Source organism: Silurus meridionalis, chromosome 15, assembly GCF_014805685.1.
Source record: "Silurus meridionalis isolate SWU-2019-XX chromosome 15, ASM1480568v1, whole genome shotgun sequence".
Lineage (NCBI taxonomy): Eukaryota > Metazoa > Chordata > Actinopteri > Siluriformes > Siluridae > Silurus > Silurus meridionalis.
This window is the reverse complement of record NC_060898.1, coordinates 14237447-14349322: the sequence shown is the minus strand read 5'-3', so window position 1 is coordinate 14349322 and position 111876 is coordinate 14237447. Positions and strand designations below refer to the sequence as shown.

Sequence of the window (111876 nt, the reverse complement as noted above, 5' to 3'; positions counted from 1 at the left end):
ATGTGTAGTAAGTACAAAACTCTAATTAATGCTTAACTCTTTATTCACTGTTTGAGTAAACCCTGTTATAGGATATAGTTATGCATACAGCCATGCTTTATGAATCCTTCTGAATTCCATGGTATTGCGCCATCGACCTGGTGCCAGGTGCCAAGCTGCCCAAAGGTCGGGTGTACTCATTGTCTGTCCCAGAGCATGCAGCGATGGAGGGCTACATCCAGGAAGCCTTAAGGTAGGGCTTCATCATGCCATCCTCTTCCCAGCTTTTCTCCAGCTTCTTTTTCTTGGAGAAGAAGGGCGGAGGCCTCCGGGCATGTATTGTTTATTGCAATCTTCACTCACAGATCACACCACTCCCGTACCCACTCCCTCTGGACCCTGCCGCTCTTGAGGATCTCCGTGGAGCACAGGTTTTCACCAAGTTGGACCTCCAAAGTGCCTACAACTTGGTGCGCATCCGCAAGGGCGACGAGTAAAAGATGCCCTTCATCACCCCCTCAGGGCACTATAAGTACCGAATCATGCCGTATGGACTGTCAATTTCACCCGCGGTGTTCCAGACTTTCATGAACGAGGTGTTTTGGCCGTTCCTCCACCAGTTCATCGTCTACATTGATGACATCCTCATCTTCTCCTGAGACCCTACGGAACATTGTGTCCACGTCACACAAGTCGTAGAACGATTACAGGAACACCAGCTCTACCTGAATCGGGAGAAATGTGAGTTCCACCGGTCCAGGGTACAGTTACAGACAATACACAGCAATGTGAGTAAATGTGTGCGTCCCTTTTTAAAAACCTCCTGCTTGGAACTAAGACGAGTTTGCAATTAGTTCTCAGGAAGAGGCTTCTGGAAACTGCAGTCCAATAGGACACAGTCTTGGTGGTCATGGCGCACTCTGGTGGAAAGTGGGAGGAATGACAGGGACTGGAGACATCCCAACTGTTAGCACTTACAATGTCCTACAATCAAGCAAGAACCATTTTGTATGAGGATGGAGATCAAAGTGTCCATAAAAAAAAATTTGCCATTTATTGTCGGTTATCTCGGTGCAGCCGCAGAAGAACTCGCGAAAGTGGCGGAAAAATCAAGTCTTACAGATGCTACAGGTGTTGTATACTGGTGAATCTCTGCTGTTAGTTAGTGCACATATGCCTTTTGTTGTTAAATGTTATGCGATGAACGGGAGGCGAAAGTAGAAGCGCGGCGCTGAACAGCACACGGGAGAACGTGGGATAAGCAGCAAAAGCATAGAATGAACACCGGCAGGATCGGGGGATCCGCGATGCGCTTTGGGAAGAAAAGAGCAGCCGTTGAGAGAGTGCCGGTGGGAAGGCACGTACCGGGATACGCATGCGCGATAATAACGACCGCCATTAACCAACATATACCAACAATAACGGACGGTGAGAGTGTGGAAGTTTAAATAGGAGCTGGTGATGATGCTAAACGAGCACCATATGTGCGCGATTGAAGCCGGGAGCTTCAGAGAAAGCGGACGAGAAAAGCACCTTCCACGCCGAAGGGGGCGCCGAAGGGGGCGTGGCTGGTGGATTCCTGACAGTTAACAAACATGTACTGTATGTATTTTTATAACATGCCTTCATCAAACAAATCGCGGCAACGCTGTTGTGTAAAAATCCCCTCCAAAACACGTGCATGCACATTCTCATTTATTAACGCACATCATGTACATAAAGAAATTTTTTAATAAAAAAATGTTTTTTTTAATGTTTTTTTTATGGATTGAATTTGAATAAATTTTTAATCATTTAAAAATATAATTGAGAAAATATACAAAACAATGGGCAAAATACAAGATTTAAAATTTTTCTTTTATTATATGGGTGTTTTAAAAAGTTATACCAAATAAAATATCATGATAAATTATTTAAAGCCACAGTAATTTTTGTTTTATTTAATACAAAAAAAAAGAAAGTAAACCACTTTAAAATGTACTATAATATGAAAATATTTGGGTTAAATTTGGGTGGTAGGTAACATTAAACGCTTTGTGATGGGCCAAATCACATGATGCAGTCTTTGTTAATTAGCTTTATCAGCATGCTTACAAATATTTTATCTATTACATGCTGTAGTTTATCTTTTTGTCAGCTCACAAAACTGAGGTTTATAACTGGATGTGTGGCTCAGAGGACTCATCATAGTTGTCCCTACAAATACAGGTAACTATCGCACAAACTTAAAACATTCTGACTGTTTTTTCAACCTGTACATTTTTACAGATGCTGTGCTGCTCGACCTTAACAAATACCCAAAAATATTGTCTGACAGAAAGTCAACGACTGAAACACCTGACGATTAGGGACAGGTTTTGTAAATAAAGTAATTGAAAATATAAAGAACATTACAATGAGATATGCATTGAATTGCTGTGTGTTTGTACCATTTGGTCTTTCAAGTACAAACATTTTACCCAGTGAATGCTTTTTTATTATTCTGTTAATATTGTCTTAATTGATATATAGTGTCCACTATACAAGGCCATGTATGTGTATGTTCTAACATAAGAATGAGTATATTAATGTAACTGCTGTCAGAGTTGTTATTATAGAAAATAAATGAACATCTATTTAATCAAGATCAGTGCTGCTGTAAAAGTGAAATTATAGCACAAGTGGGATTAAGGACGAATAAACACACACACACACACACACACACACACACACACACACGCACACACGTAGTGCAATGACACACAGTGTGTTCTTTTTTCATAACTGAAATTGCATGCAAATTCTTTCATCATATTACAGTTTTTCTCAAATGCTAAAACACATTTCACAAACGTTTCTTCCATGTTCCCCAATGTCTAAACCCAACACCCTTTTCTAAAGCTACATAAACACAACCACACCTTCTCACTTTAAAACTCAAACTTTCACACCAAAATAGCAGCTCGAAGCTTTTAAAATGTAAACACTATACACATCATTACACACTACAGCAAAACAATTGAAAACACAATGCTCAATTTGTGAGAAGGTTCTTTGTTTCATAACTGCCAATGCATATTGTTGAAACTTTACAGTAATGGATGTTCATAGATCTCTGCAGAGGATGAGGCATTTAGATTTGAGAGCTTCATATAAAGAGTATAAATTTATAGTAAATTCTGCATGTACACTACTGTAACACAACTCAATGCAAAAACAGAATCTATTGCACACAACAGTACTCTTGAAAACATGATCAGGGTGTGAAGTTTTTTTATTTACTTTATTCACACCACACACACACACCACAATCACTGTGCGGCATCATGTCGCTGAGCTGCATCGGGCCACATCACCTCATCCACATCGCAGGCTATATTGTCTCTTGCCAGGCACCGCGGAAAACGCCTGGAATGGCGAATCCATCCTTGGAAGGCCTCCACTGGGATGTCAACACAGGCCAGCTCCATTGCCCTTAGGAGGTTCTCTAGTGTATGGTTGTCTGTCATAAACCTTCCATCTCCATGATGAGAAGAACTCCTCTATAGGGTTCAGGAAAGGGGAGTAGGGTGGCAGACAGACGTTTAAAAAGTGGTTACTGTTGGTGGTGAACCACTCTCTGATTTGGTTTGTTTTGTGGAAGCGTACATTGTCCCAAATGATCACATAAATTTGATGTGCGGGCCCAGGATGGTGTTGTTGGCGGTCCAGGAGGATGTCTTTTAGCTCATATAGGAAGGTGAGGAGACGTTGGGTGTTGTAAGACCCAAGGACAGCATGCCGGTGGACAAGCCCCTCCAAACCCATGGCCGCACAAAGAGTAATATTACCCCCCCGTTGGCCAGGAACCTCAGTGATGGCTCTTTGGCCAATAATGTTACGGCCTCTTTGCCTTCGTTTCTGCAGGTTGAAGCCAGCCTCATCCAGAAAGAGGTACTCATGAGGTCTGGCCATCGTGTCCAACTGTAATATCCCCTGTGAAAATGTGAAAGTGCACAGGTGTTCAGAACAACAGTCAATCAGGTAGCACAGTATTGTCCAGAAGTAATGTAGGCCACTGAGCAACACGGTATGTCCACTAACTGTACTGTGAACATGGATGTATACTTACTTGCACATACTCGTAACGTAGGTCTTTGTGTCGCGCAGAGTTGCGCTCAAAGGGAACCCTATAGACCTGTTTCATCCGCATCTTTTGTCGCCGGAGAACTCGGTCTATTGTGGCCAAGCTGACATAATCAATGCTCTCAAAGTTGACATTATCGGCAATGACTTTGTCTCTGATCTCCCAGAGTCTGATAAGGTTGTTCTCACGAACCATATCCACAAAGAGGGTTTCTTGTGCCGCAGTAAATATGGCAACCCTTCCACCTCTATGTGGCATTCTTTCAACTCTAAAGAAAGAAACATGTGTTGTCAGTTTTACAATACAGTAACAACTGATTTGAAACCAATAGACTACTTTCACAGGCTTGTACAATTGTATTGTGACAAAGAAAGCAATAGAGTACAATACCTGTTATGTTGTCTGAATGCCCTGATAATGGTGGCCACGGTGAACCTACTCAGGTTTGGACGGACTCGTAGTCCTGCTTCAGCCATTGTCATGCCATGGACAATGACATGGTCAATGACTGTTGCTCGCATCTCGTCCGTAATGATGGTGCGAGGTTCTCTTGCTCTCCCTCTTGGACCTTCTCCTCTCCCTTGTTGGCCTGCTCCTCTTCCTCCTCTGATTTGAACTCCTCTCCCTTGTTGGCCTGCTCCTCTTCCTCCTCTGATTTGAACTCCTCTTCCTCGTTGGCCTGCTCCTCTTCCTCCACTGATTTGACCTACTCTTCCACGTTGGCCTGCTCCTCTTCTTCCATGGCCAGCTCTTCTTCCTCCTCTGACTCGAATTCCTCTTCCCCTGACTCTGCCTTCATCCATTGTGTTTGTTTGGAATCTTCAGCAAACTGTGCACTCTGAACTTGCTTTTGTACATGTGGTCACAGCATTAGCAACAAGTGTCTTCAATTTTGAGTCGTTGTGTGTAATGAATGACGCCAGGTGTGTTCATTGTGTTCAAATATTGCTGACTGTGGCAAGCATTTTGCATCACATGAGCTTTCATTTGAGAATATGAGCAGAGTTCTTTTGCAACTTGTGTTTTAGCAAAGAAAAATGTGTTAAGATTTATGAAAACGGAGGATTGTGTTTTGTGAACTGTGTCTTCATGTGAAATGTGTTTTATGATATTGGAAAATGATGGCTAGATTTAGTAAATGTGTTTAGACAACTGGTCATTTGGTTTAGAGGATTGGCTTTTGTGTTTTAGCATTTGAGAAAAACTGTAAAACAGGAATATGAAAATGCTAAATAAAGCATGCGTAAGCTTCTAATGTTGTAAAATAATGTTGTATTCACTACTTATATGCACATTAATGCATGTCTTACATAATTTGGAAAAATGTAACAATATATAAGACGTAAGTTTAAACACAAATGTATGTTTAGATGGCCATGGTGATTTGATTTGAGCGGCCAGTGGAGGCTGGGGGTCAGAATATTTTAGTTTATTATTAAGTTTTTTATTTTTTACATTTATGGAATTAGGTCAAGGAGAAGAAAGGAGCACACACTGTACAGTATCTACACAGTAAGAACAACAGTCATTTTGGCTTTTATATTTTAGAGTTACAGTCTAACTGTGCTGCAAATTCACTACTCTGACTCATGTTAATTACATATAAAATGCAATGATTTGCATGTTATATGTAAATAACATGCAAATCATTGCATCATTCAATAATCTTTCTGACCAAGTTTATCACATAAAGGCTTTTTTTGCATGATTTATTCTTAAAATATTTTTACAATACCAGTATGGAACTGAATTGCTGGATATTATAAAATGGTAAAATACTGTTTGTGATTTTGGATTACATTTTTCTATAGCTCAGATTTAATCATGAAGAGGATTGGGACAAACCTGAAGGTTTGCATTTTATATTTTACTCATTTGCAACAACAATTTGTACTTTATTTTTGGTTGCACACCTATTTTTGTTTCACCTTTTGATTAACCAAAATATAAAACCAAATATTAAAAGAAGATGAAGGGATTATTATTATTATTACATATTTGTTATTACTCTTTACATTTACATTATTTTGTACACACTGTCTCTGTTTCCTCTTGTATACTGTGTATCTATACATCTATACATCTATCTTTCATTTATTATATAAATGACTAACTTTTGTACTACTTTTAACTTCTACTACTAAATTCTAGCTAACTAGAATTTTTATTAAATGCATGGCTTTTTTTATCCACTAATAGTTGCATTTACTTGTCATCATATTTGTATTACGATATCAGATATATAGTTGCAACTTAATAAATGTTAAACGAATCTCCTTACAGAAAACAAATTTTTTTTTAAACGGCTTTTGAAATATATTAATCAAATTGTTGCTCTAAAACCAATAAAGCAGAGCATAATACAAACCTGTGATTTGTGTTGTGTGTGTCAGAGCTGCTAAATTTTAATCATCTCTTGTTGAAAGAATAATGTTTTTTGTCTTAAGAGTATTTGTTTCAGTAATATAGTAACAAAATTGTTGTATACTGTTGTATTATATTGTTTTTTTGTGGTGTGTGGTTTATGTGTGCAGGTGCCATTCTGACCCTCCAGTCCAGGGCTTAGCCGTACTCCAGTTAACTAAAGCTGTGCCCACTTCCTGTAGATGATGTCACTAGGAGGCGACCTATAAAGTCAGGGTGGTAGTGGTAATCGGGAGCTTGTTTAACCTCACCTATAACCTTTAATGCTCACTTTGTTCTTTTGTTATTCTGTTCCGTGCTTTGTGATTTACCGTTACTAACTTAGGCCCGTTCTGTCTCAGAGTTTGCCCTGTCCTGTTCTGACCTTGCTTAGCTTATTGTAAATACTGGCTATATTATACATTTATAATATATGTACATCCGTGTGTTGTCTTGTTTACCGGCAGTAGGTGTTTGGCTGCCATTTCTATTGGGTGTAAGTTAGGGAATTGTTTTCTTTTGGGTTTGTTTGTAGGTGACTTAGTGTTTGTAAAAAAGTGTTTTTTGTTTATTATGAAGTCTATCCCGAAGCTGTATTATACATTTTACTATTTTCCTGCTGTAATTAGATACCCGATGTTTGTGTTCCATTCTTCATCACTCAAAATACCAAATACACTCAGATCCACCTATTATCCACCACCCCATGCATTTAATCACACTGTGTGCCCCAACCTAAACTGGGACGTAACAATACGCATCAGTGCTGAATTCTCCTTAGGCTACTTATCTGCATTTCAGGCTATATTTTATTCATTTAATTAAAAAAATTATTATTCAAATGTATATATTTTGTAACACACTACCTCGATAAGTGCTTCAATGCTGAATCAATGCTGGCCCTGATTTTAGCCAAAGTATAGTGATATTAATAGTATTTAATAAGATTTATATGTAATTAAATTAGGAAAGACTGTGTGTTTTTGTTTTTCTTCATGTCTAAGTTACTTCCTTGGTGTTTGTCTGTATACATATGGCAAAAAGATAAGATGCAGTTAGTAACAATTCAAGTGGGATTAATGATGTAAAAAAAAATGACAACAACAAGCATATGCAGTAAGCATAACTACACACACACACACACACACACACACACACACACACACATTATATATATATATATATATATATATATATATATATATATATATATATATAAAATGTCTTCTGATCTGATGCACTGAAGAACATATGATCATCATATTTCTGTCATTAGAGTCTCACTGATCTGCATCTGTGCTCTTTGCATTCCAGTCATCGGGAGTTTTTTATCTGGAGTACACAGAGTTTTAAAGCGCTGTTCAGAAGAAAAAAAAACATGATACATTTTGTTTTCACTTGTTATGCAATCAATAAGTTATACACAGAAGCCGAAGAGAGAAAATATCAACTATGAAATATGTTATGCTATGTAATGCTATGAAGCATCTTTGTATATTCTTTGTCTACCTGCTTAAGTGATCCTGAGTGGGTGCATAGCTTCACCAAACCCCATGTAATGACCAGTACAGGTGAAAATGTGGTCATGAGCCATCCAAGACCATAAGCCCAGTTTGGATAAACGTAAACATTGTTATACATGAGGGGCTTGTATTTTGACAGGTAAAAAATGAAAGCTCCCTAAAAAAAAGGAAAGGTTGTGTGATGTTCATAATGATGAAGATGATATAAAAATAAATATTTTCTCAGAGCAGCACATCCAAAACTGTGTCCCCTTATACCACAGCAGTTTGTCAATGATAATATTGCTGTATTTAAAAATAAACATTGTAGACTTTTTGGAAAAAATGCCAGAGCTTTTCTTTTTACCAGCCTCTCTTTTTCAGTTATTAATTTGTGTCCAATGTTACAGCTTTTTATCTGATGTTTAGACATTTTTATAAACAAAATTTATATAAGTCTCCTTGCCAACATTTCTACAAATTTGTCATAAAAATAAAAAGATAACATATTACAATATAAACCTGTTATCTGCTTATAGTCTGAGTCAAATATAATAACTTACAAGGCACATCAGTGGTGTGAAATAACGCCAGCAGTATTTGAAAAATGCACACGGTGGTTGATCACACATGTCCTCAATGACAGCAAACATGCGTTCAGCTCCTGATTTTTCAAAATATGTAGTTTTTACTATATAACGTTTACTGTATTTAGAAAAGACTTATATGTAATAGACAATAGCACATACCAAAAATCCAGCCAATTACAAGAGTTTCAATTAGACACATAAAAAGTAAGCAAGCGCCACTACTTCCATAATAGTCAATAAGCTGAAAGATGTAGACTCCTCCCTAGCAAAAAAACAAATAGAAAATGAAAACATTATCTCTGTGTCTTAAATCATAAAAAACACTTACAATAAGTTTGCTATAATTAAAAAAATGAAAAACTTTGCCAGTTTATTATGTATCCCAACGTTTTATTAAGTACACCTATTACTTATTTTATATAGTGTGTATACTGTGTATAGTATTACCTGAGTTGTCATTAGAATTTGAAAGCAAAAGCAGCCAGTGCAGAAGAAAAAAAGGAAAATCTCTCTCCTGTAAGGCCTCCGCAGCACGTTGGGAAACATATCAATTGCTGAAGATGTTATCAGCTCAAGTCCAACAAACTAAACAAATGTAAAAGTGTTTCGGGTTTTTCCCCCAATGGCATCCAAGAAGCAGGCAAAATTGTAAAAAATTCAAAGCCAAGCATCTTCCTACCTGTGTATCCAGGCCCAATAAAATTAGCATGATGAAGAAACAGACTGACCACAGTTGTGGCAGAGGCATCATGGCTACTGCCTGAGGGTAGGTTATGAATGCCAGACCTGGACCTTTATTAAGAAACATGCTACATATATTTGTGTGCTTATTCAAATGCTTTTTATATATTAATTGTGATACTAGGGATTCTTTAGTATATATACACTGTACACACTTTGTATTTAATAAAATGCATACAATCCACCTGGCTTTGCTGCATCTTCAATGTCAACTCCCAACTTCTCTGCCATGAACCCAAGAACAGAAAAGACCACAAATCCAGCTATGAAACTAGTGCAGCTATTGAGCACACACAACCAAATGCTGTATCTACAAGACATGAGAAATATACAGTACAGTACAGTATTTTTGTTATTATTTAGCATAAGCAATATATGCAACGCACTTCCATCATTGTTTTATTTACTCGGTGCTTACCTATAGCAGTTAGTTTTGTAACTATTGTAACTTCCAAGAACAGTTAAGCTACCAGTCGCCAAACTGTAGGAGAAAAAAATCTGAGTCCCCGCATCAATCCAAACCTATATGATGTTTAAATAAAGCAGAAATACTTATTTTTGTATGCTGTATACAATCTTTGATTATACAGAATGTGTCTTGTCTTAACTAACCTGTGGGTCCATCAGGCGTGAAGGTTGTGGATACAAGTAATACTTTATACCAGTCAGTGCACCAGGTAAAGTTAGCCCTCTCAACAGCAGCAAGAACAACATAACATATGGAAAGGTGGCTGTAAAATACACTGCCTGTCAAAATATACAGGATATCATATAAGTTATAGTCACACTTCTACAATGATGTTTATAAGCCTTTTTTTTATCATTCACTTTGCAAAATAGTTATTATTTTGTTTTCCGGTGAGTTTGATGCAAATATTTTCAAACCAAAATCTGACCTTTCCAGTTGACTTGACCCCTTTCCAGATGCAGAAGTAACAGGCTGCCCAACTCACCAGTAAACAGAGAAAAATCTCCCAGTTCAAATTACCCAGTATCTCCATACCTGGGGATATGTTCAGCACTCTTCCCCTTGAAGTCAGCAAAAAAAATGTTAGTGAAATAGATATCTGTATGATATACTTTATATATATATATATATATATATATATATATATATATATATATATATATATATATATATATATATATATATATATATATTTATTTATTTATTTATTTTTAATAGTTTTTATAATTAACATACTCCCAGAATTCAATGACTGAAGAAATGCTAAAATTTCCATGAGTGCTGTTGGGAATCATATTAGTCTGGTTTGATGTGAGTTCTACACAGTTCACTAATAGAGAGAGAAGAATAAAACATGAGGTATACAAAAAAGTACATCATTACATATTAAAATGCTAAACAAATGTTAAATGGCAGTGTTTCAATTATATTTGGCTATCAGTTGGAAAGTTTATTAAAGACCTAATGATGTGGAAAAAACCACTCAATTATTATTACTTACACACATAACCCAATCAGATTAAAAATATAAATATAAAGCCATCTGTGAAGGGTGAAGGTAAAAGAAAATGTCTGGGTATCAGACACATACTGGACAGCCTTAGATAGACTAGACTCTGAGAGTTAAAATGATTTTGGGCAGTAGGTGATTTTTCGAACTGTCAAAAGATTTGTCTCAAGTCTAATAAAGAAAATTCATACAAATAAAAAAACCTGCTAGAAAGTTCACTTTATTACTATATTGAATTATTTTGCTCCACTCTCTATTTTCAGCTGTCTTTTGCTCTAATTCTCCTTATTCTTCACTCAGTCATAGATAGAAAATCTTCATACCTTTCCATGTTTAAAGAAAAAAAAAGGCTTACTATTTGCTTATTGTGTTGTGTTTTGTTTAAATTCAAATTTTAATCTGAAAATAAGTGTTTTGCTAACAGACAGAATGTGACGCTTCGAAAGTTTCATTTATTAACCATGCATACACATTTTGAACAGCTATGCAAAATCATAAGTGAAAACTATGAATAAAAAAAATAATAAAAAATAAAAATAAAAACATTTTAAAACCAATTACTATACCTGTGTTCCAAAGATTGCCACAAGTGGTCCATGGTAACTGGGAGCTTAAAGATTTAATGAAGTAGAAAAGAGCCCAAGCCAAGAGCATATTATAGCAAATGCAGCTGTAAAATGAAATTATATAGGCTCCATGTCCAAAACCTGCCAAGAATAATTCATTTTAAAGTTGTACTACATTGGCAAATATATGATAAATGTTAACCCTGTAACTAAGCTTAAATTTTATTTGTCAGACATATACTTTATTAGCAATTAATATTATTACAATATTTATATTTATTATTATTCTATCTCCATTCTTTGCTGAATAGATTCACTACATTAATTACCTTCTGCTAATGGACAGAGTCTCCCCCAAAGTAATGCTGGACTTTGTTTTGTATACTGACCAATACAAATGTCCAACAAAAAAAGAGGCACACCGCAAGTCACAGCAAACAGAAAGTAAGGTATCAGGAAGGCCCCTAAACGAACAAATTAGGTACATAAAACTTATGTTGCCTCATTCTCATTACTGAGATCATATTGTCTCTTATTCAGGTCGTTACCTCCTCCATTTTTGAAACACAGGTATGGAAATCTCCAGACGTTTCCCAGACCAACAATATTTCCTGCCACAGCCAGTAGAAACTCCAATTTATTGCTCCATTGTCCTCTTTCATTAAGCATTTTATTTCCAGCTGTTTCTCTCTCTATTTCTCCCATTTTTTACTCGACTTAGTCATAGACCATCAGAAAACTCAAATGTTTTAAATGTTTGAACATACAAAGCCAAAAAGTATACTATTTGCATATTATTTTTATTATCTGCCAGACAATGCAAAAATTATTTAAAACGTATTCTGGGAACAAAGATGTTTGCCAATAATCAGACTGTGGAGCTTTATGAGACCTGGAGACTACAACTACAAAAACGAGTGTGAAGTAACAAGTAACACAAGTACAATATGAATAAAGCGTTGACAGCAGAACAAGACTAAGTAAAAAAGTACACACAGATGACAATAAGAATGTCTCAAAGAATTATCCATAAAATTAACTAATCACAAAGCCTGTTAAAGCCTGTCCATATATTAGATTTAAGTTCTCCTTACTATAATTCTTATTGTATGTCAAAAGCTTGATCATTAGGGGAAAAAAAAGTTTAAAGGAAAAAAACCCACAGAAAAGTGCATTATTATAAGTAATAATAGCACAGTACAGTAGTTATTTTTTTTTTATTGTTGAAATTATTAAAGTGAAGCTGATCGTTACCATTTTGAAGCTCCGGCAATTCAATTTGCATGTACAGACAGCATCTCTAGTCAATTGATGTGCCATAGTAGATGGGGACTCTCCCACAGACCTTGCGCAGAGTGGCCACTCATGACTGCTCCCCACCCCGAGAGAAACGCATCTATTGTTAGCACAATGCGACGACCATGGACTCTCAGCACGGGGGGGCCTTGAGATAAGAACCCGAGATGACTCCAAACATCGCACGTAGGCATTGCCGGGTGACCTTGATCTTACGAAAGGGATTGCCCTTCTATATGAACCCATGGGCTCTGAGCCACCACTGAAGGGGTCTCATGTAGAAGAGGCCAAGTGGAATGACATTGGACGCTGTTGCAATGAACCCAAGCAGACTCTGAAACTGCCTGACAGTGAGTGACTGTCCTTCTATACCCTTAATGACAGCAGTAAGTATGGACGCAATGCAGGCAGGGGAAAGCTGCATACGCAAATTTGGCGATTCCCATATGACGCCGAGATAGGTGGTTCTCTGTGATGGAAAAAGCACCCTTCTTTCCTTCATGTGAGCGAGAACAACATCTTGATCGAGCTAATATCAACCAATCGTTGATATAGTTGACAATGTGGATGCCCTGAAGTCTCAGCGGAGCCAGAGCCGCATCGACACATTTCGTGACTATGCAGGTGATAAGGCAAGGCAGAGTGGAAGGATCCAATATTGGTACGCTCTGACCCCAAAAGCAAACTTCTGGAACTTCCTGTGAGAAGGGAGGATGGGTACATGAAAGTACATATTCTTTAGATCTACCATGACAAACCAGTCGTCTGATCTGATCTGAGACCCAACCTGCTTGAGGGTCAGCATTTTGAACCGGACCCTCATCAGAGAGCAGTTTAGCTGACGTAGATCTAGAATAGGACGGAACCCACCATCCATTTTGGGAACTATGAAGTACCAGCCGATTCCATGACAAGAGCCTGCTTGCTTCCCACCAGAGTGGGATAGAGCCCATTGAACCGGGGTGGCTGAGACATGACACCAGTGGGAGGTGCTGGGTTGTGATTGGGGCTGCGTGGGAGGTACTGCTGGAACGACGCTGATTGTTTCTTTGCTTCCTGAAACCTTTCAACTACCGAACTAACAGAGTCACCAAAAAGGCCTGAGGTCAAGAGTGAGGCTTCTAGCAGCACGGCTTTGTCAACAAAGAAATTTTTGACAGGGTGAGCCACAGATGTCTCTTTGTTGTTGTCAGGGCAGCCATAGACCAGCCAATGGGCTGAGCGGTCTTCTTAGTGGCTCATAGGGCCAAGCCTGCCGTACGGCGAAGCTCTTGTATCTGGCTGCCCATGATGTCTCCCACATCCAGCTCCCACAGCAGGTTGGCTTAGTATGCCTGTAACACTGCCATGGTGTCCAGACATCCAGTGGCCTGACCTGCTGAGGTGTAAGCATTCCGCACCAGCGCTGACGTAGTACGCATAGCCGCAATGTTGTTGGAATACACCGCAGTCCTGGGGCTAAAGGGGCGAGCAGAGAAGGGCCCAGGACCAGGAACTTAACACCCATGTGTGCAGGTCAGGAAAAAGTAGCAAACCCATATGTGGAGGCTGTGTCGGGAGCAAAAAACGCTTGTCGAGCTTACTGGATAGGGGCTTAATGCTCATCAACTGGCCAAGTTATATCCAGCTTCTGAACAGCACATGTCACAACCTCCAGGAGCTCCTCGCTATCGGGTTCGCAAGAAAATTGCGGGACCAGAACCCTCTTCAAAGAGTGCCCACTGGGAGCATTATGATTGCATGGGCATGCGAGCGCAGTGCTAACATTTGGCTCCCTTGAGAACTGACTAAGCATGCTCCGTTCCCAAACAAGCCACACAAAGGCTGTGTGTATCCCCCCTGTGATATATCGGGGGCAGGGAGGGACACATGGCTGAAAAGTATGCTTGGTTTTCATCTTTGACTTCATTTTAATTTTTTTTGACAGACAAACAAACAACATAAAATTTACACAGAATTGTATTATTTTTTTACATTTAAACAGAAGCTGGGCCGGCTTCACTCCATGTGCGTTTTATACCTCCTGTTCGTGACATCACCGCACTGATGACAGCCTGCCTCCAATTTTTTTTTTGCACACATTATTCAGAGCATGGACAACATGGCCGCGTTCCCAAAGCTTTCTAAGGCAGCTCGAGTTCCCAAAAGGGAACTTTGGGGTTCTGAAGCCAATGAAATTAGGTAGTGCTAATCCACCTTAAACCTTTTTGGAGAAATTCCTTCCGAATACTAGGTGTTTTTCCACCCAATTAAATGATGAGATCAGACTGTCTAGTTTCTGAAAAAAGGATTTATGAAACAAATACATTTTACATTGAAACAAATACAAGAGCCATGGTTAAATGTTAATTTTTACACAATTAATTCGTCCTGCAAGTTTTAACTTTATTTAAAGAAGCAAAGTCAAAGGTTAGAAGAGCCCTGTGTAATATTTATCCCTAAGTATGTAAAACCTGATACAGAAAACTGGAAGGGTATATCATTCTTCGAAATATGGAGGCCCTTATTGTTTATGGGGAAACAAAATTGAATTTATAACCTGACAATGATCCAAATTGATTCAATAACTTGTGGAATACCTATGATCAGATCCAAAAGGTACAACAGCATATCATCGGCATATAAAGATACATATGTTTTATGTCCCTACTGTTAATGGCAGTAAAATATAATTTTATACTCATATGCAAATATAATTAAAATGAGATCAAATGTCAACTGTGAAATATCTTAATTAACTTTGGTTCATCTGTTTTAATTGCCCTGAGCGGTTGTATTGTTTCACCAAACCGCATGTAATTACAAGCTCTGATATCATTAGCGATCCAAGAACATAGCCCAAGACTAAATATCTGTGTAAACCCTGTTACAACAAAAGAGCTGATACATAAACAAGCAAAAAAAAAAGAAAGGTAGCTGAAGTTAAAGAAAAGTCTAAATCTGAGTTTAAGAATCTGACTGAAGATACTGTTGCTAATGATAGTAACAGAAAGAAGGAGAATAAAAAATATTACAATAGGAATCTTTTTAAGTATTTGTCAGATTTACCCTGAGCCATTTATCATACATTTCCTCAATGACATCAGATATGTGATTAGACATAAAATCAGAAAATATGATCATCAGTCCTAATAATCAATTAAGTAAAGATTCTTAATTAATTTTCAACAGCAGTGATCTAATATTAGCACGATTGTAACGAGTTATAGAATAATTTTTATAAACTTTTTCTAATACATAATCCTGTCTATAGCAACAGCTCATTCACAGGGACTTGCTTCACCTAATTTAAGACTTTTAATTATTGCATTGAAAACATATTGTTGTTTAACAAAAAAGCATATATTGGTATTGTGAAGTTCTCTGTAAGCAGGTGGTTATTTAACACATGCCACCTGGGAGAACAGAGCAGTAGTCTTTGTCTTGTTATAATGTTGGTGAATTTTTTACCACAATTTCTTAAAATATACTTTTCATTACATTTTGCAAAGTACAAAATGTAAATGTCTATCTCTGCATTTGAAGAAGTAGGAGTAAAACAGAGTACATGTGCGTAAATGGGAGGGAGGGCAGTGGAGTGGTGCGGTTGCAGGGAGAAGAGGTGGAGAAGGTGGAGGAGTTCATTTACCTGGGTTCAACAGTGCAAAGTAATAGAGAGTGTGTTAGAGATGTGAAGAAAAGAGTGCAGGCAGGGTGGCGTGGGTGGAGAAGAGTGACAGGAATGATTTGTGATAGAAGAGTATCTGCAAGTGTGAAAGGGAAAGTTTTTAAGACTGTGGTGAGACCTGTAATGTTGTATGTTTTAGAGACAGTGGCATTGAATAAAAGGCAGGAGGTGAAGATGTTGAGGTTTTAATTTGGAGTGACAAGAATGGACAGGATTAGAAATCATTTTATTAGAGATCCAGTGCATGTAGGATGTTGAAAATGCTGAAAACTAGTTCAACCATCAAAAGTTAGCTAGCTAACGATAGTCTTATGTTATAACTTTAACTCACGCCTATGGCAACTACATAGTAACCTACATAGTTACATGGGTATTGATTTATGAGATGTGAGTGCAATTCTTTATACCGTATTTTTTGGACTATAAGCCGCTACTTTTTTCACACGTTTTGAACCCCGTGGCTTAAACAACGAAGCGGCTAATTTATGGATTTTTCCTGGGTTTTTCCCGGTTTCACAAACTTCAAGCCAAAAAACTGAGCGACATACCATTAGACCAATGAAATTTCCGAACGGAAACGGAAAAACACACCTCACCTGTGTTCTGAGCTGCACGGCTTCGGGAGAAAAACTTCCACCGGTGGCACACGACGATGACAAAAGATAATCTCCTCAGTAAAATACAGTGGTACTGTCAGCGAACACCCTGCTTCTTCTTCCGTGCGCGCCCCGCCCATCCGGAGCTCCTCGCCATCATACTGATTTCAAACACCTGTCCCTCGTTATGCACACAGTTATATAAGCACCTCACTCGCTCCACTTCAGCGTCTGTTATTGTCTTTGTTGGACTTTGTGTGTTTGCTCTGCTGAAGTTTTTTATTAAACTCTGTTTGCTGGTGATTCGGCTTCCGCCTCCATCACGTCCCATGGTGCTCCCGGCAGCGTTCTCTGGAGAAGCTTCTGAATGCCGCGTCTTCCTGCTTCAGGTGAACTTATATATCGAAGCGCAACCACAGCAATTTTCCACTAAACGATCAAAGGTGGCTTTTCTCATCTCTCTCCTCTCCAGGAGAGCGCTGGCTTGGGCGCAGTCACTGTGGGACGCTCCTACACTCAGTTTACCGCGAACTTCCTGAAAGTTTTTTGCGCCGCCTCCAGAGTCCTTACCACGGCCGACCAGCTGCTCAGCTTATGTCAGGGGAATGACAGCATCACGGACTACAGCCTCTGTTTTTGTACCCTGGCGGCATCCAGTGGCTGGAACGAATCCGGAGATTAAACAGGCAATGGCGGTGCATGAGGACACAGTGGGATTGGAGAGCTTTATACAAAGATCCATTGGGCTCTCCCAGTGCTTGGCAGCATGTCAACCAACTTCACCTCGACCAGAAGCTTTGGAAGGTGCAACGGCTCAAACCAATGCAAGTGGGGTTTACAAGGGCTGTCTAGGAGAAGGAGGAATTGTCGCCTGGCCACTGGGAGGTGCCTAAACTGCGGTCACAGGGGCACTCCGTCACTCAGTGCCCCACGCGCCCTGCTCGTGCTGTGGAGTTACCAACCGAAATTTCACCACTATCCAAGCTGACCGTGTCTCTTATAACCCCCGCTTTCTCTATTTCTCTGCGAGCACTAGTTGACTCCAGCTCGGTGGGGAACTTCATCTCCCAGGCCTGCCTCGACCGCTTACGCCTCCCCCAAAAGAGGGGCTCCCAGGACCTAGCAATTCAAACCATCCAGTGATGCCCGCTGGGTGAGGGTTGGGTGAAGTACTGCACGCCACAAGTGACGCTACAAGTGGGGCTATTTTATCGAGAGGAGATCCGGTTCCTGGTCCTTGAGTTCCACCGTCAGCGTGATCATGGGGAGACCATGGTTACAAAGACATGCACTGAGGTGTTCCTGGGATCCCTGTGACATCCTGGAGTGGAGTCCCCACTGTAAGGAGCACTGTCTCTCCCAACTTTTGACGCGGGTCCCGGGGGCTGTGATAGGCGCCACCCGGGTGGAGAAAGCCACGACACCCTATCCAGGATGTACAGACCGGACGAACCCAGTGACCCAGAACCTATACTTCCTCCTGCACTCATCATGGGGCCCATCATCTGGGAGATTGACCGGGAGATATGCACAGCAGCACGCCAAGAGGCCACTCCTGTGGGGTGCCCAGAGGGGCTTACCTTCGTCCCGACCTCCAGCTGGCACAGGCTCATAAGGTCTGTCCACGAGGGACTGGGCACGGGTCACCCAGGGGAGAAATGGATGGTCCAGCTAATCAAAGCACGATACTGGTGGCCAGGAATGATGAAGGAAGTCACGTACTACGTGCAGGAGTGTCCCATCTGTGCTGTGTCCAAGGTCCCGCGCCACCTGCCTGTGGGCAAGCTGATGCCACTCCCCGTCCCTCAGCGCCCCTGGTCCCACCGGGGAATCGACTTTGTGACGGATCTGCCCAGGTCGGAGGGCCACACCTGCATCCTGAGAACCTATTGTGGCCAGGATCAAGGGGAGTGGTGTTGGTTCCTGCCATGGGCGGAGTATGCTCAGAACTCGCTTCGCCAGGACTCTACAGGACTCACCCCGTTTCAGTGTGCTGGGGTTTCAGCCACCCCTGTTTCCCTGGTCAGATGAGCCAAGCTATGTGCCCTCAGTGGATTTGTGGTCCTGGGAGAGCAGTCGGGTTTAGGAATCGGCACACAACCAGCTGCGTCAGGCCCTCCGCAACACCCGCCGACACGCTGACGCACGGCGGCTGGACTCTCCACGCTTCCGTCCCGGGGACCTGGTGTGGCTGTCCACCAAGGACTTAACGCTAAAGCTGCCATGCCGCAAGCTGCGCCCCCAGTTCATTGGGCCCTTTAGAATTGCCGACCAGGTCAACGAAGTGTCCTAAGGCTAGAACTGCATGCACCCTACCTTCCATGTGTCCTTGCTCAAACCTTGTGCCTCTCCTGTCTCTCGCCCCCCAGGTGGCCCCGCTGCGCCCACCCAGCCAGAGGTCGTGGACCAGCCCGGGGTCTATGTTTTGGGGGAGGTTCTGGATTCCAGAAGGTGCAGGTGACGCCTCCAGTACTTGGTGGACTGGAGTTCCATGCCTCGCATCCACGCCGCCCGGCGCCCCGGACAAGGGGCCGGCCTCGTCGCTGGGTCAGGGCGTCTGGTGCCACACCTGGGGGAGGGGGTGGTGTCAGGGAGCACCCTTTCTTTTTGCCCGTGCACGCCCCGCCCATCCAGAGCTCCTCGCCTTTATACTGATTTCACACACCTGTCCCTCATTACGCACACACTTATATAAACACCTCACTCGCTCCACTCCAGCGTCCGTTATTGTCTTTGTTAGACTTTGTGTGTTTGCTCTGCTGAAGTTTTTCATTAAACTCGGTTTGCTGGTGATTCGGCTTCCGCCTCCATCACTCCCGCCAAACAGGTAACTTGACCACCGAGTTTAATTCGTTCCGTGGACTAGCTCGTATCTCAATTTGCTCGCACATCAAATCAGTTTTCCATATTAAAAATACTTTAAATGGCATTAATCCGTTCCAAACCTCATAATGACACCCCATTTTTGTGTTTCATGTTATTAAATTGGAAAATACATTTCTAAATAACAAATCTTGTATAGAAACATAATAGAAAGAGTATGTAAAGATATAATGTGTTATTCAGTGTATTTTTCTTGGAGATGAGACGACTTGAGCTAATGAAAACCCCGGTGGTGTGTGTGTGTGTGTGTGTGTGTGTGTGTGTGTGTGTGTGTGTGTGTGTGTGTGTGGAGGGGGGTAGAGGCGATAAGCGGAGGCGGAGGGAAAACTCATTTTTTTACTATCAGTCCTGTACACTACGTATCCCTAAATTTTTACTTTTTCTTCTTTGCTTATCTTAATTTTCGTCACAATCTTCGCTTTCTGGCTTCGCCATCTAGCAGCGGCGTCACAAGCTCGTACCTCAATTTTTTGCTCGCAAAAAAAAAGAAAAGTGACCGCTCTTACCTCGGAAAACTCATACATTAATGCACTCGTAGGTGAAGGTACCACTGTAGATGTGAAAGGAAGGAGGAAGACAGTGACTTACTTGGTCGGCTACTGTTTAGATACAAGCCGTTGTAGCGCGTTGAGTCTGGGTGAAGGGAGAGCTCACTAACACTCCAGTTGCAAATGAAATCATGTAAGCACAGACAGGTTTCCAAAACTTGTGCTTTTTTATTTTTCTTGGCAACAGCGTTATGGGTTAGTCAAAGAAACTTAGAAATGAGCATCAGAAAATAAAAAGGACATATTCTTCGGTCTCCACACACGCAGTAATACCGGAAGAATGCAGTGGCAGGCTATTCCCAAAATATCGCTATGCTCCTAGAAAGCGCAACATATTGCATTTAGTGTCTTTTGTTAAAGGCTCTGTAAAGTTCATTAGTTTCAGTGTAGACACCTGCGGCTTATAGACAGGTGCGGCTTGTTAAAAATAAAAGTCTTTGTCAAATTCAGTGGGTGCGGCTTATATAAGGGTGCGCTTTATAATCTGGAAATTACGGTACAAAACATTTAAATGAGAGATCTATTTCATCATCTGCTTTTTCATATAATTAGAATTGTGGCTACACATCTGCAATGCTCTGCATTCTGTATTAAGCATCTGGGTGGTCTGGGAGATAATCATGTGTGCAGTGGTGAATGTGTATGCTGAATTTTCAGCATTAATTTACAGTGTAAATGGTGGAAATATTAACAACATGCATGTATTGTAGATAGAATATTGGTAGAGCTATTAAGATTAATTTTCTTGAACCATGTGCATGTCTGGTTTTATTTTTTCAGACATACAAATATCTTATATAAAATGTATCTTATATTTATGGGTTTATTGAAGGCAGTAGCATTTGCATTTGGCCTAGAGAATATGCCCTTGAACTGATTTATGTGTTAAGTTGAAAATGCCACGTCATATTTATATTTACAATTGAACATAGAAAACTTGTAAATTGCTCTAAAATGCTTAATCTGAGAAAATATACTTTAAAAATTATGAATTTGAATAATAAATAAACATTTTTGGTCATTTTGGAATTGGGATTGCAATCAAGACCATGCATTGTTTGTGTTCATGTAAAATTGTAATTTGTGTATGTTTCATTCATGTTCACCCTGTGTTGTATTCTCAGATGGTCTCACTTTTCCTGTTGGTGTGTGTGTGTGTGTGGGTCTGTCCGTTTGTGAGTTTTGTGTTTCTGAAGTGACTTTTTTATTTATCTAACGATTACTGACTCCTTTTTTTATTGTTCACACTGATGGTTTCCTAATGTTTTGATGTTTCTGTTTTCTCATTTCTTGTTCTTGTCTTGCCTAATTGAATTTTGTGTTTTGATCGCCTGAGCTTAGCCTGTATGATGTTTTGATTTTTTGCCTGTTTCAATAAAATGCTCTAACCCTGCACATGTGACACAATACATGACAATTTGTCTCAATAAATAATGTGATGGTATAATATTTCAGCAGATTTTTGTTCCAATTTATTTTCCAGTAGCTTGTCAGAAAAAGTCAAGATTTTGCAACTTCTTGTCAAGTTAGTAAATAAAGGTAAGCTGAGTCACTTGTTTAAAGAAGTCAACCATGGAGTTAATGGAAGGATTAAGCAGAACTGAAACGTATTCTTATTATCTGTACAAACACTAACCTTCTAACATTTTACAAAAAAAGAAATGAAGATCATTTAAAAATGGCATATGTGGTGGACCAAGCCACAGTAATCAAGGAAGGGTTGAACTCAATAAACCTGCTCTCATGTCTAAAAACCTTGGAAAAACTGTGGAAACTGTGGCAAAATTAGCTCAAAAAAGTGCTTCAATATGTGCACTGCATGGACAACATTACAGAAATCAAGCAAAATTAAATGTAGCAAAAAAAAAAACATCCTCTTTCTTTAAGCTTTACGAATATAGTGGAGTCCACTTTGTAAATGATCTGCTGTTTACTGCTGACAGTGTCACTGCTGACATAAGACTAGTGCCAGTGCCACAATCATGCCAACAGATGGATTAAAGTCCAAATTTTAAAAAATACAACTGATTTGTTATTTATAGTCACTGGTCCAGGAAATAAAATTGGCATCCATTCCCACTTCATGAGAAGTTTCTATTCCCAGTAATAGGTATATGCAAATTAAAATTTAGCTGATGGGGATGCCACAAGGATGTTTAATTATACATTAAAATCATATGTGAATATGCAAGTGATATCTAGTGAAATATATGACAGTTGTTTAGGCAGTCCCAGTAAAAGCAAATGAGAAAATGGAAAATGCACAGCAAAGGAGAGCTGCTGATAAAGATTTAGGTGAACGAGGCCAATGGAGCAATAAAGTGGAGTTTCTATTAGCTGTAGCCGGGAATATTATTGGTCTGGGCAACGTCTGGAGATTCCCATACCTGTGTTACAAAAATGGAGGAGGTAAAAAAGCCACAGCCTTCAGCAGCGATCTTATGTAAAGAATTGTAGAGAGCGCTTGTTCTTGAAGAATCATGCCTTGTCTCTGTGACTTGATAATGTAGGTGCTTTCCTGATACCTTACATTCTTTTTGCTGCAACATGCGGTGTGCCCCTCTTTGTCCTGAACATTTGTGTTGGCCAGTACACAAAGCAGAGTGCAGCAACATCCTGGGGAAAACTTTGTCCATTAGCAGGAGGTAATTAATGTATTAAATGTACTCAGTCGTGCTGAATTAACATTGTAATGAAAAGATATTGCAATAAAGAATGATTCACATAGGATACTTGAGCAAAATAGAATTCATTCCAATGTATTGAACTTTGAATTGTTTTGAATGGCAATTTAAAAATGCTTGTTTTTTTGGTTTGTTTTGCAGGCTTCGGGCATGCAGGATGTGTGTTTGCATTGTACTTCTGCCTTGGCTACAATCTCATCCTGGCTTGGGCTCTTTTTTACTTTTTTGCCTCTTTTAGCTCCCAGTTACCATGGATTAGTTGTGATAATCTCTGGAACACTGGTACAGTAAATGGCTGAGAGTTTAATGTTATATTGGTCCAGTGCTTCATAGATGCTATATACTTTAATGCAATTTTTATAGACACAAAAAAACATACATGAGCATCAAAATAAACAATGTAAATCCTAGTAAAAAGAGAATGAATCAGGTAAACATTCTGACTGACATTTTAAATATGTAAGTAATCTGTACTTTGTACAATGCCACCTTATGTTCCCCTTTATGTACCTCATAGTCAACTGTGTGGATCTATTGGCAAGCCAGATCAATCTGACTGAAAGCAGGACTCAGAGGAATTTCAGTATTTCTGCTGTCATTGAATTTTGGGAGTAGGTCCATAAAAGTATAATTTATTAATTGTACATATAGATACCCCACCCCAATCTTTCTCTTTTCTTTTTCTTTTTCTTTTTCTTTTTTATTTCACTAACCTTTCTACTGGTAACCACCAGGGGGCGAACGCTAAATGTCTCTTCTGGGATTGAGACCCTGGGAAAACTGAACTGGGAGATTTTACTATGTTTACTTGCTGCTTGGGTGGCCTGTTATTTCTGCACCTGGAAAGGGGTCAAGTCAGCTGGAAAGGTTATGTCAGACTGATTGCTTTAAGTTTGCCATAATGATTTTCATGTACACACAGAATTTTTGGAAATGTCTAGAAATCATTGCATGTCAACCTGAATATTGCAATTGGAGTGTAACGATTAGAAATTATATACAAACTGTAATATGTAACTGTATTTTTTAAATGTTTCTTAGGCCGTGTATTGTACAGCCATCTTTCCATATGTAATGATGTTAGTGCTGCTGCTAAGAGGTTTAACTTTACCTGGCGCACTGCAGGGTATCAAGTATTACCTTTATCCACAACCCTCACGCCTCACAGACCCACAGGTATTAAATTTATAACTTTCTAGTTATTTGCTTCATTGGGGACAAGATAACAAACAATGATATCCACACTGGCCACATGTGTATTAAATTATGAAAAACTCTTTCTTTTTTTAATGACAATTTTAGGTTTGGATTGATGCAGGAACACAAATATTTTTCTCCTACAGTCTGGGAGCTGGTACCCTAACTGTTCTGGCAAGTTATAGTCCTTACAATAACAACTGCTACAGGTGAGCTCGCTAAATATCTCATGTCAACTTTTGTGATGCAGCCATTTCTTGATTGTGTTAATTACATTCCTGTTGTATTGTTTTGTAGAGACGGTATTTGGCTATGTGTGCTCAACAGCTGCACTAGTTTTGTTGCTGGATTTGTTGTCTTTTCTGTCCTTGGTTTCATGGCAGAGACACTGGGTGTTGGTATTGAAGATGTAGCACGCCCAGGTGGTTTTTCACATGTAAACACTTAATAGAATCTCTAAAATCACAATTAATATGTACTTTAACAAGCAATAAAAAGATTTCAATCACAAAATAGCATGTAATTAGATTTTATTTTCCAGGTCCAGGTCTGGCATTTATAACATACCCTCAGGCAGTGGCAATGATGCCCCTGCCACAATTCTGGTCGACCTGTTTCTTTATCATGATGATTTTCTTAGTCCTGGATACACAGGTAATGGAGAAAGCTGTTTAAAAAGCATTTGAACATTTGCATTACACTGTAAAAGCAGCAATGAATATTTATATTTATATCTGCTTAGTTTGTTGGAATTGAGGTGGTCATTACCTCAATAATCGACATATTCCCGACTGTACTCCGGAAACCCCATAGGAGAGAACTTGTCCTGTTATTTTTCTGCAGTGGCTGTTTCTGCTTTCAGATTATTTTAACAACGCAGGTAATAACATACATTCTGACCCCAAATACACCACAGAGATATAAGAAATGTAGTCATTGCTGTGCTGGAAGTTGGTCAGCCATATAAATAGTCAATTTCCTTTCATGGATATGGTAGATTGTTAAATTAGTTTTTGACATTTTAAAAGCTATAGCTTATATGTCCATGACCTCTTTGTAGATAATGACTTTCAATAAAGAATGCAAAACCTAAAAAAGTTGTTTTGTTTTGGCTCACTCATGCAGTAAAAAAATACATTTACATGTGTTGTGTACATCTGCGAATTGGTCTTTAGTATAAATTAATCTTGAATGTTACAGAATTTATTTTTACCCATGTTTAAATAGTTTAAATAATGTTCAGGAAAAGTGCATGCATGCATGTTCATGTACATATTAGGCTAATCCTTATCCTTATATAAATTAGCTAGCCACATTAGTTGCTTAAATTAGCTAAGGTAAGTAGGGTTACAATAGAAAAAAAGAGGGTTTTGGGCTATTATGTACTAATGCTGTCAATCGAATTAAATTTTCTTTAAACTTAATCAAACATATATCTGTTCTAAATGAACCTTAAATTAATAATTTTCAAATTTTGAAATACTCTAATCAACATGGGCATGGAAACTATGGATGCAAGTTAATTTTTTTTACTTGTCAATATCCCTGTTCTTTTTCCACAGGCAGGGGTCTACATTTTTCATCTAATTGATTATTATGGATTTAATGGTGCTTGCTACTTCTTCATGTGTCTAATTGAAGCTCTAGTAATTGGATGGATTTTTGGTATGTGTTAGTGTCTGTTGTTATACAAGCCTATTTCTCTCATATATGATTGTAATATAGTAATTATATATATTTTTAAATATTTCTCTAATCAGGAGCTGATCGTATGATCGATATTATTGAGGACATGTGTGATAAGAAACCCAGTGCATTTTTTAAATACTGCTGGCGTTATTTTACACCACTGATGTGCCTGGTGAGTTATTAATTCTAACATACAGCTTTCCAAGACCTCTGTAGTGTATTACTTTTTTCTTTGTTCTCCTCATCCACAAAACAGTGATTTACTCTTGTCCTATTCATTTTTGTTCTCTTGCATTTAGGGAGCTTTTATTTTGTGCATTGTGAAATATCAACCTCTAATGTACAACAATGTTTATGTATATCCAACCTGGACATGTGTTCTTGGATGGTTAATGACTGTATTTGCACCAGTGCTGGTCATTACATGGGGATTAGTGAAGTTATGCAGCCACTCAGGGACTCTAAAACAGGTGAGGCAAGATACATTGAAAGTATAGGAATTTTTTTTTCTCAGACAAGTGTAAAATAAAAGTTACAAGTGTAAAGTAAAAATCTGTTTGTTTGTTTCTTCTTTTCTGAGCAGCGTTTTAAAAGTCTGTGTACTCCAGATGACAAACTTCCTCTTACCCGAAAGCAAAGAGCACAGCTACAGATCAGTGAGACTCTAATGGGAGGAATCTGATGACCATGCATTCATCTTACTGTGTGTGTGTGTGTGTGTGTGTGTGTGTGTATGTGTGTGTGTGTGTGTTTGTGTAGGTATATATATATGTATTGGGGAGAGTGGGGTAAGGTGAGCCATTTTTACTTATCTGATCTTCAACATAAGGCAGAAGTACGATGAAAGCATGTAACTTAATTTCAGAATGTTTGCTGTCAATTTAAATTAGTAGAATGCATATATGACAAAGTTTTCTAAAGATATGGCTTCTTTAAAAAAGTGTTCTGTGGCTCAGTTATTTTTTTCCATATTAGGGGAAGGTTATTCCAAGTCAGTGGGTGAGTTGCACAGTTTGGGGGTTTGGTTTACTGAACATTAATCAAGTCCATTTTAAAAAGTATAGATAATTTATGCTCTGGTTCGATCCCCGGTCAGGGAACCAACCCCAGCCATTGGGGTTGCACAAGCCTTAGTCCCAAGCCCGGATAAATGGGGAGGGTTGCGTTAGGAAGGGCATCCAGCGTAAAAAAAATGTGCCAAATCAAACATGTGGATGACCTGCAGTGGCGACCCCTAATGGGAGAAGCCGAAAGAAAGTATAAGATAATTTACCTAAAACTAGTTTAAAATCGAATTTTGTTATCAGTTTTCCTGTTATATTTAGTCTTTTTTTGTATTAGTTAGGATTCTTGTTATATACTTATTTTAAGAAGAAGGAGGATCGTAGGGTGACGTTTAAGAGTGGAGGAAGGTGCACACAGGTGGACTAGGTTCTATATAGGAGATGCAACCTGAAGGAGATTGAAGACTGTAAGGTGTTGGCAGGGGACAGTGTAGTTAGACAGCATCGGATGGTGGTCTGTAGGATGGTTTTGGAGGTAAAGAAGAAATGGAGGAGAGTGAGGACTGAAAGAAGAATAAGATGGTGGAAACTGAAGGAAGAAGACTGTAGTGTGAGATTCAGGGAAGAGGTCAGACAGGGGTTGGTGGTGATGATGAGGTGCTGGATGATTGGGCAACTACTGCAGAAGTATATAATATATAATATATATAATATATATAATAATTCTTACCTTACAATTTTATTTAAATAGAGAATCTTTAAAAATAAAATCTTTGTGGATCATTCACTATCACACAGTGGTTAATGGTTAATATGATGAAAAGAAACTGGGTATGGATATTACCTACAACATTTTGTGCAGAATGCCTGGGAAAGTAAAAGCAGACCAATCTTTTTAGAGAAGGACTCTGACTAAAAGCACATCATTTCAAGAAACTAAATTTGCATTTTAAGACAGTGTGAACCTGACCATGAACAATGTGTAAATTAAACCTATATTGCTGAGAAATTATAATAATGCATCCTATTGTTCCTAGGCATTGAGATTTCAGGCAAAAATCTAAATAAAAAAATCCAGAATGTACATGAGCTGCACTTCATGAATAATTATGGTAGAATGCATTTGCAAAACACTGTATAGTATTTTCTATACAGTAGTATAAATAAAACAAAGTGTGTGTAAGGTGCTTGAGCAACTTTCGTGGTAAAGTTACAATGCATGCTTCATTGCAGGAATTTGTAGTTTCTTCTGCAATGTGACACAAAATGAAAAACTTATCATTTAAACAGGCTTCACATTAATGTATAACAGCCAAAAGTTAGTGTTTGATATGCAAGGATGTGAAAAGGAACAGGTTAAAGATCTCAGAACCTGTTTTTAGCATGTCTAGGTATTTTTGGAGCTGGGGTGACCTGTGAAACAGTGTGGCAGGCTTGGCAGAGGTTTAGATATTTGGCTGCTAGGAGCTTTTCTTGTGGTTGATAAATATAGTAAATATCTGGACCATCAAGAGTCGCCACTCTTCCAGTACTAGCTTAACGTACAACAGCTCGTAGTTTACAAAGTTGTAATTTTACTTACCTATTAAGAGCTTCTGTGAGAAGAAAATTAATCAGAATCTCTTAACCATCTGCCTTCTCCAAGCAATATACAATGGCACAACCTTTTTTCCAGCATCGGTTCAAATCCTGGCAATTGTTGAATGCAGTATGACATTTAAGAAAATTGTCAGTAAAACTACCAAAGATTTTAAAAAAGCTAAGAAGAAAATAGCACAATAAACAACATTCCCATTGTAATCAAACAAGGCTTTGGTTCAAATTTAAGGAAAAGTTGAATAAAAAAAAAACTTGGAACTAAAATAAAATCTGTTTAATATAAAAAAGTTTTTTTAACTTACCCTTTATTCCATCTTTAAATAGAAAGGAAACATCATAGGACCACTGCTCTCCGTGGACACTGTCTTGGTAGTGGGGTGGTACTCTCTGTGGTGCTAATATCAGTGTGTTGTGCAACAGCATTATTCAGTGCCAATGCTAAACTAAGATTAGCCAACCAAAAATATCCTGCTGCCAATTGCCTTACTGTCAGAAATTAACTACTTATTAATATTTAAAAATGTATTTAATGATTAACACAAATTGCTAATGGAGAAATGTAGCTACAGTCCTTAAGTTTACAACTACAGTATGAGGTAAAAGTTTGGCGTCATTTATACCAAAACACTACCATGACACTACTATGGTGATAATGGTCGGCCATGAGAATATCTAGTCTATGATGATGATATGATGACCCCCTTTCAGTGACAGACAATGTATAAAGTTCTGAAAGACAGACCTTTATATATGTATTAGAATTGTTTTTGTTGTTTTATGCAGAATTAAAATTGTTTATATATATATATATATATATATATATATATATATATATATATATATATATATATATATATAATTGTATATAATTGTTTTACCTGTGGCTGTGGATTACTCTGAAAAGCTTCGGTTATTTGTTAGAAACAATGTAAATGTCATGAATATGTTCTTTTTAAAATTATATTATAATTTACAGTATTCTGCATGTCTTTATCCAGACTAAAAGTGCTTTGTGATCTCTATTTCAAAAATTCCTTATTCTAGTTCACTGGGACAGAGAACATTTTCCCAGAATTAGTAGAATGCAAATGACCTTCAATATGTGAGGCAATGCTAAGGGCAAGTTGTTGCATATAATTAAATACTATCTAGTAAAATGTCATTTTTAAATAATTTAGCAATTAATCTACATGAGATTAGTAAAACCAAATTAGAAAATGAGAAAAAACAAGCAAATGACAGCTTATGAAATGTTGAGGAAATGCAAAAAATGGAGCAATAAAGTGAAGTTTCTATTGGCTGTAGCGGGACATATTGTAAGTGAGGCTTAATGTCTTAAGCAAAGTGTAGGAATATGCTGGGGAAAACTCTATTCATTATTTGGAAGTAAAGTAGTGGATGTACTCACTTGTGCTGCCAAAAATGCAGTTAAACCCAATACATAAATGTAATAGTAGAACAAAATAAACAGTCTGTAAAATTGTCCAAAATGTCCAAACTCAAATATCAGTGTATTTTATTAAGCTGTTGCATTATCAATAAAAATTTACCCAAAAGCTTGTCTGTGCTACAAAATTCTTTTGGCTCTGGCTTTTTATACCTCAATGTATCTTTAGGCTCCCAGTTACCTTGGATCAACTGTGTTAATGTCTGGAACACAGGTAAAATACTAATTTACAGATATGTAAATGTACAAATACACAGAAATGTGCATATTTTTATTGACTTCCTATCAAGAAAACAAAACATATTTTTTAAGAATTAGCATAAAATAAAAACCCCTCCCATATGCTCCTTCTAAAGATAATCATATTTTTGCTCACAGACTCTCATTTTAATATATACTGATGATGTACTGTATCTTCTGTTGTGATCCTCTCTGTATCAACTAGTGAATTGTGTTGAAATAATATTCAACCTGAACAATATAACTGTCAAAAGGGCCCTAAAAAATATCACAGCTTCTCGTGTCATCAAATTTTTGGATTATGTTTGTGGAAATAGCTATTCAAATTTGTCATGTTAAATTAAATATTTTTTTCCACATATAATTTAGTTAACTTTCCTGTGCTGTCCATGAGGTCTACAGATATTAAGACCCTAGGTAAATTAAACTGGAAGATCTTACTCTGTTTATTTGCAAGTTGGATGGCCTGTTACTTCTGCATCTGGAAAAGGGGTAAAGGGCTGGAACTGCAACTGGAAAGGGCAGTTTCTACTTTGGTTTAATATACTGCATATTTGCTGTATTTTTTTTATACCATCACAAAAATATTTTATAGAAATTATACAACAATATATTAGTTAAAATAAAACATTGGGTAAACCTTTAATGTAACATTTTTTATTTTTATTTTTTGGGAATGTTACAGCAACCTTGCTACTGTATATGTAATGATGTTAGTGCTGCTGTTAAATTTACTTGATGTACTGCAGGGTATGAAGTATTATGTGTATCCACAACCTCACATCTCACAGACTCAGGTAGAGAAGCCTGTCAAGTCTTTTGCCACTATTTCGGACAAGACAGACAATGATGAAATCTAGAATGTTGTATGTGGCACATTTGCAAAAAAGTTAAATTCACACAATACAAATTTCCTACTGCCTGAGAACCGGTGACCTAATTGTTTCCATAGCTACAGTAGTCACAAAACATACTGTTATATATATATATATATATAATTGTATATAATTGTTTTACCTGTGGCTGTGGATTACTCTGAAAAGCTTCGGTTATTTGTTAGAAACAATGTAAATGTCATGAATATGTTCTTTTTAAAATTATATTATAATTTACAGTATTCTGCATGTCTTTATCCAGACTAAAAGTGCTTTGTGATCTCTATTTCAAAAAATTCCCTTATTCTAGTTCACTGGGACAGAGAACATTTTCCCAGAATTAGTAGAATGCAAATGACCTTCAATATGTGAGGCAATGCTAAGGGCAAGTTGTTGCATATAATTAAATACTATCTAGTAAAATGTCATTTTTAAATAATTTAGCAATTAATCTACATGAGATTAGTAAAACCAAATTAGAAAATGAGAAAAAACAAGCAAATGACAGCTTATGAAATGTTGAGGAAATGCAAAAAATGGAGCAATAAAGTGAAGTTTCTATTGGCTGTAGCGGGACATATTGTAAGTGAGGCTTAATGTCTTAAGCAAAGTGTAGGAATATGCTGGGGAAAACTCTATTCATTATTTGGAAGTAAAGTAGTGGATGTACTCACTTGTGCTGCCAAAAATGCAGTTAAACCCAATACATAAATGTAATAGTAGAACAAAATAAACAGTCTGTAAAATTGTCCAAAATGTCCAAACTCAAATATCAGTGTATTTTATTAAGCTGTTGCATTATCAATAAAAATTTACCCAAAAGCTTGTCTGTGCTACAAAATTCTTTTGGCTCTGGCTTTTTATACCTCAATGTATCTTTAGGCTCCCAGTTACCTTGGATCAACTGTGTTAATGTCTGGAACACAGGTAAAATACTAATTTACAGATATGTAAATGTACAAATACACAGAAATGTGCATATTTTTATTGACTTCCTATCAAGAAAACAAAACATATTTTTTAAGAATTAGCATAAAATAAAAACCCCTCCCATATGCTCCTTCTAAAGATAATCATATTTTTGCTCACAGACTCTCATTTTAATATATACTGATGATGTACTGTATCTTCTGTTGTGATCCTCTCTGTATCAACTAGTGAATTGTGTTGAAATAATATTCAACCTGAACAATATAACTGTCAAAAGGGCCCTAAAAAATATCACAGCTTCTCGTGTCATCAAATTTTTGGATTATGTTTGTGGAAATAGCTATTCAAATTTGTCATGTTAAATTAAATATTTTTTTCCACATATAATTTAGTTAACTTTCCTGTGCTGTCCATGAGGTCTACAGATATTAAGACCCTAGGTAAATTAAACTGGAAGATCTTACTCTGTTTATTTGCAAGTTGGATGGCCTGTTACTTCTGCATCTGGAAAAGGGGTAAAGGGCTGGAACTGCAACTGGAAAGGGCAGTTTCTACTTTGGTTTAATATACTGCATATTTGCTGTATTTTTTTTATACCATCACAAAAATATTTTATAGAAATTATACAACAATATATTAGTTAAAATAAAACATTGGGTAAACCTTTAATGTAACATTTTTTATTTTTATTTTTTGGGAATGTTACAGCAACCTTGCTACTGTATATGTAATGATGTTAGTGCTGCTGTTAAATTTACTTGATGTACTGCAGGGTATGAAGTATTATGTGTATCCACAACCTCACATCTCACAGACTCCAGGTAGAGAAGCCTGTCAAGTCTTTTTGCCACTATTTCGGACAAGACAGACAATGATGAAATCTAGAATGTTGTATGTGGCACATTTGCAAAAAAGTTAAATTCACACAATACAAATTTCCTACTGCCTGAGAACCGGTGACCTAATTGTTTCCGCAAGCTACAGTAGTCACAAAACATACTGTTATATATATATATATATATATATATATATATATATATATATATATATATATATATATATATATATATATTATACTATACTGTTTACATGCTGTCTTTTGCACCTCTTGACTGCTGCTGTTTTTTGCACTACATTGTTCTGGTTATATTCACTCCGGGTATAGTTTTTAGGTTTACTGGTCAGCGCTATATTTGTTTTTTTGTCTTGTCTTGTGTTGTCTGTCTGCACTGTCTGTCTGTACTGTTTTTTGTCTGCACTGTTTTTTGTCTGCACTGTTTGCACTAGGTTGCACTCGATGCACTTTATGTAGCTTTGTGTTGTGTTGTAGCTCTATGTTGTTATTTAGTGTAGCACCAGGGTTCCGGAGGAACGTTGTCTCGTTTTTACTGTGTACTGTGTACCACTGTGTATAGTAGAAATGACAATAAAAGCCTCTTGACTTGACTTGTACCAACAGGTGAGCTGCAAAAGGAAAGATCGTACATGCATAGCTTTGTATTTCCATGTTTTATTCTGTGTTTTATGGATTGCATTGCAGTATATTGGCTCCTGATATGTGTATTGCCTTGTAGAGATGGTATTCTGTGTGTGCTTAATGGCTCTACTAGTTTTGTAGCTGGAATTGTTGTCTTTTCTGTTCTTGGCTTCATAACAGAGATGTTGGCTTTTTTTTCTTGTTTATTTGTAGCATGGTACTACATTTAAATAAAAGAAAAGTGCTTTTGCCTGACATGCAGTCGACAATACAGATGCAGGTTAATCTTAGTGGTTAAGGTATTAGGCTTCTGATCAGAAGCTTGTGAGTTCAAATCCCAGCACCACCAAGCTGTCACTGCTGGGCCCTTAACCTTATGTGCACCGTTATATAAATGGATAATTTGTAAGTCACTCTGGATAAGAGTATCTGCCAAATGCCTTAAAGTATGACATCAGATGCAACTCCAATCTGCTTAATATGGCATACTGTTGTACTTAGATTATTTTTGTTTGTTTTGTATTTCGTGTAATTTTGAAAAAATCCTCTAGGAATTGCCCCTTTGTCATATTACCCTTTGGGTGGTGTATAACTTTATCAGCTTATAAGAGCAAGGTATATAATGAACTTTGACTAAAGTGCCGAGGGTCTGTTTGCAAGTAAAAAAATATACATATTTAAATGATAACATTTATAAAACTTAAAGCGAATCTTCTGAAAGCAAGTTATTCAATTATGTTTCATAACTATGATGTATTTCCAAATTCAAGGACTCTCTCTGGTTCATTTCACACCAAAGCTATTAATTAAAAGTTATATTAGATTTGCTCAAGATTTGGGTGCTTATTACATTGCAGATATAAAAGCTTACTGAGAACACACATCCAAATTTGATTCATTAATTAAAATGCAAGCTGGAATATACTGGGATGTAATGCTTTTGCTGTTCAAAACTGGGATACTTCAAGCACCAGTTCATGATCATGCTTGCAAAATTTGCCAAAAGGTTTTTCTTTCATTAATATACAAGAACAATTATTCAAGAATGACTCATTAAATATGCAGGTTATGAGGGATAAAAATATTTTAGGAACATATTTAAAAAGTGTAGTTGCTACAGTACCAATGGTATAATGGTCATCTAAATGCATATAATGATTATAACATTTACATTGACATATGGCATTTGGGACATGCCCTTGAATACAATTATCTCCTTTTTACAGAACTTAGCAGCAACTGAAGGGTCTTGCTCATACATTAGGCCAAGTGGTTATACTGCTGGTGGGATTTGAAATTACTTCCCGATATCAAATGACTTAACCTCTCATTGATATATATTCAGAAATATAATGGACCCTGTATTACACTCTAATGCCAATCACAGACAGCAATATTTATGCACAGTAAACCAGAAACCAGGGTAATATAAACATTTTTATTTTAAAAATTATTAAATGCATAATATATTTTTCAATAACAAAGCAAAAACATTTACTTTAAATTAACATTGATGCTTTATTATATAGATTTTTTGTTGTTTGTTGGCATGAATTACTGTCAGCTATTAACTAACTAAAGTTTTGCCATCTGAAATCTAGTAATACTCTGAATAACTAATAATGTGCAAAAAAATAACACGCAAGCAAGCATAACACTCCTGTAAGTCTAAATGCCTACACAAAAAATAATGTAATTAACCTTTAGAATAACCACATTCTCCAAATGCCTAAACATCAGTAGAGTGCAGTGGAGCAGCACATTAATATTAATCATACCTTTGAAGCATTAAAATATCATAAGCAATATAAAAATAGTACTGTATCAATGTCAACCACAGCCAGATGCATTCAGCATAAGAAAATGCCCACTTTAGGTTCCACTATTGGTTACTCTGTAGGAATTTACATTTATATTTAAATTTGAGGTGTGTTGTGGTTTGTTTTTTTAAGTGCTGTACAAACTGAATTCTAACCATGATGAGAATTTTATTCTGATTTAAGTGCTTTTCAATATTTTGATTAATCACATGCATGTAATTCTATCTACTGAATGTTCAAGAGATCACTGAGAGAAAATTCCACAAAGGCTATTTCTTCAAGCTCACTTTGCTCCCCACACTCCATGAGGCAGGCAAAACGATCAGGCTGCTCGCATATACTTAGATCTGAGTATCCACTGGGCCCGTGATGTATGATCCATGGTTTGCTCCAACCAGAGCCACTAAGAGGAGATTTATTTAAATACACCCCAAGATTCATTCTCATTTTTCTGTCAGTTGGATGAGAAAAAAGGAGCCAGTTCTCAGTGTTTGATGTTGACTTTTGTTCGGAAGACACTGCAATGCTCAAAACACTACCCTGGCAGCCAGTACCAGTTTCTACTAGGTTTCGTGGAAACTGAGGTGTCCCGAAAGCTTTTCCACTGGTCTCGCTCAGACTTTCAACCCTACAATCTTTTGTGCATCTTGCATTGCAATATAAGTGACTCCTGCTCTCTTTGTCAATAATCTCTGCCATCACACACTCACAAGATTCAGTGGTTACTCTTTCTCCAAACTTCCATGTGGCCCCTTTATCATCGCTATAGAATGCAAAAGACTGGGAAATTGTATGTGGTTGTTTATCATCCCTCCTGTTTATATAATAGGCATAAGCAGGAATGATGAGTTGGCCACTCTTCATTTGAATGCCATGGCCAGGTCCAACAGCAAACGTGGCCCAATTTCTAATTTCACCTCCAATCACACTTTCTGTCAGATCTTTTGCGCTGCTCCAATTTTGCCCATTGTCACTACTGGTGACGTAACACAGCAGAGCCTTGTTCTTACCGGACTGAATTTGGTTATGCTCTGAGGTATTACCCACCACACAGATAAAAAACAGAAAGAGAGTCTTAGTTTCTTTCTCATACACCGGACATGGGTTCATGGTGCGATGTCCTGGCAAACAAGCTGTGCTAAGCTCCTGAACAGGTGACCACTGAAAAGTAAAAAATTGCTTTTACATTTTCAAAGAAATACAATGTTAAAACATAATAAGCTGTGTTTATACCAGCATATTTACCTGAATGGTCCCATCCTGCCGTGTTCCTTTCCTCATAAACAGCAAAGTGGCATCATGATCACTAGACGATGTTCTCTTCTCAGCAAACGCAAGAAATGTTTGGCCATCATTAATATAGATTAGAGCTGGGATTCTGTAATTGACGCCACTTTGCTCTTTTCTGAACAAGGTTGTTCTCTGTGAGTCTGCTTGCCACATCTGGGAAACACTTACTGATTCACTGTTTGCCATTTCTTTAAATGTTTTTACCTGAAAACAGAAGATTCAGCATCAGATTTTTATATTACCGGTAATTACTGTTGTAGTAGATAAATGCTATAAAAAGAGAATGGAACAGAGGAAAGTAGCAAGCTAACAGGCTTAAAAAGAAAAGAAAAAAATATGCATTGGTCTACAAATACATGAAACATTCGCTGAAAACCACAACAGTGACTAAAACCTTCATGCTGCTGTTATTTGCTGCTTTAAGATTTAGTGCTTTAGTGAATTATTTAGTGTAATTCCAATAAAATGTGATCAAAGAAAAACATCCTGTCAAAAACATTAAGCAGTTTAATGTAAACTGTTTTCTCGGTAGAGAAACAAGGATTATATCGCCCCTGTCAAAACTATTGGAACAATAAAGCCACTTCTGTTATTTTTACTACACTGATGACATTTGGGTCTAAGATGAAAAGCATATAAGATGATTAAACAAAGGTTCAGCTTTCTATTCCTGTTCCTATTATTTTGGACAAATATCTTAAAACATGGCACTTGACACCACATTTTTAGGTGAGTATTAGCTTATATAACTATTATACTATTATACTATTATACTATATAACTATTATACTATTAACTATTATATATAATATAGCTTATGGCTTATCTCTGTACTGGATTCCAATTTGGGATTTCCATTTCTTGCTACTGAATGTTGTGGCTTCTATATTCATGATTTTAAAGTATTTTTTAACACTAGACTGTGAAACTTTCTCTTCTGCCTTGTGAAGAAGGTATGTGATCAGCTCTCACAGTGTTTGGGCTTAAACCAGGAGCAGATATAAAGAGTTATTAATTGTTTAAACAATGGCAATTTAACAGTTTAACATGGCACACTTTGGCAACAAGAAACACCCTGTATTTGCTTTTTATTTTACCAGTGGTCTCTTTCTTTTTTTAGGACTTGACTAGGACTATTGTTGAACTGACAACACCCATTTTTCTGCAATGCCTCTGATTAATCTACTAAGAGCAGATGTTTCAAGGTATTTTCTGTTTAACCAGAGATGCACAAACACTAGAAGTGAAAAAATAAAAAAACTTTTGAAAAATAAGGACAAGTTTCATGTCTCTAAATAGAAGCCACTGAATAACTGTATTAGACATTGAACTCCACTGTACAATACACTAAATTGTTTATTTTTGTACTACAAGGTACAAGGTGAAGAACACTAAAATATAATTGCACTAGTTGAGCAAATTACAGATAATATATACAGTATATATATATATATATATATATATATATATATATATATATATATATATATATATATATATAAGATATTTGTCCAAAATAATAGGAACAGGAATAGAAAGCTGAACCTTTGTTTAATCATCTTATATGCTTTTCATCTTAGACCCAAATGTCATCAGTGTAGTAAAATATATATATATATATATATATATATATATATATATATATATATATATATATATATATATATAAAATCAAACTATATATGAGAGGAACCAGGACTACTTTAAGTTATAATGATTGAAACAATGCTGAATTTTTTTGTCTGACCCATTCAGAGTCTGTTGTTCATTATACCAGTTGTTTCTTTCTTTTCAGTAAATAGCAAATTGCTGTATTGTTTACACCCAATGTTTTTCAATGCCTCTTATTCATCTTCTAAGAGCAGATGTTCAAAACTATTTATTGTTTAAACTAGTCTAACAGGACATACCTGGGTAAGAACACTATAAAAAAATCTAACTTGCAAAAAGTTGTACGACTATTATCTATTAGTTAATTGGACAATTAAATGTAAAAAGTTGACTTCATAAGTGGAAATAAGTTGGTTCAAAAATTGTCTGACCAACTTGATTTGAACTGTTGACTGGATATGCAGATGTAAGTTTACAAGCACACATGTTGGTTTGGTGGTTGGAGCACGCGAGCTGGAATTATAGCGCCATTTTGATCGTCAATCAAACGTGCAGCACGAGGTCTTGACACACTTCATTGTTTAAAGTAAGTATCCTTATTCTGTTTTGAAAATGCAGTCATACTTGAGTAATGTAATGTCACTGGGCAAGCTTATTTTGGCGCTATTATTTCATGTGAGCTGCAATGACGTTTTCTGTGATTTAAACAACACGGTTATATTTTTGAGTTGAGTCTATATGACAAATCGCACACATTATTTCCAACAACTTTGTTAAATATAGGCAGGATTTCAAAACAGGAAGCTTGATTTGCTAAGATATAAAACGGGGATTGCGACATATTTTCTCCTTGATAAGAACGTTCATGCAAACTTGCTTTAAAAGAAGCTTGCGGTGACATTACATTACTTAAGCATCACTTCAGTTTCAAAACCAGGTCAAATCACACAGAATAAAGATACAACAAGAAACACCCTGTATGTGCTTTTCATTTTACCAGTGGTCTCTTTCTTTTTAGGACATTACATATTGTTGAACTGCCAACACCCATTTTTCTGCAATGCCTCCGATTAATCTACTAAGAGCAGATGTTCCAAGGTATTTTCTTTTCTTTGTTCCAAGGTATTTTCTTATCTTTTATATATATATATATATATATATATATATATATATATATATATATATATATATATATATATATATATATACATACATACCTTGAAACATCTGCTCTTAGTAGGTTAATCAGAGGCATTGCAGAAAATGGGTGTTGTCAGTTCAACAATATGTCAAGTCCTAAAAAAAGAAAGAGACCAATATATATATATATATATATATATATATATATATAGAGAGAGAGAGAGAGAGAGAGAGAGAGAGAGAGAGAGAGAGAGAGAGAGAGAGAGAGAGAGAAAGGACTGCTTTAAGTCATAATAATTGGAACAATGCTGAATTTCTTATCTGACCCATTATACCAGTTGTTTCTTTCTTTTCAGGAAATAGCATATTGCTGTATTGTTTACACCCAATGTTCTTTAATGCATCTTATTCATCTTCTAAGAGCAGATGTTCAAAACTATTTATTGTTTAAACGATCAGTCTAACAGGACATACCTGGGTAACAAGAAACCCTTGTCGGTCACATGTTCCAATTTTACTCACCTAGAAATCGAGGAGTTTAATATAAAATGTTCTATGTTGTACAAAACATCTAAATACAAATACCAGAAAATAAAAGGTACTATTCTGAACTCACTTCTCATATTTACTAATTCTTCTCCAACCCAAATATCTTCAGTCTACAGCAAAAAATTAATAAACTCGCCTTGCCTGTCCAATCGTATCAGGAGACTGGACAAAATATTAATGATCATTAAGTGATCAGCTTTCACACTGTTTGATCTTACACCAGGAGCGTATATAAAGAGTTATTAATTGTTTAAACAATCAAACTGTAAGTGCAGTTCCTTATAGCAGTGGTCTCTTTCTTTTTCAGGGCATCACATATTGTTGTTCTGCCTACACCCATTTTTCTGCAAAGCCTGTGATTAATCTATTAGGAGCAGATGTTCCAAAGTATTTTCTGTTTAACCAGAGGTACCCAAACACTAGAAGTGAAAAAATAGAAAAACTTTATAAAAATAAGGACAAGTTTCATGTCTCTGAATAGAGGCCACTGAATAACTGTATTAGACATTGTACTCCACTGTACAATAAACTGGATTGTTTCTTGTTTTACTACAGAACACTGACATAAAAATTAAGAATTGATTAATTTATTAATTCATTTATTCGAATGGTCCCCAAGTTACAATGGTTCAACTTACATATTTACGATCTTATGATGATGATAGCGATACGACCAAATTGTAAAAGTATTTTAAAGTTTCTCGTGGCAGGAAAACATAGCAGCGAAATTAGACTGTATATAGTTTTTACAGAAAATTACTGTACATTGCTCTGTTTTGCTACTGTCATTTGTTAAATTGTTAACAATTTACAGTATACTACCCCATACTGTTCAACGTTATTAAAACTCCTGGGTAGGCAGGGTCATGTGGCGATATTTTAAAGTTATAATAGAGCCATCGTTGATTGGAGACTACCTGTATTATCAAATTATAAATGAGAGGAACCATGACTACTTCAAGTTTACTCAAAGTTTGGGGACATCTATATCTAAAGTTTGGGGACATCTATGTAACATTTATATGTATGCAGTCAGGGGAGTAATCATTTCAAAAGTGGGGGGACGAAATGTGTAGTGTTACCTGGTTTTTTTCCTCCACTAAAAAAGTAAGGTGGACGAATTAACTTTTTATAAAAAGTGCGGTCCACATGTCCCCCGCGTCCCCCGCGTAATCTACGCCCCTGTATGCAGTTATCCAAACAGGCTCTCATGTGGCAGCAGCAGATACAGGTCCAAGCCCTTCAGGTAAAGTTCAAATCAAACATCAGAATAAAGAAACGTTTAATTCAACAGACAGACAGACAGATAGCACTTTATTATTCCCAAAGGAATCTGTAAAAGTAACCTGCATGCCTGATATACATTTTTTAGATGCATTTCATTTTTGTACAAGCAAAAACTAAAGACAGATTAGTCTCACTAGATTTAGAGCAGATCCAAACCACCGGGTTACGACCCAGTACAGGTCACTGGAAGAGTTGCTACCGGGTCGCAACTTCTGGGGTAAATGTTTACAGATACGACACTATTATTTCTTGTGCGTTTTGCTTTTTTAAAAGCCGCGATCCAAATTTACAGGTCGGATTTGTATCTCACACACCCGGTGCGCGAAAATATTATCAAAAGTAAACTGGGCCTTAATAAAGAAAAGGTTGCAGACCTCTGATCTAGAGTTCTACAGAAGCTTATGAAACGTTCTACCTTCATGTACAACTGTATGACAGCCCCTTTCCTTATAAAACTATTTGTATAAGTGAATAAAGCAATGCTCTTTTACCTAGTTATGAACGTCGGTTCGGTTTTCACCACTGGTCCGCTTCCAGACTGCCTCTGATCATCTGGACTGTTTCCTGGTCGCTCTCACATCCGACAAGCTCAGTTCCCGTTACTTTTCAGTTTCTGGTGCGAGTGTACTTTATGCTTTACGGTAGCGAGAGGCGCGGAAATGCTGTAGGTTTTTGACTTCATGAGAATATCCTACCAACAAAGCAACTAGTCTCAACTATCAGTAAATGGAAAACCTATATATTTCCTCGTCATATTTCCAAACACAAAGTAATAAAGTGGCAAGTGGTTCCCCCAGACCAACTCTGGTAAATGGGGAGGTAGATATTTTTTTCCCCTCACATTTGTATGGCATGGATTCCACAAAATGTCTGAAGCATTCCTCTGAGATGCTGTTCCACGTTGCCTTGATTTCATCACACAGTTCATCACGATTATCAGTTGCTCTTTCATTCAATGCTTAATTGTGATTAACAGGTTCAAAGTGTCCCAAGAAAGTATTCTGCACACCATTACACCACCCCCACCAGCCACCACTGATAGCACAAGTGCAGGAATTTACAATGTTGGAAATCATGTAAAGTTTATTGCATTAGGTCATGTTTTTAGCTGTCTAGTATTTTCGAGCCCCTGCCCACTGCAGCCTTGGCATGTTTTTGCTAACAAAAAATGGAACCCAATGTGGACTTTTGCTGTTATAACCTATCCATCTTATGGATTAATGTGTTGGCCATTTTGATTTGTCTTATGCTCACCACAATTATATCTATCTATCTGAGTTACAATAGCCATTCTGGCCACTCTTCCTTCATCCTTTATATTGACATGGTGTTCCGGTCCCCAGAAATGCCATTTACTGGGTCCTTTATTGCAACTATCTGATAAAAAAACTCACAGAATATCACCAACAATCATGCCACATTATGCATTTTAAATATTGCACTGTTGCTGGAAAATAGGGTTATAATTGCACAAGTTGTTCTCACTTGAACTGAACTACATAAATCAGTCTCGTTATACATCAATTTACACAAACATAAGAGTTTCTTTGAGGAAACATGGAATAAATATTTTTCCAACAAGGAGATTGTGATGAATACCAAATGTCTTAAATAAATCTAAAAAAAGCTAAATATATAATTTAGCTAAAAAACTATATTCATATATCATATAGAAGTGCAACGCCACTAATTATTCATCTCACAATTTCAGGTTCACTGAACATCCTGGCAACTTTGTAAGAAATGTTTGGCTGTATGTGGTGTGTTTAAGATTAAAATGGATAATGTTTGTACAACATGTGATTTCTATTGCATTGTCTATTCACTGATTTAAATGTGAACTGCAAAAACATTTTCCTGCTCATATTCTGCACACTACAACTGAATAAAAGCTAGTGTAAGTAAGAATGAGGTCTTTTTTGTAACTGCATCACTCTTTCAAACAGATGCTGCTTTGACATGCAGTTTCTTTCTTTATAATAAACCACATCATCAGTTTCTTTCTCAGTTTCTCTGATCTGATACATCTTTGCTTGGATTTGTTACATTAAAAGACTTGGGGGAATTTCACAGTGTGGCTTATATGAATGCTTCTGACAACTATTTAACTCTGACTAATATTGTTTCACTTTTTATATCATGAGGAATGTTAAACATTAATCAAAAAACAGTAATTGTGCACTGTTATCACATATATGGGTTCACTGTAGCATGACAGTATAGGACACTATTTAACAACAGTAAACAGACTAAAGTGATATATGGCACTAATGTTAGAGGCCATATAATACTTTCTTAGAACATCATGCCCTGGAGTGTTTTATTGAACTTATACAACAGCATGTTGTTAACTTTTACAATGTTCTATTAAAAAATACAATATAACCTTTTTTCGTCAGATCAAGTTAGTTTCTGCCATCATAATAGTAAAGGAATTGGAATAAAAAGTTTTTTATGGGAGAGAAAACACAACGTATTAACTAGAAACAAATCGAAGCACAAAGACTTCTGTCCTGAGGCCATCACATGCTTTTAAGGAGAGTTTTCAATTGTTATATGTGCAGAGTGAAAACTTCCTCCGTAAAAACTCTCGCAAGAACTGCAGAGCTACGATTGTGATCTCATGACAGGTTCTCAATTCATGTAATTTATATATTTACCTCAAATTAGCAATTAACTGCATGATTTTTAAAATGTAGTGGAATCAGTGGTGGTCTGTCAGGGCCAGTAAGGCCTTTTCTGCTGAACAGAAACACTAACTTATGTTTTATATATTTTTTTGTCCAGGAATATGTATAAAATACATATGTATACAATCCTTTCAATAGTCCATTCTTTTCATTTCAGAGCATTTGTTTCGAGTATGGTGCTGCTGCTGCAACACCAAGTATGAGCTTTTTGTTTGTTTGTTTGTTTTTTTAATATAAACTCAATGTTGCCTTGAGCTGTTGCTTTAACCAATCAGAATGTGATTTGTCAATTCCAAAGCCCCCTAGCAGGTGTCCAAACACGGCTACCAGCATCTACTACAAACTTGATTTGGCCACAGATACACTAACGATAACATTTACAAGACAGACTTTTCAAGAAAAGTTGGACATTTTCAGGAAAGGTCAGCAAACACTATTTTACAATTTACCTTCACTTCAAATCCGTATGAAAACTGCAATGCAAAGCAAAAAAATGCACCGAAATGTACGGAAAATGTTATGAGGGTAATTGTGAGGCTTCTAATAGAGTTATGTATGTGGGCGTCAGTGAAAGGAGACTTGTTAAATTTTGTTCATTGGTTTTCTTGCCTTAGTAATGCCATTCATTCTCACTGCATGAGATACCTGTATACAGTATAACAGAGTGCTGTGAGGCAGATCTCTGCTGTTATACTGCATTTCTGTATAATATTGATATAAAATTGATATTTGTATAGCTGTAGCATCATGATGATAGGACGCCACTGCAGGCCTAAGTGTGAAATGCAAGGTCTGCCACTGAGTTTAGTAAAAAATGAAAATATTACTTATTAAAATGCAGTGAAGTATTTTTGTCAAGTGAAAATACGTTTTAAGTATAAGTAAAAGTATAAAAATGAAATGAATGAATGAATGAATAAATAAATAAATAAATAAATAAATAAATAAATAAATAAATAAATAAATAAATAAATATCAAAATTAAAGGCATTGATTTCATTATACACATCTTTTTCGAACCTAAGATAAAATAATAATAATAATAATAATAATAATAATAATAATAATAATAATAATAATAATAATAATAATAATTCTGAAGTGTGTGCAGCAGGTGGCAGCAAACATCCGCGTGATCGGAAACTCACGTCAAATTTGTAGCAACGAAGAAGAACTTCCGCAATTTAGGCTCCCTTTCATTTCATACTGCCTTGATCCACATATAAAGCTTGTACACACTACACACTAGAGCACTTTACATCCTATAGAGAACCATTTGGAATTAAATCAGTGAAGTGCGGTTTTGTTTCCTCTTCAGCGGCTGTTGTATTTAATGAGCGAGAGAATAGAGAGTATATATTTAAGGTAGAACAAAAAGGAGATAAGAATGTCATCTGATGAAGCGGACGACTGGTTTATGCAGTCCTTTACACTGTAAGTCATAAAAGGGGGTTGAACATGATGAGATTCCTGGAGATTTGTCTTTATGAGCCAGACAGATGTTGAAAGTAAGAGCACCTCTGATGCTGACATTATGTCTGTTGTCTTCCTTGCAGCTATAAAGACCTGCATGAATTTCAGCTCGAGCATCCGACAAAAACTATTGAGTGGACAGGAGAAAAAAGTAAAGTATTGCTGATTGTCATTATTTTTATATTCCAGCATATCCAGTGTGTACATGAATTGCATGTGGAAGATTATTTGTACATCAGAATCAGAAATAGCTTTATTACCAAGTATGTTTACAGGAGCTTCCAGTGCAGGAGAAAGTACAGTCACAATATAACAAAATATAAGTAAAACAGACAATTAATTATTGCACTATATACAGAAGTAGAAATGTTGTTTAAATGAATGTACAGATGTGTGCAGTTGTACAATTCGGATTCTATATATAAATGTGTCAGTTATGATGGACAATGTGTAGTTCTGAATATTGTAATTGTTCATGCAGAGTATAGCCTGCAGGAGGAAACCCACAAGCCTGGCTGTTATGGTAGATGATGTTCTGTAGCGCTGACCAGGAGGCAACAGTTCGAAGAGAGAGTGGGCTGGGTGTGTGAGGTCCAAATTGATTTTCTTATCCCTTTTCCCCACTGTGGAGGAGTGAAGATCTTGGAGGTTGGGGCACCAATAATCAGCAGTCCTGGCTGTCCGCTGTAGCCTCTTGATGTCTGGTTTGGTAGCTGAACCAAACCAGACAGTTATGGATGTACACAGGACAGACTCAATGGCGAATTAAGTACAACCTCTGCAGGGCCTTTTTAGCAATGAAGTCAATATTATTGTCCCACTTCAGGTCATGAGAGATGGTGCTACCCAGAAACTTGACTCCACTGTGCTGTTCATGATGGCGAGTGGGGGGAGTGCTGGGGGAATTCTCCTGAAGTCCCCGATCATCTCCACTGTTTTGAGTGTGTTGCGCTCCAGGTTGTTGTGATTGCACCAGACAGTCAGCTCTTTCACCTCCTGTCTGTAAGCAGACTCATCTCCGTCCTGGATGAGGCCGGTGACTGTAATGTCGTAGTGAGAGACCTGGATGTGAGGTTGCCCAGCCTCACTATCTGCTGCCTGTCTATCCACTGACAGATTGGGAAGGGCATGGAGAGCTGCGTCAGTTTGGCTGAGAGAAGGTCAGGAATGATGATATTAAATGCCGAACTGAAGTCTAAAAAGAAGATGCTTGCGTAGGTCCCAGGTCTATCAAGATGTTGCAGAATATAATGCAGTCCCAAGTTGACTCAATCATCCGCATACCTTTTTGCTCTGTAGGCAAAGTAAAGAGGATCTAGCAAGGGTCCTGTGATATCCTTCAGGTAGGCCAGGACCAGTCTTTCAAATGACTTAATGATCACAGACATGAGAGCAACAGCTCTGTAAGCATTAAGATCATTGGTTTGGGTTTTTTGGAGACTAAAATAATCTTGGAGCGTTTGAAGTATCAGGGAAGTACACACAGCTCCAGTGATCTGTTGATGATCTAAGTGAAAATGGGGCCAGTTGGTCAGCAGCATTAATGCTTTTAGACAGGCAGGTGAAACATCATCTGGGCCTGAAGCTTTCCTAGTCATCTGTCTTCTGAAGACTCGTTTTATATCCTCTACACATACCTTAAGCACAGGTTTGATGGACGGGGAGGCAGGAAGGGGGATGGCAGGAGGGGTAGGGGGTAAATAATAATAAGAGAATGATAACTCCCTCATTTTTTTTTATCTTTCCTGGTCATCTTCTGATCGTTAGTTAACTTAATAGTTGCATGTGTTACGTCTCCCCATCCAAAAAGAAAGTAAGCAATGGGATGTTCCTTGTCCTGACCATGGCCATAATGGCCTTAGCACATGCACAGACATCACCTTAAAACTGAATAAGTCTCATATTAATGCAATAGATGAAATGAACTTGTATGGATGCTTCTTCTGTTCCAGGTATATGTGTTGCAGGTTACATGTCAGAGAAGAATGAAATTTTAGAGCTGTTGTTGCCTTTGAAATTGTATGCAAAGGGGAATAAGGTAAGTCCAAATCTAGACAAATTTCTTTGTATATTTCTCATCAAAAATGCAACCCAAATACAATCTTCTTTTTCAATGTGCAAAGGGACTCTGTCCAGAGCGTGACTTTAAAGTGCAGCATGGTGGATTTAGTGAAGAGCCGGTTGAGTGCCTGAAACACATCTTTGGTAAACGGTACGTTTAATGCGTAGTAGCTTGATCACCCTCAAAAAGAATCTTGCTAATTTCAACTGAATGTTGAACCTGTAATGGATTATTGGTCAGGGTGCAGAGAACATCAATTTTAGCAAGAATGCATAACACACATCAGAAAAATAGAACTTTGTGTCCACCGCTAATATCCAAGGTGAAATGTCTGAAAATTTTGTTGTGCTTTTCTGTTTGTGGTATTTCTTAAATAAAAGTTGGTAACATGAAAGACTAGAATTGTGGCAAAGGTACAGAATCTCACAAAAGTGAGTACACCCTTTACTGGCCTTTTAAAAATAACAACATTCAGCCATTATTGTCAGAATAGCTGGCAACAAAAGTGAGTACACCCTAAGGGAACATGTCAAAACTGTGTCCAAAATGTTAATATTTTGTGTAAGCACCATTGTTATCTGCCTTAATCCTCCTGGGCATAGAATTCACCAGAGCTGCACAGGTTGTTCCTGGGATCCTCTTCCACGCCACCATAATGACATCACGGTGCTTCTGGATGTTTGGCACATGGTGCTTCTCCACCTTCCCCTTGATGATCCCCACAGGTGCTCAATAGGGTTCAGGTCTGGAGACATACTTGACCACTCCTTCAGCAAGGCAGTTGTTATCCTGGTGGTGTGTTTGGGGTTGTTATGTTGAAAATCCATCTATCGGCCAAGGGAGGGCATCATGTTCTGCTTCAGAGTGTCACAGTACATGTTGGAATCCATGTTTCCCTCAATGAACTGCAGCTCCCCAGTACTAGCAGCACTCATGCAGCCCCAGACCATGATACTACCACCACCATGCTTGACTGTAGGCAAGACACAATTTTCTTGTTACTTCTCACCAGGGAACCCGTCTTCTGTATGACCCTGGCTTCTATATGGTAACTCAGTTTCAGGGTGTTACCGATCTTCTTATAGCCTCACCATCTTTGTAGAGATCAACAATTCTAATTCTTAAATCCTGCCATGTTGAACATCCAGTGGTCAGTATAAGAGAATTGTACTCACCAAAGAATTATATTTTAACTGCTCTAATACAAGATACACAAAATTGTGGTCCTGTCAAGCAGACAAAAAAAAAAAAAAAGCGTGTAGATCTAGATGTGACAAAAAGGTTTTTTTTAACAAATTATGTTCTAAGCTCAAATGCCTGAAAGAATTGTGAGATAATTATAATTGTACATTTCTCTGTTATAATAATGAATAATAGTTCTAGAGTCATCACCTTTTAACTGTGATCTATTTGCAGATGTGTGGTGACTAGTGGGCATTCTAATTCCGAAATCCAGGTCTGGGACATTGGAGATGATGATAGTGGTATTTATTTAATATTATTGATTATTTCAGCACAATAATATGTAGTTTGTTTTAATTTTTATGTATGCAGCCATTTTTCAAAATCATAACTTTAGTATTGGCACACTTGATTAAACTGTCTATTTTTTTTTTGTATAATTATAGAGGTTATATTTATGTTATTTTCAGCCTTAAGCAAATAAACTAAAAAAAAAAAAAAACATTTTTCATAACCTTTTTTTTCTCTTTACGAATATTGCCAATTTATTTTGGAGCTGATTGTGTTTTTGTTAACTCATTTTAAAACTTTGTCACCTTTGGTTTTCAGATGTTATCAAGAGAACAGGAGTTATAAACTGCAGTCACACATCAGCCAAAGGAAGAAAACTTGCTTCGGGTTTCACTCAGAATCCTTCTGTTCTTCACGGCTCTACAATACATGATGTTCAACAGACTGATATAAGCTCAGGGGGAAAGCTTTATGCAGTAGGTAATAATGATGATATCTGTCTTGTTTTTGTTTTTTTTTGTTCACTTTCTGTTTTAACCAGCATTTAAAGTCAGGATGCAGATCCAGCAAAGCATTTTATATAGACAAAACCAGTAATACACTAATATATGCTACAGCTATATTGCTATTTTAGCAACTCCAGTTTTCTAAATATGATCCAGTTTGGGTTCTTTAGCAGATTCCCTGTTGCAGTTTATCCAGTCGCATGTATTTATGTATTTTATTTAGCTGAGAGATAGATACTAGCTACAGGGACATAGGACATAGGCTCACCTTTGTGTCTTATTTGTGATCTTGTGATTTGAGGATTTTAGGAAAATGTAATGGTTGAAGACAGACATGTGTTTAATCATTAATAAATCAAATGAGAGGTCACATCTATTTGGTAAAATTAATCACCACTACAAAAGAAACCATTCACTTTAAATTGCATTATTCATAGCCATTTCTTTTATTAGTTCATTAGTTGCTTATCCATGCCATTGTAAGCACTGAGTTTTTGCAGGTGAACTAAACAAATTTTGTTCTAACCCAGGATTCTTTTTTTGTTGTTCATAGAAACAGACTCATTGGATATAGTGAGTGGTCTGCAGTTTGTGACTGATAATACATTTGCTATTTGTGCAACTAATGGCACTCTGTATCTGGGAGATTCAAGAAACCCAAAAATCAATCATTATGCTCTCTCAAAAAGTTCAACTGGCTCACATTGGACTTTTGGATTGAGGACAGTTGAAGCACAGTGTGACACTGCCTCATGCACTGTAGCAAGACTTTCCTCTTCTGGTCAGATAATCGTGTCTGATCTACGAAACCCGAGCACTCCAATCAGCCAGGCTCAGCTTTCCCTGCAGCAAAATGATCTCAGTGACGAGTTTGTGACGATCACATGGGCTCCTGCTCTGGATGACCTTCTTGCGGTGTCAGGTATATCATATTATTGTATCTTCTTCTAACTTGATGGGTTTGTTCAGAGAAGTGGATTGACTTTGTTCATGTTTTCATTTTAAGGATTTGACGGATCAGTGCAAATCTTTGACACAAAAAGCTGGAGCACCGATTCACAGACGCCTAGGCCCGTTTTTGTTCATCGGGGTCACAACTTATCGTGGAAAGAAAAGGCTGATGCCACTCTTGTGGTCACAACTCATGTGTGGCATCCATGGCGGCCAAGAACCTTGCTCTCTGCAGCTTCAGATGGATCTATACATGTCTGGGACTGGGTAGAGCAAGATAATGAGAGCACAGAAAAATGAAAAAATATAGTTTGATCCTCTTTCAAGTTATAGATGCTTAAAATATTTCTGTATTTTTTATTGTAAAATATATATTTCTGTATTTTTTTTATTGTAAAAGAAAATAAATTGAAATGTGTATTTGATGCATCATTGACACTGCTGAGTAAAAGTTAACGCTAATTGTGCCACTGGGTTCAAACAGTGGCCCGACAACCATCATGAGAAAATACAGAGCCAATCAAACTGTAGCATTTACCAACTGCACAAATAACATTAGAAGTATCGCAGCCTCTTCGTAGAATTTTAGATACTGAGACAAGAAAAAAGACACCGGACCTTAATGCGTTTTAGGTCAGTTGTCCGAGGCCTCTGTCTAACTGACACATTCCAGCATACCTCCCATACCTTCAAAAAAGATAAATTAATTTCACATTTGTTTTTTTGGTTACAGTAAAAACACATCGTTCCAGTGTTTTTAAGATTATGTGGATATGGCCAGAGTGTAACTATAGCTAAAATTAGTTGTGGATGCTTGCTGTATTTTCCATCTCCTCAACAAGCTCTCTGAAATGCACATTAAGGATCTAGATCTACACATGGATTTCGCAAAGCTGTTTCATGACCATGTCTTTTGTTAAAAGCGCCACAATATTAGAATTGTAATTCTAAAAACTGTGATAAGAATTAAATCTCATGTAGGTGTATTTATGCTTTTCTTTAAACAAGATTATTATTAACCATGCAAAAACATCTACTGATTTTGCATGATATCACAGAGAGAAAACTCCACAAAGGCTATTTCTTCAAGCTCACTCTTCTTCCCACACTCCATGAGGCAAGAAAACTGACCAGGCTTCTGGCATGAGGTCAGATCTGAATATCCACTAGGGCCTTGATGGATGATCCATGGTTTGCTCCAACCAGATATACTAAGAGGAGATTTATTCAAATACACACCAAGAGCCTTTCTACTCCTTCTGTCAGTTGGATGGGAATAAAGGAGCCAAGTCTTTGTGTATTGTGCTAAACAATTCTCTTGGTCCTCAGGTGCAGAGAAGCTCACCACACTCCCCTGGCAGCCATGAGAGGGCTCTACTAGTTTCCGTGCAACATGAGGTCTATCAAACGCTGCTCCACTGCTCTTACTCAAAGCCTCGACTCTGTGACCTTTACTGCTCCGTGCGTTGCAGTATAACTCACTCCTGGACTCCTGGTCTACGATCTCTGCCATCTCACACTCACAAGACTCACTACTTACTCTTTCTCCAAACTGCCATGTGACCCCACAATCATCACTATAGAATGCGAAAGCATGGGATGTAACCCATAGTGGAAAATGAAAGGGAAAACATCGACAATGAATATAATAGACATAAGCAGGAATGATGAGTCGGCCACTCTTCATCTGAATGCCGTGGCCAGGCCCAACAGCAAATGTAGCCCAATTTCTAATCTCATGTCCAATCACACTTTCGGTCAAGTCTATTGTGCTGGTCCAGCTTTGTCCGTTGTCACTACTGGTGATGTAACACAGTCGAGCTTTGTTCTTACCGGTGTGAATCTGGTGATGCTCACTGGTCTTGCCCAGCACACAGATAAAAAACAGAAAGAGAGTCTTAGTTTCTTTCTCATACACCGGACATGGGTTCATGGTGCGATGTCCTGGCAAACAAGCTGTGCTAAGCTCCTGAACAGGTGACCACTGAAAAGAAACATGACCGTATCTAAGACCATTTGAGGAAAAAATTTAAAGTAATACAATGTTTGCACCATCATTACCCGAATGGACCCATCCTGCTGTGTTCCTCTTCTCATGACCAGGAGGATGGCATCATGATCGCATGGTGATGCTCTTTTCTCAGCAAAAGCAAGAAAGGTTTGGGTCTCGCTCATGTAGATTAGAGCTGGGATTCTATATGTTATGCCATTTATCTCTTTTCTAAACAATGTTGTTTTTCGTGGTTTTGCTTGGAGTATTTGGGAATAACCACGTGTCCGGTTTTCCATTTCTTCTGGAAACAAATAAGAATAAAATGTCATGACTTTTTCATTGTTAAACCATTTTGTGTTAAAAATAACAAATACACAATTCATAGATTTTTTATTATTGTATAATAATGGTTCATTGTTTTCTAGACAAATTGTTAAATCTCAGCACCTCCCAAGGCCTAAATATTTTAAACAAAACTATTGACTGTCAGTAACGGCTCTTCCTGGACAAACCCATAATGGATCTGGTATCAGCCTGGATGGGATATAAATCCATTGCAAGCTACCATGCTCAGATGCACTTGTCAGCATTTCAGCAGACGCTCGTTCTTTCACTTAGTGGGCTCATTTATTTTAGCCAATTCACTTACTGACAGGAAACCTTTAAAAGTAGGAAATGCACAGAAAGATGCTTTAGACAGTAACCCAGTATCAAACCTGGGACCCTGGTGCTGTGAGTCAGTAAGAATCTCAGAAAAAAATTATCCAATAAAATCCAGTTACATTGTATGGCCAAAATTTTGTGGACACCTGACCATCACTTTCAGATATGCTCTTTGAACATCCTATATCAGAATGAGTCCCCTCTATTGGTTTACCTCCATATATATATATATATATATATATATATATATATATATATATATATATATATATATATATATATATATATAAATAAATATTGGAGCACAGACACCCTAAAGGTGTTCAGTGTGATTGGGTTTAGGGCTCTCTGCAGGACACTCAAGTTCTCCACTCTAACCTTAGCAGGTCATGTCTTTATAGACCTTGCTTTGAATTACCATGCTGGAACATGATATATATATATATATATATATATATATATATATATATATATATATATATATATATATATATATATATATAAATATAAAGATACTTTAGCCAATTATGTGCCACCAAATTTGTGGCAAAAGTTTTGGAACACAACACAACAATGACATCTTGTTAAAAAGCAATTTCATCATCACATTGATTTTTATTGCAAAAAGCAACAACATTTGCAGATACTCGGTAGTCGTACATCTAATCTAATCTACTTCTAATTTCAGTCCTAATCCTAATTCTAAACACATTGGTCACATATTGATCAGAGGCTACTAAATGTTTACTAAATTGTACTGTAGCAGATTCAGTATCGTCAATAAATACAGTATCAATCATTGCTTTAGGACCGGAAATCGTATTGTATTATGTGGAATATGATATATACTACATGGACAAAAATGTGGACACTTGACCATAAGATTCGTACGTGCATCCCGTTCCACATTTATTCCTTATTTGCTGTCATAATAGCCTCCACTTTTCTGGAAAGTGTTCCACTAGATTTGTGTGCCTCTTGAGCCACAAGGATTTTAATAAAGTCACTTACTGATGAAGGGTGAGGCCTGACTGTGCAGATAGTGTTCCAATTTATTCCAAATGTGTTCAATAGGGTTGAGGTCACACCTCTATAGCAGGCCACTACATATCTTCCGGTCCAACCAACGTAAACTATATCTTATTTGAGCTGGCTTTGTACACAGGGACATTTTCATGCTGGAACAGGTTTGAGTCTCCTAGTTTAAGTGAAGGCAAAATTGAATGATATTACATCCTAAGGCGTACAATAATATTGTGTGTCAACTATGTGGTAGCAGTTTGAGAAAAAATAATTATGGCTATACCTTTTTATTTAACCACTTCCAGGTTGAGGCCACACATTAGTATCTGTTCCATAAGTTAATATAATGAATTTACATATTTGTTTTGTATTGTATTGTATTCAGAGATAGGAAGTAGCGAAGTGCAAATCCTTCATTACTTTACTTGAGTAGATTTTTCTGGAATCAAATACTTAACTATTTATTTTTCTGACAACTTTTCAATTTTACTTATTAATTTTTTTCACAATTATTTGTACTTTCCACTTCTTACATTTTCAAACCAGGCTTGTTACTTTAGTTTTAATCAATTTAGTGACACGATCAATATATATATATTTTTTAATTGCGCACAGTTTTCAGCCCATCAACCTATTTCTTGACATTGTGTGACTTTTTTAACTACTGGTATATCATTTCCTGGCTCTCACACACTACAGTCGTAGTCTATGGGGCTAACGTGGATGTGACAGAGGGAGTCAGCGATGTTAACATGACTGAGAAGAGAGACATTCCTAATCACCTCATCATCATCATCTTTTCTCTGCTTGTGTTCTATATGGTGGTTGTTCAGCCTGGATACATTCATTAGATAACAACATTTTTAATTCTTGTATATCAATATATTGATATGATGTGAGGTCCGGTTTAGTGTGTGACACAAAAACAGGTTAAATGGCTACTTTTTACGTAAGTCATGTCAGAGCCCAAACTTCTTTACTTTAACTTGATTGAATAAGTGTAATTAGTACTTTAACTTTTAAAACATGAGTATCTGTACTTCTACTTGAGTAAAGGATGTGTGTAATTTTGCCACCTCTGATTGTTATATTGTCTTTTGTCACAAGGGGGCTCTCCATAATGCTACTTTAAAATTAAGTAAACCCAGGTACTGTATATCCTCAATTAAGTCATCCTGAATTGAAATAATGAAGTAATGAAACAGTATTTCAGGAAAAATTGTAACTACATTCACAATCAAATCCCTTCTTTCTATTATAAAAACAACAGAAATCGTTATAGAATGTGTAATGTTTTTAATGGTTATCATTAAAATTGTATTGGTTCTAATGGACACAGTAATGGTCCTTCTGGGTCTGTTTGTAATGTATGGGCATGTTATAGTCTAGTGAATACCATAAGGACCAATAGTAATTCACATGTAAATCACATGCTGGTATCAAAATATGGATCTTTGGGTCCCCCACCCAGATTTCTAAGTTTCTACACTAATTTTTTTGGTTTTTATGTTAATGATTTAATAATGTTCACAAACACACTCCGTCACGTGGTGTTAATGATTAAAGACCAGCTGATGGTTTGTAATCGTATTTGTACTATTTGAAACCAGTTAGAATTTCCTGGTATTTTGTAGCTGTGAGAGAAGGAAATCATTCTCTTTTACCTGGTTGTGAATTTCGTTTCCGATTTCAGAGCGCCTGCATTTTCCTGGTGCTCCGGACTGAGCTGTAATAACAATCTGCAATGCAACGTTTGGATGCGTTCTTTCGGTCTAATGAGGAATAGCGGACAGGATCTTTGGACTGACTGCGGAAATCCTCGCACGACTGCATTATGGGAAATGCAGTCATTTTAAGAAAATAGTCGTCGTTTCTTCAAACTAGCATACGGATTTTCTGAAAAGTGTAACTGAGAATGTTTTGCATTGATGGCATGTTGTTGAAATGTTTTAATCTATCGGAAATCGTAACTATTTTTAACACACTTCTTACAGCACTTGTGTATTAAACTACAACTCCCAAACATTTTATTTTGTCGCTAAGAGACCAGTTCATAACAACCTGCTTTATTGCTGGTAAAGTTCCTTATATAGGTTTAGCAGTGTTTTTCTTCAGATCTGAGCTATTTAGTTCAAAATGGCTGGTTTAGGAATTTATAAACTGGACAACGGAGAAAGTTTTCCTACGAATTGTTTCCCGATAAGGTCATCTCATCAAAATAAAGAAGGTACAAACATTGACCTCTATTCTAATGTATTATGCAGTGCCGCAATGCCACAATAATACAATAAAGGACAGAAAAATAAAGAGTATAGGATATAAAAAAGCGATCACTTCATAGTTGTTCTTGAGTTCTTGTCCAGGCTAAAAAAAGGTTTTTCTTCTTGAAACAGGACTATGCATTGTTAATTTTAGACCTGATCTGGAATGATCAGTTAGGACTGAGCAAGGAGATGTGAGTTATATGTACTGAATAGTTTTATTAGAATAGAAAATAATATAATAAAATGTATTTCTAATAAATAAATAATCTTTGGCTGCACATCAAACTAAGTACTGACTTTAATATGATTTATAATTAATACTAATAGAATTGCTATCTGCTGTTTAACTGGTATTAAATAGCCAGGAAATGGACAAAGTTAATAGATACAATTATTTACTTTAATCATTACTGTAAATAATAGTGCATACTGGTTGGACTTTGAGAATAATGATGATCAGTGATTGGACATTGGGAACAATGTAATTAATGTTTGTACGTTGGCAACTATGGTGAACAGTTATTGAATATTGGTAACAATAGTGATCAGTGATTTGACTTTTTTGTAACAAGGATGATTCGATCTTTGTTAACCCAGATTAAGAGAAATGAAGCTCAGTCAGGTTTTATTCAATGCTGCCAGATGTGCCTCGATTGAACCTGCTGTCTCAGCGTGTATAACTGTAATGTGAGCTGGAGAAGCATGAACAGTTACTTGCATCAGCTAAATGTCCCCCTAGATTTTATTGCTAATCTCTTTTTTCATTAAGGCACCAAACGCTGAAGGGATTATTTTTATTTGGCAACACTATTGCCACCTATATGGCCAAACTCCTTGTTCAAAAGTTATTATTGTTTTCTTTCTAAAGGAGCAGGGCACTGGTTAACTGTCCACAGAGGCAGTGTGGAGGATCGATGCAAGAGCTTAAAGCATCCAACATCACTAAAATGTGTTTGCACCGGACCATCGGGTCAGTCTGAATGTAAGAGACCTAGGCAAAAGGCATCATCAAAAAGCTCTGGAAACATTTTAAATGGAATGGTTTTGGTGAGAATGACTGCAACATTTTGTTCAATATCCATCACAGTGTCTAAAATATACGTCATGTTATCAGGTCCACTTGTCAACTTAGTAGAAGTACAATGACTGAATGTATTAAAATCCTGCTTCTTCTTCAGCTGGCTCTGCACAGTGTGGACAAACCATCAGATCTCTGCTATGTGGACATAAGTGAAAGAAAGCTGAAGTCGGTAGGATTGATTGCTTCTCATTCAATGCACCTTTATGGCTTGTGACATACAGTTTCTTATTTATACCATCATCAGATACAAAAAGTTTTTTTGATTTGTCTGATCTTATTCATCTACGTTTGGACAGGTAACATTAGAAGGTTTGGAGGAATTTGACAGTGTTGCTTACATGAATGCTTCTGACAACTATTTAACTCTAGGTAATATGGATTCACTTTTCATTTAATGATGACTTTCACATTTTACATTTTAGGGCATTCCATTACAGAAAAAGATCAAGAATAGATTGGAGTTAGGAAGCCAAACATTACTTTCCAATAACAGCATGCTGATCTGTTTCAATCACCTTATACAACTTGCATTTTGCTAACAATTACAATATTTTTTTCAGTGAAGAACGATGCAAAATTATTTTTAGGTTATATAATTCTTGGATTAATATAATTATATGGATTATAGTTAACTAGTTCAGTTGCTCGGGAGCTTATGTCTTTTTTAACTGGCTTTATAACCGAATAGATTGATAGACCTTTACTTTACATCACATTACATAGCATTCAGATATTTGGCTCAGTGTAATTTTGCAAGGCCGCAAGACCTGCTCTCTTCCTGCTTCCTGTTACTCTTCTTGTTGGTGCAGAACTTCTTTTCTGTATTCTTAATTGAACATTGAGTCATTTCCTTAATTTAAGCAATCTTTTTACTCCTTCATGATAACAAAGTAAATGCTCATTAGGAGTAGCAAGCTGGCTTTCCTTGAGGTAAGAAACCTATAGGTGACACAGGATATTGTAAAACTTTTCTTTGGCCGTATTGGACAACACATGTAAATGTATTCATGTAGATTAAAAAGAACCTTCTCAAGTGACTTTAAATAACAAGATGATAACTTGACCAAAACACATCTGGTCTTTTTATGTGATACGTTTAGAGGCTTTTAGCAGGTTTCCTGCTCTGAGGGAACTGGAGTTGTCTTTGAACTGCATCAGCACTGTGAAAGTTAATGCTGTAGATTTCCCTAAATTAGAGGTATGTCTAATTTATGGAATATTACTGAAATGATTAGCATTCATTCCAAGGTCTTATACTGGTTTATACTGCATAGTGCTGGCTAACGAGTCAAAATTGCTGATAAATCTGTTTTTAATTTTTACAATTTAGTTTCTCATCACAGAAATTCTCTTTCTTTTACAGCCAGAAACTCATTGAACTCTAATATAAATCTCATTAACCCTTATAATCACAATGCAACTATTCAAATATTAGACTCATTTTAAAATGCACAATAACTTGTTGGTTCTTACTTAAAGTCATGTGGTAGAGCCATTTTAACAGGTGAAACACATTAAGTACATTATTTACAGACCTACTTTGGATTAAACCCCATTTAGTCAGTCTATAAGGCTAATATTTATAAGAAGCCTATCAATATGATATTAAAAAAAAACCTTACAGTAACAAAGTAAAATATTTTCAACAAATTGGTTGAAACATATTTCAAAACACTGGAGAAATCCTTGATACATATATACAACACATTTACATGATCAAATTCCCTATTAATGTGCCCACTTTTGAAATCAATTAAAAGGCTTTCTCACTTATTAAACATACTGTTATTAAGTGAGGAAGGGAAAGCTCCTTCAGGGATCAGTGTTCTGTCTCAAGAACAATATTCTTTTACCTTTTGAATGCAGTGTTTCATTAATTTCTCAACATACATGTGTGTGTGTGTGTGTGTGTGTGTGTGTGTGTGTGTGTGTGTGTGTGTGTGTGTGTGTGTGTTTAAGAGTATTTAAGAGAAAGTATACTTTAACTAAAGTATAATAAATTATCCTAAATTGTTTCCAGTAAGTTTTAATTGTATTGTTTTTTTTTTTTTTCTTGCCTAGGTGCTTGATCTGTCCTATAATAATTTATCAAGCGATAGTATATTAGCCATTGGTCTTTTACAACGATTAAAGGTGCTTTATTTGACTGGAAATGGCCTGCAGACGCTTCCACCTGATATGACTGTCCCTAATATCCTCCATGGTGATCAGTATGTTTCTTTTTGTTTGTTTGTTTTATACAGTCTACTCTTTTGTATTTAATCTCATTAAATATCTACTAAAAACGTTACTTTGACATATTTCATTTTAACAGGGGTCCTGTCTGCAGCTTATTGTTTCAGACTCTTGAAGTTTTGATGCTGGATGATAATAATCTGTCTTCTTGTGTCTTTAGGAGTCTTTCAAATCTAAAAAGGTCAGTTTATTTTTGCACTAATAAAAAGATGGAAATAAACTGCATTCTGCCTTGTTTCTGATGATATTTTGTACTTAGACTATGTATCTATATGCTGGAAAGCTTTAATATATGTTTGCACACTAAAAAGAAAACAATAAATGTATTGCTAAGCTTAGTACTCCAGCAACATGAAAAGTATTTCTTTCAGTAATTGGTTTTTGTTCTGAAGTTTGAAAGAATATATATTTATATCATGTATAATATAGTTTAGTGCCTCTGAAATATATGTCTACAGTAGTATTACTAGAATGAAAGGACAGTATCTAACAACTCTTTACCTTTTTATAGCTTTTAAACTACACTACTGAAAAAGGTATAAAGCACTCAGGATGTGTTGTTATAGAAAAATAATCAATGACAGAGTGGTGTCATGTGGGCCATCATTAACAGTTACTGTTACCACTGACTACTGTTACAAAGCTGATTATTTTATTACAATGGCACATTTTAAAAGGGCTTTATTCACCTCACATTTTTTAAACAATTATTAATCAACCCTTTTATCCATATGAACTTACATTTAATGTTATGGAATGTCTGTTAGCTTTAAACAGCTTTTTTTTTTTTTTTTGCAATTTCTTGAAGTTTCTTGAATAATAAAAAAAATTTATGTTTATAAAAAATTTGATATAGTGCAGTTATATTTAACATTATTCATCTTTGTCCAATCAAAACTGAGCATTCAGTGTAGCTGTAGCATTGTCAGTCTGGAAGAATGAGCAGAAGCCGAAGTTCGACAGAACGGAGGTGCTTTAATGAAATTAGGGAAAGTAAAGAAACCAAACCAGCTGTAAACACAGGAACACAGATATACACCAACAAAGAGTAGTTCATGAGATAAATCCACAGAGAAGTTCACAGAGTAGCAAATCCACAACAAGATAAGTCCATAGGAATGGTAGTCAGTAAGGTCCTGCGCTGTTCACCAGACTAACCAGTAGACCGGACAGGGAGTGCTTGGAAGTGTGTGCTTATAAAGTGGGTGAGCTGATGAGTGTCAGGTGTGTGTGATTAGTAGGATGGGGAGCTGCTAGGAGGAATGTGTGGTTCTGGTGAAGGTGTGGCTGGTGGATCCCTGACAAGCATTAATATATTAGTATTATAAAAATCAGTTTTAAATTTTTTTGTTTTTAAGTTGTTGTTTTTTTAATAAACATTTTTTTTATCATTTCAGACTTCGGCATTTAAATTTAGAGGGAAACTACATCTCTGAAGTCCCATACCTCCAGGCGGTGCCAGTGCGACAAGTGCCAGGTGCTTCAGATCTGGCAATAGTGATCACCACAAAAGATGACATCATGTTAAACAGCATAATACTCCACTAGAGACTGTTAGCTTTGTATTAATTAATCTTTTTTTTCCCCCACTCAGGCTGCTCTGATTCTCAAGTGAACCAACAGAAGCATTCCAGTATAGAAACTGATATAGAATCACCACAGTTGGTATTATTACATAGTATATAAGGGCATGCATATCATATATAAATAGATTTTAGTAGATTTTATGATTCTGAAAACTTTTGCTGAACTCTTTAGACGGATGAGGGAGATTTATGTCCACCATTGCCAGAGCTTCGATATCTGAATCTGGCAAACAATAAGGTCTGTTTACCTTCTGCTTCTAGATGTCATGGTTTTATAAAAAAAAAAAAAAAGAGAAGTGGGAATTTTTGGTTGTATTTCTTGTTCTCCTAGATCTTTGAAGAAGAGGCATTGTTGGCTGTGGCATTGCTTCCTTTCCTCAGCGAGCTTGTTATCCACTCAAACCCCCTGACTACACAGAGGAGTGGTAAGCTCTTTATTTGTGCAAATAAGGTATTTTCTTATTATTGTAATAACATTTCTGTTACTTTTATTTTATTTAGGTGACCCACCAATGTTGACCTGGATTCTTCAAGACAGACTTGGTATTAAAATAAGACGTAAAAAGTTATTAAAGACTGATATTGATAAACCACGTCTTGTGTTGCCTGTCAACCCTAAAAGAAAGGTTATTTATCTATTTCTAGATCTTATATTTTTTCTTTTCATGAATTATGAATTCTCAAGTCAGAATTATTGATTAATTGTTTACAGTAGTAGAGACTGGTTTGGTGGGCAGTTCTTGTAATCTAAGATTAAAACACAATGATCAATCTTGTGGCTTTATTAAACATTCATGGAAGTTGAAAAAAAGTGGTACCTTAGTGGTTATGACATTATTGCACAGTCATGAGTTCAAGGGCCCTCAACCCTCAACTGCTCAGTATAAAAAAGAGAGAAAATTTTACACCACTTGGAAGTGGGCTTCTGTCAAATAAAAGGGTGAAGGGGCTTTTCACATTACAGCACATTGACATTCTTTCTTTGGATATCCCAGAGATGCTAAGAAGCTGGTGTCAGCCATGATACAGCAATCCTGGATTAAGGGCCTTGCTCAGGGCCACAAGAGTGGCAGCTTGAGCCAGGTGATACAGGAGCTTGAACTCCCAACATTCCAATCAATAACATAGAGTTTTAACCACTGAGCTATCACTTCCCCAAATGCCATAAATGTAAATGTTAGTGTTTCATATCAGTCAAACATAAAGTTTTACATTTAATTCAAATTTCATTTCCAATGTAGCATTGAAAGCATTTTTAAATTTTGCTTTATTTACAAGTAGAAAGTAATTTAAGTGATATCAGATCCGCATATTTGATTTGGCATGTTTTATGCCGGATGCCCTTCCTCACAAAACTTCTCAATTCACCCCGGCTTTGAACCGGCACTAAGAGTGCACCGGCTTGTGCAACCCTAATGGCTGGGTTAATATAAATAATATCAAAAACTAGATAAAAAAACTAAATTAAAAACTAAATTATTAAGTAATAACAAACTAAATCATTCTTTTAATAAAATAATAAAAAAATAAAATAAATTTGCAGATGGCAGATTGTTGCAGTACGAAAACAAAAAACACATTAGGAAGTTTGTAAATGAATAAAATAATATATTTTTAAATACTCTGATTATTTGTAGAAGCTCAGAAGTAATACCATGGCACCTTTTGTCCATTGATCATTACTTATAACTCTTTTTGCACTTCAAAATGTGCTTCACTCACCATGTATAGACCCAAGATTGGTTTTTGTATCATATGATATCAAAGAGTGACCTTTCTGTCATAATCTTCCTAAATAAAATCAATTTTGAAGGAGCACAATTCTAAAATTACAGAGAAGACAACAATATTGCAAACATTATTTAAAAGTATTTTGTGTTTTACTTGGAAATCAAATAAAATACAAAATTATTATTTGAATCTGCCATGAATATTTCGAATATTGCTAATGAACTAACAGAAACTGATAATATTTATGTGTATATTATCGTTATTGTTAAACTGATCTTTTTATCTTTACAAATGCAGGTAGAAACTAAACTCCCAAAGCTACAGAAGGTTTCTTTGATCACAAAACCCTTGTGTGCTTCAGAGATCCCTTCTACAGACAGAAGTATTAAACAGAATAAGAGACCTCAGCCAGATTTCAAGTGCACTGACATGTTGTTCCCCAGCTCCTCACAAACTAACACTGAGGACGTAAAGAAGGAGAAAGTTGTCACTGCTTCCAGTGTATCAGACCCTTTAGAAATGGAAAAAATCGAAATTCACAGCAAAAGTCACCAAAATGAAGAAATGTTCTTTGTAACAGAGGTGATTTGCCTTTGATTATATTATTGTAGGAAAGTAAATAGCTGGAACAGATGATGTATGAGTATTTTTTTTTACTTTACATTGTAACATATTTTTTTTTCTATTTACATTCCAAGCTTAATGATTTGCATAAACATGAGTATCAGGATAAAACGGAGAAGACAGTGGACATTACTGATTTTGCGAGAAATGACACAAAACAATATCTCTTTGGCTATGAAGTTCTTGAAGATAATAATCTGGATGTAAACATGACCAAATCTATTGGTAAATCTATTTCCTTATTATGCTGTAATGCGAAAGTAATAACATGTAATAATGAGGTAAGATTTATGCCTTTTTTTAATGCTTTGCCAGGAATCCAGCAGACAGTGAGAGCTCTAGAGTTCACACTAAAGAACCTGCTTGTGTACAGAGACTACAAAGTAAATTCTGATTGTCTGCAGAGACCATATAAAGAACAACCAAAAGGAGTAAGAAAATTATTATTCTATAACTTAATACACACCAAATGCTATTTTTGCTCAATTTGTTCATAGAGAAATGGACTTAAATGGTTTGTTCAGGTTTATTTCTTTAGCGCTTTTCACAATGGACACTGTCTCAAAGCAGCTTTATAGAATGTAAGAATGATAGAAAAGAAATGTAAAATATAAGTGAATTATGTGTATTTATATCTGTTAAACAAGCCTGGGGCGACAGTAGCAAGAAACAACTCCAGACACAAAATGGGAACCCATCCTCATTTGGGTGATATCAAGAGTGTGATTATAACTAATTCCTTATAGTTATGACCTAATAAATAATATATTAATAACACAGTATTTATCTAACAGAACAGAAGTGAATCAGAGTTTATTTCCACACTGATGTTTGTATGAGTCAAGAGGTGATGAGAGATTTATGTGTATGATGTGAATACTCAGAGTGAGAACTCTTACAATGTTTCCAGTGTAATCTTATAATTTCTTTGACCATAATATTTTTTTCAATAAGTGGATTGTAAATGTGGTGGTGGGTGGGGTCTTTCAGTGGAACTGAAATCGTTTAATAATTTCTCTCATTTTTACTTTTGGGGCTAACCAGACTTTACCAGAACTTTCTTCAATTTTCTTCACTAAATAAGAAGCAAATGTCATTGAACCATGAGTTCAGATTTTCTGCACCTCCCATATTTCAGAGAATTAGCAAGTATATTTTTAGAAGTACCAAAATATACACCGATCAGGCCACTATGACCATTGATAGGTGACGTGAATAACACTGATTATCTCTTTATCATGGCACCTGTTAGTGGGTGGGATATATTAGTTGATAGAAGTGTTAGTGTTAAAAGAAGTAAAAATGGGCAAGCGTAAGGATTTAAGTGATCAGTTTGACTAGGGCCAAATTGTGGTGAATCGGTGACAGGGACATGGGCGGCCAAGGCTCATTGATGCATGTGGGGAGCCATGCACCCATCTCTAGTTCAAATTCCTTTTTGTTAATGCTCGACAGGTCAGGATTGTTTTGGCAGCAAAAGGGGACAACGCAAAATTAGACAAGTGGTCATAAAGTTATGCCAGTTGGTGTATTATATGAGTTTATATTTTCTATAAGGCTGAAGTGCTGGCCAGGTAAATCATATGCCACTGATCATAGATATCACTCAATTCATATAGATTTTCCTTGACTGAAGCTGGCGATGGTTGCACTAGTGAACAACTAAAGAAGCAAACTACAGACAATAAACATGCCTTTGCTGACTACAATTAGAAGAGTTTTGTATTTTTAAAACAGTTTTAGGTTGTTGGCTGACATGCTATCCCAAAAAGCCCCATGACACCTTATAATCAGCTGTTAAATGACCTTCAGATATGAATAATCAGTGTGACCAGCATTGCTGTTAAAGCTTTTTTTATTTTTATTTTTTGTCTTTGTTCTTATTCTTTTTCTAGACAAGGAAATTGCTTTTTGCAAAACCACAAAAAACAAAAGGAGAAAAAGTAAAAGAAATTCTGACAGAAATGAAGGAAAGGAAAACAATAAGTGAAGTTCCTTTGGGTAAGATTCAGTATTTCACTTAGACTAAACAGTGCATATTTCTAAGTGTTGTCAGTTCTGTAATTCTCCCGAAGAATTTAGTCATTCTGTTGCCAGATCATTGTTGATAGTTGTCTTGTTTACATGCTGGGGTTTGAGCACTTTGCATACATTAGATTAAATAGGACTGTTAATATCATTTCATTAAAAAAATCATTTTAACTAGTCAGATATTCTTTAACATCAGCAACTGCACAAGCACTGGGCATAGCCAATACAACAATCTGAAATGTCCGGATGAAGAAAGACATAAAATGACATTGAGAAAATCTCAGCAACAAAAAAAAACATATAGTCTATATACAGTATATAATATTTTTTATATCTGGTGTTAAAGCTGTGGCTTTGAAGGGAATTTAACACTTACATGTACACTTACACATGTACACACTTACACTTATATGTACAGTTATACAGTTAAAGGGCAAATATCAACTTTAGGGATTCCCAGTTTTTCTATAACAGCATTATTTATTGCTGGTTCTTGCAGTCATATTTCCATTCCTGACATGCCTGCTCAGAATCCCCCACATATTTAGAAAATTATGTTTTCTTTTATGCATAATAGAAGTTCTCCAAAGCTCTGCTCTGTTCTTTAACTATATGTATTACTTCATTCTTGTTTTGGCTGAAAAAATAAGCATGACATCCTATTTTGTATTTTGATTGTTCAGTGTAAAATCTTTGTTAACTAATGCTTGTTACATCAAGGAGAAGTGTTACAACTCCATCTTTCTCCAGCTTAATCAATTAACAACAGAAAGAAACTGTAGAAGCTCAGAAAATCATTATTTGAAGTAATTAAACAGTTCGAAATTTTCAGTGTTTTTTTTTTTCAAACTTAATGCATTTATTGCAAGCAAGTGATATGTAGGCCAATAATAAGTTTCAGTCTTAAAGTAAATTACATTAAATACTTACAATATTTTCGTTCACCTAATAGTTTTGTGTTCTGACACCATAAATGTCTTGGTCCAAGTTGTTTATTGCATGTGGATGCACTTTATGTGGCGAGGATACTTACTAGTCCTTAGCTCTGTGTTTTCTGTTATGTCTTTTCATGTTGTATAATGTAGCACCAGGGTTCTGGAGGAACGTTGTCTCATTTCACTGTGTACTGCGTCAGCTATATATGGTTGAAATAACAATAAAAGCTTTATGACTTGAAAAATATAGGAAAAAATGGAAAGCTGAAATTCTGATCTGTTGTCATATAATTAGCTTTTGATCTCAACCCCAAATGTCTTCAGTCCATAGCAAAAAAAAAAGGGAGAAGAACAGAGCCTATGTGTTCCAGTATTTTTGGATGGGACTGTAATTTGTTGAGTCAGAACATGTTGTAAAATATTTATCTTGTTGCACCATCGGGCCTGGTCAGTTAAGGTTACACAAATGTAAGAGTGGCAGATCTGCAGGCTGAACACGATTCAATAATAAATATGCTTGAATCGGAGATGATCTTTTAAAACTCTTGAGAAATAGGTTTACTGGAAAGGGAACTGTTTAGCATTGCAGCTGTTCTTTTCTTTTCCCATCACTAATAAGAGCAGTCAGAGTATGATATACTGAGTTGGATTCGTGGTGCACAGTTGTTATTGCGAATTTTGCTACGCTGAGCACATTAGACATGCTGGACATCAGTATTTACAAGAGAATAAGAGAATGGTTATGACAAAGATGTTGAATTTGTTGATTGTATTTTTTTTTAACGTTGTGTGGTCATATACAGAATTTAATATTGGTTATTTATTATTCTTGTCCATTTTTGTACACAGAGAAAATTCTCCCAGCCAAAGAAATCTCCAAGAATGAATATGAAAAAGCACTGATATTACTGAAAGATATAAAGAGCAAGTACAAGATGGTCCATTTGAAATCAATGAAGCAAGCAGCACAACTTAAATGCAACTGTGGGTAAAGGAGCAATCGGTGGACAAATCCACAAAAATTTATTAAAACCCTAATCAGGGATCAGAAAATCCACATCTTTTTACCCTGTATATTTTGTGTATATGCAAGGCAAATGATTTTCTTGTTCTAATGCATTATCCTGTCTATAGTAATAATAGCACATGGACCTGGTATGGCAGATGCCCCACATTAATAAATGTAAAAACATTTCTGTAATTGTTGGTACTGTGATGTTTTCTGTGGGGAGACATTTATATAACATTTTTGGGAGAGGTCCAAGTGACAACATTTAACAAACTGTGCTTTTTTTGTAATTCCTTGACATGATATATTGTTTATTTAATACAACAAATGTAGCTCTCAATGGTTAAAAAAGGGTTTTTTTATAATTAGTGGCCAATTGTAGTGGTATAAGTGGAATACAACACTTTTTAGATGCACTACTTAAGATAGTAACTCAAAAAACACATTGTAGTTTAGTGTTCCAATGCTGACCTCCAAGGCTGCCACTTCTGTTTTAAAATTCACTGTATTGAAAAATTATTCTATTAATGAATTGTTATGCCCTTTATTTAAAGAAATTAAAGAATTACTGTTCTAATCACTTGTTACATTTATATGCAAAGCACTGACTAAAAAATAACCCTACTTATTCTTACTTTGTATTTTAAGTGGTAATTATATAACTTCAAGAAAAGTTATATGACTATCTGTGCACATTAATCAAAGACTCACTGAGTACAAAGACATTTATAAAAATATTTCGAGTTTTGGATTTAGATTTCACATCATCATGGATTTCTTTTGTACAGTTTTTAACTTTAGGTAATCCAAAGCCAATGCAACTTCAGTTTCCCATTGGTAGATTCCAGTAGTACAGTCCAATGTAGTTGTAGCCCTTCTTTTTTAAGGTGTAGAAAATAATCATGAGATCTTTTGAGGTGCATGAGCTACAACAACTTTGAAAAAGGCATCATATGATGCTTTTCTGCTCATCATTGCTGTAAAGAGTTGTTATTTGCATTACCATAGCCTTGTCTTCTCTGGTCTCTTTCATCAGGTTTTTCCACCCACAGAAGTGTTTTTTTCACCCACAAAAATATATAAATTGTAGAGATTATAGTGTAAATAAAAATTAATAATTAAAATACCAGAAGATGTGCAGTTTCTTAAATACTCAAGTCACTGAGATCACCTTTTTAGGTGTTTTTATAATGTTTTGTGGCTTTAGTAGATTTCAGGGTTGTTGTTTTTTGTTTTTCGAATAGGCCTCAAATTAAATGGTAAAAAAAAAAATAAACAATTGTATACAGTATAGCTTGTTCTTTATGTTGTGTAAAACAACATGTTCTCCTGTAGGAGGCGCTTTTCTATAAAGTCGGTGAGCATTAGTAGACCGCAGTAGTCTGTCCGGTAGTCGATGCTGTCGCAGTTACCAAGTACAGAAGAGGAAAAAGTGAAGTATATCTGTTCACTGGACGTATCTGACATTAGGAAGAGAAGAATGCCTTCCCTGAAGCATGTGTTTATTTTAGCTGCTATGCGCTGGATGGTGTGGTGTGAGACAGAAGCAGCACATAGCCGAAAAAGTAAGTATTCACTTAGATTGACGATTGGGATTATTTTGGGATATATTTATAAAGCTCTTTGTAATCACTTGTTCATCAAACAATGCACACTTTTTAATTTATAATGGTCATTATTATAGATGTTGACAGGTAGGTTGTAATCCTCATGAATGAATCCTCAGTGCTAATGATAATGTAATTGTAATGTTGTTTTCTGTGTCATGTGTAGTGTTTTGCACGTTTAAGGAGAAAACCTACAGCCCCGGAGAGAGCTGGCATCCTTATCTAGAGCCGTTTGGGTTCATGTTCTGCATGCGCTGTGCCTGCACTGAAGTATGTTCTATACTCACTGATACTTGAGAGAAAGAGAGAGAGAGAGATAGAGAGAGAGAGAAAGTATGAGAAAGTATGTGTGTGTGTGTGTGTGTGTGTGTGTGTGTGTGTGTGTGTGTGTGTGTGTTTTGGATTTGTGTACATTTCTTTTTTGTATGACTTACATGCAAATCTGACTCTTCCAAGTCTGGCCATGTGAAATGTAACCCGGTCAAATGCCCAACACTGCGTTGTGACAATCCTGTAACTGACTCGCAGCAGTGCTGCCCACGATGTGCAGGTACACACACACACACACACACACACACACACACACACACACACACACACAGACACACAAAGACAGACAAAGATAGATAGATAGATAGATAGATAGATAGATAGATAGATAGATAGACAGACAGACAGACAGACAGACAGACAGACAGATAGATAGATAGATAGATAGATAAACTATATCAGTGTGTGAAACAAACATTCGAAAAAATTGTAATTGAAGAGACCATGTTTAATCAGATTTCTATAAAAGTATTTGTCCCTTTGCCTGTCTGTCTGTTCCATCCATCTACTGGTTATCTATCTATAGACACACACACACACACACACACACACACACACACACACACACACACACACACACACAGAGAGAGAGAGAGAGCGCGAGAGAGAGAGAGAGAGGAGAGAGAGAGAGGATATGTTTATCTGTAAAGATGTGTAGAGAAATAGTGACTCCATGACTAACTATGAGCTGTACTGCTTATTTATAAATATCTGTCTATGAATGTATTAATCTATCCATTCTTCCATCAGTCTATCTATCCATCCAGGCATCTGTTCATCTACCAATATATCCATCCATTGATCTGTCTTCAAATTAACTGTTTTAACAATTTTAGACAGAAATATACAGACAGACAGACAGACAGACAGACAGACAGACAAATATAAAATGAGAAATAACTTATACAATTGGATTTCTAATAATAGTTTAATAATAGTTTAGATAATGATCGCTGATTATCATAAATATAAGGTAAATGTATGTATTTATGTATTTATGTATGTATATACATATGTATCTATCTATCTGCCTATCTATTTATCTATAGCTAGCTAGCTAGCTACGGATGACTGCTTTTAGCTATGCTGCTTATATGAGTATTGAGGCTCTCCTCGTGTTGTGTGCTGCATAGACGGATTTTATAGGAGTTGTTTGAATGCCTTTAATATTATTTATGTGACATAGTGACATTATGTGACACCTTGTCTCAGCTGGCTCTCAAAATAATTTTATGGTTTGTTTCTTAGTACTGTAGTCACAAGTTACACTCATGTTATAATGTATGAAATGCTTTAAATTTGGTGTGTAAACAAACTGGGTTCAAATGCTTTATACTCTGAAGTGATTTTCAGGCAAAGGAAAACTTATCTGTATTAATCAGTAATCTGAATTTCTGCTTGCCTGAAGGATAACCTGTAGATAAAGGAATGGATGAATGGATGGATGGATGGATGGATGGATGGATGGTTTCCTATTAATATTCTATGTACTGTTGTATTATACCACAGATGAGCAGAGGCCCCCTGCGGGTTTGAGGGCTCCTGTGAAAACCTGTCACTACAATGGCACTACATACCAAATGGGCGAGACATTCACTAATCACGATCTGTTCCCATCCCGACAGTCCAACCAGTGTGTTATGTGCACATGCTCAGTAAGTGGTTGCATGTTTTATGATGTTTTTTTCCACATTCCTTTTATTTTATGGTTTTATATTCAAAAGCAGACAGATTTTTTATGGTGAACATAAAAGTTGTGACCTATCTATAATACTGCCAGATACAATTAAGGTAAAAATTAGTCTAGTGGATACCTGTTGTTTGTGTGGAACAAAACATTTCATACTGTTATATGATAATGTTCAGTGATAGGGTGGTCCGATGCAAAGGTGAATTACTGTGACCACCCAGAGGAAAATTTTTTTTTCTATAACCCCACCTCCCAATGTGCACTTCTTACACTACAGCATTGCTATTTCTTACTTTTAATGTCCTACAAAACTTGTTCCTTGTTATCATTTTTGTTATAATAGCTATACAGTATACAGCTATTCCCTGAGCTGCCTATTATTTTTTTCTCTCACTGTCATGTTAAGTAAATAAGACAAAATAATTAAACCACAAAAGTGCAAAATTGGCGGTCCGGAAGTCTTTCTTGTGGGTGAAAACATACGATTGTTTCCCATTCCTTTTTTTTATTCCATTTATGTTCAATGTTCACTACTATGTACAACTAATGTTGTACTAGTACAAGTACACAAGTTGTTACTATAGAAATCTTGAATTGTATGAATTAGGATGCGTGTTCCGAGCGCTTATTGACCTGTATATCTGAATTGTAGATTGTGAATGTAGATTTCAGCACTTCAGAGTTTTACTAGATGGAATGGAAAAATATTAAGGATTTATAACAGTAAAGTCAGGAGGTACTGTGGTAAAAACGAGGACTAAATCAGTTTGCTTTGGCATGTTTACATTGTCTTTTGTCTCTCTTTTCTTTCTTGGCCTCCAAGGGTGGAAATATTTTTTGTGCACTGAAAACCTGTCAGCCCATAACATGCTCTTCACCCATCTCCGTTCCCGATACATGCTGCTTCGTTTGCAAAGGTGATTCTTCTTAGGTTGTTTTTGTGTAGGAATTTAATGTATATGTAGTCTAAAAAAGCTAAATGCAATTGTAATAATTTATGTAAAGAAAATTAAACACTTGGGGCATGTTGTTATCCAAAACAATGTGGTGTGAGGCAAAGCAGAATGACTAGCATTGATGATTTATCCCTGAGAGCATGTCCCAAATTTTTTTATTTCTCTTATTCCATTATTAATGTGCTACCAGTAATTCATTGTAAGCCACACATCACATTTAATCTATTTATAGATACTTTGTGGAACAGAAGTTGTACAACATTCACAGTTAGCTTCTATCACTGCTTACATCATAGTATCCATAAACAGTTGTTCTCTTATCAGCCTCTTTTTTTCGAACACACACACACACACACACACACACACTGATTTTTACATTATCAGAAAATTTTGAAACTTTTGAAAACTTTGCTCTAGTGGAACTGTAACACAAAATGCTGACATTTATTTAAATGTAAAAGTCTCTTTATAGAAAAGTTCACCACATGATAAAGTTTCTCTTTGCTAAATACAATCGAAATGTTTTTAGCCCTAAATTCCGAAAGAAATTGAAAAATATTAGAACAATTACATTGAATTACTGCAACTATTTTCAGAGTTGTTGCTGTAGAAAACCAATTAATACCTCCTGACAGGTTAGCTTCAGGTATTCACTATAAATGTGGTACAAATGTATTCGACGATTTCTTTATATAGCTTATCAGTGGTAAAATATTTTTTATGTTTTGAAATGAATATGGATGTGTGATGTGTTTTATTTTTTGATTTTCTGTAAATTTGGCACATTAGCACGTGCAGTTTTCAAGCAGATTTAAGGAGGCAATGTGACTCTTGTTTCTCTGACATGATCAGAGGGTCCACCTGACAATTCATATGACAATGGAGGACAGCAACTGAACCGAGGAGTAGTATGTACTGTATTTTTTTTTCTTTACTCATAGTGCATCATTACTTATACATAATAAATTAAATACAAGGACCTTCTAATGCACTAATGTTTAAATTAGTTCATTTTGGCCTCCAGTTTTATATGAGATGGATGGATGTATGGATGGATGGATGGATGGATGGATGGATGGATGGAAATGAAGCAGGAACAATCATTACCAAAATGCATAATAGAAAGCTATGCAGTTATTTAAAGGTTTATGTCCAACCCTACTTAAAGGTTTATGTCCAACTTGGCATTAAGTCATTTACAAAGTCCCATCTTTTCTTTCATCTCCTCAAACCAAAGAGGCATTCTATGGATCAGTGCCCTGGAGAGCAGGTGAAGAACCGGGCCACACGTGTCACACCAGCCGCACTTAGAGGCTCAACAAGAGGGCTTAATCTACAAACACTGCACCTTAAAGGAGCGGCTGATACCACAGTGAAGATCCTCTTACAGCGCAAACACCAGAGAGGTGAGCTCCACTAGATCTTTAGCTGAATTAGTCAGTAGGGTCTGGAAAATCTAGGATTGCAGAACACAGATGGTGTGTCTTTAAGGTGGAATTGTGGATAAGATTTGTGGATATTAGTGGAAATGTGAATATGGGTCATCAGCCAGATAGCTAGCATTAGCAAAGCAGAAAAATCCTTGAGAGAAATTGGGCTCAAAAGGAAATTGATTTTTTTCAGGGTTACTTATCTGCAATTGTACACTATAGAATTATATATAATATTATATTATTTGGAAAAACAATATTCAGTATGAGTAGTGGCGGGCTATGCATTTGGTACCTGGGCCTTCAGTGGGGACTTACCCGACTTAATCAACCTCTTAATGCCACCATCACGTCGCAATTCTAGAAACCATCAATATTACACAAAAATGCAATGTAAAAACGTGTGGCATTACAGACAGAGAGACATTTCGCATATGGAGGGTGAATACCATTTTACTAAAGCTTCAAACCTCCACACTACATCCGCAACTGTGCCACCTACATCATCTGGAGCAGTTCAGAACCAATATTTGTCTAAAAACATGACAAAAACATAAAAATGTAAATAAAATACAACCTACTCACCAGAGATGCATACACATAATTTGCAGCGCTCCTCAGAGGCTGTAAGCCAGTGGTACTGCTTGTATTTACTGTTTTGGAAGTTCCAAACAAACCCTTTCCTGAGACAGCTCACTTCAAGTCAGCTAAGATTTCGTAGAGGTTTTTTAATGGCACTTATAAGTGAATATGCAATTTCTTTTTAAATCAGTGCATACTGCAGTCAAAATATTGTTGGAGCCAATACTTTCTCACAGTTGTTTGTCTAAGCTTGCATGTACAGTGGGAAGACTTACTCCCATGGTGACGTGTGGCACCCCGTGTTGGGGAAGGTTCTGGAGTGCATCCTGTGCACCTGCCGAGATGGCCTTCAGGAGTGCAGACGCCTCACCTGCCCCAGCCAGTACCCATGCAAACACCCCACAAAGATAGAAGGAAAATGCTGTAAGATTTGCCCAGGTAGCACAAGAATTTATATTGTATTATTGGTAAATTCTACAGTTTATTTACCTGGACTTTTTATATATAATGTCATATATGTTCCTTTGTGCTTTTTTCCTTATTTGACAGAGAGTACTACTGAAAACAATAGAATAGATTGTTATTTGGGACAGGACAATAACAGTCTCCTGGTGTATAAAGTCGAATCTTCATCTGCTGCTCATGAGGAAGACACAGTGCGGAAAATTGCCATTGAGAGACAGGGAGCCACAGAGATTGAGGTGCAAGTATGGAAAACAGTAGACGGTAAAGAATGTGAACATCTTGTATTCCTACCAGCACACTGTTGCTTAATGTTGAAATGTTATAGGGTTGGCTATATTGCACAATTTGATGTCGTTTTAACAGAGATTAACAGCATCATTCTAAGTAATGTACAGTAGATAGTTATAAACTTGCAATGTAATTTACATTTATCTGCTATTTTACAATCTTGTTTATTTAAAAATGGGAGTATGAGCCTAAGTGATGTAATTTGAAGCAGTTATGTATGTGGTTAGGATGCGGCGCTCTCACCGCTGCGGCCCGGGTTCAAACCCCGGTCAGGGAACCAACCCCAGCCACTCTTAGTGCCGGTCCCAAGCCCGGATAAATGGGGAGGGTTGCGTTAGGAAAGGCATCCAGCGTAAAAACGTGCCAAATCAAACATGCGAATGGTCCAATATGACGACCCCTGATGGAAGAAACCGAAAGAGAGTTTATGTAAAGAACATTTTGGCTTTTTATTTTTTTGGATATTTATTTGGCTAGACATACACAGTTTCTGTTTGGATCATTCTTGCTTCATGTATCTGTACTGTATTCTGATACAATTCTAAAATTATCTCCGTTTACTGAAATCTGATGGCTGTATGAAATGTTCATACTCAAAGGTGCTTAGTATAGTCCTTGTTTTATTAACAAGATGATTAAATCAGCCACATTTTTCCTCCAGTTTAAATATTGCTAACATTTGGAAAGGCACCAACTTTAATAGAGCACATGCAACACGTACAACACTGACACAGGAGCTTTATTGTCGAATGTGTCCTGGATAGAATGGTGTATTTACTTTTATAACATGACCTTGCATTGCACTTTTATTTTTGTGTGGATAGTCTTTATATGGATATAATCATGATAATAAATTAAGCCAGTGAAAGTTTAAACATGGCCACATAAACATTGCAGTAATAATGCAATGCAATAAAACAGAAATAAATAAATACACCAAATGAATATTACATGGCTTATTATCTAAAGGGGCAAATTGTGTACAATTGCTTCTTTCTCAGAGTCTACAGTAAAAACTTATTTAAAAAAGCTAATTTGGAATATGTATTTATTTTGGATAAATATATATATATATATATATATATATATATATATATATATATATATATATATATATATATATATATATATATATAATTTTTATTTTTTCCTAGGGGTATTACATTTAATGGAAACTGGTGATGTTCAAAAAAAGGACCTTATAGAGTATCCAGAGAATTATATTCTGCTGACTACATTGGATGAGGGTGAGTTTTTGTACCGTTCTCCTTTATAAACTTATGTTAATGCAGTATTAGGTGGATTCATGTGTGAACAAAATGTCATACTTTGAAATATAATACAGAAAGCATTAAGAGATAAGAGTCAATGTATATGTACTGGATATATTAGTGTACATAAAGTGTAAAGTAGAACATTTGGGGTTTATTTGGAGCACCTGCAGGTCAGGGCAGTAATAGACACAGCAGTAAACACATGAAAATACTTTTTTGCTTAAAATGTGAAGACATAATGTGAATTCCTATTGACAAAGCATGTCCCTTAGCAAACTTGTCACAAAGCTCAGTCCATTTCTTTGTAGATTAGTTAATGTTAGACCAAATTAATTCTTGGTTCTGGTTGGTGAGCATGTGTTGATTAATGATAGGTAGTGATTTTTCAGGCAAAAAAGAGATTTCTATTATGCCCTTGCACTAATCAGTTGTGCAACTTGCACATTGATGGCAATAGATGCACTATTGTCAGAGCCTAGTAACATTGAGTGAAAAAGATGTTTATTTTTGATAGCAGGAACCAATTTCCACACAATAAATATAACTGTAAATGGATCAAATAAAAATATGTAATCAATTGTAATTACAGGTAATTTAGGTAATTGGAATTAAACAGTTCAGATCATGCTGTTGTTGAAAAATAATCAAGTTGGTATTTTTGTTTTATAGTGTGTGTATATTTTTTGTTCTCTCAGACACGTGGAGAAAGTTTAAAGAGGAAGAAGACAAGGAGAAGGACTTCAGTAGAAACAGGACTTGTGAAGATGGCATTAAGGAGGTAGTGAAGTACTTAAACCCCGATCAGCTGGACATTCTTTGCACGTCCTAGTCCTCTGAGCGTCCTCTCTGCTCTGGAACAGTGTATCAGCTCAGCGTCCAACACCTCTTTTCTTTCCAGACACAAAGCAGAACACACACAATGTGTTTTAGTGGAAAAACCAGATACCGGCAGAAGAACTTTGCTGTCCCATGTGAGATGTAGCTTTTGTAGAGGCCTTTAACTGAAGTCAAAAGTGTGGTCTTGTCAAAATACAGAAGGGAAAGTAAACGCATACAGATGTGTCAGTTCTGAATCAAAGGGAAAGTATGGAGATATTACTTTGTATTAAGGAAAAATTTATGGATGTGATTCAAACAAAGCAATCGCTGTCTTTGTACAGTAATTAAAGAGAAGTAAAAGTAGGAATGTAAGCAGAATAATGGCCCAGGATGCTTTTATAAAGTTGATGTAGGCCACATTTTAATCACTGTCATTAGTTATGCACCCATTAAATAATTTTAATACTATAAAGAAATTGTAATATTTATTGTATAGTGTTAAAAAAAAAAAGAGTTTTCATTTTGACTGAAACAGAAGCATGGACAATGGTGAATGGTCAATATGAACATTATGTCTGTATGCACAGAACATTTTATACCATGGTAGAGAAATTAAAAAGTGAGAGCTGCTGACCAGAGGCAAGTGTTCTTACATAAACGGTTCTGGCTGGACAATGAACCATTTAGATTTTTTTCAGATTTGTGTCTCTCCTCTGAAAATTTGGCCTGTGCTACATGTTATAGTTTGTTTTCTCAAGGGTTGTGGTAGTTTAACAGCATGAGTGCAACAAGAGAGCTCTGTTAATTTGATATAAATGCAGGTCAGAATTTTCCAAGAATACAGAACAGGCCTTGTTGAGACACATGGCTGTCTTATTTGAAGCAATGTGATCACCAAAAAATCTAGTATTTGTTAACATTTACTCGATGTGCAGACTTTACGCCACCTGTTGGGGCACATCACAGTACAGTGCAATTTTTATGGCAGAGGCAACTAACATGATTTCAATAACAAATTCTCAGATGATTGTTAGTTTAATAGAGATGTCATTCTGCAGCCAAGCTGTGGTTTGGTGCAGACATGGCCTGTCAGCTGCTTGTCGACAGCCTTGTTCGGGTCACCAGGTGGAAGATAATCCGTGCTTGTTCACAGTGAACTGGGCCTGGCCACGGACCCAGACTGGAGAAGTTCAAAGAGTAATATCCACTTTCCCTTTTCTCCGAACCTCAAAAGCCCACTTTCCCTCCCTTCCCAAACACAATGAGTCATTGTCCTGGACTCACACATAGTGCCAGACAGTGCTGCTCATCTCTCACTGAAGGCCTGACAAAATATTTTGCAACAGAAGCCCCTTAGTTGAAGACCTTAATGGTCACACAATGAAGCTGTGAATTATTTTTGCTGGCTGTTGGATCTGGCACTCTGGCAATTTGTTTCTCTCCAGAGTGACTCAAAGACCGACTCTCTACTCCAGGGGTGGCTGGTATAAATAGGCTAGCAGAGCTAAGCACCTTCAAGCCCACTCAAATTGTAAAAACAAGCAATAGTATTAAAAAAGATACATTTAAGGTTGTATCTTTTGCATCAATAGCAGAAACATAACAAATATCTTAACCTGAATTCAGTTTGGACTTTTGTGGAATCGAGCACGACAGAACCATCAGCAGAGGTAAGATGTTGTGCAGTCATGAGGCTGCAGCTGATCTATTACTAGTCCAGATTGTAGATTCATGCATCTTATACAGTCGGACATGTCAAGTGATTATACAGAGTGAAAAGTTCCCTACATTTCGATCTACATTTGTCAAGCTTCTCTGACACATCTGTAAAACATTAGCAGCAGCGATTGAGAATGAGCATGTGAAATACAGTCATGTTGTAATGAACGTGAACATGATTATTGTGTTTCTATTACTCTTTTTCACCCAAAATGCCTTGGAGGGAGATAGTAAAGAAAACTAAGAGCACACTACACAAGCAGTGCAGATTACACATAGTGTATTATACAACAAATTGTTTTTTTGTTACAACAAATCATTCTGTTTACCTTGTTTGGTATTCAGGGGAAACATGGCACAAAGCCACTAGCGTCAAGGACGTTTAAAAACATTTTAAATTACAAATGCAGCTGTCTAACTTGCCATCGATGAGAACTTGTAAAGGAATGCAGTGCTCAACCTTAATACTTTAGATTTTTACCCTAACAATAGATAATAGATTTCAGTCTATTTCACTCTTCTCAGTATGTATATTTGTGGCATTGTATTAAATGTATACATTGGTAAATCAAATAAACAAACAAACAAACATAAATAAATAAATAAGAATAAAACATGTATATCATAATGCCTGAGAAATAATCCAATTAATTTGATAAGTTTGGAACGTTCTGCTGCATTTCTCACCGAATTCAACACTTGCTGCTGGAGCACAAGCTTGATTTTAAGCATTGCCATCTTTGGCATCCGTATGGTCCTTTCATCATTGGATGGAGGTTGGTTTTAAATTCCCTCTAAATAGCATTTGGCCAATTCTGCTATGCATGCTTAGTCTTGGCTCTGGCAATTTGAACAGCTGGGGGCAGTCAGTGGGTATAAATCAAGCAGAAGGGTCAGTTCTCTGTGTGACTGTTCCTGTTCAAGCTTACAACCAGTGTTACAGCCATGTTAAAGCCTTACATTGACACGGTTTTTAGTTGCATCTTAACATCTGAGCGTGGGAAAGGTTTTCTGTGTTTTTACTCAAATAGTCAAGTTTTTAAACACTTACAGAAATGGAATTGTTCAGTTAATTCGATTAAACATAGAGGCGAGTAAAAAAACTCACTCATCGGGGAGGAAATAAATTATCCGTTCAACAATATTTACAGTCCTGCAGCATGTAGGCTCAACATAGTCACTAAATCACCACACAAGCTGTTTATTGTGTCTTCATGCCATATAAATGAAAGATTTCTTCTTTCCAGTGGTGACATTCAACAGCCACGGACCTAAAAATACTGACACCTCTTTAGCTATAGCAATGTTAAAAAGACAAAACCTAAGGTTGAAGCAATATATATAGAACATTCAACTGTTTTTTTTTTGGTTAGCGTCACGCTGAAGCCTTTCCGGAGGTGGAAGTACACACCATCAGAGAACACTATAAATAAACACATTTATTCACAATTGGGGCAATTAAGTATAACTAATTCAACTGTTTTTGTGAGTAAGAAACTTATACAGACTGGACGTTAAGCTCAGGACAGCATCAGTACCCTAGTGCTGTGAGGGGGCGCAATGCTACCCAATGCCACATTAAGCCTTTAATATTTACACATATAGTTTTTACATTTTCTCATGTGAGTTTTTTTTCACGATTTATTTATTTTTATGTTTATTTGTACTTGTGGGCAATGCAAATCATTCCTCTTCACACATGATCCAAAGTGTTTACTGGGGTTCACATTAAATTTTAGGGCATAACACAAAATAAATGCACACTCACATGATCATATGCATGTACAATCAGACATTTCATGCATTATCAAGTGATTTCTTAATTTTGCATAAGGGTAATAACACAAAGAACCACTGGCCGTCCATGCTGTACGATGCTGTGTAAGAAAACTGTGAAAATGTTAATAAGAATTCTCTGAGCTGCTGAACTCTGTGGTGCCTTACAGACATAGGGGAAGTGAAGCATTGCAAATCAATTACATGGCCTTCTGACTCAAAGGGCACCAAACCGGGGCTATAAGGCAATTAACTCTGATGTGCTTGCTTTTATAGCTGATTAAGGTGTTCAGGGGACCCTTAAATAAATGGCATCAAAATACTTCCGAAATCTTTTTAAGAGTGCTGTTTGGGTTACTTTCTCTCAATCTGCTTCATTAAGTCAGGCCCCGATCGTTTCAACTGGTGATCAGGAAGTACAAACATTAGTGAGCTACATGTCAGGAACACTTCCAAGTGATTTCCACTGTTAGAGGGTCACAGAAGAATGTTCAGATTTAATAAAAGGTAATATTTTGATTGAAACATAAATAAGTGCTATTAGTTGTATAGCAAATTAGTGGCATAATTGCATTTAAGAGTGAAAGTCATTTGTTTAGCCTCTGCCAGGAAAAAGCATGGATAACCAACTCCTACATTTCCACATAACTGTCATATCAAAAGGATTATGATGAATAGGCATCTCACACACACTGACACATTGATGAACGAGAACTGAAGTGTTTGAGGTGCAATCAAAACTTGCGTGCAAACTGGCGATATTCATAAACCATCAAAAAACTTCACTTCTTTATCCAAAACGGTAAAGTACCACTGGCCTTCTTACTGTATTTCGCAAAAAGGTTATTCCAGATGTGGAGATTTAGCACCCGCCCACACACACCCCAAAAATAGCCCGTGACACTGCACTCCCTGAGTCCCAGAAGAAGTACCACATTTTAAAGCCATGTCATAAATATTCTCCAATTTGGACAAAGAAAATCTTCCTAAAGCCATAAAGTCATAATCATTCCATAAAATCCATTGTCAGTCTTACATCAGTATAAATGTACTTTATATATTGAATAAGAGACAGATCTTTCAAATGAATCATGACTAAATGAATAGTGTTACAGCATAAAAATGTTGATCATTTTTTGTTTGTCAGTACTGCTCTTTAATGAGTCTAGAGCAAGCCAGCTCAGTTTAATGAATATGAAGCATGGATTAACTGTTTTTGTGAATTTATTTAATAGCGATTTTTTTTAAGTGTAGGTAGTAAAATTATACTGTAATTAATTTCAAAAGAAAAAAAGTAGAGGTTGGTTTATAGCTACTATAACAAACCTGATAACAAAGACCAAGTGCTGATGTTTTGTAGCATTCAATGTAGCTCTAAATGGAGAAAAAACGATAACATGCTTTTTAAATCAGATTGTAGCATCAACAGATTGCTGCAGGATAAGAGAAATACACCACTTAAAAATCTTTACTTTTCTTTTCCTTTTTAGTTTTTCTTTAACTATAAAAGGTTTGAGGAGCAAAACCTGTGAGGGAAGAAGCCATGGGGAATTAACTGTAAATACCCTATATGAAAGGATTATTACAAAATGTGAAAAGTAGATTTAATAGACAAAATCTAATCAAAATGACATTGTTGCAGAACAATACACTGCTGCACTAATACTCTTTCATATTTAATGGCTTTGCAGATAGCCTGAGGTTGGTTTGAATTTAATAATGTGGATTCACTTGATATACTTTTTTTTTTAAATGGCTATTGATTTATTCCACCTGGGCTGAAAATGCATTCCACATCTGTGTAGCTGGGAAAGAGGAAAAAAGCTGAGCTGCACTGAATGGAACAAAACAAAGTGAAGAGTTTATGTATATAATGTAGATGTACTTTATAAACAATGCAGTTATGCATTTTGGACAAATTTGATTAAACACGTGCATCAATTGTAAAGTGTATTGTTTACTTACTACTAACCTACTAACCATTTCAAATGTGTATGTGTATACAGTATGTATATATATATATATATATGTATAATTTTTCTTTTCCCCAGAATCAATATAATAAAAGGGATGCAATAAGGGACCCTTGTTTGCCACACAGTAAAGGTTATTTTTTAACAGGACTGTTTTCGATTGCTGTTTTAATCTCTAATTTCTAATCTCAGATCAGGGGACCTGAACCAGCTCGACTTCACCCTTTCTGAACACAAACCTGGAAACAGTTGTGGGCCCAACATGGCGATGCCAAATCACAAGAGCTTTGATGTAGCCCAGCTTTTTTTTTTCGACGATAGCCATGCTATCGAGCAACAGATTTACTCTGAGACACAGAGGCACCTCATGTTTTAAACAACAGTACAACGAGTGATCTAGAGCAGGCACCTCACGCATGTTACCTCCGCATGCAGCAGGGTTTGTGCAAGGATAACGTTGTGTAAATTGTAGATGAAAAGGAAAAGTCACATGGATTTTTATAGACACATTTCTATATGCAGTGGACTTTATACATATTATTTTCATGTGATTATTTAAATTAAATTTTATTGTTGATTATTCACATATCTGGAATATAATAAAATTTTTCAGACCCGGTTTTCCATTTCAATGACAAACTTTAGCAATTTTAGTGCATCACATATATAAACTGACGCAACAAGTGCACGAGTTCACTTATTGCATCAGATTTGCGTTTTTTTTTTATAAAAGATTGAGTCAGTTGGTGGTCCTTCATCCACAGTGACTCAAGAGTGTAAAATGTGTCAGATGCTTCCTTTTTTCTTCTTAAAAATGTTTTAAGGTCTTAAGACCTAACTATGTAATTTTAGCTCATCTAAAAGACTTGAACTCATAATCTTTTGTTCCACAACTGGTATTATTTTAGTTTCTATAGTTCAGTATTTTAGATTTCTTTTTGTGGTTTCTGAAACTGTATTACACTGACATCCACAAAATGGGGTTTATAAAAGATGTCACTTGTAACACCATTGTAGAATACACCAAACATACTCTGTGCAGATTAAGGATATTGGAGCCTACTCCTGAAGCCATATCTGGGGCAAGTGGATATCTACAAATGAGCATGTGGTGATAAAGCATGCACCATAAAATTGAGCGAATCTAGTTGAGCATCAACTGGTGCAGACACCCATGACACAAATCTGGAGATAGTCAGCAATAAACTGTAATCTAAGGCTGTGGATGAAGAAGTCTGATCTGACCTTTTCAGTCTATAGCCACTGCAACCCTCATTAAAAAAAGGGAAAGTAAAATGGACGAATGAAAAAGGGAAATTTTAAAGGAGAATAGCTTTTCTACCACAGTTCATAATTCAAAGGATGATAAAATTCACATTTGATTGTTTTTTTATTTAAATTGTATTGCTGTAAGGCAGTGCCATTTTTACAGTGCTAAACAGGAGGCTACAAGCTTCCTATACTTAGCATCAACATTGTAACTCCAGTACAAAACCGAAGAGCCTGGATGATTAACGACATTTGGTGTACATTTCATTTTTGGCTGAAGGGCCCTTTTAAAACTGCATTAACCTTTAATAACCGCTGACTAAACGCTATAAAAATAAAGTTTAGTGATTGCCAGGGAGAAAAGAAGGTAGGTGGAAAAGCTCTGGTTGGCATGAAAAGCTCAAAATCACGTACATGGCAGCAGATCAGAGAAGCTTCATTACACATTTCCAGACTCATGCCATCTCAAACTGTCAGTTTTGTTTTAATAAATCAGAACCCCCTGTAATGAGGCCAAGAGCTGTGCCAGAGACTGACGTTATTTAAAATTGTGGAAAAAAAAAGCTTTTGGCAAAGCTCAAGTTCTGTTAAAAATAATAAAAAAATCCAAATAAACCACAGAAAAAAACTTTCTGAACTAATTAGTTCATCATTAGGATTATACACAGCACAAACATTCATCAATAAGTCCAAAAAGTACAGAAAAGGACTGATAAAAGAGGTGAGAATGAAAGGGATAGAAAAAACAGAAGACACAATGTGAAAGTAAATTTTATTGTTTATAGTAACATTTAATATTACTTTTAATATAGGATATTCAGAATGACAAAAAGTTATTTAGATGCTCAGTGAACAGCAATCGGTGATATTAATATCAGACAAAAATCTTTCACATATAGGCACCTCAAACCCCAATCCCAGCATCTCCGAGGTTTTCTCTTTAAAAAGACTAATGACCAAAACACCTGATAAACTTTACAGGGACACCTACTGGTTTGTTATTGTACTGAATCCAGTACAATAAATATCCAGTTTTTAGAGCACTGGAAGGTCACAGAGGTACACAGACAGAAAGCCCACATAAGTAGTTCATTTCTTTTGGAAAAAGCCCATGATGGATGCTTGTTTTGTCACTTTATTTGTAGCAGCAGGAGCTTTCTTCTGGCTTTTCTCTTTAACCTTTTTCTCATCATCCTTCCTTTTGAGTGTTTCCGTGAGCGAGCTTGAGTCTTCAGCAGGCTGAGTGGCAGTCTTGGATTCGTCATCACTCTCCGAGTAAGATTCACTCTCGAAGCCTTTCTCGGTCACTAAGTTAAAAAAAAAAACACATGGAGACCAAATTATACCACAGAACAGGTGGGTTCTCAACTCTGATTGTTCAGATTTTTTTTTTTGGTCAGGTAATTTATTTTCATTTATAGCTTTTCTGGCAGAGGGCTTACTGTAACTAATGCAGAATTAAATTTATCCATTACATTAAATTTGTCGTTCGCCACAGAGACAACATTTGCCGCAGCAAAAAAATAAATAAAATAAAAATAAAATAAAATAAAAAACTCTGCAAGCTGTATATGTTTTTGAATGCAGATGAGTGAATTGGATTGGATTTCTAAACTTACAAGGTACTGAACAATGTCAGCAAATACACACTCAATACTGTGCCCATAAATGGAAAAGATCTCACGCAATCATCAGTATTTTAGGTTTTTCTCAGTTCCCACTCTTTCTTGTGAGAACAAAATTTTGTGCTATTCATTGGGGAATAGGTGAGCATTTTAAGATACAGAACATACGTCTAACATTTAAACAACAACAAAAAAAGCAATCACAAAAAAATAATTCACCTCTTGATTTAAAGGGACAAATTAAACATCTGGCTAAGTGTGTCTGACAACTCATACACACAGTGTGTGTAAGGCCTTCTCCCGCTACAGACCAAAACTATGCAACTTGTTCTCCTCCAGATGTTAAAAATGTTCAACACGATTAAATATTACAATATTCAACAGTAAAATTGTTGCATTTCTCTCATAAAAGGAATAAAAACTTCAGGACATATGGTTACAAGAAAACAATTAAGGTTTTGGTTGTAATAGAACGTCCACCTCATCACACCACAATGTAAACTATGAATGAACCATTACGCACCAATACAGTCTTCATCATCAACAAATGTACGGGACTTTAACACCCGTCTCCTCTTCCTCCTCCTCCCCTCAGAGTTCTGCAGTAAATAAGAGAAAACACACCAACAATTTAGACTACAAAGCAACAATAAATTAATGCATAGTACAATACATACAACAAACAAATACATAGTTTAATATTAATTCATTTTTTTGTTTTTAAACTGTACATTTTTTTCCCCCCCTGAAAACATGGTCTACTGATTGGGAAATGTGATTATTCAATATTCCAGATACTTACTTGCAAAACAGGCTCTTTCTTCACATGCTTTTCAGGACTTGTGTGCAGTTGAGGTGCAGGTGGAGAATCTGGAATTACTAAAGTGAGAAGATGAACAAAGTCAATCAGTGTGTTTACACCGAAATAACTATTGTAGAAATTTCCTGCAGGTGAAACTGTTTTAATTGCAGCTTGAAGCACTTTTTTAAAAATTTCACCCACCCTCATCATCACTGCTGTCCGGCTGAGGATTTTTTATCCTCCGTCTCTTCTTCTTACGACTGTCCACTTGCTCGCTTTCACTATCCGAATTCTCCAGACGTTTTGTTTTACTGTTTGTAGGATTTTGGTTTATTTTTAAAGAAATATCATGGCACTCGTTATACAAAATCTAAATGCTGCACCCATAAGAACAGTTTCTATAACAATACAATAACAATGATGTGTCTGCATTGATTCACAATATTTATAGCCTACAAGGAAAAATGGCTGTATTGAACCAGAATATCCCAAAGGCATCTAAAAGCCTACCTCCGGGTCTCTTTGGATTGATCTTCAATCACTTCAGCCTCCTTCGGTAATTCCTCCTTTATGTCCTGCTTAGGTTTGGATGAAGACTGTTTTGTGCTCTCTGCAGCCGATGATTCTGGAACACCATCTGGCTTCTCTTTTATGTTTTGGTCAGATTTTTCAAGCTTTTCTGTAATCAACAAATTGTAAGGTGGTCAGTGAGGAAAACAAGCAATGGTGACTCAGTATAACAGATATTACTACTCACTGTCTGCTGTTTTTCCCCAAAAATTGTTCATACTGTTGGCTTTGGACGACACCTTGGTTTTAGGTCCCTCAGCCTAAAAAAAACAAAAATGTTTATTAGGAGAAGAGAATTTTAAAGTGGTTTGGATGACAAAATTGGGCTCCCGGGCCAAATTATGTTTTAAGGCTGATGCTTTGATTGTGCACTTACAGGAGGCGGATCGTCTACCTGCTCCTTCTTCACCTTTTTGTTCTGCTCATCACTTTTAGGAGCTGTTTTATTTGAAAACATTCCCATGATGCCTTTCGGCTGTTTGGAGGTAGGTTTGGATGCAGGTGCTGTGTAGTTATTGACAACAGGTTTAATGACCTCTTTGTCAGTTGAAGTGGACATGGCCTTTTCTTGAGCTGTCTTTAACTCCTGCACTGCAGCAGAACATCGGATCGCACTGTACCTGTGAAAGGTAATATAATCTATTAATATAAACAGTGAAGAGGTTCTCTTTTTATAGAATTAATACAATAAGAGTTCTATCAATGCTGAAATACTATGAGAAAATGCAGGATGACTTTTCTATTTCTATCATTTTGTATTTTCAACTATATTCAAATATGACAATCCTATTTACAAATGGATGTTTTTACATATAGCTTTTATGTTCTTCCACAGGGTGATACATTGCAGGAGCATGTTATTAGGAACACCTGCACATCTACTCATTCACACAATTATTTAATCAGCCAGCAGTGCAATGCATCAACTCATGCAGACACACGCCAGCAGCTTCAAGCAATGTCCACATCCATCATCTGAAGAGGAGGAAAGAATTCAGTGATTTCAGCATGACAGTTGATGCCAGACAGGCTGGTTTGAATATTTCTGTAACTGCTGATCTCCTGGGATTTTCACACAACATTCTCTAGATTTTATTCAGAATGGTGCAATAAAAAAAAAAAAAGAAACATCCAGTGAGCAGCAGTTCTGCAAAAGGAAAAGCCTTGTTGAGGTCAAGTGAGAAGCCAGAGTGGTTTGAGTTAACATATAGGCTACAGTAACCTAGAATGATAAGAGGCCTACCCAGTATTAGTATAACGTTAAGGGACTTTTTATTGAGTGTATATGTACAATTGTAGAGTGTTGATGGTCACAAAGTGATCTGAGTTTAACTGCTCAAAACCTGACCAATTTACAGCAGAGAAGACATGGGAAAAATACTGACCTAGGTCAGGAGGGTATATTTGTATTGTATTCTGAGCAATATGACACATATTGTTAAAGAAGAGAACACTTGGGAGTGTGCTGTAATAAGAGAATGATCAGTGATGGAGTAATGTGATGAGAGCAAGAGAGACCCCAAAAGTTTATTTTATATAAAAGCATATCTTCATATAGTTTATTCCTCTTTCTATTTATCAATACTAATTTACTGATACTATTTACCAATGTTTATATATTATAAAAAAAAGACATTTTTATTCATCTAGTTTTTATATTCGTTTCATATAGTTTGTATAGATTTTATATTAGTTTTATGTTTTGCCATTTCCTTTGTTAAAGCGGTTATTTAAAGTATCAATCCCGGTGACTACTTCCATAAATGTTATATAAACATTCATGACAGAATTAACTGCTTTAATGCCACATGACAACATTAAAATAAACCTGAGAAATAAGAATCATAAAGTCAAGTAATAAATCACATACTTGTTGCAGTTTTTGAGGTTCTCTTTCATCGCATCGTAGTCAGTACTGTAAAGCGGTGCACTGTCCTTGAGCTCAGCTTTTTGCACGCTGTACACATGCACGCTAATCGTCACATCCAGTTTGGATTTTACATCTGGGAAAGATTGTGGATTGCAGATACAAAAGAATTAGCTCACACATACTGTAGAATGATATTAAATTAATTTCAGTGTAATCACACAGTGACTTCTGCACAGAACATAAGAAAATACCAAACCAATCACAATTAAATGATTATCTACAATACAGAATTTCTGAAATAAACAAAAAAAAGCAAAATGGCATATTTAAGCTTAGAATAAAAAAAAGTAAAAAAGAGTAAAAAAAACCTCAGCAACTCCAACTGCAAAAGCACATCACAGGCTTATGATCATTTCTATAAATAAAATCTACACAATGCCATGTGGGGTGAATAAAAACAAGTAATTTAACCATGTGATGGAAAACAGCTGGTCTACATGTTCATGCATTACACTTGTTTCTTCTCACTTATAGCCAGTGTTTATTCAAATATTAGAAAAACAATCATACCCTCGAGCTTGTCTTCACGCACTACTGACACCTTATGACACTAAAGTAAATGACAAAGAAAGATCATAAATGTCCTATGCAGCATTTGTGAAAGCAAAATTACCAATGACATCATATAGTTTTCATTTTGTACTATTAACAACATAATTCAACATAATATTTAGCAAAATAATTCAAATCACCATGCTGCCTTTCTCCATGCACTTCCCAGAAACCAAGTAAGTAGCATACAGTGTGTTTCCAGAGCGCTCCTTCCGTCGCTGCTCTAAGTAGTGATACAGCATTCTGCAACAAATTCGATTAAACATTAAGAGGTTAGATGAAACTAGATTTCAAAATTACCACCAAAAAAAGTGTAAACTTACTGTTTAGCCGTGTTAACATGGACACCAAGAGTAAGACTTAGCCATTTATAGGAGACCTGTTCAGACAAAGTCAATGTTAACGGGTTAATATCTGAAAGCAAACTGAAAATGTACTGTTGGCAGAAGATAACTTATGTATACCATAATGCATTGTGCATGTTATGTATATCAAAAAGCATTTTCAGCATTAGAACTGACAAATTACATTCACCCAATGTTAATTTCAATGGCACAGGAAATGCCTTGCACTTTATTTTGCAAGAAAATATCTTTACATATGGAACATAGTAAGTTTTCTTTGTAAAGATTATTGAACAATGAAGCACTTTATTACACTTTCTATTGAATTTTTGATTTTAATTGGTCAGCTGTTGATGAATTTTCTATAAATAAATTAACATTAATGCGTTCATTGCAGTATAGTATCAGGCCTTATTCACAAGGATTTGTATAGTGTGAATTTAATTATAAACGAAGTACAATGAACACTGGCATAGTAAAGCTTTCCATAAGGAGAAATTGACATAATACAGTGTTAGAACAGAATAAGTTTTCCACCCTGATAAAGTCTTCAAATCAGTTTTCCTTTGTGGTTTCTTGGTAACATGATAAGCTGAATATTTTTGTCCTATTAAGTTAAAATAGAATTAAAAAATTTAGATCATGTAAGTGAGAGCAGCAGCTGTTTAGTAATCATTTCATAACATTAAATGTAACAAAAAGTAAACCATATGTAGTCACTCTTTTAGTAATAAAAAAATCACTTTGGGAACGTTTATTAAAAAAAAAAAAAAAAAAAACACTTTCAAACACTTTCATACCACCCTGTTGATAATATTACAGTAACATCAAGCATTCCACCTACACATTATAAAATGTTATATGCAATAGTTGGCTTATGAAATGATTACATTTCCACAAAATCCAGAAATGGATATTCAAACTATACAAAGCGATCTTTTGAACAACAATCTTATATATTCCCAAACAGTATCCAGTGGGCCATAACTCCATGAGCAAACGTCTGACAGAAAAGCACGCATGCGCAAAGCTTCATCATCGTCTTGTCTCAATCCATATATATTTTTGCTATTGTAGGACTATGGGACTGAACGGATTCAATTTACAGTTTTACTTTAGTCACCCCAAAAGTGTTCAATAATGGTGGCAAATTTTTTAAAAAAGCACATAAAACAAACACACTAGCAACAAACAAAAATCATTACACTTCTTCAATCCGTATTCCTTGAATTATTAAATGCAAAACACATGTAGAAAATGGCGCTGCTAAATAATTTAGTCATTTGCAGAGAAGCCATTATTTAGTAAAACAAATAATTTTTCGCTCTGTGCAAACTTGCATTTAATAACTAAGATAAAGTGGGACTATCCCCTCAAAATCTCGTGGCTCTAACACACTACACTGCAGTGCTAGCTAGCTTTCTCAAATGTCGAACAAAAAAAACAAATGCTATCCCAAACGAAACACGATGATACGCCAGAAAAATGACAATGTAGAACTTACAATTTTATTCTGATCGTTAACATATTCGTCAATGTTTTCTAAATAAAGATCATCCATTGCAATGCCCAGTTGATCACCCTGGAAACACACTCTTTCCTGCACGAAACAACGCGGGAACTTTATTTACTTCCGATCACGTGGCTAGTCAAGAGGACGCCGGTGTTGCCAGTTGCGTGGTAACCACACTTTACAGAATGTAGACACTTTAATCGTTTCTTCACGTTTTTTGATCGCAAGCTATGAGATATGCATATATCAATTATATCATGTGAGAATGATCTATAATTAAAATTAAAATAGTACACTTGCATAATGGTTTCTTTACGGAAGAACGGTTGTATTTTTTTCCCAGGGTTGCCAGGAATGCATTGTCTAATCCATCCATTCATTCATTCATTCATTCATTCATTCATTCATTCCTTCATTCGTTTGTTCATTCCTTTATTTTCAGTGAGTGTTCAATTATGATCAGGGTCGAGGTGCATCTAGATACCATTCCATCACAGGGCACCATGCACATTCATTTACACAGGGTTATATAGAGTAACCCAAGTTCACAGTGTTGTGTCCTCTAGACAACTATGGATTTATCCTTGTACAGATAAAAAGGATCATTCCTAAACTTTAACTGTACACCTGACTGACACTATGCAAAATAGAAAAGTGAATTTTTGAGGATTACCGAGGTTACCACAGGTTCCAAGTTCCCAGTCCCTTAGTCCATATTTCAGTGTCCTGTCCTGCATATTTCAGTGTCCTTCCTGTTCTAAGCCCATGTGTACTATATATATATATATATATATATATATATATATATATATATATATATATATATATATATATATATATATATCGCTAGTAACGTGATATGTATCACTAGTAAATATGATGTTAAAGTTAGTTATTAGTAAATTTATTATTTTAAAAATCCAGACCTATTTAAAAAATAATTTCCTTTCCAAGGTGCTGTCTAATTGGAAAAGCATGAAATTTATATTCATTTAGGGGACACATGATCCTCATATTAGAAGAATATTGAATCATATATACTCACACTAGATATTAAAGCTGTATGGCTTTCCTTGTATTTTTTTAAACCAAAGTACATCTGGATGTAAACTGTAAAAGGCAACTCATTTGAACATTTTGTGCTTCATGTTGTTCAGCGTTTTGGATTATATGTCATAATCATTATTTTATGATTTACACCAGGCCTGGCAAAATCGCTTTATGCAAAATAAAATCATTTATTTATTTAATTTTTCTTGTTAAAGCTTGGTCATAGGAGATTATTTATTATGATATTAAGGCTTTAAATTGTAGTTCTATGAAGTTGGCTGTATTTTGTCCTTGTTTAACATATGATGTATAATATCCAGAACACATAAATGGTGTAAAAAAAATCTGGGTGATTGAAAACTTATTAATATAATTGCCCCACAGCTGGCATTCATTTATTTTAGTCATTGAAGTTTCATTGTTCAGCCACTTAAAATTCACATCAGAGGTGTTCAGAGTAGTTTTGATTAGTAGTATTTAAATAACAGTAGTGTTTATAATGAAACACTAAAAAAAAGTGTTTAACATCTATAAAGCTTATTAGAAAATAGTTATGAAACAAATGTGACTCCAAAGCAATGTGAAAGGATTTTGAATACTTTAATTCTGTATGTATGAAGCATAACCTATTAATGAGTATTGAGCAACATATTGCGATAATAGTAGCATTTGCATTCACATTAAGTTGTTTATTCCAGGATTATTCCGGTTGTTATTAAATTCACAGGATGGGCACCACTTTCATTCAGAGAAGATGCGACACACAGCATCTGCCAAAGAAAAAAAATCATAGTCACAGTACAAAATAACTGCAAAAATAGCAGAATTACTCATAACTTTAATATGCTTTTTTAATAATACTTATAATAAATACAACGTCATAAACAAGTTACTCACAAAAATTTCTTCCCACAGTCTAATGATCCGAAGTAGAGTTCTGCAGGCAGACACACTCCTTGTCTGCAAACTCCATTGAGGGAAGCACAGCTCCAAGGGAATGATGCAGCTTCATTTCCTTTATCTTAAATCGAATGGGATTTATTGTGTAGTCAAAATTAGCATATTACAAATAGCTAGAAAAACAGGGGCATGCTGTTATATGAAATGGATGTGGCCCAGCAGAGTGTGATATCAACAGTATGTTGATATCACACTCTGCTGGGCCACATCCATTTCATTCCACATAATTTCCTATAACTGCCTGTTCTGAAGTCCACATTTATTTTACCAGCAAATCTGTGACACGTTATTCCTATTATTGTCTTGCCTTCCCTTAACTGCCCTGTGTTAGAAAGTTATTACAAAGCACTGACACTGATGGCTCCTTCCAGAAATGTTAAATAAACATCACATTACAATAAAGAAAGAGCATATTGACTTACAGTTCAGTGCTAAGATGACCAGCAGGACCAGAAGCAGGGCACATTGACGTTTCATGCTTGCTCTTCATATAGTAATACTCCAACTGTCCTAAAATTCTGGTTAGACTGTTTTATTTTCTCTTTACCAGGAGGGAGGAGAAAAGTGAACGAGGTGACTTTGAATTGGATGACCAGGTCAGAATTGCATTATGCAGCTGCATGAATAGCAATACTGTTCTTAATCACATTCATTAAGTCCACTGTGAGAGAGATTCATAGCAGCATGTCACAAGACAGGGGCTGTAACAAATTATTATAAATATAGCGGTAAAAACACATGCAGTGATCTTAAACGCATGCAGTGGAGTCATGATGGTTCTAATTTTCATCTAAGCATTTACAAAATGTCAGAGATTCAGACAGTCTATTAGAACAGATAAACAATTACTATAGCCTGCAAAACAAGGTTTTATTTAGTATGCTTCATCTGTATGCATTTCAACATGTATAATAAACATGACAAATGATTGAAATATTTTGCTGGATATTTTTTTTTTGCATTGCTGCTGTGAGACTCACTTACAAATAGGTGACTAGTTGGACAAATAAGAACAATATATTTATATTACATCAGTCTAATCTAGCATATAGTCTAGTCTTTTCTCAGAGTGAAAAACTCCAGGCCTTTCTAAAACATTTGTTTCTTTATATTGAGGTTATATGCATTAGGGGGACACCAGATCCTGTAAAATGGTCTCATATTCCAAGAATAATAGATAAGTTTTAAGAGTCTGCCTCAAAACAAAAATACATCTGGATTTAAAATGTAAAAAGGTAAAACATTTAAACATTTTCAAATGATTTTTAACATTACGTTATTTACACCAGGCATGCCAAATTCTCTTTATGCAAAATTATATGTTGAGCCTTGGTCACAGTGGAACTGTACATTAACAGACATTAAATATCCCTCTGTTTCTGTTAGTAATCGTTAGATTTAAAATATAATATTTGTTGGCAGTACTTTGTCCTTGTTTTTAACAGATGATTAGCTAAAAAAATATTATCAGCCAATAGTTATTTATTGATGTAATTCATTTAAAGTCTTAGGTTTGTTTCCATTGTGCCTTTAATGAAAGCTGACATTTAACAACAAATACAGTTTACATAGATAAACAGTTATGAAGAAAATGTTACTCCAAAGCAATGTTAATAAACCTTCCATGAAATAACAAATCATGCATTTTTTCATATAAACAGTTTGCATTATACCCAATGCCAAATGATTGTAAATACTGAAATTCTGTATGTATTAAGCATGACCTATTAATAAGTAATCTATACCATATAACAATAGCTGTAGCTGCTGCAAATGATTATTTGCACTCACACATATTTGTTTTATTTAAAAGGCGTGTATATTCCAGGATTGCTTGTTAGCACAGTAAATTCACATGATGTGCTGCAATTCAGGTAACACCCATTTCTGATTTAATTTTCAGAATTCAAAAGAAATACGACACACAGCATCTGGCAGGGGAAAAAACATAGTACATTACATCAATACATCAGTACATAGTAATAGTGCAGTATTAATTATAACTTAAACATGATATTTGGATAATGTTTATAACAAACAGGATGATCATAAACATGATACTCACAAAGATTCCTTCCCACAGCCTAAAGGTCCAAAGTAGAGTTCTGAAGGCAGACATGCTCCTTGTCTGCAGACTCCATTAAGGGCAGCGCAGCTCCAGGGGAATGATACAGCTTCACTTCCTTTAGCTTAAATCAAATGACATTTATTGAGCATGTCACAAACAAGGAATAAAACACATGGGGACATGCTGTTATTGGAATATTTTCCACAAAGGAGAACACAAAGTGAACTTACTGTTACAACCCCAGAGTAGATAAAATTTCCTATAACTGTATGTCCTGAAGTATTTAATTATACCACAATGACATTGCCAGCGATTACAAATGTTGCCACATACATATACACAACTTTTCTGAGTCCCCTCACCAGCCTTTTTTACTCTTCTTACTAGAAAATGCAACTTGTCTATGTATCTAATAAAGTTTAAAGTGGCTATTATTCTGGACTGTGTTTAAATGGTATAACAAAGTGGTAACATTTATGACTTCTTCCAGATGTGCTGAATATAGCTAAAAAAAACGTGGTTAAATAATCTGTTTATTGTTAGACAGTAGAAATTAGATTGTAGATGTTGTTGTTTATGACCCCAAGATTATGGCAAAGGTGTTGTTTATGTTGCATGTTTATGAGCTTTTACAGTAGAAACAATAAACTATGTTTAAAATATGTTTGGAAAAAATCCACACCATAAGATTTATGAAAAGTATAGTTTATATTCTTATATTATATTCTTTCTATTATATTCTTTCTATTAGAGTAGTAGTAGACAGAGGAAGAGGATAATAAATAACCATGGAAATATACCCTGCTTCTTGCTATTTTTCCACAGAATTTTTTACCCACAGTAACACAAACCTTTTTGAAATGAAAAATTAAGCAAAGCATACTGACAAAACCTACTGTGAAGTGCTAAGATGACCATCAAGACCAGAAGCAGGACACACCGAAGTTCCATGCTTATTCTTCATATAGTAATATTCCAACTGGCCTAATATTCTGGTTTGACTGTTTTATTTTCCCATTTTCAGGGGAGGAGAGTATCAGATGAGGTGATTTTGATGACTAGGTCAGAATTGCATTATGCATGAATAGCAATGCTGTTCTTAATCACATTCTTTAAGTCAATTGTGAGAAGGATTTATAGCAGCATGTCACACAACAGGGATGGCACACACATGCAATGGAGTCATGATGGTTCCAATTTTCAAGTAAGCATTTGTAAAATGTCAAAAACTTTAAATTCAGAAATTCTATTATAATAGATGACACATAGTGGAGCAGGAGCAAAATATTTAAGTAAGACTATTGGTGAGGCCTGAGTCAATGATATGTTGGTTTTTGCCAAGTCTCTGACATCTAAAATCCTTTTATTAATATTGTCTAAGAGCAGATTGGGTAATAGTATTAGCATATTTAGCAGAATATTAGATAATTATGAAGCAAATGTATTTACACACAGCAGTGTGTTTTCAAAAGGACCATGTAATCTTGTTCCTGGTTCCTGGGTGGCTTTAAACAATAAACAAAATGTATTGAAAATATTGTGATCCACTTGATTTATCCTGATGCTCGACTTCTACTTGATATTTTCGCATTTGTGACTAAGTTTCTTCTGTTGGGAATGATCTCACATGAGTACCCTAACAATCAATTTCCTCAAAAATCATAAAAATCTGTGCTCATTCCAGGACTTCTTATTCTACACCTGTATATGGTAATTATCAGAGGTGAAAAGTAACGAATTACATTTACTCACGTTTCCATAATAAAGTAGATTTTTTTATGTACTGCCACTTTTATGTAGTTTAAGTAGTTTTTAAAATCTGTCATTTTACTTTTACTTAATTATGGTTTTTCTTTACAGAATTGCACTTAACTACAAATAATGGTTATTACTGTGTAAAAAAATAAAAAAAATAAATAATGCAAGGGTAAAAAATCTTGAACTAATTGATCACTCACAAGAAAGAAAGATGAAGATGGACAAGAGATTAATGCAAACCTGTGAAAAAGGCCTGGTTGCCTATTAAGAAAAGTATCTCTTAGGTTTCTCTAGGTTACCTCTCATTAGGGAGAATTAATGCAAAACTAAGTGGTGACAATATCTATTTCATTCCATTTCATATCTATTTGTTCTATTTAAAGTGTCTAATAAACAATTTAAATGCTGCAGAAAAATTTAAATAACATCAGTGAGCTTAGCAATACAGCGAAGAAAACAACCTGCAGTTCATGAGAGATTCTGGTGTAAGGCATCACAGTGAAAAGATGGCTAATGAGACAAAGCAAGGATTCTATTGTTATTAAACCCTTATCAATCGCAGATTCTAGGAATATCTCAGACATTTATTGGTCCCATGTTGGAAAAATTACTATTGGCTGGCTCAGCTTCTTTTAATGTGGGCACTCAATTTGGCCACTTAAAACGCTATTCATTACTGAGCAAATAGTCTGTCTTATTAAACTCGATAATAGCCCTGTGCATGTGGTATTTATCTGTATACATAAATTTGCAAGAACACAGCTGTTCACTACTTTATGGTCTGGCATCTTTTTTAGATTTGAAGCACACATATTTGCCATTTACAAGAGTTGTTTGTGAAAGGTCCTTATAGCCACAGCAGCCCGGCAATGTTGCTGTGTTGTTAAATCTTTTGCAACAGTTTGGATACAGATAGAATAAATGTTTTATTAATTATTCCTTACTGGATCATAATTCAGCTTAAATAATGTTTCAAATGCTTCTTGAAAGAACCACAATAAATCATCAGTTTTTAAACTATATGAATATAACTTTAATGCATTTTTCATGTATTCTAGAAATTATATAAATATTTTTACACCATTAATAAGTCTTACTCTTTGGGGCAGTCTCATCTGTGTCTATAACCAGTTAAAACAAATTTTTACCTCTGAATGTTACTCTAACTGTAGAACATTTACTGTTCTTTTAATGTAAGTGCAAACAAGTTGGTTCAGCTTTCGGGCCACCACTTTGGATTTTGTGGGTGTAGCTTTGAACTGTTTTAAGTACAGAACAGATTCTGATCATATAAATGATCCACGCTGGTTTTAACCACGTCAGAATGCGAAAGCACCCAATGAGATATCTATAACCACTAATAGTTTTGCACTTCTCAGGGAAACTACAACTGTAGATGATAGTTAACTTTATTTTCTTAAACCACAATTCTGGAATCAGATGATGTGCACTCTTTTTCATCAACAGCTTGGTTTTGACAGTAGTTCTGGTTGTAATATTTAGCCAATGATAGCTTTATGTAAATGCTCTAGGTCTCATTCACTCATTCACAAGGACAAATATACCACAGCGCAGAGTAATACATAAAATCATCAAGAAACATTTGGGTAAAATGTATTTAATATGTTTAAGATACTTTATAATAGTCAGTAAGTTTTCCAAAGAGTCTGGGTTCTTAATCACATCACAAGTTGTTTTCTTTTATTAAGAGAAAAAAGCAAGATTGTTGAACTATTTTTACTCTTTATTGGAGCTGCTATAATAAATAAATGATATTAGGTGCTTATTTATCTTAACTTTATCTTAACTTTAAATTTGTAAACAGTCAAAAAACACAGTGTCATAGAATAACAAATCCAAAAAATTGTAAGTGCTGGCATATCATTGTGTATATGTGTACAGTATATAGAAATAGCATACTTTATAATGTGCTGTTATACAAAAATAATTAATTTCATAATGGGCCATATTACATTACCCTGCCATGAACTATTTTTAAAGAACAGTGCAGTTTATTGTGATTTCCTTTCATAATACACAAAACATTTCAATTTCAGTGCAAGAAAATCTAAATATTGTTAAAAACTACAATGTACATTAATCAGGCATAACATTATGACCACCTGCCTAATATTCCATTAGCCCCCCTTTTGCTGCCAAAACAGTTCTGTGCTATAGAGCATTAAGAGCATGAATTTTGAGCTTCTGTAGCTCATTTGTTGGATCGGCCACACAGACCAGCCTTCGCTCCCCACATGCATTAATGAGCCTTGTCCGCCCATGACCTTGTCGCCAGTTCACCACTTTTCCTTCCTTGGATTCCTTTTTAATAGACACTGAGCACTGCAGACCGGGAAAATCCCACAAGAGCTGCAGTTTTGGAAATGCTCTCACCCAGTCTTCTAGCAATTTTGGCCCTTGTCAAACTCACTCAAATCTCTAAGCTTGCTAATTTTTCCTGCTTCTAACACGTCAACATTGAAGAGAAAATATTCACTATATATTCACAGTATTCCCACTAACAGGTGCCATAATGAAGAGATAATCAGTGTTATTCACTTCATTTGTCAGTGGTCATAAAGTAATGCCTGATCGGTGTTTTCGGTCTTTTCTTTGGCATAATATAAATATTTTTTTATGCACAAGCTTTAATATAGTGATTGCTTTGGTGTTGACAGATGATGATATATTATTTAAGTAATGATTTGTTTATCAAATAAAATTGTAGAGGGCAATATATTCAACTTACTTAAAGAAACATTAGCTCTGCAGTTCGGGAAGCAAAGGGGAAGAGTGAGGGATAGACCTGTAGACAATGGCACCAATATTTCATTAGGCACAATCTGGTGTGTGAACAGCCTACGGTATGTGTGTACGTGTGTGCAGTATATCTGTCTGTCTGTCTGTCTGTCTGTCTGTCTGTCTCTCTCTCTCTCTCTCTCTCTCTCTCTGTGTGTGTTTGTGTGTGTGTGTGTGTGTGTGTGTGTGTGTGTGTGTGTGTGTGTGTGTGTGTGTGTGAATAATACAAAAAATGCTGGACTTATGGCACCATCTACAGACTGTCAGAAATAACAACTTCATGCAACCAAGCTAAATCCCGATTATAAATACTAAGGAAACCACATATAAATCCTCAAGAAACATGTTGATTTATAAAACAAATTAGCTACTCTAATGATGGAAAGAACACATTTAACATAATTAATCTTGAGAGTTTTATGCCATGGCAGAATATCTCTTTTATGTCATACTAAATAATTTACATAGAACATAAATAAGCATATAAAAACACCAGGTCAGTTATCGGAAATATTTACAGCATAACAGATGGCTGCTGCTATATAAGATAAAGGCCATGTTTTTGCTGAAAGTACTTTACATCTTACTGAGATTTAGTGTGTGATTTAGTTTTAGTTTAGGAGCGAAAACATCAACCATCCTAATGTTAACTGCCGGATTATGGCAAAGATGTGGATAGATATGGTCTAAGTGCACTGCTTCTTTGCATGGCTGGTTTAGGAGTGAGTGGGAACTCTGTCCAGGGAGGAGCATGCCTCACCAAGTAGTACAAGATGCAACCAGAATAGCTTAGCGGTGGCCTGACATGCTAACAAATTTTTTACCAAATCTATTTTATATCCTTCCTAACAGTTCTAATCTACCTTCCCACATATGTCAAGCATTGTATGGAGAAACTCTCAGCACCCATAACATAAGCACGTTCTCAAGTGTTTTCAAATGTATGTTTACATGGCCATGTGTGTTTAGTTATAATTCAATGTCAAGCATGATTGCTTGTCTCTCTAGTGTGTCTCAAATACTTTAATTAGTCAATGTACTTTTAATGCCTTGTGTTTCTTAGTTGCTTATTAAGTATATATTTTGTTCCTGTAATTATCAAGGTGTTGTATATTGCTACATTGACTCTTTTTGGTTTTGAGCCCTGTTCTACTTTTCTAGTTTTGCCCAAAGCCTTGACTAGTTTATTTTATTTGTTGATTGCCTGAATTTTGCTTTAAATTATTCTGTTCCAAATGCTAGACATAGTAAAGTCTTATATGCCTGCAGGTGTATTTGTACCTGCTTGTGTGACAATTAATAATTTGTAAAAATAAATATTTATCCTATTTTAGTTATAAGTACAATTTTTTAGATGTTTTGATCCAATTAAATTGGCCATGGCCATCTATGATGGCACACTTGATTGGAGGCTTCAGGTAGGCCTGTTCCATCGCAAAGAGATCCAGTTTCTCATTCTGGAGAACTCCACAGCAAGTGTCATACTGGGTCGACCCTGGCTGGCAAAACACTCCCTCAAGTGCTCATGGAACCCCTGTGACATTCTCAAGTGGAGCCCCTGGTGCAGAGAGCAGTGTGTGCATCACCTACCCCGTCCATGCCCTAACTCGATTCCCTTAGCGGCCACACTCATGGAGAGCCCTATGAACTCCCCGGAGGTGGAGAATCCCCCGTGAGTACCGATCATTTGCAAATGTATTCAGTGAGCAGGCAGCAACCTGCCTGCCCCCCACCGCCCTTGAGACTGCGCCAAAGACCTGGTGCCAGGTGCTTAACTATCTAAAGAACAGGTATACCCGCTGTCGGTTCCGGAGCACACAGCTATGGAGGATTACCTTCAGGGCTTCATTGCTCCATCCTCTTCCCCCACCACCTACAGCTTCTTCTTCGTGGAGAAGAAGGGAGGGGGACTCTGCCCCTGCATAGATTATCATAAACCTCAACACCCAGATCGCTCCACTCCTGAGGTAGATGCTTCCTCCACTGGCGCAGGGGCTACCTTATCCCAACAATCGGGGGCCCCACTACGGCTCCGGCCCTGTGCTTTCTTCTTGAGAAAGCTCTCCCCTGTGAAAAATAATTACAACTTTGGAAACCGGGAACTCCTAGCCATCAAACTGGCTCTTGAGGAGTAGCATCATTGACTGGAGGGGGCGGCACACCCGTTTACGGTCATAACGGACCAAAAGAACCTTCAATATGCTTAAACCCCCGGCAAGCCAGATGGGCGCTGTTCTTCACGCACTTGTGCTACACCATCGAGTACCGGCTGGGCTCCAAGAACGGCAAAATCCTGTCCCGGATTTATGGCCCCGACGAACCTATGGATCCCGAACCCATCATCCCTTCCAAGCTGATCCTCTGCCCCATCATCTGGGAGTTAGAGGAGGAGCAGCGGCGCAAGGGGAGCCCACCTCCGCAGGGTGCCTGGAAGGAAGGACAATCGTCCCCAGGCAATGCTATCAGTCCCACATTTACCCGCAGGGAAGCTGGTCCTGCCTATCCCGCAATGGCCATGGTCACACCTGGGGATTGACTTCATCACCGATCTGCCCTGCTCAGAAGGTAACACCTGTGTCCTCTTGGCCATGGACCGCTTCTCTAAGGCCTGCAATCTGGCCCCACTCCATGGCCTTCCCACAGCTCTAGAGATTGCCAAGGCTTTGTTTTATCACGTCTTTCGGAACGTGGAGGAAATCGTGTCCCACCCGGGACCCCAGTTCACATCTCATGTGTGGAAGGTGTTTTTCCAGCTCCTGGAAGTCACAGTCAATCTGTCCTTGGGATATCACCCTCAGACTAACTGACAGACCGAACACAAGATACAGAAGCTCGGACGCTACCCCTCGTCATACTGCAACCAGGACCAAACAAGCTCCCCTGGGCAGAGTACGCGCAGAACTCCTGCATCACCGGCCTAACCCCGTTCCAGTGCGTGCTGGGCTTCCAGCCACCTTTCCTGCGTGCATGTGTGGAAGTCAGCCCACACACGGAGGACCCCCTTTACCAAACAGGGGATCAGGTTTGGCTGTCCACTCAAGATTTGCGGCTCCAGCTACCCTGTAAAAAACTCAGTCCCTGTTTCATTGGGCCGTTTCGGATCATCAGGCGGGTCAATGACTTGGCCTATCGGCTTAACCTGCCTCCTCGGTAACGCATCCATCCAACCTTCCACATATCTCTCCTAAAGCCCTTCACACCCCCCTAGCACCGAGCACCCTGGAGTCATATTTCACCCCTGATTTCATATTATTATTTTTTTCTTTCTTATAAGCACTTTCCTGATTATTATACTGTACAATTACGCTTATTAATGTCGTAATTCATAAATAGTCATCTTCAGCAAGTCACATTCCTAGACCCTGCAGCAGATAGTGAGAGCAGTGGAAAAGATTAGTTCACTCTTCCCTCTGTCATGGACATTTACACTATACACATCTTCTGCAGTATTTGCATTGTGGCTGACCATACAGCTTTTAACAATGAACACACTCGTCACCCTCCAGCTGTCTTGAAAATGGTAACAAAGCATTCAGGCATTTACAACCAGATTACGGAACAGATTCTGTCCATGAAGACATCCGACATCCGGCTGACACATACATACACCGTCATTACAGTTTTCTAATTAATAACTGGTGCTAAATCCACAACTGTTTAAACACTCAGTATTTTTTAGTAGAACCTTACTGCACAATTAGCTCTGTGTACTGGTCAGTACTGCACTGTCTCTATGTAACTGTTTGTGTGTGAGCCAAGAGGTGGACTACATTTGTTCAAGCACTGGACCTCTACAGTTTCATTATACTATACTGTGTTGTTTGCACAAGTGTTGCTTGTACAATAACACTGTATATAATCCTGTATAAGGGTCTGTATGTTCTACTAAGTTCTGTGCCATCTAGCATTAATTTCTATTTTCTTATTTAGCTCCATGGTCCTGAATGAAGATTGTTTCATTTCTCTGTGTACTCTCTCAAATGTATACTGTATGGTTGAAATGACAAAAGCCATTTGACTTGATGTAACACTGTACTCTGCAGACAGTTTCCTGCTTTGGCATTTCCTGTTTTCCTGTGACTAACTTCCTGGCATATAAACAATGTTTAATTAGCAACAAAACATTGACTACATCATTGCAGCACTACCACCACAACCAACTGGACCTGTTGACAAAAGGAAACCAAGCCACATGAAAAACATGCACAGATGCTCCATACTTCATTCCTATGTTCACCCATTCATTCCTAAGTTTATTCAATATTGTATTTGTTTTTCTTAAAGACCAAGTAGAAGTATTTGATCATTTATATTGATTGTCCATAGTTTGAAAAATGGTTTAAAACCAGTAAGGCAGTAAGAGTGCATGAATTTTCATAAAATAATGCACTTTCATATTATTTGTTATAGAGCATTTATGATTTAGTTCACCCCTACATAAAATTAATTTAATAACTAACAAAGATGTAATAAGGGTGGTCATTATTCACATAATAATTCATAAGACCCATGTGGTAGTTAAGGTAAGCTCTTCATTAGTTCATGATTTGTTCTTTCCTCAACTCACAATTACTATATATTTACATAAGAATTAGTGCATGGTTATTTATCTACTGTTACTGTGTTACTGTTGAATCTCTCTAAATGAGTAATGAGCTAAAGCGGAGTGACCATTATAGATACAAAATGGCAGCTGCTTGGAATGAGAGTTGATTCTCTTGTAGCAGTCAACACTAACAAATACAATTTAAGTAGTCAAGGCCATTTCTTTGTCTTTTCGACGAGAAACATGCAGGAAATGTGGCACATCTGCAAGTTTTAACACTTCAGGATCATGCCAGGGACTACATTACATAACAGCCAGTACATTTCCTTGTTTGTCACATGCCACTGATCATACATACCTTTTTATTGTCACATTGAGTACTTATGTACATAGTTTGACTCTTCATAGCACTCGCTGTCTCACCTTTGTCTTTCCATGTCCTTGCTCATACTCAGGTTTTTTTTGGTCATTTTTTCATGTTTGTAATTATTTTGTGTTTTGTTTCTAGTTTACGTGCTTTAGCATTTAATAAATAAAAAGGATTCCGCACTTGTGTCCGCCTATACACATGTTATGTTATAAACATGTAAAATATACAACTTTTTGTTAATGGAACATGGAGAATGGGGACAGTCAAAAGTGGGGTAGCTGTATTCTGGTGAGTAAGACTACTAGCTTTAGGTCTTGTAAGTTTTTTCAGTGAACAAGAACAAAATCTTTGAAATTCACAGAGAGTTTTTTCGACTGACTCTGGAAAACATACATGTTAACCCTCTGTTGCAAACAAAACATATAACATAAGTATAACATATAACAAAAGCATCTTTTTTTCCTGTCATTTGAAATTTGGGTTTATTGAGAGTCTCAAGTCTTAATTCAAGTAGGATGACATAGATAGTTTTACATAGCAAACCACTCTTATGTCAGCATTGATCTATGGCCACTAATTATTTAATATAACATTTACATAGGTCTGTGTATATTGTTATTATTTATTATTGATCTTGGAAGCAAAATTATTTTAAACAATATCACTAGAAATGATAATACTGTAATAACAGCTTCATTGTCTGTGACCTTCGCTCTTGACTTAGTAGTTAAATTACATATTTAGTTTGTGTAACAATATAAGACAGGAAAATGTGTAATGAATAGTAAATTGCATTAATTATTTCAACATTATCAATAGAAATTCTATTCATTCCATTCAGATGAGTTTACACTTTACTGTTTGCCATATCTTGTCCTTTTGGGAACAGTTGGTAGAGTCTGATAAATAAGGGAGATTATAAACATGTTTATTAGTTTTCATTAGTTTGGCCATCTTATCTATTCCCAAGAAGGCAATTTAAAGTAACCACTGATGGTCTTTGTGTACCAAGCAAACACATTGAGCCCTCAGTGGACAGGAGCAAGAGGCTGGAGAATGGATTCATAATGACCTCCTTTGAGAATCACTGATACTGCAACTCAATGTGTGCAATCAACAATAGTAATGTTTAATCATACACTAAAGACCTGAAATCTGTATAGTTGTTTATGCTGTTGTTTTTTATCTTTTAAGTGCTATAACAATTTTTAATTGGTTAATGTTAATGTTATTTTATATCAACATAGACAAGAATATTGAAAGTAAATGAACAAAAGAGAAATCCAAATCAAACTACTATTTGGTTTTACCCCACTTTGGCTTCAATTCTTACACTTGCACACTTTGTACACTTGCAGGAAGTGATTGAGTTTGTAGGATTAGAGTCAGATGTATAATAAATCAATTATACTAACATCAATTTCATATGTAGGTTGAAACTGAGTCATTTAACAGAAACAGCTGTGTAGGAGTCTTAAAACTGGGAGGAAAAGATTGTGAAGGATAGTTTCATGTCACAGGCCATACACCATGGCAAGACTGAGCACAGCAACAAGACACAATGTAGCTCAGTAAGGTTTTTCATAGGCAAATATTTTAAAGCAGACTGGGGTTTCAAGATGTGCTGTTCAAGCTATTTTGTAGAAACACAAACAATTGGGCAGTTTCGAGGACTGCAGATGCAGTGGTCAGGTAAGGAAACTTAATGAAGCAGATGAAAGGCACATCATGCTTACTTCCCTTCAACATCAGAAAAATGTTTAGCAGTGCCACTATGGGCAGAAATCAGTGGGATCTACACCCATATTCTTGTCTGGAGAAGTCTGGCCAGAAGTGATCTTCATGGAAGAACAGTGGCCAAAAAGCCATATCTCTGATGTGAAAACAGTGGGGTGCAACTGGGGTGCAGAAAAATGGCACCAAGTGCTCAAGTCTAATGAGTTAAATTTTTTTATATTTGAGCAGTTCAGTAATCAGGGGCTAGAGCTATTGGTGAAGCATGGTAGAGGTTCCTTGCAAGTTTGGGGCTGCATTTCTGGTAATATTCACCAATCAGCATAACATTATAACCATCTGCCTAATATTGTGTTGGTCCTCATTTTACTTCCAAAACAGCCCTGACCCATTGAGGCATGGACTCAACTACACCACTGAAGTTGTGCAGTGGTATTTGGCACCAAAATGTTAGCAGCAGATCCTTTAAGTCCTGTAAGTAGCAAGATGAGTTCTCTGTGGATCACAATGGTTTGTTCAACACATCCCACAGATGCTAGATTGGATTGAGTTCTGGGGAATATGGAGGCCAAGTTAACACCTCAGACACATTGTTAGGTACATTATCCTGCTGAAAAAAGGCCACAGCCATTAGAGAATACTGTATAGATGAAAGGGTCTACATGGTCCACAGCAATGTTTAGGAAGGTGGTGCGTGTCAAAGTAACATCCACATAAATGGCCGGACGCATGGTTTCCCAGTAAAACATTGCCCAAAGCATCACACTGCCTCCACCAACTTGCCTTGTTCCCTATAGTGCATCCTGGTGACATTTGTTTTTTCAAGGTAAGGTCATGTTTTTTCATGTGACACACATGCGCACTCCATCCATGCGATATAAAAGAAAACATGATTCATCGGACCAGGCCACCTTCTCTCATTGCTCCATGGTCCAGATCTGATGCTCACATGCTCATTGTTGGACAAGGGTCAGCATGGACACCCTGATTGGTTTTCGCAGCCCTATACACAACAAATTGCGATGCCCATGTGGGCCAGTCTTCGTTCCCTACATGCATCATTAAGCCTTGGTCACCAATGACTCTGTCGCCGGTTCACCACTGTTCCTTTCTTGGACTACTCTTGATAGATACTGACCACTACAGTTGCAGTTTTAGAAATGCTCTGACCCAGTCGTCTAGTCATCACAATTTGACCCTTTGCAAACTCACTCAAATCCTCATGTTTGCCCATTTTCCTCTTCTAACACATCAACTTGGAGGAAAAAATGTTCACTTGATCCCTAATATATCCCACCATTATGAAGAGATAATCAGTGTTATTCATTTCACCGACCATAATATTATGCCTGATTGGTATAATATATATTTATAATTTACCCTATTGTTATATAAAGCAGCAAATGCAAGTGCAGAAAAAGTTTAGTAGCATTGCAAATATACAAAATAAAAGACAAAAAAGCTAAAGAAGGCAACATGGACAAAACAAGCATTGACAGACGAATGAAATAAAAAAAGTTCAGTGAAGTAAATATACAGTATATTCACATGACAATCAAGGTGACAACAGTTTGCAGAGCACTAACTTCTTCTCCAGTACTTTTCCAAACAACTACTGCTTTCAGTAATACTGTATTTTTGGTCCAATATTTTTTTATACATTTTTTTATGTAATAATGTGATACATGCAAACAGAGAAAACATATAGATGTGAATTTAATAGATATTTAATAATGAGATAAAAATTTCTTAAAGACAACTTTGGTACAAATTTCTGAATCAAACTAATTAATGGCATGAATACCTAAATGAGGTCCATTTTGAGGTTATTGGTAGTCTGAGGTTTTCAGACTGTATAATGATATATATATTATCTTATGACATTAAGACACTGATTAATATATGACATAAGATAAGATATTATAATGTACTGTGTATTATGTACAGTATACTTCTTTATGTACTAGGTATTACTTTCATAATCTATGCAGATTTGTATTTAATTCTGTAATCAGAAGTGGGTTTAGTAGGAAAATGTCAACATAAATGATGTAAATAAAAGTATATAAAGACATATACCTGCTTTGCATGTGGACATACAGTCTAAAATTATTAGTACAGCCAGATAGACAACTTGAAATGTGGCACTGCTGTTGGCAGACCAGATAAGTTTTAGGTGAGCAAAAGTAAAAAATCAGATAGTGGTAAATTAATGAAAGTAAAAAACACACTATTTTGCAATCACGGCATCAAGCCAGTGATTCATTGTATGTAAAAAGATCATGCGCTTGATGAGCTATTTTATGAGTTGCTCAGTAGCTCATAGTTTTATAACCATAATGACTGTATAAGACTGTAGAAAGAACATTACTTATAATCACACACTCCAGTGCTCATGTTAGTTCTTACTTTCCAGTGTTCTGTATTGTTGAAAGAATAATGATCACACTCTTAATGTCACTCAAATGAGGATGGGTTCCCCTTGTGAGTCTGGTTCCTCTCAAAGTTTCTTCCTCATAACATCTAAGGGAGTTTTTCCTTGCCACAGTTGGCACGGCTGCTCATCAGGGATAAATGCAGACCATTCACCTTGACTGTTGATTTCTGTAAAGCTGCTTTGAGACAATGTCGGTTGTAAAAAGCACTATGGAAATAAACTTGACTTGACTTGACTTAACTTGACTTGTGGCCGTACAAAAGTGTTGTAAATGCAGCAAAGAAAGATTTGCCAATGCATCTATATTATACATCAATCTTGGTGAAATTCTATATTTAGTTACTCAGAATATTAAAACCATCAAATCTCCGTTCATTATTGCTCGATCATTGTAAATGTTATAAATGATGAACTTTATCAACAGTGAACTGTGAACATATTAGAGTGGGGGATGTGACAGCATCCAAACATCTTTGTTCACCAAAACATTTATCACATAACCATGGAACCATTACATCTGCTCCTTTTTAGGCTTAACTAAACAAATGTATTTTTGACCTTGAGTCCTGAACACTTATTGGAAGGATGTTCCATAATATTAGGGCTTTGTAAGAGACAGCTCTGCTCTTTGCTTTAGTCTTCACTATTTGAGGTACCAACAAATAACCTGCACCTTTTGTTCAGAAATATCACAACATTAGATTTACTCAGATCAAGAATGAAGAAGTTAAAAGAGAAACCAGCAGTCATTAAAAAATAAAAAAATAAAAAAATAAATAGTTGCAGGATGACCTTAGAGCAGCAGGACCATAGGTAACATAAAGAACAAAAAGCAATAGCCTGCACCACAATCATTTATATTTCTCTCCACTACACAAATCTCATATGTAAAAAAAAAAGCCTCTGTCTTTTCACAATTATATTCTTTCATTTTTTTTATCCCAATTGCTAACTGTATTTAAGTTCTCCTGTCTTATTTATTTGATTTGCCTTTGAATTTGTTATTGTCCTTTACAAGTTTTTTTTCTAGCTCACCTCCTGTCACTCAAGCTCCTGTTCTCACACAAAGCTACAACTTACACCATGTGGTGCAAACCCAGTTCCTCTTTACCCCAGTGTTTCTCATGTGATCCTATTTAATTTCTGGCCCATTTCCAATGTTTATTATCACCTTCCTTTCATGCTGGTCTTCAATTATCAGTGGCCCGAGGTGTCAAAGCGACTGCTTACCATCCAGCAAGCAAACTGCAGTGTGGCAGACTATGCAATCCACTTTCACATTATTGTGGCAGGAAGTGGCTGGAACAAGGAGTCTCTCAAATATTGCTTCCAAGCAGACTTTTAGAAAGAGGATGAAGATTAGTCCATGCATACATTTACATGTCCTTAAGAGCATCATTGTCCAGAACTGCTACCTCCTGTCCTTTTTGGTTACCATGTAGGATTAGACTTGCATAATGAATATAAACTGTTGCAATAAGGTTAAGAGTATAAGTGGAAGACTGGAATTAATACCCCTACAAGGCATTATGAGTACCTATTGGGATGTACCCATTGGCATTCCAATTGGGGTAAATAAATTATCCATCCATCCAGCTAGAACACTGGTTCCCACCTTTAGTCCTGGTCCCCAGTTGTCTACTGATACAAGTGGTCAAAGGACAGCCAAACCCTTAGATGGCATCACATACTAAATACCATAAAACATAATACCTAATGACTGAGTGATTTACACCTGACAGATGATGCTAAGAACCAGAGCTAAGTAAAAAAAAAAACGAGATCTTGCTTTTTTGACCAAGTCTTGCTATTTCAGACAATTGAAGACTTTGTTCAGCTTTGTATTTGCACTAATAACATTGTTAGCTTCCCACACTATGTTGTCCATTAGTTTCCTACAAATCAGTATTGTTACTACTTCACCCTGTATTTGGCAACATGCGCCCCTCCATTGGGGTTGGTTTTCCTAAGTGTCCTCTGATCTTGTGAGCATTCATATCCCAAGACCAGTGGGACTGTGCAGTGACACAAGGAATGGCAATATCGCAGACCATCCTATATTTCTAAGCCATAAAACAGCTTGACAGCTAAGCAAATCATTTAATAAGAACAACCTTCCTCTTTGCTACTTCTCCAAAAAGATCAAGCAACTGCTGCTTTTAGTAAAGGCAATCTCTTTTCATTACCATTAACTGAACATTTTTTTAGCAACAGATGGAAAATAGAGTGAATATGAATTGTAATTAATATGAACAATGGTATAATATAATTGTTTTTCATTCTTATTTTCAGTTACAAACATTTAATTAGGGGAAGAAGGTCAGGTGGCAGGGAATGTGATTCAATCGTTTTAAAAATGTTGTTCCGATTATCTCAGCCACCCTACTTTTCTATAATATATGCTTAATAATGACCACAAAGATCATAGTAACAATGCAACAACAAAAAATGTATTGAGTAGAATAGGGATGATTTTTGGGTTAGATGAAAAAAATATTCAAACATAAATTATATATTATTTTTAAAATACCTGCATTTTCATTACTTTTTTTTACTCTCTTATTTCCCCAGAAAATCTTCATGGAAAATATATCAAGCATTACATCATTCATTCTGGATGGCTACTTTATCATGGACCAGCAAAAACATTTGTTCTTTTCCATTTTTCTCCTACTCTATGCAGCAATTTTTACACTGAACTCACTTCTGATTGCCATTATATATTTTGAAAACACACTGCATAATCCAATGTATATCTTCGTATTCAATCTGTCATGCAATGGCATCTTTGGCAGCACAAGTTTGATTCCTCACCTGTTATTTAATCTTGCTACTGAGGGGCATAGGATATCTTTAACAAACTGCCTCATGCAAATCTTCTGTTTACACACTTATAATATTATTGAGCTAAATATTTTGGCCTTCATGAGTTATGACCGTTATATTGCAATTTGTTACCCACTTCACTATCATGACATGATGTCTACAAAAAAGCTTCAGGCATTTATAATTTTTGCATGGGTTTATCCATTCGCCACTTTTCTGGTATACGAGTCATTTACAATACGCTTAACCTTTTGTGCAGAAATTATAGATAAGACACACTGTGTAAATTTT

General features: G+C 36.3%; 10 protein-coding genes across 13 annotated transcripts; 4 read left to right on the top strand and 6 right to left on the bottom strand.

The window, feature by feature from the left end:
- Positions 1–3408: 3408 nt before the first annotated feature.
- Positions 3409–4621, bottom strand: LOC124398233. The gene is made up of 3 exons (XM_046868320.1): positions 4475–4621; positions 4070–4352; positions 3409–3933 (listed from the first exon to the last, which is right to left on the bottom strand). The coding sequence occupies exons 1-3, from the start codon at positions 4603–4605 to the stop codon at positions 3409–3411; spliced, it is 939 nt and encodes a 312-aa protein (XP_046724276.1). The 5' UTR covers positions 4606–4621.
- Positions 4622–7745: 3124 nt separating this feature from the next.
- On the bottom strand, positions 7746–12033 carry LOC124398232 (sodium- and chloride-dependent betaine transporter-like). The gene is made up of 14 exons (XM_046868319.1): positions 11913–12033; positions 11694–11828; positions 11365–11505; positions 10525–10618; positions 10217–10349; positions 9933–10067; positions 9739–9842; positions 9506–9630; positions 9259–9371; positions 9027–9164; positions 8739–8841; positions 8553–8653; positions 7997–8167; positions 7746–7844 (listed from the first exon to the last, which is right to left on the bottom strand). The coding sequence occupies exons 1-14, from the start codon at positions 12031–12033 to the stop codon at positions 7746–7748; spliced, it is 1713 nt and encodes a 570-aa protein (XP_046724275.1).
- Positions 12034–22606: 10573 nt separating this feature from the next.
- LOC124398231 (sodium- and chloride-dependent betaine transporter-like) lies at positions 22607–26665 on the top strand. The gene is made up of 14 exons (XM_046868318.1): positions 22607–22763; positions 22865–22999; positions 23180–23320; positions 23556–23649; positions 23773–23905; positions 24080–24214; positions 24341–24444; positions 24533–24657; positions 24777–24889; positions 24978–25115; positions 25798–25900; positions 25996–26096; positions 26224–26394; positions 26508–26665. Exons 1-14 carry the CDS (start codon positions 22607–22609, stop codon positions 26604–26606), a joined length of 1749 nt encoding a protein of 582 aa, XP_046724274.1. The 3' UTR covers positions 26607–26665.
- An 8255-nt stretch (positions 26666–34920) lies between these two features.
- LOC124397745 (sialidase-3-like) lies at positions 34921–41898 on the bottom strand. Its single transcript, XM_046867483.1, is given in 4 exon segments — positions 34921–35581; positions 35584–36477; positions 36562–36810; positions 41685–41898. Coding segments are annotated over 3 exon segments (1146 nt in total). The 5' UTR covers positions 36793–36810; positions 41685–41898; the 3' UTR covers positions 34921–35560.
- Positions 41899–45049: 3151 nt separating this feature from the next.
- wdr73 (WD repeat domain 73) lies at positions 45050–50648 on the top strand. The gene is made up of 8 exons (XM_046867484.1): positions 45050–45317; positions 45440–45507; positions 47309–47394; positions 47480–47568; positions 48835–48902; positions 49210–49371; positions 49951–50319; positions 50404–50648. The coding sequence occupies exons 1-8, from the start codon at positions 45271–45273 to the stop codon at positions 50646–50648; spliced, it is 1134 nt and encodes a 377-aa protein (XP_046723440.1). The 5' UTR covers positions 45050–45270.
- A 47-nt stretch (positions 50649–50695) lies between these two features.
- LOC124397744 (sialidase-3-like) lies at positions 50696–55851 on the bottom strand. Of its 2 annotated transcripts, none has more exons than XM_046867481.1 (3): positions 55692–55851; positions 52410–52642; positions 50696–52332 (listed from the first exon to the last, which is right to left on the bottom strand). In XM_046867481.1, exons 2-3 carry the CDS (start codon positions 52635–52637, stop codon positions 51382–51384), a joined length of 1179 nt encoding a protein of 392 aa, XP_046723437.1. In that variant the 5' UTR covers positions 52638–52642; positions 55692–55851; the 3' UTR covers positions 50696–51381. The 2 variants fall into 2 exon arrangements, with proteins under 2 accessions (XP_046723437.1, XP_046723438.1); XM_046867482.1 differs by having other exon boundaries at positions 52410–52639; positions 55692–55844.
- Positions 55852–56030: 179 nt separating this feature from the next.
- On the top strand, positions 56031–67715 carry xrra1 (X-ray radiation resistance associated 1). Of its 2 annotated transcripts, XM_046867479.1 has the most exons (17): positions 56031–56254; positions 57160–57338; positions 57470–57541; positions 57669–57741; positions 58473–58570; positions 59434–59582; positions 59687–59788; positions 61005–61084; positions 61202–61272; positions 61366–61431; positions 61525–61618; positions 61695–61819; positions 63222–63506; positions 63623–63773; positions 63864–63979; positions 65444–65549; positions 67364–67715. In XM_046867479.1, the coding sequence occupies exons 1-17, from the start codon at positions 56164–56166 to the stop codon at positions 67504–67506; spliced, it is 2001 nt and encodes a 666-aa protein (XP_046723435.1). In that variant the 5' UTR covers positions 56031–56163; the 3' UTR covers positions 67507–67715. The 2 variants fall into 2 exon arrangements, with proteins under 2 accessions (XP_046723435.1, XP_046723436.1); XM_046867480.1 differs by lacking the exon at positions 65444–65549.
- A 1175-nt stretch (positions 67716–68890) lies between these two features.
- chrdl2 (chordin-like 2) lies at positions 68891–77636 on the top strand. Of its 2 annotated transcripts, none has more exons than XM_046868369.1 (11): positions 68891–69088; positions 69297–69400; positions 69587–69680; positions 70970–71115; positions 71974–72067; positions 72959–73014; positions 73344–73512; positions 74368–74556; positions 74668–74844; positions 76026–76118; positions 76841–77636. In XM_046868369.1, the coding sequence occupies exons 1-11, from the start codon at positions 68920–68922 to the stop codon at positions 76972–76974; spliced, it is 1425 nt and encodes a 474-aa protein (XP_046724325.1). In that variant the 5' UTR covers positions 68891–68919; the 3' UTR covers positions 76975–77636. The 2 variants fall into 2 exon arrangements, with proteins under 2 accessions (XP_046724325.1, XP_046724324.1); XM_046868368.1 differs by having other exon boundaries at positions 71965–72067.
- Positions 77637–84456: 6820 nt separating this feature from the next.
- On the bottom strand, positions 84457–91162 carry pold3 (polymerase (DNA-directed), delta 3, accessory subunit). The gene is made up of 12 exons (XM_046868753.1): positions 91029–91162; positions 89504–89559; positions 89321–89423; positions 89139–89178; positions 88569–88701; positions 87075–87318; positions 86886–86958; positions 86639–86807; positions 86330–86439; positions 86129–86205; positions 85850–85925; positions 84457–85008 (listed from the first exon to the last, which is right to left on the bottom strand). Exons 1-12 carry the CDS (start codon positions 91083–91085, stop codon positions 84791–84793), a joined length of 1356 nt encoding a protein of 451 aa, XP_046724709.1. The 5' UTR covers positions 91086–91162; the 3' UTR covers positions 84457–84790.
- Positions 91163–92614: 1452 nt separating this feature from the next.
- Positions 92615–93677, bottom strand: defbl1 (defensin, beta-like 1). Its single transcript, XM_046868248.1, has 3 exons — positions 93470–93677; positions 92985–93108; positions 92615–92857 (listed from the first exon to the last, which is right to left on the bottom strand). Exons 1-3 carry the CDS (start codon positions 93522–93524, stop codon positions 92833–92835), a joined length of 204 nt encoding a protein of 67 aa, XP_046724204.1. The 5' UTR covers positions 93525–93677; the 3' UTR covers positions 92615–92832.
- Positions 93678–111876: the final 18199 nt, after the last annotated feature.

Coding starts and splice junctions, on each gene's coding strand:
- chrdl2 (XM_046868368.1), top strand. CDS start 68,920: ATGCTGTCGCAGTTACCAAGTACAGAAGAGGAAAAAGTGAAGTATATC. Junction 73,015..73,343: donor AGCAACTGAACCGAGGAGTA/GTATGTACTGTA, acceptor CTCAAACCAAAG/AGGCATTCTATGGATCAGTG. Junction 74,557..74,667: donor ATGCTGTAAGATTTGCCCAG/GTAGCACAAGAA, acceptor CTTATTTGACAG/AGAGTACTACTGAAAACAAT.
- LOC124398233 (XM_046868320.1), bottom strand. CDS start 4,605: ATGCGAGCAACAGTCATTGACCATGTCATTGTCCATGGCATGACAATG. Junction 4,353..4,474: donor GCATTCAGACAACATAACAG/GTATTGTACTCT, acceptor TTCTTTCTTTAG/AGTTGAAAGAATGCCACATA. Junction 3,934..4,069: donor TACGTTACGAGTATGTGCAA/GTAAGTATACAT, acceptor ACATTTTCACAG/GGGATATTACAGTTGGACAC.
- wdr73 (XM_046867484.1), top strand. CDS start 45,271: ATGTCATCTGATGAAGCGGACGACTGGTTTATGCAGTCCTTTACACT. Junction 45,318..45,439: donor TTTATGCAGTCCTTTACACT/GTAAGTCATAAA, acceptor TCTTCCTTGCAG/CTATAAAGACCTGCATGAAT. Junction 47,569..48,834: donor AAACACATCTTTGGTAAACG/GTACGTTTAATG, acceptor ATCTATTTGCAG/ATGTGTGGTGACTAGTGGGC.
- LOC124398231 (XM_046868318.1), top strand. CDS start 22,607: ATGGAAAATGCACAGCAAAGGAGAGCTGCTGATAAAGATTTAGGTGAA. Junction 23,321..23,555: donor TGATAATCTCTGGAACACTG/GTACAGTAAATG, acceptor TGTACCTCATAG/TCAACTGTGTGGATCTATTG. Junction 24,215..24,340: donor CACGCCTCACAGACCCACAG/GTATTAAATTTA, acceptor TGACAATTTTAG/GTTTGGATTGATGCAGGAAC.
- LOC124397744 (XM_046867481.1), bottom strand. CDS start 52,637: ATGGAAAACCGGACACGTGGTTATTCCCAAATACTCCAAGCAAAACCA. Junction 52,333..52,409: donor AGCAGGATGGGTCCATTCGG/GTAATGATGGTG, acceptor GTTTCTTTTCAG/TGGTCACCTGTTCAGGAGCT.
- pold3 (XM_046868753.1), bottom strand. CDS start 91,085: ATGGATGATCTTTATTTAGAAAACATTGACGAATATGTTAACGATCAG. Junction 86,206..86,329: donor GGACAGCAGTGATGATGAGG/GTGGGTGAAATT, acceptor TTCTCACTTTAG/TAATTCCAGATTCTCCACCT. Junction 85,926..86,128: donor AGAAAGAGCCTGTTTTGCAA/GTAAGTATCTGG, acceptor TATTTACTGCAG/AACTCTGAGGGGAGGAGGAG.
- defbl1 (XM_046868248.1), bottom strand. CDS start 93,524: ATGAAACGTCAATGTGCCCTGCTTCTGGTCCTGCTGGTCATCTTAGCA. Junction 93,109..93,469: donor GGTCATCTTAGCACTGAACT/GTAAGTCAATAT, acceptor ATTCGATTTAAG/ATAAAGGAAATGAAGCTGCA. Junction 92,858..92,984: donor GACTGTGGGAAGAAATTTTT/GTGAGTAACTTG, acceptor TTTCTTTGGCAG/ATGCTGTGTGTCGCATCTTC.
- LOC124398232 (XM_046868319.1), bottom strand. CDS start 12,033: ATGCTTAATGAAAGAGGACAATGGAGCAATAAATTGGAGTTTCTACTG. Junction 10,619..11,364: donor TGGCAATCTTTGGAACACAG/GTATAGTAATTG, acceptor TCTCTCTATTAG/TGAACTGTGTAGAACTCACA. Junction 8,842..9,026: donor AAATTCTAATGACAACTCAG/GTAATACTATAC, acceptor TTTTTTTGCTAG/GGAGGAGTCTACATCTTTCA.
- xrra1 (XM_046867479.1), top strand. CDS start 56,164: ATGGCTGGTTTAGGAATTTATAAACTGGACAACGGAGAAAGTTTTCCT. Junction 63,980..65,443: donor ATAAAGAACAACCAAAAGGA/GTAAGAAAATTA, acceptor TTCTTTTTCTAG/ACAAGGAAATTGCTTTTTGC. Junction 65,550..67,363: donor AATAAGTGAAGTTCCTTTGG/GTAAGATTCAGT, acceptor TTTTGTACACAG/AGAAAATTCTCCCAGCCAAA.